The 144,179-nt window shown below is 35.8% G+C and overlaps 1 long non-coding RNA gene across 2 annotated transcripts; it reads right to left on the reverse strand.

Annotated features, from left to right (window-relative positions):
• Positions 1 to 1,763: 1,763 nt before the first annotated feature.
• On the reverse strand, positions 1,764 to 60,878 carry LOC113242582 (uncharacterized). Of its 2 annotated transcripts, none has more exons than XR_003311980.4 (3): positions 60,677 to 60,878; positions 25,655 to 25,803; positions 1,764 to 5,298 (listed from the first exon to the last, which is right to left on the reverse strand). It is a non-coding gene; the product is annotated as an uncharacterized LOC113242582 (long non-coding RNA). The 2 variants fall into 2 exon arrangements; XR_007191394.2 differs by lacking the exon at positions 1,764 to 5,298 and adding an exon at positions 10,376 to 17,556.
• Positions 60,879 to 144,179: the final 83,301 nt, after the last annotated feature.

The following is a 144,179-nucleotide window of genomic DNA, read 5'->3' on the forward strand; positions in this document are numbered from 1 at the left end:
ATATACATATATATAGCACATGGAGAAATTCATAACAGATGTCTCCTGAAATTCAGTATATTTACATACTTATAAACAGTGTATTTTTCCAAAACATGACATTTCTTCTTTGGGACAATTTGTGTGTCTATAGGATGGTGGGGGTGGGAAAGAAAAAATATATTTTATTCAAAGTTCTATACTTAATGAGGTTGAGTCTTTACAATGATTCCTGTGCAACAGGACATTTCCATTTGGAAGAATATTTGAAAGAATAAAGATTGGTGATTTGCTCTAAGCTGACTTATTTTCAAGCTTTTCTACATGCTCTATGAAACATTTGCTCAGTACTCATTCCTTTTCTTTTTATATTTTTAATGATTTCAGAGATTGGTGCATAAAAATGTATGCCCCAGCTGTTTTCAAATATCCTTCCACAGGAATAAGGCTGAATTTGGAGGCTGCATCAATTTTCTTACTTTATGACTTTATAAAGTTTGTTTTGGAATTCCCAGCAGAGTGTGTTCAGGTGGTTGTTACAAAACCTTGCAAACATAAGGAAAGTCTGCAGGAGCCTGAAGTTCAAAATTCCAAATAGGAACAACCCACTTTTTTTTATGTCTAGAAACAAACATGAAAATCAAATGCTCCACTTCTATTGCTAATTTAGTAACTGTGCAACAAAGCTTCGAATACAAATAAACAAAACATCTTTCCATCAAAGCCACCATATTTTTTTCTTAGTAAAATGCACCACAGAAAGCATAAAAGAAAAGAAGGAAAGGAAGGGAAGAGGGAGGGAGGGAAGGGAAAGATTTTTAACCGGCATGCTTGAACAACAACTTTATCTTAAGAAAAAGGAAAACAAACCAAAAACCCTTTAAAAAGTGCATTATCTTGGTTTTACTTTGTAAAATTTAAAATTATAAGAGTTTATGTTTTAATTTCGGAGAATATTAATATGAGGACTTGACACCAAATAAGCATGTATTATACCTTCAGTGAACAGATATGCACTTCTTTGATTACAGATTATTAGTTGAAAGTGAGTATAAATTTGGATTACCTCCCACTCATTTAAAAACACAAACATACACTCTCATAAAATATCTTTTTATCAAAAGGTAACACCTAGAATTTTATAATCTTTAATTCTAATATCATTTATCTACTATTCAAATTGTTTTTTAAGCTCTTTTATTTTTTTATTTATTTTTTTTTTTAATGCACGTAAGATTCTAGAATTTCACAGTTCCTTCACATTAGTGTCCTCACACTGGTGCTACATGGACAACCAGTCTCTCCACTCAGCCCTTCCCTCCCATCTCCCAAAAAGCCACTAGGAAATATGTTTGATCTCAAATGTCATAAAACAAACTTCCATTCATTTTGCTTTTGAGGAGCAAGGACGTTTAATGGATTTTTCCTTTGTTATTTTTCTTTGGGACAAGAAGTTGAATGCTTTATGTTTTGCAATATATAAAAACTTTTTATCTAATTCTCGAAGCTCTGGATACTTGTCTTCTTTCTTCCTCCTTCTGCCCTCCCTCCTCTCCTCCTTCTTCTCCTTCCCTTCCTCTTCCTCCCCCACTCCTCCTCCTCCTTTTTCTTCTTCTTCCTTTCCTCCTCCTCTCCCACCCCTCCCCTTTCTTCTTCTTCTCCTTCTTCTTTCCTCCTCCTCGTCCTCCTTCCTCCTCCTCCTCCTCCCCTCCTCCTTCTCCTTCTCCTTCTCCTTCTCCTTCTCCTTCTCCTTCTCCTTCTCCTTCTTCTTCTTCTTCTTCTTCTTTCTTCAATAGCCTCCTTATTTTTCAATATTTGAAATGAAGAAGGGTAAAGCATAACTTGTAAATGAAAGAATACATTACCTGAAGAAGTATCCATTGGACCTTAAAATAGAATTTTCTCAGTGTATTTTCCCATTATTGAATTGATTTTCCAAAAAAAAACCCTATAAAGGTCACATTCTACTTGAACTATGTGAGAAATTATTTAAAAATACATTGTGAGAGACATTTACCAACCCGTATTATTAATACAGATATTCAGGTTATGGATGAATTATTACACTAGTTTGAATTTTGCTATTTATGGGTTTGTCTCTTGCCTTTTACCCCCAGCCCAATCTAAATACACCAAAATATAAATAATTGGATTCTTAAAATATAAAACTCTTCTAAAGATATAGAAAAATAGAAAGTTCTAAGTGGGAAGTCCATACAAATGGGAAAAAAAACCACAAATCTTCTGAAGCCTTGCCTGAGCAGGAACAAAGCTCATTTTGGAGGTCCGCAATCTTCTATAAAGTCAGGCATCAGGAGCCATCCTGGACCCCTGTCCTTAACCGTGACACAGTCATGGCCCCATTCTTACCTCTACAATTACCAGAAGAATCAGAAAGCAAAACAATGTGCTAGCTTTCGTCTACGATTCCTTGATAAGATTTAGGGAGTAGATTTTCCAGAAGTAAATGAAGAACTAGGTGACAAGTAAATTGGGGTTTGTTTGTTTGTTTGTTCAAACACAGAATTCATTGTAAGGACTCTCTCTGCATCATTATATGAAGCAAAAGGAAAATAATCAGAAAAGGTCAGATGAAGCACATTTTTTTTCCCATTCTAAATGAACAATAACTGAAGTTAAAAATAGTTTTCCATTCATTTAAAAAGAGTGGTCATGTAGCAAGAGAACTCTGAGAGTGATGTGTGAGATGGTAACTGCTGATCCTTTATGCTGCCAAGGCCTGAGCTGGCAGGTGCGCCTACCCGTGTCCCTTTGCTCCAGGCCCCTCTGCCATGGTGAGGAAGGGCAGCATCAAGACCCTTGAGTACAACACGCTTCACAGGGCATGGATTCAAATGAAAGCAGATGTAACCTGCAAAGGCTGACTGTGGGGTGGGTTTGTAACTTCTAGTGAATATTCCAAGGTGCCTCTTGGCTCTCTACCAGTGCTCAAGTGACAACAGTCGGGTGATAGGGCCAAAGACTGAGGCAAGTAATCTGCCTTAGGGCTGTGCATTTCCCCACCCAGGCATTTCTCTCCAGGAAGACTCAGCACATAAACCAGAGACAGAAAGTCTGTCTCCGCGGAAGCCGAGGTATAGCTGAGAGGGTGAAGGAGCCATTGTCCCCAGCACTTGGCTGTCTGTCGAGAGTGCGATTACAGGCTGGAAAAATGCAGCCTTTGCAGAGGTTCAGTGCCTGAATTATAAAACAGAGATTAATTAGGGCAGCCAAAATTCAAAGTACTGAAATAATGAACAAGTTTTCAGGACAAATGGAATTAATTTATAATGTATAGTAGGCAGTCTGCCCAATTGCCGTGCCCTTGGACAAGTAAAATAATTAAAAGCCTACATGTTCTACCAACTCTATGTGAATTTTTTCAACTGATTTCTACAATTCTTGTTGGAACTAAATATAGCATATGCTTTTTTAGCTTGACAAATAAAATCTGCTAAATGGATTAGATGCTCGCTATTACACAAGAATTGGACTAAATAATGAAGTATAAGCATGGCTCCTAATTTTAAAAAGCCCTCCAAGACTCCTATTTTGAGTCTTTTAAGAAAGCAGTTACCTCTTTCTCTGGTGAGGTTGAACGAACATGCTTCGGTGTTACACTGACTCTATTGCCACCTTGACAATGAATTAATTACTAGGTGATTTGGAATTTTTCTCTTCAGAAATGCCGTCATATTTATTGAAAATTTCAGAAACTGTGCTGAAGGTAGAAAATAATTAATACCAAATCTTGATCAGTGAGGAACATAGTAAAGCCCAATCTTTAATGTTACCATGTACTTTCTTGCTTTAGGATAAATATAAACACATACAGAATTTGGATTGACGTTATCAATAGTAAAAACTCATTTCCTCCAAGGGGGGGATATTTTAAAGAGGTGAGATGGTCTGGCTGGTAATGTTTTGGTCTGTTTGTGAGATCAAGCAGTAGTTTGGAATACACAAATTCTGTGACAGGAAACTATTGTCATTTCATTAACTGATTATTTGATAAAATACAGCTGTATATTGTAAGAGTAAAAATAAGTGCAGAAAAATCCATAACACAGACTAAGACTAGAATGTTTCAGGTTCTATGAGTGTGACTGCTACATGTGATGTGCCTTTTTAAATATAAGACTATAATCCATCTTATATATATATACCCAGTCTTTATATATATATTTTTTTTTCAGTAAAACTTTCCACATGTCTCTTTCTATCCTAAGTTGCCTTCTGTGCATTTTGTTGTTGTTGTCATAAAGGGTAGAGATTGGGAAGGAAATTATTTGTTCTTTTCATTGCCTTCATTTATAGCTTACAACCACGACTCAATCCCTGGTATACAGTAACTAACTTGTATCGAATATGCGTGCAGGCCAGATACTTGGCTTCAACTCTTTCAACATCTCTCTATACCTCAATTTAGTTGGCTCTCTTATTATCAAATCTGCAGTCCTCACCATGGGTTCCACGAGTGGTCTGAGTGGTTTCTCTCACTTTGTCTCTTACCTCTCTTCTCACTCACTCTGCTCTAGTCACTTGTGTCTCCTTGCCATGAATAGAGCGTGTCAAATATGAATTAGTCTCAGGACCTTTGCACAGGCTGCTTCTGCTATCTAGAATGTTCAACCGTCAGTTATCCCTATGGCTTATTTTTCTCACTTCATTCATGTCTCTAGTCAAAGGTCATGCTCTTAGTAAGGCCTACCCTCACCACTTTATCTAAAATAGCACCCGGATGTTTCTCTCTACACACTTACTTCTTTTTATTTTGCTTAATTGCAAATATCACCATAGCACATGACACTAGATATTAATTCAGTCACTTAATAAATAGAAACCGAGTACCTGATAGATACCAGGCCCGCACTAGGCCCATACTGATGTGGGCCGAGGTTCTTCAGATACAGCAGAGAACAAAACAGACAAACATCCCTGCCCTGATGGGTTTACATTTGAGTAAGAAAGATGCAACGTAAACTAGACAAATGAATAAAAACATATGATGCATTAGACAGTAATAAGGAGTCATTATTTTTAGAAATGGAGCAGAAAAGGGAACTGAACTGGGACAAGGGTGGGATTGAAACATAAAGTGGGTGCCCGGTGAAGGTGATTGTAAGAACCTGAATGCCGGGAGGAAGCTGGTGCTTTAGGCAGTTGCAGGAAGACAACTCCTGGGCAGAGGAAAGCACACTTACTGTGGGCTGGAGGAAGGAGAGGGCAGGTAGAGCTTATCAGTTGATTATCTCTCCCCTGGAATGGAACCTCTGCTGGAGCTTCTATTTGTGTGGTTCACTGCCAAATCCTCAAAGCCTAGAACAGAAAGCTCCGACTGAGCATGTCTGAATGAATTCAATAAGTTAATTAGTCTCAGTTTACAAATGAGAACATTGAGGCACAGCCATTAAAGGCCCTGCCCAAAGTACCCACATAAAAGATTTGAACCAAAAATTCTAACCCCACAGTTTATGCGCTAACCACTATCTTCTGCTGCTATACCCCAGTTCTTTCTGAAATTAAATGGCTGAACTGGGAATCACGAAAGACTATGAAAACAAGGAAGGAAAGAAAGAAACTGTCTTAGATTACCTATTTTTATGTCCAATTTTAGGTTTAGAGTCGGAAAGGTTATCACATTTCCCAAGGTTAATTCCAGAATTGTCTGAATCTAAGACAGACATGATCACCACGTGAACAGAACAGCAAGGGATGGGTACTTAGTCTTGGCCTTCTGGTTCATTCGTGGGTGACTTTGGGCAGTACCCTCTCTCTGTGCCTCAGTTTCCTTAGCTGCAAAATGGAAAGGTTGGGCTACACAATCCCTAAACCCTTTTCTGTTTTAATGTTTTCTCTTCTCTAAATACAAAGTCCATGCAAATATTCTGGAAAGTTCTGAGCAATTCTTGTCCACTAAGAGACGAGTAGAAATTATCTGTGAAGAAAAATGTACATACAGAGACATTCCAAGCAGAAAGAGTTTTAAAGAGAAGGTAACAGAGCATAACAATTCATGTGTCAGGGAAACAGTATACAAATATTAAGAGCGATATGACTGGAATACAGGGTGAGGGGAGAGGCAAAGGGGATGTCTGAAGATGCTCAGTTTCTAAGCTGAGGATGTGAAGAGTTTTCAGCGCTGCAGTAAGGAGTTTGGATCTTACCCACTGGGTAATTGAATGTATGGACAGTTTCTACACAGAATTACCAGGGTTGTTTATTTTTCATACAGTTAGTGGTACATCAGCAATTAATGTTTTTTGTGCTCATTCTTTGACATGAATTGTTTCAAGATGAGGAGGACAGAGAAGAGACAAAGCTTTAAAGAGTGAATACATTTCACAGATGTTAAAATAATATTAGAAGACCTTCCTTTCTCCCTTCTTTCTTTCCTGTACTAGGTCATTGTAAACTGCGAGGCCTATGGTCCATGCTCCCGTGCAGCTTATCACAGAGTGGAAGACAACATTAGATAAACAACACAGAAACTTACTCCTCAAGGCATTTTATAGTGTATAGGGTATAAGACTTAAAGAACAATTCTAAATTGAGTATGATCAGTCTTAGAATTTTCAAACGGCGCTACGTACATGAGAATGGTAATTGTGAAAAAAGACCTGCAAGTTTCCTTTCTGTCATTGGTTCAGTGGTCAAGAAACTAAGGAACAATAAAAACTGATTATAGAGAGGGCCCCCCCTTATTTTTCCCTCCCTTTCTTTCCTCTCCCTCCTCCTCCTCCTTATTCCTTGTTAGGCTTCGCAGCAGCCATCTGTGTGAAAAGCTCAAAAAGCTGGCTTTACAGACTGTGTGATTCACCAGTCTTTGCACAGTATTGCATTTCTTGATGACTCACATGTTGGATAACCCATGTGTGCCCTTCATTTGTAACTGGAGATTGTGTTTGTCTCCTACAGTTGTGTATAATTCGCATGGCCAGTAGCACATTAGTACATCTACAGTGTAGGTCAATAAAAAGGTAATAAATATTTTTCAGCAATACCTTGTCAAATGCACCTAAGAAAATTCAGTAGAAATCCATTTCTGAACAGATAAGTCAAAAGGAAAAAAATATATAGATATAGCACAGATGCAAAAAAAAAAAAAGAGCATAAATACTCTGGATTTTGATATTAGAAAATTCCAGCCATTTTCAAATTCAAATATTCAAGTTAACACATACAAACTGAATTACCACCATAAAGAAGAGTGGCCAAATTCTAGAAATTGCTACAGTGCTTACCAGTACACTGTATTCAAAAAACAAATTTCATGTGTATCATAGTGGTTGTTTCTAAGAAACGAAGGAATTGTTGATGGTTTTGATGTGTGTGTGTGTGTATCACATATAACTATATTTTAGTAACATACATGTATATATATTTTTAAAAATGTCCTTGTTTTAAGTACTGAATTTTTTTAAAGTAAAGTAATAGGTCATCTAAAACTTTATTTTCCCCTTCCCAATAGATTCTTCATATTTCTGAAGCAGATACAAGCATAGAACTCCCCCATTATTTTCCATATTGTTTCCCTTTCTCTGACTTCTTGACTACCGTCCATATTTTATTTTATTTTATTTTATTTTGTTTTCTTTATTTTGTTTTGTTTTAGTTAACACCCTCTTTTACTCATCTATCCCCATGTATTATTTTGGAATATGTCTTACCTTCAAATTATTCAGAGTTTTAAAAAACATTCTGCGTCTCCCTTTTTGTGTACCTTTGTATGGGAATATTTGGAAGTGACAGGAAGAGTATCATTACAGAAGGGCCACTTCACAAACTTGAAAACAAATGGACTCTGGTAGGGTATCTTCTGAGAATCAGAACATAGCTCTTCCAAACACGCATGACCACATCAGCTGTCAATGGCAGGCTTTTTGCAAAGTTGACGTCTGGGAAACAACTATTTATATTTTGTGTGGGGAAAAAAAAAATCTCTTCAGTTAGCTAATCCATCATAAGGAAAACAAAGTTTATTCATTTAAATGGGGAAAAATGAAGACAAATTACCATTCTCTTTTGGAAACGAAATTGTGTTATACAAGTATTTCCAAATGTTTGCATTTTTAAAGTAGTGTCTCTATTAAAAGTATAAACATAGGTATGTTTCTAGTTTTCTCTAATGAACTGTACTTTGCTTGCATCTGAAAATATTCTAATATTATTACCAACCATCTTTTACCAACAGAATACTTTTTTCTTTTCCTTGATTTTAGTTTTAAGTAATCATTAAGCTCTGTTCTGTTTGATGCTAATGAAACTGAAATGTGGAGGAAGTGAAATCAATTGGATAAAAGTAGAGATTACCTAATAATTCATTCTCCAGGAGAGAGGGGCCACGTGAGCTCTGATATGTTATAGCATAGGCATTACTACTGGGATTGGTATACAGATGTCTCTAGGTGGAAATGAAGCCCAGCAGTGGGAGAGGTGAGAACAAACACACTTGTAATAAGAGAATGTAATATCTGTTTTCTTAATAAAAACCTAAGAGGGTTTGGGTCTGGATTTTTAAAAAGCACTTCATTCATATAGTTCTGTATTTTAACATTTACAATGCATTTCTCCCCCTTCTTTTTGAAAAGACATTAATTACAATAAAAGGGGCAAAGATATTTTGATGAAGTGACTAAAGGGTGAATTTTTTAGTCTATATAAAAAGAAAGATAAATTCATTATAGTTATACTTATTCACTTGCATATGAGTGTGTGGAAACTATAGTTCAGTTCTTTGACACGAAACTGGATTAATCCAAAAAATAATAAGTAAGTACCTTTATGAGATACCTCTTCCCCGTGTGGTAATGCACAAATGTACTTCCTAAAATTCAAAGACAGCTAGGTTACAAATAGTTCTAGCAATAATTATCGAATTTTTCTGTGGATTAAAAACTAGCACGTTGGAGGATACTGAACAGTGCTCACGAGCTACAGTTAGCTATAAAGACAAGCTTAGGTGGGAACCCTTTGAAGGATCCAGTTTTGAAGTATCTGCACAATTCCTGCCATATCAGCTCAGGACTAGCAGGATTTGTATCAAAGCTTTAAAGTATTTTTAATACTACAAAAGCACAAATGCACTCTAAGTTTATATTTAAGAAAATTTCTCACAGTAATTCTTCCTGAGAGTAATGAGATTAAGGTCCAGATGATGGAGAACTATTTTTTTTTAAAGATTTTATTTATTTATTTGACAGAGATAGAGACAGCCAGCGAGAGAGGGAACACAAGCAGGGGGAGTGGGAGAGGAAGAAGCAGGCTCATAGCGGAGGAGCCTGATGTGGGGCTCGATCCCAGAACACCGGGATCACGCCCTGAGCCGAAGGCAGACGCCCAACCACTGTGCCACCCAGACGCCCTGGAGAACTATTTTTAAACTCAACGAATCTAAAATATGATGCTTATTCTGTTGATAAAAGAAGTATGGCATAGGGCAAGTTACATACGTCGCCTATTTTATATATATATATATATATATATATATACATTTAAGGTATTTCCAATCCATGAGCACAGAATGCTTAGATAGTTCAGACTTTAACTTTGGGATACAATATGTTAACTTCAGCAAAAACCAATGGCAGTCATTGCTGCATAGGTTATGGGGTGGAGGGGCAGTATAAAGAATGGAACAGAAGACCCGAGTTTTTGCTGTACCACCTATCAGCTATGAAATCTTAAACAAATGATTTAATCTCTCAGAACTCCATTCCTCAAGAGAAAATGAACAGCTCTCAACTTCCCAATAAATTTCATGATGTTGTGGTGAGGATTGGCATAGCTAAGGGAAGACAGAATCTATAATGGTTAAAATGGGTTTTGATACCAGGAAGACCAAGTTTGAACTTTGACTTCTGCCACTTGCTAAGTGAAGGGCCTTGTACACTTAACCTCTCAAAATCTCAGTTTCCCCTTCTGTAAAATGGGTATAAAAAAAGTTGAGCCAGACTGACTAGTTATCTATCTCCCTATCATCTATCTATTTATCTCTCTATCATCTGTCTTTCTACCTATCTACCTATGTACTCATCTATCAAGTAATCATCACATCATGAGTGCCGGCAAACATAATAAAGTGGAAGAAAGTATTTTGCCAGTTAGTATTCAATGCAAATATAACCCATTATTAATGGAAGTAGCATGAGAAAAATTGCATTTCTCAAATGTGTTCTTTAAAGTAAAAACTTAACGTCTAAAGTTAAAATTCTCAAGCAATTATATATTATTTAAGTTAGAGAATAACAAATAGGCTATTATATCAGTATCTAATTGTAATTCCTAAAAAAATGAATTCATTCAAGTAAGAGGAAAACATTGTAAAAGAAAAAGTATAAAAAGTATATATTATCTCTATCCTTCCTTCTGTCAATCTTAAGAAAGTATTTTTAGGTTTTCTTTTGACACCTAGGGCAGTAGCTGCTCAGGAGGCTGACTTATAGGAATTCTTAAAAATCTTCATACCTAAAGAGAAGGGAAAGCAGTGACTCAAACAGAAACTTGTACACCCATGTTTATTGCAACACTATTGACAAAACTAAAAGGTGGAAGCAACCAACTGTCCATCAGTAGATAAATGAATTAACAAAATGTGGTGTATACGTACAAGGGAATATTATACACCCATAAAAGATGAGGCAGTTTTGTTACGACAGGGATGAACCTTGAAGATGCTAAGTAAAATATGCCAATCACAAGAGGACTAACACCACATGATCCCACTTGAGGTACCTAGAGTAGTCAAGTTGATAGAGACAGAAGGTGGAATGGTGATTGCCAGGGCTGGAGTGGGGAAGGATGGGATGCAGAGTTATGGTGTAATGCGCATGGAGTTTCTGTTTAGGAAGATGAAAAAATGTTCCAGAGATGGATGGTGATGATGGCTACACAATGATTTGAATGTATTTGATGCCACTGAACCGTACACTTAAAAATGGTCTAAATTTTAGGTTATATATATTTTACACGATTAAAAAAACCCCTATCTAATAATTGTCTGTACATTTTCCTGCCTCCTTAGAATCATAATCACAATCTTCAGCTTTTGGTGTGCATTCAGTATTTCCAAAAATAATTTGAACGGGATGTGGAAAGGGGAGTAAACTGATCATTTTTGCTTTGGCTGAATCATCTCATTTTAATCTCTATTTTCTGAGTTTAAAATAAATTCATTTAATCCATGTTAAGATAACCAAAATGGCTTCTAGGTTTGCTTCTTCTTCTAGCTAATGGGTTTGGACTAGAATGATGGATTGATTTAGCAAGGCAGGCATTTTATAGAACCACCCAGATAGCTCCCTATAAATGGAACTGAGGTCTATACGCAAATAGTACTCATACAAATGCTGCAAGTATTTACAATTGGGTCTTTTAAAGAAAGTCTTATGTAACCGAGTATCATAATATTCTTTATATACCCTCATCAGAACTTTAAAATTTTATTTTTCACATATACCCTTACTCCATCCATAAGCTTTAAGATATCCAAAATTCCTATTCTCGTCCATTAGAATATTTCTTGCCCATGTGCACCAAAGGACATATGCAAGGATATTTATACCAACAGCATGTTTAACTACAAAGCAGACAATAACTCAAATGTCAAAGAAGAGAATAGAAAAATAAATCGAGGGTATTTGCACAATTGAATACTATATAGTGGTGAAGTAAACAAACATATAATTATATGCAACAATGTTCATGACCCTTAGCAACATAATATTTCATGAAAAAAGCTAATGCTAGTAAGGCTATTAGGAAATGTCATTTTTGCAAAACTTTAAACAAGCAAAACTGTCATACATACATAAAAAGATAACAAGTTTTTGAAAGTGGCAGAGCCCTTGTGAAATCTGTGTAGGTTACACTGCACACTTCAAAGGGTATCATTCATATCAGGCCCAGCCGGATATGAAAGTACACACCTTGTACGTTTGTAAAGCACACACTTTGCACAACTTTGTATGTAATGACCTTGATAACTGTAACTTCTGGGGCAGAAGGGAAAGAGGGGAGAAGCAACACTTTTGGTACTGTTCTAGTTCTTAAACTGGGTAGTGGATTTATAAGTATTCATTGTATTGTATATAATTTTTTTGTACTTATCAAATAATAGACTCCCAGAAATAATTCTAGGATATATCTTGGGTTTTAGGATAGAAGAGAATGGAGATATAAAATCAACTATTTTCCATACGTGGAGAATTTCTTATTCTACTCTATTCTTTCAACCCTAAAAATCACTATTTTTTTGCTACCCAGGAAAAAATACATATTTTAAATCAAAATACTGCACTATAAGGCCCCATTTAGCTACATCAAATTCTGAAAATAAAATACTTGTCATGATTTCTTATCAAATGTCAGCTAAGTGTGGAGACATCCAATCCTGATTCCATGAAAAAGTGATATATTAAATTGTCCCAAGCTCAGTAAATATCTTCTGCAGTTCCTCAGGTAAGTAAAATATGTTGAAGGATCCCTGGCATTTCTAGGTTGGGAAAAAGACCTAACTCCTCAAAGCTACTGTATGTCTGGTGATTCCCATCATCCCGACTCAATATATAGCACACAGCATACTCTTCTGTGATTTTCCACACAAAATCATTAGTGACAAAAGTTGTTCAAAATCGTTTGAAAATTTAAGAATCAATTTACTTGTAATGGTTGGCTCTTTCCAAAACAGATGGACATAATCTAATAGAAATATTTTCAGTTGAAGCTTATCTAAGGTAGTGTCATTTTCATTAAAAAAAAAAAAAAGCTTCCCATGGGCATGTTAAAATCACTTATTGTCAACAAGCATCTTGTATCTCAATCTTAATATGATTTAAAAACATTATTTTAAAAACTTAGGTAAATCTACTTGAAAATCCATGAATTCCCATGTTATATTTTTGAAACATGGGAACAAAGTTATCCATCAGTTACTAATTTACCATGTTTCTAGACAAAATAAATTTTGCCTTTTTAAATATCTGTTAGAACCATTTATAAATAGATATAATATTGATAGTATTAAGGTATAAGATGATTACATATTCTTGCTGATATCTTTTTAATAAACTTCTTAAAATTTTTATATTTTTGAGAAAAAACACACTGTTTCTGTAGAAAATGTAACATCTTATTTTCCTAACTGCAGGAACATTCTAAGTTAAATACTCATTTTCAGAAAGTTTTGATTGCTAAATCAGTACAATAAACATTACCTTAAAGGAACACATTCAAGACCTGTTTCTCCAGTGACATTTGAAACACCGTCTATATTGTGTGATACACAACAATTCAGAGAACAGCTCCTTCCATTTATATATAATAATCCCTCTATTGTATATTAGCTTAACATAAGATACTTTGCTTTAAGAACAAAATATTTTAGCTATTATTCTCTAATGGACACAGATTCTTGATTTTCATTTAATATCTGTCTATAATAAACCATGCATCATTTCATATGTAAGAAAGATTAAAACCCTAAAAACAAACAAGCAAAAAATGTGGAGAGGGGTTATCACAATAAAAAGGAAAAAAAATCTACAAATTGGTTTAAATTAATTAAGTTAAAATACTATAAACCAAAGTATGTCCTTTGTCTAGCTTGATTAGGTCAACTCATAAACCCAGTTTAAAAAACAATTTGCTCCATTTTTCTAGCAAAAGAGAAAAATGAGGGCAAGTACAGTATAGGAGAATTTTTAAATGAGACATACTGACAGATTATAATATGGTGTCTCTTCAGATGACGTGGTGTTTTGACTGCTTGACTGAAGAAGGGCTATAATTTAAATGCCATTAAAGACACATAAGCTCTAGCATGGAGACAGGAATACTGTAAAATTTTTTGGTCTGTAGTCACAATGCAGATAAAATTGTTCCTTTGATCTTTCTATGCCAAAGCCTGTTGTCCAGAAGGGAAATGTCTTTGTGCTTCTGTCTTAAGCTAAGACAGATTTCATTTTTCATCTAAGTCATTTTGTTAACACCACATAAAAAGTAAAGTGTATTTTATCAGCAGAGCTTAGTTTTCTTTCATTGTTATTTTAGGTTACTTTATGACTACGTAGTGCTCAAAAAATGTGCTCAAAATACACACATCTGGGTTTAAAGTGACTAGACTCTAATTCCAAAAGTCTTGATGTGTACAGTTTACTGGCATTTGTATCTTAGGAATTAAGTGCATTGTTGTTTTCTTCTCTTCTTCTATACATGTTTCTTAAAGAGGAAGGACATATTTTGCTTATAAGACTCAGCAGAACATAAGCATACATTTGACCTCCGTGAGGAAACTCACCAGCTAATAATCTGCAATAAAATTTATGCTTCAACCATTTGCAAAATCACAGTAAATTCTCTCCTGAGCAAGTCTCCTAATTATTGAAAACTTGTGATATGTTAACAATTTTTTAGCTTTAAATTCTAAATGTGTATGTTACATTTTAAGGGGAAATATGATCTGGGAGATGTTCATATTGGATTCATTATGTCTTGTTCTTTGGAAAATCTGACAAAGGGAATCACTCGTTGTGATTTGCACATAGTCTTGGTAGCTCATTGTAAATTTATGTCAAAAACAAATATTGTTTTTAGACCCCAGTATGCCAGTGATAGTTTCCAGAATCCAGTAAACTTTAGGTCTTAAGCATTTACATTTTGATTCTTTTAATTTTAAAAAATGAGAGAGAATTTTAAAAAAATAGATCCCGAGTTAAGAATATTTTTGCCAAGATTGAATTTAATATTATATAAATATCATTTGTTTCTGTCCTCTATTCTCACGCTTGGGAACTATTTCCAGTTTCTTGTCTGGGTGGAATTTTGGGGATGATTGAAGCAGTATATTTAAAGGCCAAAAATCATATTTCTCTTCTGTCAAATTTTACTATCTTGACAATAAACTGCTAATCTTGATCATAAACTACTGAAGTCAGGTTGGAAATAGTTTAAAGGTGAAACATCGTACGCACAAATAGTATTTATTTTTTCTTTCTTGATACATTTTGTTCTATCATGACATAACAAAATTCTGAAAGTCAACTTTATGATTGACAGTTTTTTTATAGAAAATTAAGTTATTTAAGAAATGAAAGAAAAAGGAAAAAGCTTATTCAGCACTATTTCTGGTGCAGATCACGCTCAAAGGACGATTCAAACGCACCAGGCTTTTCTGCGAAACACCCATCAACAAGCAAAGTGACAACCAAAGCTTGTAACTGAACTCTTCGTTAATGCTGTTCTTCTAAATATTTCAGAGAGTGGTTTGTATTCAGTAGAAATGGAGGCTTCTTTTGTTGCCTCTCCCAGTGTGGGGACGAATGGAGAGGTTTCTGTTAAAAAGTCTTTGCCTAGCTTTTGTTGTTGCCCATCGGTGGCATATTATTAGTACAGACTCTAGAGTGTAACCTCCCTGAGAACAGTGTCCTATGCATTCTTCTTTGCATCTCCCCCAGAGCTCAATACATGTGTCACTTGACAGAAGTCCCCACCTGCTGGATGGCGCACCTGTGCCTCTTTTGTGTAGATGGATTCCTTGACAATGAAAAGTACATCACTGGCACATTACCCAAACCCCTGCAAAACATAAATGATGTGTAAAAACACCATCATATAAAAATAATTCTGCTTTAAAATTTTGAAAATAATGCATCTGTCTATGACTGTCTAGGAAGAACCCAAGGTTGATAGAGAATTTCCTATTTACTCAGTGCATGTTGATGAAAAGTGAATTATAGTTAAGATAACAAGAAGGGCAAGAGCATGAATGGCAACAAAAAACTACCCTAGGAATACACTGAATATTTTGCATCTGATTTTGAAATGGTTTTTAAAAAAATTCATGTCAACAACTTTCTGGAATCCATAATTGCTAATGGTTATAAGTATCAGCCCCAGGCAGATTGCCTAGCAAGATTTTCTGGAGCAGTGAAGGTAAACAAACCAATAACTATGCAAACAAATAGTGCTTTTATGGTTATTTAAACACTCAGTATACACTGGAGTATTAAAATACTAGGAGAAGGCACAATAACTTCTGGTTATCACGGGAACAGTGGATAAAATGGACAAAATACTTAAGCATACACGGAATCAATATCACAGGGAATTTATTATAAATCCAGTGTAAAAATATTTCTAACCAGAAGGGAATATCAGAGATTACAGTCACTAGAATAGAAGACATATATAATTATTTTAAATAAATAATTATGAGAGAGATTGAGATTTAATCACTTATGAGTATAAAATTCCAGAAGAAGTAATTAAGCAAAAAGAAAAATTAAATTAAATTGGAGATTAAGGCAAATGAAAATATACAATGTGGGATATTGTTATATTTTGGGTGTATTACAGGAAAGAGGAAAACCTTAGTAAAATTTGTAAATTAAATAAAACTCGTATGTCAATATATTTTTGCAGAGTTATGCTCTGAATGACAGCAATCCTCAACCTGTTCCATGCAAACCAGTTTAGCTTCAAGGAGATCCCTGGTAATAATTTTGATTAATAAGGTAATTGTAGGGTGTTACTAAAATCCATTTCATTCTTAATTTGATGGGTAAAAAAAGCACTAATGCTCTTATAATGAAGATAACTATGATTTGTAGCCATTTTAGAGATAAATTAACAGTAAAACAACACAGTAGTTATTTCTTTTGATTCTTTTTAAGGAATAAAAGCATTCTGAATAAACAATATTATAATTTTACTGGCTCAAAAACACGAAATAGTTTCAGACATTTAGTGAAGATAAAACACAATTGTGTTTGTCCAATACTAGTAATTCTGCACTACTTTTGGAGATCTTTTGATTTCGAGCATATTGATAAGGATCCGAAAGTCTCTGTTAAGTGAGGCCCTACGTGAACAAACACAAGGCATGATGATTCTCACAATACTACTCTAATACTCTAATACTATGCTAATACTAACTAATACAATTTCTAACTTAAATCGATCAATTCTCTTCCAAGGATTTAGATAGGAGCATGTCTTTGGATAAGCCTATCTCCATGCTGATTACTTGAGAAAATTATGGCAGAGGCGAAACCACCAAATACACTACGGAAAATAGTGTGATTATGAACAAAATCAGGTTTAATTCTCTAATAAAGTGTGCAATGTCTAACATGGCTAACTTTGGACTATGACCACAATGAACAGTCATCTATCATGAAGAAAAAGACAAGCTTCCATATGTGTAAGTGGTTCAGAGTGTGACAAGGTACACTTTGGTGTATGGTTCCAAACTGCGGTTGGTACAAAATAGTGTGTTCTCCAATATCCAAGCTCCTTAAACAGCCAGAAAATATCAAAACAATTAGGGCGCTTTGGAATGTGTAGTCAACTTCCTGCTGTCGAACAGGAATCACAGCTGCTACTGTAGCAGTGGGTTTCCAGATGTCAAGGCTGTAAGGATAGTGAGGTAATTGCAGGAAGGAAGGGATACAATTTTGTTATCACAGATTACCCTCCCCTTTGAAAACCATGGACACGGCATCAATGTCAATGCTTCGGATGTGCACATTATGAACTCGGTCTTCATGCAGAAGTGTCTCCACATTGGTACATTTGCTTCTGTGGAAAAGGATGGGCCAGAATTATTCAAACGGGTGGGAAACGAAGAGTGGGTGCTCTCAAAGCACTCTATTGCTGGTTTTATAAAGCATCTGTAAAGTGTTAATAGGCGTTATCAGCTAAAGTTGGTCTTCTAAGGAGAAGACCCAGACAGCAAGGTTTAACTGTTGAGTGTTCCTGAACTACAGAATTAAGAATAAAAATAAAATGTTTGGACACAGATTAATTAATCAACAACTCTATTTAAGGCTGGATGTGATGATTAGTGACTGAGCAGAGGAAACTGGATGATGATTTTCCAGTATTCAGCTAAAAATAACTCCTTTCTCAGCTTCCCCTGCTGTGTTGTCAAAGGCTAGAAGTTATCAAAAAACTCCATAAACTTTTATTCCAAAGCCAGAATCAAAGGGCTATTTTGGCATACCTCACCGGCAAAACCGGTACATGTTTGCTCACAGGTCACTGAGATTACTTGAAAAAAATTCAACAATTTCTTGCTTTTCTGTCTAAGGTCCTCAGTTATTATGCTGAGTGTGGAACATTTAGTGCTTTTTGTAAATGCACATGAACAGCTGGTGCCTTGGTTTACCTACAAACAAGGCAGGATTGAAAATAGTATCTGAGAAGTGGTCAGCTCTGGATTTATTCTACCAGCTACGAAGCTAAGAGCCTTCTCATTTCCCTCACAGAAACCCAATCCACTGAAACACAAAGCTTTTCATGGTTTTTGTGGCCAGGTGTATGTTATTATTGACTCACATTGAGCTAATAGCAGTCAGCTAACTCAGACATAAATCATACGTGCACGTCTCCCCCATTCTCCAAGAATTTTGGAGTTAAGACAAAAACTTTGCGTCTGTTTGTTAAACTTGGCCTATCATTTCTGACTAAGGAACACCTGATTGCACAACTCCAGAGAGTACCGTTTACATCATCGTCTAGATCGATGTGTCTCCTGAAGTTGTGCAGTGCACAGCCTATGTAACTGTAGGTGATAGCCCTGCATGCCTTTGAAAAGACTGTTTTGAATCCTGAATAATTTATTCAGTATAATAGATGTCCTCTAGTTTAATGCCATCTTAAATTTAATAGGACCTTGCCAAAGTTCAAATAGAAGCATTGAGTTAGTAGGGTCGTGCTGTACATTTTTAAGCTGTGAAATATATAAAGGCAAGAGCAATTGCATACTTTGGGAGGGGGGACACTGAGTGTCAAGAATGATTAATTCTTTTCTGGCAAGTGGAAAAAAGATGACTAAGGAAAAAATATGAACAAAATATTGATAACTAAGTGTTTGCTAGTGTGGGAAAATGAACTTTTACTTTGTAAGCAGGCATTTAAAAAAAAAAGGTTTTTAGCTCATTTAAATCCCTGTTTGGGTGTAGTTTTATCAGTTTTCTTTTCCTTTTAAGGTTTCCTGTCTTTCGATGCTGTGTGAAGAACTTTTATTAAAAACATCCACTGTCATAAGTCATTCTTTCCAGTGACAAAGCTGATTTGGTCTACTGCCGATGAGTAAACTGAAATTTATATAACTCCTTTAACGTATTTATATTTAAAAAGCCTTTCCCATTTTCAATAAAGAGAAAATTACCAAGCACACTAAGAAGTTAGATCAGAAACTAAACATGTTTCTAGAGCCATGGGCCTTTCTGGGCGTGGATCACCTGAGCACTTGCAAGAAATGCAGTTCTCAGGCCTTGCCTATTGAATCAGAAACCCTGGGCTTGAAACCCAGCAATCTATATTTTAACACGCTTTCCAAGTAATTCTGATATAGCAAACGTTTGGGAAATTTTGACCTAGAAAATGTGTGATAAAATCATCCTTTAGTAATGAAGTTGCAAGAAATAGTGACATAGTGCATTGGTAAAGGAAATTGTATTTTTAATTTCTACATATTTTCCATAAAAATGTTTTACTGCTTTTAAAATTCAAAACAATTATAAGTCCTCATATCCACTTTTCTGTTTATATGTTACTAGGGAAAACTTCACTGTCGATTAAAAAAAAAAAAAAAGCACTGTTACTCTGAGTTCTTCAGAAAGAGAAAAACTATAAGCATAACTCTATCTTATAATTTTGTTACTACAAGTTGGAGCTATAAGCCTTCCAAGTTTTATGTCTAACTCTTGGCATTATAGATTCATGGGTATATGTGCAGTGATAATCCAATTCCTGCTAGAAAGGAACTCAGCCCATATCTATTCTTAGTGTACAACTCAAGGTCTGTAAAAGGCAAACCTGTTATCTTATCTTTCATGAATTCAGAGATTTTTTTTTAAATCTCAAGTCAGAAAAATATAATAAAAAACAAATATTGGTTATATTTAAATTTTAATGCGTCCTTACCATTAGTAGAGGGGCTTTACGTAGGTGATCTTAGAGAGCTTTGGAAAAAGCACATGAATGCCATCAAGAAGGAAGGGCAAATCAGCTCAGTTTTCCCAGGTGCTCACTGGGGAAGCCGCACGCATTCATGATACATTTATAATTGTATACAAAAGCTAAATAAAACATAATTTAATATATTGAAATCATTCATGTAGCTTTTTTGTTAAAGCTAAACCAAACTAAGACCAACCAAGGCTTAAGGACTTCCACAGTTTTTAGAAGACTAATGGATCAATAGTATTAACACATTTTTTTTCCTGTGGTCTAAAACTTAGAATTCCTTGCTTCCTGCATATTTCTCTTTTGATGACTTGCTCCTTAGACGTCCATGTAGTTTATTTTTTTCCCTTTCTTATCAATATATTTCCACCAAAAAACCTCAAGTCCCAAATATCAAGTTGATAATTTTCTACCACCTCGTTGTTAATTTAAAAAATAGTTGATAATCCGTAATTTAATTACATGGCTATCAGCCCATTTTGATGATGATTTCCCAGGTTCTGTGCAGATTTTCTTCTTTTGTTTTCAGTATTTTGTGCACCATTCCAGGGAGATAGTGGTTTAGTACATGGAGAAAGCCAACATCTATGGAAAGCACAATGAGGGCCACTCTCCTGCTATGATCAGCTCCATGAAGAATTATCTGGTGGGGTCTTAGTTTGTTTCCTGCTGCAGAAAGTTACGTCTGAAAATGTATTGCTATATTTAACTATAATATACAAGAAAAAATTTTTCATGTCCAATCAGAGGCAAACATATTTTGCATTAATTTACCTGGCTTACATTGCAAGTTTTCAGGTATGGCACAAAGTATGAGCTCACCTTCAATATCTCTTGTAATTTGCGTACTTTTACTACAATATTTAATGTTTCAAGTAATGAGTGTACCATTGAGATTCCCATTTTTTTGTATCCTGCAGAAACATTTGCATTATAAACCACTTCTTCATTTAGTACATAAGAGTACTCTATAGACAATGTCTATTAAAGGTAATGCAAAAAACCAACATAACTCATTTTCCCTTGAGATAAGAGAAGAAATGAAAAATGTCTAGACATGCGGTTCTCAACCAAAGGCAATGTCTGGTAATGTCAATGTGGTGAGAGAGGAATGCTCCTGACATCTGGTGAGTAGAGGCCAAGGATGCTGATTAAAAATGTTACAATGCACAATGCCACAATATACGATGTCCAATGCCGAAGAATTATCTGGTCCAAAATATCAATAGTGCCTCTATCGAGGAACCCTGGCCTAGAGAAGAATTAAGTCCTATTTAGTTAATACGAGTTGGTCATAGTTATTACAATTTCCATGATACCCACTGGAGAAATAAAAGACTTCCATCATGGCCGTATAACTATGGAACATGAATCAAATTCCCTTTTCTTGCACTCAAAATGTCTACATCTACACTAGCCCTCAAGATCTGATGAGAGTTCTTCTCAGTGGAGAAAATATGGCTAATTATTATAGACCAGCATTGAATCCTCTTTTACAAGCACTGGCATTTTGCGTTATGTGGTACACTGCTTTGTGTGAAAGTTCAATTTTGTTAATCAACTCCTTTTCCTGAAAATGTTATTTACTTAAAATAAACATCATCTTGAAAAACTAAGCAGTCACTTTGCTATCTGTATAATTACTGTTCCTAACAAGATTTTCACTTACATTTCTTTTGTTTCTAAATTTTCTTTATGATTGAAACACTATCAATCAAGTATTTTATGAAGTTGATAAAATACTAAAGCACAGCCCAGTTTCTAAATGAAATATATTCTTCTTTTAAAAAAAAAAGATTTTATTTATTTATTTGACAGAGAGAGAGAGAGAGATAGCCAGCAAGAGAGGGAACACAGGCAGGGGGAGCGGGAGAGGAAGAAGCAGGCTCCCATCGGAGGAGCCTGACGTAGGGCTCGATCCCAGAACTCTGGGATCACACCCTGAGCCAAAGGCAGACGCTTAACGACTGAGCCACCCAGTCACCCCTAAATGAAATATATTCTTGAGCCATAAACCTTTCAATGTGTCTTTCAGTAATCCCTACAATAGCTCTGAAAATGTTTTCTCAAGTATATGTAATGACTTTTTCCTTTGTCAGCCAAAGGATGTTTCTAGGCTTTTGCTAAAGATGCTATTCAAATTGTGCAACACAAAAATTAACAATGGGCAAATATTGTTGTGCATATATAATTTATCTGGCAATATAAATAGCAGATTGGGAATACTGTATTTTTGTGTATTCTGATTTGAATTTTCATTGAGTTAGATCTTTGGCACTATCTGTAGAAGGGGCAGGTGATACACGGCTGCATTTCCTTGTACTTGAAGATTCTAGAAGAGGTAGTTTTACGTGAAACCTAATTATCTCTGCAATGTTGGATCAAAGATATCTTTATTAAGAATACACATACCACACACCTACAAACTCTGATGTCAGCCATGGATTTCTTCATTAAGACAAGATATAGCAAACTCAAATTTTATAGATTAGTCCATGAAAGTACCAAGAAAAATAATCATGTTCATCCTCATTTGTTCTGATTTCTCACACTTTTTTGGCTAAGGGAATTAAATTTTTCCATAAGTCTGTATTCGTTATATTATCAAGCTCCATATTTTACATATTATTATTTAAATTATGATAATCATAGAGACAATTAAGAGCTTGATGCTATCTAACTAAATTTGAAGTCCTTAAAACACAAATTAAAATTAAACCTGAAAAGTGCCACAAAATTGTTGTTTAATTGGAAAAAAAGTTATGTCACTTAGATGTGTCCTCAATGATTTGGGACTGAAACGTATGCCCTGAATAAGTAGCAAGTAGCATTTAGTTATGGAAACTGAAAACAACCTAAGTATTACCACTTCATCAAAATGTTCATTTTTAACTGAGGACATAGCCATCTTTTAAATATTTGCATCAGAAAATGCTTAGAACTAAAAAGTTAGACAAACTATAATTTCTTAGATATATCTAGACTTGCATTTTTAACCTTAAGGCAGTGTGGCAGGCTTTTTAAAGCTCAGACATTCCACTTGTTTACTTTACAAAAATACTCATTTCCAGTAACATCACCACACATACTTCTATGTGATGTTCCCAACACTAATCTGAGTAAATATTTCTCTTTACTTTTTTTTTTTTTTTTTGGAATGCCTTGGATATCCTAGAAAAACTAGAAAGTCAGCTTAGGGGTATAATTAAAAATTTAAAAGCTTTGTTTAATAAACATATTTTTTGGTATGTATAATATCTTGTTTTTTTTTAACATTAAGCTTATTCCGTCTTCAAGAGCAAACTGTATTTTCTATAGGATGCCACCAATGCCTCTAATAATAGGGGCTAGCTGTGTATCTAGGGTGGATTCCCCCCCCCACTTCTGCCAGTTCTTATGGGAATACTCATAAATGAAAAAATAAGAGTTTATCTTATGCTTTTTAAGAACACAATGTTGGTAATGGAAAAAGAACTTCTGAATTTCCAACCCAACTTCTGAAATAACTTACCTTCTTTTCTTCTGGGCAATCCTTTTTGTTCTGGTTAAAACTATAGAACTGTGAGTAATATATAATCAGAACACAAAAAAGTCAAAAGGGGCTTGTACTTGTATACAAAAATGAAGTTCATTTATATAGATAATTTGAGCTGGTTTACGTATTATAATATATAGACATCAGAGGATATATTAACAATGAAAGTAAGTTTTCCTATATAAATAAAATCCCCAGGCAATTTCAATATATATCATCAACTATTGAGTGATAGTTATATTTTACTACATACATATTTTAATGATTATATCTCTTCTCAAACATTTGTAGCCAGTTTCTGGGAAAATATTTTCTTTGTCTAAATATATGCAAAACTAAAATTAAACCAATGGCATTTATACACAAGTAGAATGACTTAGAACAGATTATTTCCTGGGCTTCCTTTTCTTCATTTCAATATGAGAGCTGTATTACAAAATTTCTATGCTTTCTCCCAACTCTCTGATTCTGTTAATTCCAATAAAAATATAAGGGTAAGGCCAAATTGTGGAATGAAATTCCCAAGATCATAGTGAATATTATGTAGGCTGGACAGACATCTATATTTCTCATAATTTTATAAGTGATCCTGTCACTATAATAATTCATTCTTCAAATTACTCCATCTACAAATTGGATTGCCTGACACCCATATGTGCATACACGTTCTTTAAAACCATTTCTAGGGAGGGGCTTTTTCTGAAAATCAACAGACAGATCATGTTCAAGAACGAAGTATTCTCTGGCCAAATGAAGAAGCCTTTTGAGATGCAGCGTCTCCTTTTAAACCATGTTCTCTGTTTTCTAGGTGCACAGAGCATGAGATGGTAGTCAGAGACCAAGCAACTAGGGTTAAAAAATAAGGTTTAAGAAATATATATATAGGGGCGCCTGGGTGGCACAGCGGTTAAGCGTCTGCCTTCGGCTCAGGGCGTGATCCCGGCGTTATGGGATCGAGCCCCACATGGGGCTCCTCCGCTGGGAGCCTGCTTCTTCCTCTCCCACTCCCCCTGCTTGTGTTCCCTCTCTCGCTGGCTGTCTCTATCTCTGTCAAATAAATAAATAAAATCTTAAAAATATATATATATATTTATTTATTTATATTTATATGACAGTGGGAGGAAGGAAAGTAACAGATGGCCCTGTCAAAGACAGGATGGGATCAAATGGAAGTGGAAGACATGGGTGTGGGAAAGAGGGAAGCCGGGACAACCAGGAAAGGGACCCAGCAAGGGATGCCCATCATTTAGCGCATCTTTACCACTAGAGGCCTGATTCACTGCTATATTTTGAAGTGTCTTCTTCCCAGACTCTATGCTTAAGTAGCCATATCTTTAAACTGCCTGACTCCAGCAGCTGATGCGGTTGCCACCACAGAAATAGAAATTACAGCTTTCAACCCTTCATTTTATCCCTCTTACCTATAATCCTCTAGTTCCAGTCTGTCTGACCACTTGACAAAGTTTTTCGGTTTTTTTTTTTTTTTTTTTCGGTTGGGTTTTGTGTGTGTGTGTGTGTTTTGTTTTTTTAATTACTGCAGCTTTGTGGGACCACTTAAATATGCTTTACACACAGAGAACAGTAGATAGCCCTGAAAACTTGATGAGAAAAGAAAGGGAGGAAAAATGGCACAGAGGGCCAAAAGTAATGTTCCTCATAATCGAGATGGTCATGTGTGTCATTCTCAGCCATCATTACCTGGAGGTCTTTCTTGAAAAACTGCTAAGATTCTTTATAGATTTTACATAAGGATTTTCCCCCCCAAAGGCTCACTGGTCTATTTTCACATGTGTGTTGTTTGGCTAGGTCCTTCAAAGGCTTCAAGCTTACTTTTATATTTAAAGAGGGTAAAGATGAAGGCTATTATTTGAATACAGTATTGCATTCAGTGGCATCAAGATGCTTATTATAACTGTCCTGGCGAGGCGGTCAAAGCGACTCATGGCTCCCAGTACCTTCTAATGTGTATTTAGGTGTCCCGTTGGATGGCTTGCCTTAGTGATGTGGCATATATTTGATGAAAGGACAGTAAACAACATCAATTATAAAAGACAATCCGCTAATGAGAGGAAGAAAAGGAAGAGAGAGAGAGACTGGGGAAAAAGAAGAAGAAATTATCTGTAATGGAAAGAACAAAGCACTGCAACTGAATTAAAAGAAATGTCATACCTTAATCATGTCCTAATTTTAGGGCACGACTGTACTCTTCTTTGGAGACATAACATATTTCTTCAACTTTTGTGGGACTGTCATTGAAGATGAAGATCAAACTGCTTTCAGTTTCCTTTATGGATTCGTTACAAATTTTTCCAAGATCCCTGCACAAAACAAAAAGAGATATTAAATGAAACTCAGGCCATGCTAAGCAAATTAGCTAAAATTGATTTTTGTCCTCTTATGGGGATGTTTTCCAATCCAACAATCCAGAGAGATCTGCCAACTTCTCATGTCCTAAATTTTTTCTTTTCTAGGGCTACTAATTTGGCCCTAGAAAACATTGTCTGGGTTTCCCCACCATAAAATGTCTTGTCAAGTAAAAACCAGAAACCCCTGAAAAGATAAAACAGAAAAGCTTTGGCTACCTTTGCTATGCTAATTAGTTATAAGGATTCGTTTTCCTTTGGATGTATTTCCCATGTTTAAAAAGGTTTTAAAATATTACCTACCATTAGTACAACTGATGGATAAATCTAGATTTTATTACCAGGCATATTAAATATATTTGCTTTGTTTTTCAACATCTAATTTCTCTATAGAGACTAATGTATCTAAATAACGCAATGTTATTTCTGTATCATTATTCTAGTCGATGATAGCAGTTGAATATTTAAAAAAATATATTGGATGTGACTAAAAGATGTGGTTTTCTCCATTCCAATTAGGTTAAATGAAGACAAGCACATTGTTATTTTCCTTTTTACTCTTAAATTGGGGAATCTTGGTATTTGGTTAAGAAAGTACCATAAGAAACACTGTTTAGAGTGTGTAAGTTTGCCAGTCTTCTTAGGTTAGACATATGTATTCTCTCTTCAAGAATACATTTCTGTTAAAAGGTTATCAATATTTTTCTCAATATCTTCCATATGACAATATGCTTTCTTTTCATAATTTTCTTCTTTGTTCATCGGTACCTGAGGTGATGCTCAAGGGGCTGCCGAGGAAGAGGCATGAGTGACCCTGTTGGGGGGCACTGCTAGGAAGCGTATTGAAAAACTTCACACACTCTCCACTGCTGTTCTCAACTCTTCCGAGGCCAAGGCAGTGGGCTTGGCAGTGAGGGGTGGGGCCTAGGGTAGCTCATTTTCTGTTCGGGGTTTGGGACGGACGCCGATTCACTTCGGCGCACTTAGCCTCTGTGCGCAACCGCTTAGCAGAAACATGACTAAGGGGCGGGGTGGGGGGGGGGGAGAAAGTTACTATAAATATGTTACATATACTTAAGAAATTTGAGATGGCAGAGTATCAGATTCAAAGTTATAGAAACATCCGGAAATGTGTACAAATACATCAATTAACCGGTCCGTGGTGTGGTGATTGCATCGCTTTTGCCTGATTTATTTTACTGAATTCACCGGAGACTTCCTTTCTCCATTAATGACATGGGGGTGTTCTTCATACTAAACTTTAAAGTTTTAAAACACAACAAAAGTTTTACACTCTCTTCCCACTGTGCACACATGTATGTTAGCATTTTGGAGCCAACACTGCCTTTGTGGATTAATCACTCCCCCCCCCCCAAATTTCCTATGATTGACAAAATTCCTCATATTCTACAATGGGAAATGGGGCTCAGAGACTCACTAAACTTACAGGGGCTGAAGACGCATAAGTAATTATGCTCCCAACTCTCAAATACGTGGAACACTCCCTTTGATAGCAAATAGATGAATGCTTTGAACATTTAGGCTATTTTTAATAACCTAATTGAAATAGTGGTTTTATTAATTAATGTTATGAATATCTTGTTCACAGTGCTGTATAGTATTTTGATTAGATTGGAAAGGATAGCTAGAATGTTTCCTGACAAGAATATTGTTGTGGGAATAAAGAGTTTGTGTAAAACATTTTAGTGGTCATAGGATTTACCTAATATTCTCATTTTTCCTCTCAGTCATCTCTTATAAGATTATGAAGTACTTTGTTAGTTTCTTTTCTTTCTCTCTCTGATATTCCTATTGACTAAAGGAATTTAAGAACTGTGGAAGCTTGAAAGGGAGAGGCAGAGTACAGAATGTGTTCTCAATTTTTAAAAACTTTATTGTAATTTTTTAAAATTAAAATATTCCCAGTGCACTTTCTTGGTCTCTAACCCCTGACAGCTACTATTAATTACCTTTTAACCTGTTAATGGTCTAACACTTTTCAACATATATTAAGCCCATTCCAAGTATTCTGCAAATAATGAACCTATCTATTAAGAACAGGATGCTATTGAAAGGAGTGGGATGGGACTGTAAGCAGGCTCAATTTGAGAGAGAAGAAAACATAGTCAGTGAGCTCTTTGGTCATAGAAATATTTGGGGGGCAGTCTCCTCAGGTAAGGGTAACAAAAGCTAAAATAAACAAATGGGATTACATCAAACTAAGACGTTTTTTCAAAGCTAAGGAAGCCATCAACAAAACAAAAGGGCAACTACTGAATGGGAGAAGATGTTTGAAATCATACATCCGATAAGAGGTTAATACCCAAAATTATAAAGTATGTGCAAACTTCATATTAAAAACAACAACAACAACAACTCTACAACCTGATTTTAAAAAGGGTAGAGGACCTGAATAGACATTTTTCCAAAGAAGACATACAGATGCCCAACAGACACGTGAAAAGATGCTCACCATCACTAATTATCAGGGAAATGCAAATCAAAACCACAATGAGACATCCCCTCACACCTGTCAGAATGGCTATCATGAAGAAGGCAAAAGACAGCAAGTGTTGATGAGGATGTGGAGAAAAGGAAATCCTCATACAGTGTTGGTGAGAATGTCAACTGGCGCAGCCACAGTAGGGAGATTCCTCAAAAAATTGAAAATAGAAATACATATGATCCAGCAATTCCATTCCTGGTTAAGTATCTGAAGAAAATAAAAGCACCAATTCAAAGAGATGTACCTCTTTTTCATCACAGCATTATTTACAACAGCCAAGATATGGAAGCAGCCTGTGTCCATCCACAGATGAACAGATAAAGAAGATGTGGTATGTATCTACAATGAAATATTACTCAGCCATAAAAAGAACGAAATCTTGCCATTTGCAACAACATGGATGGACCTTTGGGGTATTTTGCTAGGTGAAATAAGTCAGACTGAGAAAGACAAATACTGTATGATTTCACTTATATGTGGCATCTAAAAAACAAAACAAACAAAACAAAACAGAAACAGATTCATTGATACGGGAAATAAGCTGTTGGTTACCAGAGTGAGGAGGGTTTAGGAGGTTAGCAAAATAGGTAAAGGGGATTAAAAGATACAAATTTACAGTTACAAAATAAATAAGTCATGGGGATGTGATGTACAGCATAAGGAATATAGTCAATAATATTGTAGTAATTTTCTATGGTGACAGATGGTAACTGAACTTATTGTGGGGATCATTTCATAATGTATAAAAATATCAAACCACTATGACATACACCTGAAACTAATAGGGTATTGTATGTCAATTATACTTCAATATTTTTTTAATAAATAAAAAGTGACCTCACAGTTTCTTTTCATATACAACTGAACTGGCTTTGCATGGTATATGAAGTTAAAGATATACAAACACCCACCAAAGTTAAAAATTTAAGAAGGCAGGGGAAGAAGCTTCTTCCCTTGCATGAAAAGATCATTTTAAGTTGAAACTTCGAACTTTCTCTCTCCCTTCTCTCTCTTCCTCTTTCTCTCTCCTTTTGTCTCTCTCTCGCCCTCTGTATATTTATTTATAATATCACTTGAAGATATGTTACAGATTAATTCCCTGATTCATTTTGTTATCTCTTCTTTTTTCCCATATTTCTCCTTTCATCCCTAAATGTTCTGCTGGCATGTATGAATTTAGGTAGGAAGAAAAGCATGAAGCATGACCTTCCATAGCAAATGATGATCTTCCTTTGTCTCCCAGTCTGAGCCTTTGCACCCACACACTGCCTGGCGTGTGGAGACCAACCAGACGGCCCTCACTGTTAGATGCCAGAAGGGACTGTGCAAGCCAAGGGCCCTGGGCTCACAAGCTAAAACTTGCATGCTTGGCAAGGCTCAGATGCCAAGGTTTGAATCTCTAATAAACCACTCACTGCCTCTCCAGTAATGATACCCTGGGGCTGCTGGGAGGGGATTCTTTTTATAGGAAACATACTCATAAGGATTTAATATTATCTTTCTGAACCCTTTGATTCAATAGGGTTTTTTTTTTTTTAACTTTCCCCCTTTATTTTGTAGACCCTGTGATGTGAGCCAGTGTTAATTCTTTATGCAACAGTAGTATGTAATCAACATCTCTCCACTGAGCTCAAGATTCTTTTTTCTTTTTAACCATGTGCTTAAAAAAATAAAATATCTTGCCACTGAATGTCTTTTTACAGACTGAAAAGACTTTTAGGTTAAACAACATTTGTTAGGCTTTGATGCAATCAAATGCAATTTCAATCTTCTTGAAATATTCAGCCTTGCCTCTCTAAAATTGCACATATGTGTCAGCTCTCAATTTTTTTCTCACTAGTGTTTTACACATGAAATCTATTTTCACTGAGAAAATGGAATCTTTGTGTCTTTGTCTCTCGGTGTGCTGCTTTCTGGCATGTTCTGGCAGGGGCTTTGACTATCGAGGCACTGGGGGAGGGGCCTGGCAGGCATTTGTCAGCTTTTCTTGCATCTGTAATTTCTGGCCACTCAGCAGTATTAGAGGGTCTTAGAAACCGGGTGAGGAGGGTGGGGGGAGAGCTTGTCATTGATGAAAGCCAAACTCCGAATAACTGCCCGATGTTAATGACCGAAGAGAGAGAGGAGAGTCTGAAAAACTTTTATTGTGCTTTAATGAAAAAGATTTTTTGGAAATGGCTAATTTATAAAATTGCACATGGTAACATTTTCAGATCTCAGTTTAGAAAGCCCCTGTCCATATTATGTTACCGATTTCATTGCTTTTAGCTTGGCAATGGTTCATGAAACTATTTTAATTTTCCACCAGTGGCTTCTGGTTATTTCTGCCCTTATTTCCTTGTAACATAACTGACAGCCCAATTAAACATCTGCATTTTTTAATCTGGACTTTCCTCCCATAACTATTTTGCTTTTCTTCTAAAACTTCCAGATGTTTTGGCTCCTTTATGATTTTTAATGCATGCAAGTATATTTGCTCCTATTTCAAAGACAGAGAGCTAGATGGACTGACCATATGTTTCTATATTAAAAGCTTTGTAATACACCAGTAATAAAGTTGGTATTTTCGTCTCTTTGTGGATACACTTACATTAGAATGTATCTTATTGTTTTTTAGCACTTTACTATTTGAGTTGATCTTTGAAACATGTTTGAGTTCAGAATTCACACTGTGATATGTTAGTTAATTGCCGTGGCCGATGAAGAAAGTGTCCAACTCCGTTATCTCAGTATCTAGTAATAGGAATAGAAGCTGCTGTGATTTTATTTTTTAATTTCTGTCTTTTTTTTGGTGAGAGATAAGAAGTTGTAAGCTGTGTGAGACAACAATGTATTTTAACTCAGTTTCCGGCTTTGTACAGACATTAAAGGAATCATCAATATCTTGCCTTGAAGTATCTGGACAAGAGTTAAAAGAGTCTCTAATATATTTCAAGAAAACCTGTTTCCCATAATTAATAACAGGAAGCAGGATAAACAGACATTTGCTGACAAATGAAACTGAGACGGTAACATATACACAGAAACATGGGAAATGAAACAATGTAGCATTGTATAGTTACACCAGAGTGGCTCCATTTCCAGTACTTATGCAATACTCACATAAAACTCCAGAGTAAATGATCATTAATTTTACATTTCAAGGCGAATTCTGACCATTTAAACACATGCTTGTAGAGTGTAATAATTTCTCCCACTCATTAGTATTTGAAGTGATCTCAGGTTATTTGTATGTTTAACATTTAGGCAGAAAAATCATTTCTTGGAATACAGATTTTCTAGACAATCAAATATACGTGAAGGAAGATAATTAAAAAAAAACATTGTTATGAGATTTTTAAAGGCTATTCTTACTGCAAACTTCTGGAAATGAGAACACCTAGCAGGATAATTTTTGTGTTGTAGGGTTGTTTTATTTGGGGCGGGAGGGGGGGATATCATCATAAAGTCCCAGGCAAACTAAATGCAACAATCATTAATTAGACAGACGCAAAGGATCACTGGGAACTTGACCCACTTGTGCTTGAAGCTTCAGACAAAGCTTCCCAGGGAAGTAATGTGTCTTTATCTTCCAATTGTATCATACGGTGGGGACTCTCTGATCTTAGTACTGACCTTGAAAGCAGCAAACTGATGTGATATGTGGTTTCCCTGCTTCTTAGAAATATTGAACTCAATGTGAATTTGTTTTTTTTTTCTTTTTTAACAGCATTAGCCACTTAATTTGCAGTTAATTTTTAGGTATAAATGGCGATCCTTTAAGTGACAATGTTTTATTACATTTTAAAGGTAATTAGCCATCCAAGAGCTGTTAAATGCAAAATTAAGCTTTATCAAATGTTTATTTCTGATTTTGCAAGATGAATCGGAAAATAAAGAATGATGGCAAAAGTGAGGAAATGTTTTTATGATGTACTATATTGCAAATTAAAGAATGTGTTTTGACTATTCCAGTGTAATAAAAAGAAACACAAACTGTGTTACATAGCCAGAGTTATGTGCTTTCCTGGTAAGCACCCAGTAAGTGACAGCTTAAGACTAGAAAAATGAGAATGGAAAGTGCCCTGGGTACCAGGGTCAGAGGTGTTTGCCCATGTGTAATATACGCCCATGTAACTGAACTAGGAGCTAAAAGCCAAATTAATTCTTTTCATAGCAAAATCTGCAGTAAGTATAAATTTAAAGCGGAGGGGTTATACTCAGAGCTGATTGGGTCTAATTAAAAATAAATATGAATTTTCATATTTTATATATACATGGATGAGGAAAAGAAGTATGCCACACTTTATCTCCACAATCTTATATTCATTGTGGAATTTGAAACCCACAAAATGAATATCTTGAATTTAAAGAAAAAAATAAATTGAAAAAATTATCAGGGCAAAGCTTTGTTAATTGCAAGGGCAAGTAAGATATTTTCTAAGCTGTAAAATGTAATAAGTTTGTAGAGGAGCAAGAAAAGTGTATACAAATTTAAAATTATTAAATTTAAAGCATATTTATGTGGATTTTTGTTAAGTACAGGGCAGACAACATACGTTAATTATTAGGAGTATGTCAGTCATTCGGAATATTTTCTGTAAGAAAAACATAAATTAATAAGTCCTAAATTACAAGAAATGCCATCACAGTTCTCTTTTGTTAGATCCTTAGAGAAAGAAAAGCCCAGCTAGTTTAGTACTAGGTTATGCCATTAGCAAATTGATCCTTTGAAAAATATAAAATGTTTTTCCAAAATTCTTAGGTAAGGATCTTCTTGGAAGACTTTTAAGTATAAACTACAAACTTTTAATTATTAACCATAAATTTTTATGGAAACAATGAAGATAAACTTAGAAATAAGAATGTTCACAGGCAAATTCATTATTGTACGCATTCATGTCATAATATGTAAAGTAGTTCTTGGAAGAGGTTCTTCCTAAAGATCACATGGGTAATACGAGTTACATTGTTCAAAGAAATGATCCCAGAGCCACCTAAGATCTGGTTACACATATTTCTCAGGTAGATTAGGTTGACTAGCATTACCAATGCCTGGCAAGAATAACTTTCCCTCCCTTTCTTTGACTCCATCAAAGCACAATGTACTAGTTTTTAGATGAACCTGACAGGGAAAATTTGGTGTATTTATTAAGAGAACAACAGTGAGCTCTGCACATAATTACCATAGTCAGTAAGCCATCTTGCTTATGTAGGAAAGGACTAACTAAAATTCCATCGCCTGAAAATGCTATTTGGAAGGAAAAAAATATTTTGGATCTGAACCTCAGTATTATAGTGGGCTTGGAGCAATATTTTGATCAAAGAGCTAAAATAGGTAAAGCAAAGAAAGACTTGTATAAATTTTCTAATAGTAACGTCTTTTGGTTCAAGTGGTTTGTGCATGGTATGTGAATTTCACTCTTCTATTTGTTTATCATATAAATGTATGTTTGATGGCTTCTCTGTCACACTGTTTTCCAGCTTTTATTTGCTTTTTAGGAAACTGCCTCAGGAAACACTGAAAATCTATCTCCTGACTTCTGTCTTTCCCTCTTTTATTTTTACTTATGTATGTATTTATTTATATATGTAGTCCTTTGTAAATTTTCTCTAAAAGGTATTTCAAAGAGATAAAACATGGATATGAATGGAAGGTGGCAAAATTATTTTTTGACTGCTTGATGACTCTGGCCTTCTAACATCTTTAGTAGCTCCTGTGGTCTACCTGATACCTAGCAAATTTCCAATAGGAGCTAGAAAATTTCTGCTGTGACTGTCGGGTGTGAGCTGGGCAATTTCCATTCACAACGTTGGCTGAAGAGGTAGCAAACAGTTGGGGTATTGGTACAATTCTCTAACAGAGGATTAAGCAGTTTCAACACCTCCCTCCCGGCTCCCTGTTCAGCCTCACTGTTATCATCAAACAACTCTGAAACTATCCCATACTTCTTAAACAAGAAAATTCTTCCAAACTTCGGCCAGGTTTCTGGAGCCCTTTTTGTCTTGCATTTTTGTGTGCTTGAGTTAGCCCACCCCAAGATATTTCCTATCACTGCTGTCTTTCTAAGCATGCACCCTGCAATATAGGCCAAACCTATGGATGGGAAACATGTTATTTGGTTAATAATGTGCTAGCAGCTGAGACTATTAAGATTGAAGAGCTGTTTTTAAAAACCCTAGCATGAATAAATGATGGTTGCAATGGCACTTGCATTGAAGCAACAATTAAAATTTTATTTGTAGTATAAATATAGGTCAGGACTGGACCTGTACATGGTCTATAAATACCAGGAATGCTGATTCTTCCGTAATAAACAATAGAACATGCCTAAGATATAAAATCAACCTTTTTAATTTTTTGCCTTATGATAAGTGCAAATGGTGAATGCCATTTAATTCATATTTAATTCATATTATTCTTCTTTCATTTTCTTTTCCTGCCAGTTACACATAGTACTCCTTCAAGGAAAACCAAATTCGCTTTGCTAGATAGGAAATTAATGTTTATAAATTTTAATTTAAAGTAAAAAAAAAAGTAAAAAGTAAAAAAATAAAGCAAGTAAAAGCATAAAGTTTGTCTTGGTAGCTTAACAGGTAGACTATATTTCATCCATAATATATTCAGAAGCTGATTTAGTTCTGCTTTACAAAATCTGTGAATATTTAAGAATAAAAATAACTTTAAAGTATAATTTGCATTTTAAAAATTTAAATGAAAAATTTGAATGATATTGTTTAAAAAGAATGCCTGATGTTTTAAGAACCTGTGAATTTTCTTATAGATTTCTTAGAAAACCTAAGTATGCATCATGAGTTTTGTTAAAGTTTATTTGCTTCCAGATAAAAGGTTTATTGAAACTTTAAAAACATGGTACATAAATTCTCCATGAAAGGGAACTAGAACAATGTGTGTGCAACTTTTAGGGACCGATGTTGTTCAAGTCTACATTTCCATTCTGCATAGGATACAATATCCCTTAAGTTTTCAGCTCACTTTTATTGAAGTGTGATAAACAGGCATGTCAAATCGTACATAGCGAATGGGACACAAATCAGCTCTGCTTGTTTCTGTTGTTTTCTCGTTCCCTAAATAAGTATTTATTGCTCATATAAACAGGGTATGTGCCCTTTTATTTGGCAGTCCCTATTTCTTCATTGACTTCCCATTTCACAGGGTGGGAATAGAATCAACAGCCATTTATATGTCTCGGGAAAAAAATGTATTGAACAGGAAAACCACAGATTTTCTTTTCTTTTTGGTAAGTCTTGAACTTTCTCTTATAAATTCTACAGCAGCATAGAGCAATCAAGCCAAACTTGCTACATGAGTTTAAATTAAAATTTCAGATAATAAAAGTTCTTCCTTTAACAATGTTTCTTAAGCAATGTTTTTTCTTTCAGCATAACACACAATGTTAACTGTATATAATGCAGCAATATTTTTTATAATTACCTCTTACAAAGTTAACACTGTGGATTATGAAATTTATTGTCAATATAGTATAAAAAGAGAACTTCTTTATTTTTTGATATTATGTTACTAAATTTCCATGTATAATTTCAAGAAAAATTATTTGGTTATGTTGTAAGTCTCTATGAGAAAATGTTTCTAATGCTAATTATTAGTTTCATAAACTTAAATATTTGAGATATTTGTGGCTTTGAGGGGCAATGTATTTTTTTTGTTAATGGGATTAGAAAATTTGGGGCCCTGGCACCTAACAAAACTACCAAATAGCTATTTCATTATACTCTTTCAGCATACTTAGTATGCTCATTGAAAACAGAACAGAACGTTAAATAGAAGGCACAGAGGATAATACACTCCAATTTCTACTCTTACATAATCTTTTGAAAACATCTAAAATATGCAATCAGGGTTTAAGCATGCCTGGCTTTCAATCAATCCAGTTTTTAGAAAGATAGGGTTGAGCATCAGTGACTCTGAGAGGATAAATTATTCTATCCTACTTATAGTGTATCTACATGCATCCATTATAGCATCTCCTAAGACAGGAAAAATCACTTGTTCCCCTTCACATCTGTATGGGAACATGAAAGATTTTCATTGGGCGGGGCCTTAGACACCACCTGACCAACCCACTCTCCCTTACCAGTATATAGTGCCATCTTGAATGCCCTTAGTGACTATCCATGCTTAAACAAACACTGTTCCCTTCTGTATTTTAATATATCCTCAGTCCAGTACATATGCATGGAATAAGTAACCCTGGTAGAAGGTGTTTGGTGTTTCCTGTTTCTTATGGTCTTCAGCTATCTTACTTACATCTGCAAATTATCCTATGATCAAGGGTTATTGAGGAATAAACACTGAGGAATAAAATAAAAAGAGGGATCCAAAGGGAAAATATCTTAAAAGAGATGATGAAACTTATCTTTTGAGGGAACAGAAAAAGATTAAAAATTCTCTTTGAACACTGGACAAAATGCTCTCCCCCCCCCCTTAGGAATAAGCAACTGGTGGGAGTCACCAGATACCAATTATTTAGCCTCTGAAGGCAAATGGCAAGATTTTCCTTAGACCATTTAAAATGATTATGTAGGAGTCAAGCCTTCCGAAAGCAAGGGCTATGGCCAGTGTTCTGTTAATTCTTCCCATCTCTTGGCCTGAATATCAAGCTTTTTAGGGACCATCAATAGATGCACAATGCATTAAATTCTACCTGAGTTTTCAGAGGAAGAGGATGGAGAAAAGAGAGAAATGAACGCTTGACTCAAGAGGCTGAGAGTTTATTTGAGTCAGGTGTGGGTCTAGTAGAAATATGCAGAAAAGAATCTTGCGGAGGAAAAATGACTCACAAGAATGTGAGGGGGAAGACTTTTTAATGTCAATGTCCATATTTCCTGATTAAAATATGGACATTTGCATCGTGTTCTAGCAGTCTAAATATAATAGCAGCTCAGACTCTCTAAGAATACTTCAACTCTTAGTCAAGAACAGGAAAAAAAGAAGGAGGTAGAACCCTAATGGTCCAGTAAAAAGTATTGTCTAGCACAGTACACTCATTACAATAAAACCTTTTAGCTATTAGTTAATATTTTAAAGTAAATGCATAGATGATTGATAAATTTCTCAGAATTAAAATAAATAGGTCCTTGGCTAACATTTCACAAAAACTATGTCAATAGTCAAGACCAGAAAGAAACTTACATTTTTACTTTTAAAAATAATTTGTTAAGTGGTATCTTCAGGTCTACTTTCAATAGCACTTACATTTTAAACACACATATTTAGAAATAAGGCAACAAAGAAAATATCACTAGTCAAACGTAAGCATTCCCCCACACTGAATGCCTATTAAAAATCACTCAAATATGAATTATTTTATCATTGTGTTGTGCCTACAAAATTCAAAGCACTGTTAAAAAATCCACAACAATAATCTTTTGAGAAGAAAATGCTAATGGTTTTTTGTGAAGCGAACCATGTAGTCAATATTCAGAATAATGCTAACAATACTTTACATATAGTTTTTTAGATCAAAACTCTTCTTGGGTATGCAGAAGAAAACTGGGAAAGTGTGAAATATAGTGGAAGGAACAGTAGCTTTGGAGCTCTGGGATCTGGCTTCACTCTGACACAAAGCATGTCACCCAGGCTTCTCGGAGAACTGGTATTAAGCCTAACAGATGAGCTACCCAAAGAGTAAGGGGGAAAATAATTGCCACCATAAACATGATATCATGGGATCTCTCAGAAAAGAGACTTTTCTTTACTTGACATCTGGTAGAACCTGACTTAGTAAAAATCTGAATGAATGATTTGATCTAGGTTCTATCTTAAAATATATCCAAAATCCAGCTATTTCTCACCACCTCCACTGCTACCATCCTAATACAAGGCATCTGCCTCTCTTGCCTGGATTATTGCCGTCATGTCCGAACTGGTCTCCATGCTTCATCCTTGCACATTACCACCACCCTAGCCTAACATGCTCTTCACACAGAAGACAGAGTGGCCCTTTTAGGGTTACAGCCAAATCACATTAAGTCCACTGCTCAAACTCTCCAATAAATTCCCATTTCACTCAGAATAAAATCCCAAATTATAACCACGTCCTGCAAGGGCCCTACAAGGTTTCCCCACACCACACCCACACAGTATCTCCTGCCATTGTTCCCTGTTCACTCTGTTTTAACTCTAATGGTCTCCTTATTCTTCCTCAAGCACCTTAATCACATTCCTTCCCCAGGGCATTGGCTCTTGCTGTGCCTTGGCATGAAAACCTTCCTTTGAATATTCACATTGCTCCCACCACCCTTTCATTCAACAGTTAGCTCAAATGCTACTTTATCATGGAGGTCTTCTTTGAGAGCCTTATATAAAATTTCATACCTCACTTATTGCCTGCCGCCTTACTGATTTTATAGATCTATTTACTGTAAGCAGAAAATGTGTTTGTTTACCATGGTATTTTCAGTAACTAGAAGAGTGTCAGACTTAAAATACAGGGACTCAAAAATATGTGTTGAATAACACAATGAATGGATAGCCATCAATTTTAGAGGTATATAAGCCATAAAATCTCTTAAGATGCCAACTTTTTCTTGTATTCCACAGTCACCTCTTCTAATCTTAACAATAGTATCCCTCTATGTGATTCATTTATTTCTCAAAGTTTATTCTTTGATGAGCTCTTTATCTGTATTTTTAATGATTAATACTTAGGGGCTCATTAAAATCTGTAAAAGTAACCATTGTCCTCAGTGCAAGCCACTTATTGATCACAGATTTGAAAAGTCATGGGAATTAAAGGAAATGCAATTTATATGATAAAATCCTACAACTCCTGTCTGATTCCCTCAATTCCTAAGGTTTTTGTATTCAACTATATAAAGAAAATTGGGACCATCTGATTATTATAATTTGGACAGAGAAAATTTAGGACTCTTAAAATTGCTAGAGCTATTTCATTCTTAGAACCAATTCTTGGATTTCTGCAGGGGTTTTTCTAAGTCCTTACCCATCCATTCGGTATTTCAACAAATATTCACTTTGCACCTACTAGATTAAGGGCACTCTGCTGAGTGATTGAGATCCTGCCTTCAAGGATTGGTCTTCTAAGGATGAAAAGACAATAACACAAGGAACAAAGTGTTACGTGCCCTGAAAGGGATAGAGTTGAAAGGTTATTAGGGTTTAAAGAAGAGATTAAGCCCAGCAGTGAGAGATAGGGAGGTGCATTGGAGAAGGTGGTGAGTTGGACTACATTTGGACATTTGGAGAGGAGTAGGGAAAAATCATTTCAATAGGAGGAAATAGCATAAGTGAACTAGGGAGGTATATGGAAAACAAAACAATAGGTTCACATAATAATGGGAAATCTTGGGCTATGACTGTTTATATACTTAAGTTCTCTGTATAAGGCTATCCTAGCTCTAATACAGAGTAAGGCCTACATTTAAATGCACTTGAGTATACATTTGAAAATATGCATTGAAAAAAACCTAAATATTTCCATTGCTTTCCCTAGTTTTATATTTTGAAACAAAAAGAAATTTTCGATGATCTCAATGGATTAGAAAATTCATAAGTAATAATCACATACTCATACAGGTAAGGTACTCATATCTAGCTTTGAGCACTTGAAGAAAAAAAATTACATAAATTTTTAAACCACTCTTTATACACAGTGTAATTAGTAAATATGCCATATACATTAGGTCACATTGTAAGTGTGGTAGCGGGTTGAGATCTTCGGTTATGTGGCACGATGCATGCCTACATATGCACATTGAGACGGTTTTCATGTTTTGTGGAAGCAGTGAATATAAACATGGCAAACTTGCTGAGAAACCTTGTTCTTCCATTTTTGTGTTTCTTGTGAGAGTCAACATTTTATCTTCCATGTGCAATTTATAATGTCACTGTAGCTTTCATGATCCTTGCATGCCTCACATGCGCCCATTGGATTAGTAGCAAATATGGGACAAAGGAAGGGGATATTCCTTTCAGTTAGAATGTCAGCATTGTGCATTTTCCGCGTCTGAAAGCATCTTACACTTTATAGAGAATCATTTTCAAATGAAAAATGTCGATGTTCCTGTGCAAAGTGGATATCGAGCAAGCCAGAGCAGTTACATGGGTGTTGGGAGGTCCAAGTCACCATCAGCCCCTTAGTGACCAGGCACATGCCCTGAGGATTAACAGCCTAGAGTTCCTCCTTATGGGGGCTGCATTTGCTTTTTACACTTTCAAGAATAAAATTATATTTAGCTTGAAACTACCTACACTGACTTAAGCATGTGCCCCCCATGTGTAAATGAGGACAAAATAAAGAGGAAAATAAATGGCTGCGTGTTTTAGTGTTTTGTTTAGAGAGTAAACCGTCTGGGAAAAACACAAGTTATAGTTCATGCTTGGATCATTATTTACTTTTGGCAAATACAACATTACCTCAACTGAACTGATGCCTGAGTTATCCTTCTATAATGCAAATCTGAGCCTGCCATACTTTGTTTGTAATCCTCCAATGACCAAATGACCCTTGATTACCTGATTGGTAGCAAGCCATCATGGCTGTGGGAAGGAACTCTGTGCTTACGAATGAGCTACAATGGGATTCACAGAATAGAGTCCTCCCAATGGGTACATTGAGTAAATGCCTCTGTAAACCCAAGGTGTTTGTGGGAATTCCATAGCCAACTGACTTCAGATCCAAACTGCGACTCTTCCCTGGGTCTCCAGCCTGCTGGCCTATATTACAGAGTTCAGACTTGTCAGCCTCCTCAGTTGTATGAGCAATTCCTTAAAACCAATCTTTCTCTCTCTTTTTTTCCTATCTCTCTACACACACTCACACTCGTGCACACACATGCAAGTGCACAGACACACCCTATTAGTTCTGTTTTTATGGAGAACACTGACTGCTACAGGAAGGTTGGATGTCTTCCAGATGGCTGTATGAATACCACCCAGCCTCTCCAGGTAGGATTTGCCATAAAGTTCCTTGTCAAATCCTGTCACAGACTCCCTCTTAGAATTATTTTAGAACTAGGTCAGTAGAGATCTGTTGGATGCATTGGCTTCACCTTTGTACTCGAATTATTCCGACACGCAGGACTGGCCATCCCAGTAGTCACTATTACATCTCTAGAACGCCTGTGCTGAAAAGCAGCAACTTTGAAGGTTATTTCTGCTATGCCGCATCCTGCTGTTCGCTGCCCCAGGAGGCAAAGGGTTGATATCAGTGGAAGGGCTGAGAATAGAAGACAATGGGGGAGAAATAGCAGAGAATCCCATACCTCCATCAACATTTTGGGCGAAATTGTTTCCAACATCTGCAACAATTAATTAATACTACATGGTGAAATGACTTGGCTAGAGATGTTTTCCTCCTGTGATTACAATTTTAAGTATTTGTGGAAGAGTTCATCAAATATGAAAAATAACAAAATTTTTCATATGACAAAATATTTTTTTCTAGATATTTGCCATGCCCTGTTATTTTAAGTATTAGGATAGTGAGGTGGTTTTAGAAGAAGCTTTTTTAGAAACACTGAATAGAATCCTTTATTTAAAAGGACATGTTTAATTTGATAGTGAAACCAGAGTTGATTGGTTGGTTGAAGGGTGGGCAGAAGGTTGAGAAGCAATTTTTGGGGGGATCGCTTAGGTGAAGTATCAAAATTTGCTTGACTCTTTGCAGTTTGGAACTCTGTATCTCAGCCCTGGGGGGAATAAAGGGAATTTGCTTCTGGCACAAATCTCCAGGGGCTCTTTACCCATGGCTCTAAACGGAAACTTCTGCAATCACTTCAACCTTTGGTCAGGACTCTCCCCTGTGGAGATCTCTCCCTTTTACCACGTACGTATAGGTTATTTGTTAGCTGTCTTTAAGAATATTAATTTAGACAAAGAAACAAAGATGGAATTTTTTTTTTACTTTAAAGCTGTGTTTGACTATTTGCTCTACTGTATATTCTATTGCCTTTTATTTCTTTTATGCCTATCGTTATGGGGGAAAGCTCCTTCTCTTGCCTGACTTTTCATGTGTCGTGACTCCACTAGCACACTAGCATAATACTCTTCACTCTTATTCATTCTACTCCAGACAGGCATTTAATTGGAAAGTTTGGAAGGAAAAACTGTGCATGTGAGCCAGCATACATCCATCTCTCTTTGTGTGTGTGTGTATGTGTGTTTTTCGTTCATTCTCTCGCTTTCTCTCCTTGAAGAACTGGCCTGCCTGCAGAATGTGTATACTCTTGGATGACCTTCTCCAAACTATAATTTTCAGCCTGCATGCTCAAAGGTGTAAGCCATATATTTCAAAATGATTAGCTGCAGCAGAAATAAAGATGATAGCCTGTCTCCATCTGTCTTACTTTTTATTTCAGACCTTGAGCAAGGAAGAAGGGTGCTATTTATTCAGTGCCTCAAGAATCCAGATGATGTAAACATTGTTTGAAACAAACAAATCCTTGGCTTCTGCATGAAAATGAAGGATTGCCAACATATATTTACCTAGATTTCATACTGTTATTATAACTCCTTTATTTTTTTAATTGTGACTCAAAATTGTGTGTGTGTGAGAGGGCCCAATTTGACATATTCTTACTTTTCTCTTAAAAAACCTAACTCAGTTTCTTCAATTAGCTGTCCTGACACTTCATTTTCTCTGAGGTGAAATGATAATCTGTACTTATATTAGGATAAGTCAAATGAATACAGATGAAGATTTCTGATGGCAAACACCTGTATTATAACTTCCTTTGCTCTATTACAGTGTATAAATTTGACCCAAAACAAATAGCTTTAACAATTTTCTTTTTTTTTAATTTTTTACCACAGATTGTGCTATTTTGTAGAACTAACATGCACTGCCATGACAAACCTTTTAATTCTTTATTACTTTTAGACATTACGAGGAGCCGAGATAGAGGTTGATGACTGTCCTGTTACTGTATTATGATTACTTTATTCTTTCCTTGGGCGTCCCCATTAATTTAGAGGTAGCATTTCTCTCCAATGAGAAAACCTATTAAAACCAAGAGCTAAATAAAAATTTCTCTTCTCGGGAACTTTCTTAGAAATTGGAACCGTAGGGCTTTCAATAGAGGTAGGATGCTATCCTAGCATCATAATGTTTAACCATACAAAAGCTATGACAAACTAGTCAAAACTCTTGAAACTGGCTATATTGGGAGCAGAGAGATATAGAACTCTAAAGGACATAATCTGAGACTATATGTATGTCACAGTCAACACTTCAGAGGGGGCTGATAAAGAACACTATTCATCCTGACAGGCTCACTGAGGTAATGAGCTGAGTCAGCAGAAGAGAGGCCACTCCTGGAGGAGCACCATGGTAGCTGTTATCATAGCTGCTGGGAATCCTACACTGAGGTGTGGTTTCTACAAAAATGAGAGAGAGGACAGAACGCCATTTGTGACACTTGAAATCTCTTTGGAGGTAGCACTGTGCACCTGAGACTCTGTGACCAAACTAGAAATGTGGCTATTGTTTCTGAGTGCCTCACAAGGTTCATCCTGATTCCCTGGTCATGGTGCCCCTTGGCCTCCATTTAGTCTTATGGTGCGCTCCCTTGCTATCTCCCTGAAATTTTGTGTTCTTCATGAAACTATTCTATGTTGTCTCGCAAATTATTGTAACTTAAAATCTTTTTAGCAGTTCCATTTGGCATGTATCCCTCCAGGTCCATCTCCAGAATGAATCAAAATCCCTGATGTTGATATGGCAATTTCTAGAAAGTATGATTCTGTCGTCTGGCTCAAATATCCTTAAGGTTAATTGTGGATGAGTCAAAGTCAAAATAAACCCCTTCTCATTTGCCCTGCACAAAGAAAGGAGTAAAAATCATGGTGTTATTGATGAATGGGACAGAATTAATATGAGGATTCACTGGTAAGATAAGGGATCTAAGAAATATAGGCCCAAGTGTCAAGGTGATAAGTGACAGGAACTCACCTGTCAATTGGACCAATGACTCTAAAATCAATGATCCTATGAGCTACTCTTGCTATAAGACTCCAAATTATTCCAGAAATTGCAGTTTATTGGGAGTATTTTGTTTCCACCTAACTCCACAAGCACCATGGTATTCCATCAATTCTACTGCTCTGAAATGATTCTGAGACCACTACTTTTTGGGTTTCCAGGTCTGCTGAAAAGATTATATTGGTATCATACATTGAAGACTCAAGAATAGGGCAGCTTTAATTTTGAAGATTTTTGAAGCAGTGATAGGACTGAGTTGACCCAGAGCATGTGGTCAATGCTTGCGCTAACTGCGCTAATGCAGTGCCATCTACATTCTCAATGATATCACTGGTCTGATGAATGTGAACCCTGGAACAAAGAGAATGACATGAATGAATGGTAAGATCCCAAGTGTTACTGGAAATGTATCTGAGTTCTTCCAAATGCCTGTAGATTTATTGGAACAAATGTCCTACAGCAGAAGCTACTTGTTTGATCACATCGAAGGTACTATGCTTGGTGTTTCCTTTCATGCACATGCTCTCAGAATGGGGGAGAATGTGATTATAGTCAATTAGTAATGACTTGACAGCACTTTTTTATGCAGTATTGAAACAAGTGGTAATTATCTGATTAAAAATACTCCTTCAAATTACATGAAACAAGAAACATTAATATAGATCTATTTTTTCCGAAAATGAACTGATACATTTGATTAATCCTTGAATTTCCATTTTCAGATATTGTAGGAATCAAAGAATAGACTTTAGCCCAAAATTATACAGTATATAATCTAATGTTTACTTTTATAATTCTGAGCTTATATTTCCTCTGGTCTTTATTATGAGGATCAATTATTTGAAAATTATTTAAATTAGGATAATTCTGAAAATGAAATTCCTTGAAATTTCTGCTTATTTTGGATTGTGCATGCTTAGGAGGTTGCTATCCCCAAATTTAAGAATTTTGTGATAAATGTTTCTACAACCCTATAGAAAGAGAGTTGTCTTTTAACTTCAGCCTGTATTTTGAATAAAAGTTCATTACTTTGAGTACTTTTATTTTGAATCAAGGTGGTTATGAACAATTTGAGGATGGAGAATAAGTTTTTCTCATGTTTTTGATATCTTCCTACCTGTGTAGGCCAGTATTTAGAATAAACAAGAGCTCCATAAATAGGCATTGAATTAAAGTAGCATAGGGATCCAGACTCTATCTTTTCACTGTGACCTGAGTCTACGTAATTTGGTGAACATCTCGTTTGCTTTCTACTCTTCAGGGACACCATGTTAGCTTAACTTTACTCTTTATGGAGATGGTAACAAATTCATGATAATACAGGAATATCTTATTGAATGATTTGAAAATCACTTATGAATATGAAGGTTTAAGAGAAAGCTAGATGCAAATTATAACAAGTATTTAAATATAAAGCTTTCTAATAAGAGTTTTTTAAATGATTTTTGCAATAGCTATTCAGTAACATTTGAAAGACTGGTTAGAGTAGTTACTTTTCAGAGACAAATAATGGAACTTCTTCAGGATGGTCAACATAGATTTAGAAGACAGCCTCAACTTTATTATAGAATTTCTCAGAATTTAGAGCAACATTGCAGACAGGAAACTGCCAAACTAGCTTCCAGTCCTTCGCTATTACGCTTGACCTTTAACAAGTTTTACCACAGTAGGCATACTAGATGCATGTTTTAAAATAGTGAATACCTTCAAAGATATTTTCAAGTGAATGAAAAAAAAACACATATAGTAAGAATTCTTTCAGATGTAATATATTTAAAAAATGTTCTGTTGTTTGTGGAATGAATGAGTTTCTGTAATGAGTTTCACTACCTGCCATGAAATCAAGAACTGTTTTTTTTTTTAGAAAGCTGAGAAGCAACAAGAAGATTTTCGGGCAATGACTGACATTTCTTCTCCAAGAGAGAAGTTGATTTGAGTCAGAGTTTCACATCTAGAAACATCCAGTTGACTAGCACTTAAAAAATCACGAGAGGGAAAGTCTCGTGAGTCCAACCAAGCCTCCAACTAAACTGAATTTTAGTTGTTTATATAAATTTTAGAAAATGCCAGAAAAAAATTGAGAGGTGTGAGATTTTAGAATTTCTAAGTACCTATTTTTATTTCTTGACAGACTCCATTAACCCTGATCCAAGATTGAGATTGTTTACAGATTTTCTTTTTTAAACCATGAGAACATGAACTATGTTGATGTCCAATATCTTCTCTAGAGCTAACATTCAGTAAACATTTTAGATTGATTATGAAATGGCCACATTGTAACAATTTGATAGCTCTGTCTGTGTGTATAATTTTGTCCTTTCATAAGGATCATTGGTGACTGCATTCATTTGGAGGGAGGCCATTACAGGCTGACTTCTGTGCTACTGCAAATTGTCTTAAAGCTGAGTTCAGTGCATTTACTAAAATGCTGTGAGATTAATTTTTAAAATTTGTGACCAATACTAATATACACTTTTTTTTTTTTTGCAGCATTACTGCTGTTTAGATGGAATAGCACAATATACTATGTTGATGAGGTAAAGGAGATAAAAAACAGGAAACTGATGAGCCATAGTGAAATATGATTGAGAACAAATTGATTTCATAAAACAAATATAATTGGCATGACAGTAAAAGGTGTACTATCCACATAGGTCAAACTCTATTATAGTGACTTCCAAGAGAACTCAGTATATAGGAACTTTAAATAAATAAGGAAAATAAATGGGCTTTTCCATGGTGCCTATACATGTTCTGTCTCAATGTTCCTTGTAATGGAACTCATTAGAGAGATTTGACCTGCACATCTAAGAATTGATTACCCATGATAATGTGAGATCAAGCAGGCATCCTTTCTAGAATTAATACCATCTTGCATTTATAAAATGCTTTATTACACTGATGTGTCCCCTCCCCCCCCCCCCCCACCTATTATCCCATATTTTAGGACAATAATAGAAGAAGAGCCATGAAGAAAAGCAGTTAGATGCCCAGGTGAAGTGCTTGGTCTTTGGGTTCAAATACTAGTCCACCATACAGGCATTGTGGCAGCTTGGGATTATTACTTAGCCATCCTCTTTCTAAATTTCTTCATTTCCAAAAAAGGAATAATAATGGGACTTACATCATAGAAATTTCAATGAGAATTAGATGTACTGTACATAGCACTATGATTTACTGGCAGTAGACACTTAATAAACATCTGTAGTGTCATGGGATATATAGGGTACGTGTGAGACTGTTCACAGATGAGAAGCTGAGTAACAAAGGGGTTAAGTGCTTCTGAAAGAGGTTTGATGCTTCTTATTAAAACAAATTGACTCAGCTTTATCTGTAGCAGGGCTTCTATCAGAACTAATGTTATTAAGCAAATGGAAATGTTGTGCTTTCATCTCTATGTTTTCTTTTATCCAGTCATTTTTAGAGAGACACCTGAGAAATGGAAAGAATTCTATCTTATCATGCTAGATAATTTACTCCATGAATTTGGATTACTCACTTCTCCCTTCAGGGCTCAGTTTCTTTGTCTACGAGTAACCTCTAAGGGCCTTTTCAGAGTGAAAATAATATTATTTCACACACTAGATCATAAAACTCTTGAACTCTGAAGTTTGACCCTAATAAATAAATTTCCTAAATTAAAAGAAAAGAAATCCACATTGTGACCATGAAAAATGCTACATTTTATTTTATGTGTATTATTTAGGCACTGATATTTTCCTAGCTCACAACTTGCTTTGGTTTAGCATCCCATTTCAAAAAATAAGTTATAATGAAAATTCAGATGCATAAATTCAACTTAGTATTGACAGCAATTATGGAATTAAAGTTTTCCCTACCAAGTTCAAATGTGACCATTAATAATGTATTGTGTGTTTCTGTGTGCATATGGTATAATGAATCACAGCTTTACAGAATGACAAAATCAAATCTGATATGGGTAAATATTTCTGAAAGCCTACATGATTTTCATTAAATAATTCACATTTTCAGTTAAGGAACTACTTTCTAGACTTAATATGATACTTTTATTTTTCTCTATTCTCCCTTTCTAAAGATTAGGCTTATATGATTATTTGAATACAGCGACTTTTTTTTTAAAAAAGAGGGATAAAAAAATCATAGACATTTCCACAGTTTCATATTATAGATAATTTTATAACACTTGATTTTTGTATGCTGTGAATATCTGCAAAGGCAACTTAATTTGGATCTACTCTGTGTTTCTACCACATTTGGGAGGCAGAGATAATTTTGGTGGACAAACAGATATAAGAAATCAGTTTCTAATTGTCTGATTTATGACATAATCTGAATAGTTGTTAAATTGTTGATCACAATTTCCACAATTAACAAAGGATAAGCTAAAATCTCTTATATCTACTTTAGTAGAAAAAAAATCCCAGTATAGTTATAACTCTTTATATTTCAAGTGTATTTTTATAATTCATTTTACATTTATTATTTAACTCACTTGACATGATATTTTCCTCCATGGACTCCCATCACTCATGCTGCAATCCTGATTTTTAGACTTTTAGTATAAGCCCTGCTTCTGACATCTGAAACTGAAAATTCAATTCCTCGCATTTATTCCCTGTGGAAGTTGTATCTACATATATCACAGTTATAAACTAGTTTAAACCTAAAGCATAGCCTGAATTAGCAAGAGAATTTATAACTTTCCTAAGTGTTCATAAACAAGAAATCTGAGTAAATTTGCATTGCTAAAATTCAGGGTAAAAACTTCCTCAACAGTATTTCAATGATCAACTTCCTAATAATAAAAATAGGGGTAGTGCTAACTTGAAATACAATTTTGGTAATACCTTGAAGATGTCTATTTTGTAACTCTTAGTATTAATGTCCAGATCAGCATCTGGGAAACCCCCACAGTCATACCATATGATTGCAATAATAACAGTTAAGATCTAGTGAATCCCTTCTTCAGTTGCACAACCCAGTGGTTCCAGATTATTATGGAGTTTGCAAAGACTATCCCACACACACATACACACACACAATCTTTATGAAGAAGTGACCATGTTGTTTCCTGGCCTGACTTGGTTCATCAGTAAAATGCATTGTCTGAATTATTTAACTTCTCCTTAAACTACATGGCTTTACATATGATATTTTATGCAGGAAATCAGCAGATTCAGATGAAGGATATCCTTCACAAGGCACATATAGGAATCAAAATTTATAGACAAAGGGATTTAACAAGTGGAAATTAGACATTTAAAAGGAATCATTTTTGAAAAAGTATAAATATGACTAAATTTCCAATAGGCTGGACCACTTGGCACATGTGGAACATATTGAGATTATTTTGAAAGCACAGAATTCATTAATCTGTTAATAGTCTCAATTTCAGCTAATCATGCAGAGGTATGTCCCAGGATCTTGAAGATCCAGTAGCTCTAATTCCCTAAACTACAGACAGGGAAACTGAGATCCCAAAAGAGCCACCCAGTTACTTAGTAACGTATCTTCTTATTCCTTACCCCAGTGTTCTTCTTATTTGCTGTGTGACTGTAATGAGAAACAGACATAAAAATACTGAGAGATGTTAATGAATTGACCAGAGTTTGGAGAAATGAGAATTAAAAACAAAACAAAACAAAAAACCCCAATGAATGACACTGACTATGAAATTACCTGAAGATAATTATATAAGGAAGATGATAGGTGGCTGAGAAAAAAAGAAAGAAAAAATTTCCATAAATATTTGGTAAATATGTTTTGCAGTTCTTTTGGCCATGTATAAGAGGAGAGCCTTTAAAGACCAGTTTTTCCATACTCTCCAATTCGTTTTATAGTAACAAAGTGATATCTTTGAATAAATGACTTGGTATACAAAAATTACAGAAGAGAAAAATTTTAAATATGTTGTATAGCAATTTCTTCTTTTAAGAAATAGTACAGTCAAAATCATAAAAACGATTTTTTGTATTATTTTCATTATTATTATTATTATTATTATTATTATTATTATTTGCACCTAGCCTAAAAGATCAGGGGTCACATTTATTGAGGGCTACAACATATTCTGGTTTGAACCTGAAAAAAAGATGGAGTCTTGCATACTCATCTATTATCATCTTTAAACTATGTCAGCCTACATACTGCCTGGAGTAAATATTTACCAGTGGTTACTACTGTCCAGTCTTGAAATAACATGTAGTTTATAAATGAAAGTTGAAAATACAATTTTGTTGGAGAGCGAGGGCAAGTATCTGACCTAGGTATTTTAGTTACATCTTTTCTGAGGCATTAAGATCTTGACTTAAGTTTTAAATTGGCTTTAGGTATCTCTTGATAGATTGCTACCCAAATAATTAGTAAGGGATTTACAGGGAAAAAATAAATTTAAACTCGCCTTCAGGTAATTCTAAAATTTTCTCTCTGAAGATTATGTTAAAGGTAACCCATAACAGTAAAGGTTCTGATGCAGATTTCCACTCTGATGCCCTCACAGAGGGGTACGTAGCATTAAGAGGTCTATATGGCAATGAATTACCACATAGCTTATGCAAATCCATAGCAATACTGTGCTCAAATAAGGATCTTGGTTTCAATACATTTTTTCAGAAATGCACTGGCTCCTCTTTAAAGGGAAATCTGACTCCACATGAAGAAGCAAAAAACAATCCTAAAGTCAATGCTCATTTCTTTAACTATGATATTGCTGACATTTTCTTATCAAATCAAACCAAACATAACTCTGTGGCTCCTTAGAATATTTTAAAATAAGCATCCATATGAGATACTATGAGTGTAAATGTATGAAAACTAACATCCATGAAGCTACCTATAATTACTGCTCCTTTATCAAAACAATAAAAGGAGGGCAATAGAGATCATGTCAAAGTATAAAGCTGTAATCACATTAGCAATCCCTTATGTAACAAGAAAACAGTAAAGTGTAAAAGGCTCGATTCTAAAGAATTTGAATAAAAGGAGACAGGAGACCTTTTCTCAATTTCTGCAACCAAGGGAGTTAGTAGAGGTAGGGCAAAGAAATCTTTTAATTTAAATCTTTATATTAAATCATCATTATGGTTTTTTAACTAGAAATGAATAAATACAGTTTCCAACAAATATGTTCACCTGAAAATTTTTCAATAATTTTAAGGTAAATTAAGAAGCAGCGAATGTAAGAACTTCATATTTGATACTTCGTTCATTTTTTATTCTTTGTGATACATAACTAGGGGATTAAAAATGAAGATATGAAAGATGATCTAGCAAGTAAAATGTAGTGTTTACTCCTAAAGGCAAAGGGACATCAGGAAATAGAGACTGGGCTTTTCAACTGGATACAGTTTGTTTCTTTAATGGCTTGGAGTAAATGAAGAAAAATATTAAAAATTGTTGATCTTGGTGGTAGAAACATGAAGATACATTTACATTGCTTATACCTTTTGTGTAGTATGAACTATTTCTAAATTAAAAATGATTTTTTCCTACCTTTTGTATTCTAACTTACAAAGACAAGTTTATATCTGACTTCTTTTGTGAAATTTTAAAACGTTTGTTTTCCTCATAAGTTAGAGATTTCCTTTTCCTCAAAGTTCAAAACCATATATTTAAAATAAGTAAATTTATATAATTTAGAGAACTGTCAATTAAACAAAACTTTCAGCAGAAAGATAAAATTTTAAAGCTTTTAATGTATTCCATACCTAATAGCTTTATTATCCCCTTTTATGTTTATATAATTAATTTTGAGTCATTTTATATGCTTTCTGCATGTTATCTAACATTTCAGAGGCATAAACATGGCTATTTTACTCAAAATATCAATTAATGCATCTGTATAAATGGATTTTCTCTTAGAGTTATCAGACACTATGTAAATACAGAAATATCCTTTATAGAATTGTTGAAGTAAACAAGTGTGACTATATTCCAGGATCAGATACCGGGGCATTTTGTGTTTTCTTCTCTTAGTGAATGCAATTTTTAGAAGTAAAATTAATCCTCTAGAAAACAAAAACAAAACCTAGAACATAGGAGCTTCAGGTATTACTAAGAGTGTATACGTAAAAATTTAAACAAAATCATTATAGATGATTTTCTCTGTTAACTTCAAGGATAATTTGTTTAGACAAAAATCACTACCTTAAATACCTTACAAAAATTCATCATAACAGCAAACATACCAAGCTGGTTTAAATATAAGCTGCAATGGGATTACCTTAGTTATATCTTGAAGAACACCTATAGTCGCTGTGTATTAATTATAAGAGAAAGTGGATATAAGTTTACAGATCTTCTTAACCTTTCTCTCTTTTTTTTTAATGCGGGCATCGTAACTACTGGCTTGCTTTTTATGCTAAGCACACTCTGTTCATTCACAATTTGAAGCTTGTACATAGTGTCCAATAATGGTAAAGCACTTGCAAAAATGTTGCACCTGGAACAGGGAGGAGTGAGGAGAGCAAAGGTCAAATCCAGGCCTTAATAAGCATTGACTAAACAGACTTTAGACTCAGTGAAAAGTCCAGACGACCCCTGCAGCGTCATCTTACAGCTCTGATTTTCTTCTTTTCAAGATGTAGTATAATCCATAAATACAACCAAATCACTAGCAGCTTAGGCTTTGGTTTGGTTTTTATCTTCCAGGGTTCCCCCCCTTCACAGAGATTTGAAAAATTAACCCTTTTCTGTCCTCAGACAAACCAAAGAATGAATTTCTTCCTGGTCACTGTTGTCAGCTTAAATCTTTACGTCCTTTTGGGGCTTGGGGGGCACTCTGTGAAGTGCTTACAACCAGAGCAGTGGCCAGAGTGTTTCATTTTCTCCCCTTAAACGTCAACGGATATCCCAGAGATGGCTAATAGCAACAAGGTGATCAGAGACTCTACAGATCAGTGAAATATGTCTCTTTCATGAATGCTTCTAAGCAATAAACATAATACTTAAAACCTTACATGGGATTTTGGTTTAGTTCTGGTTTCCCATCACACACAGGTTACATTTCCATACAGATTTCTAGATAATCCATACGGATGATAAAAATATAATCAACTAGAATCAACTTTTTGACATATTTGCCTCATTCTGGATTCCCTGGTACAGTTCCCACTCTCATACTCTTACGGACATAATCTCTTTTCATACCTTTGTTCTATTCCACATTTGCTAAGGGAGAGGTTAGGCCTTTTAAGTTAAAACAGCAAATTTCCCTGCAGGAAATATACCAAACCAAGAATGAATTGGAATGAAGAGTCCACCTTAAGTACATTACTTGAGAGAAAACTTGCACTCCAAAGTGGGTATAGTCCACGTGCTGGAAGTGAGAGCTGTCCAATCACATTCAGTGTAATCCTGTTATTCTATTTACAACACTGCAGATTTTCAGAATGCCAAAGACACCTGCATCTGTCCCTACATTTATTCTTTTGATGTCACATATACCCTGTTTGCCCCACTTCCTTCACAGTTTAAAGATATAAAATTAAAAAAAAAAAAATCAGCTCTGAGTGTAAACCATAGCTGCATAATTAAGGGTGAGGCAGTCTTACCTAAGCAGGAGTGGCTGAGAACATAGAAACTGGGTGAGAAGCCTCAAATGTTCAGATGTGTGCTCTAGTCTGGGGGAAGATTCTTTAGAAGGAACGTGAAAACAGATACAAATGGTGTCCCTGGAGAGTTGAACGGGGCCTGGGTTTCTCGAGGATCTCTGTCTCTGACTGATGATCACAGGCTTACAGAACAGGAAAGGGGATACAGTGAGGGGCAGACATTTTACACAGCTGCAAGGCTCCCAAAACTGATCACAATTTCTCCTGTGCTATTCATCTAAAGAATTAGGATATACAGGAAAACAGACTAGCAAACCTCAACCATGATCCCATATAAATAAAAATACTAAAATTCATTTAGTATTTCTGATTATCTGTGATCCCACAGAATCAAGACCCGTCTATTTTTCAGAACAACATGGAAGAAGAGAAAGTGGGAATAACTCAGATATGTATTCCTTGTTTATACCTGTTTTGAACATCCTAGCTTCAGCCATCTGAATTTACAGCACCAATATAATTTTAATTATTTTTCCCAAGATCCCGTTATCCATTATCTCCTACATAAATGGCAAGATTCACTGTCAATTAGAATTTGTTGTTTTAGAAGTAAAACTTAGCTAAAAATGTGTATAATTTTTAGACTTTGTATTACGCTTTTCTGTTTATATTTAAATGTCTCAAGTTTCTAAATGTATTTTATGCATTTAGGGTAATAGAACAAAAATGGGCTAAATCATTACCATATATATTTTTTTCTAATGGATTTTTTAAATTCATGAATCAGGAGAAAAATTATCAAAAATAAGACATCGTAATTAATGCATATACTTCATGATATTATGAGAATTTAAATATTTTGGTAATACAAATTAACTTTTTACAAGGTTCATAAAGAATTGACTTTATATGTCGATGGCTCAGAATGTGTCTTCATAAGTGTGAATCCCATAGGCACCTGAATTTCAATTTTTGTGAAATTTTGATGCAAAGAAATCCTAATTGATCTGATCAGTCATCAGATGCATTTTTCCAACAATTGCACTAGGGTGGCTTTTGACGAGACATCCCACTGTTGACAACTAGTGGATTTGCTTGAGGTAAAAGGCTACCTGCAGAAGAATGAGCAAAGAATTCCAAATCAGAGACAGCGTTACTGTGAGGCCAATTTTTTTCAATGACGCTGATGTTTAATTCAGAGTTTTTCTAATCTCTATTATATATTTTAAAAATATGCACTTTTGGTACATGTTTCTATCTTTATTAGTCAAAATAATGTCAGGGTCGGAAGGATAACTTGTTTTCATCTAACACTTTTACCATCCGAAAATTAAAATTTTAAAAAGAGAACATCTTTGACTCTTTGAAGTAATAAATAAACTATGAAGAAAATTATTTGAGTCAAGAACTTGTCCAGAAGAAACAAAACCTGAAAACTCACATGCCCACTTTCACAGAATATATGATTTGCTAAGTGAGCCACTGGCTATATAGATCATCTTCGATGCTTGCTATCTTTTTGTAATCCAAGTCCAGATGAAATCTCCAGATCTTTTTTCTTTTTTATATAACGACTACACACATAATGGACCAAGAATTTTATATGGTGGATATTTTAACATAAATTTAAAAGTATATGTATGTTCCAGTAATGATGATTTGTTCAAAATAAATTGAGTATCATCATTCTTTCTTAACTCAATCATTATGCCAATATTTTAATGCTTTTTTAAACCGATCACTTGCTTACCAGCTAGTTGAGAGACTATGGAGGTGCATGATAACTTTTTTGGGATTACATAGGATGAAATGGCAGAAACAGCCAACTCACGTAATTTGCCTTGAGGATTAATCTCGCAGCTATATTAATTTTAATAAAAATTAAATGTTTTCCATTAGTTTAGATTGGCTGGTAAGGGAAAAACACAAAGACAAAACTGAGGCAGTGAGCCTTACAATGCCTCCACTGATTTCTCCCCTGGCCCTTCCTCTGCACATGGTCAATTAGAATTGAAAATCCTGTGCTGATTTCATTCGCTGGAATTTTTAAGCAGGTCAGGAAGAAAGATGTTATTGAAAGGAAAAGTCTCATCTAAATAAGAAAGGAGCACGTGGCCATCTGGTCTTAGCTATACATATAAAAAGTTATTTCAGCTGAACTGCAGGCTTGATGTTTAAAAAGATGTGCCAAAAATCAACCCAAAATCTGTTTACGGTAAAATATCCCAAATGTTTCTTTTTCAACCTCCAAATATGCAGTACACAGTTCATTTCCTATCTGTGATTCATGAGCCCATTTGACCCCAGCGCCTCACTGAGCTTGACTGAGTTTCAGGCAGTGGAACATTCAATCACTCTTAGAACACTACTCCTTAATGGGATATCAACAGGACCGTGGGTCTTTTGAAAATTGTGAAAATAACTTGGATAGTTTTCACTCAAATTAGTTTTGAGTGCTGTCTGCATGTAGGCTTGAAAGAATAAAATCTGAAGCATGAGGCAACCAAACCAATTTTCCTTCCTTTCTCATTGTGACTTGAGGTTCCTGTTCATTCTCTGTGCAGTGCTCGGGCATCTACTCAAAATAATTTCAGGTCTCAAGCCTAAAGGCAAGTTTTTTAAAAAACCCAATCTATCCTTTCATAAAGAGAAATTATAGTGTGAGTCTACTTTTAGAAATCATCTTCATAATGTTAAGAAACAAAGTTTTTCTAAAAAATAACATTTTATACTGTTTGCCACATTAAAGTCATATCTTTTGATATGATTGAAATATGTTTTGATATGAGGCATTTGCAATAATTACATCATCAATACATTAATTTAGCCATCATCTGAGTATGTCCTTCTGCTAGAATAGATATAGCTATGTTGACCTCCCCATCTAAATTTCATTGTATTAAAATATGTTAATATTCTAACTCAAGATCCTTAAAAAAAATCACCTCCGGTTATAATAAAATACCAACAATTATTTTTGGTCATAAAACTACATTCAAATATATTTTATATATACCCTATCTATCCACATATGAAAGAACACATGATTATAATATCAACATATATGCTAAGCAAGAGAGTAGGTTTTCACTAAAGTGTTCAGATAAATAATTGAATTAAGGATATTCTAATATATGAAACAAGAATCTTGACATATCTCTGACATAAGATATCATTGGTTGTTTTTGTATATTTACTATGTTTGTTCTGCCATTTCAAATAAATCATTACTATTGTGTAAGAAGAATAAACTGTACTATAGTAAATTGTTCTTTCTCCTTTATGCTCTGAAAAACCATTTGTTCTTGAATTGGCGTTACGTAGTTCAACTATTTCAATCAAGTCCATTATCTTCCTTTCTTTGAAAGATGCCTTTTTAGTAACCTGTATCCCAGTGGGCAATGTCATGTTTTGTTTTTAGAAAGTAGGTGAAATTTAAATCCAACTACTTATTCATTTTTTATGTTTGACAAAACAATTATATAATTCATCCTCAGGCATGAACTCCACTATATGCTGGAAGAACTATTTATGTAAAAATTACGGAGTCAAGCCCAAAAATTTCTCAAAAAAGTTATTTATTAGTTCGCACTGGAGTCTTACCCCACAGAATGTCACCTAACTTGTGTAGCTTGTTTTTTCTAAGTACAAAATGTGTCTGTTCTTTGAGCTATATACTTTTCTCAACAAAAGTAACATGAAAGCAAAAAAGAACAAAACACTTTTTCTCTTGTTTTAAAACAATCACACAATACCTCAGCAAAAGTAATCTCAATTTATATGTTGTATAAATCGTGCTGTTCATATACATATGTCTTGCAAATCCTTTCAAAAATTAATCCTTTTCTAAGTATGCAAGAAAGAAGTATTCAGAGCATATTCCAAAATTCAAAATTCAAAAAAATAATGTATCAAATACTTGGTATATGGGAACTGGTAAGTATACCCGCCGTTCTACATTAATGAAGATTAACTTAAATTACATATCGAAACTTAGTAATTAAGAGACATTATGTATGCACGGTTGTTCTATATTTATGTCTCAGATATGGCAATATATTTTCATAAAATTACTAAACTTTGTTCTATTTGAATTAAGTAAAATAAAATAGTACACTTAAATACACACATTATTAAAAATCGAAACAACTTGTTTGGTGGATAACTGTTTAGTGTAAGACCCATAAAATAAACTTGAAAATAAAAACAAACACTGCACCAGCCCACAAAATTTTAACCCAATTATTCTCTAACCCAGAGCACATGAAATGAACATTACTTTTAAATCATTTGTATATATTCTTTCTTTAACCAATAAGTTGAGTGAAATGATTTAATGTTTGCAAAAATTTACATAGCAAATAAGAATCACCAAGTCATACCACCTACCAGTATTGTAGCATTTTTATCCAAGGGACCGCACAATGTTTACCATTTCTACATCCTATTCAGGGCATTGAAATTCAGCCACCTCTAAAATGTTCAACCAGCATATTATTAAGGCTTCCTAGAACCAGAAAACTCTGCCTGACTACAGACAGATACCTTGATAAACATGCCCATACTGCCCCATAAACACATCTTCAAGAAAGAGATAGCTACAAATAAAATAGTCCTTTCCTGTGGGTGTTGGTTAACCCCACAAACATGTGAACTTCCTATGGGCACACACCCAACAGACATTGGCGATTAGGTGATTGAAAATGTTGCCCACAAAGGCGAAATTTTATATGTGATGACATCACCAGCAAACCAGGGTTTCTCTGTGATATAATGATATAATTGCCTGGCTGAATGTGTCTCTTGAGTGTGTGTGTGTGTGTGTGAGAGAGAGAGAGAGAGAGAGAGAAAGACGGTTAAAGAACAGCATCATCAGAAATGCTATAACCTTCTGCAAGGTTTGCAAGAATCTTGCCACAGACCTTTGACTTTTTCCAGATTTCATACAGCTTAAGTTCATTCAAAAATGCATTTCCCACATGAGTAAATTGTGTTTTGTTTAGTTAGCACACTGTTAATCCTAAAATATCCCCTTGACGGGTCTGTCGAGAGATGAGATTTCTACACCCAATGAGGCATGTGTAGCTGTACAATATGATGCAGGAGTTGCAGGGTCCCTTGAGACCTGCATTTGAACGGATAAGACGTCTTGGTTTTAAAGGTAATGAAAGGGTTAAAAAATGAGGCTGTCTGGGGTAAAAGAAAGGGGATATTGTTGTCTTTAATCTTTCCGCAGTATGTGTAAGACTTCCATCCCGGATCTGCACATAGCAGTGGAATAGGCTCGGCATGCATTGCGTGCAAGGTCCTTGATTGTAGAGGGGGGAAAAAAACCTGGCTGGAGTCCAGACAGGCTGGAGCTCTGTTGATCATTATGTCTAGCCTTCAGGTGTCTCAGCACACAGTGGGCGGCGGTGGGGGAGGTGTAGATAACATGAGAGCAGACAAAGAAAAAAAAATGGTGTATTTTAAAAAGATTATGCGAAAATTTGTGTCCAAGTCCTCTTTAATAAATGAATCCTACCGTCTTGGACTTTTATAATTAGAACACAAGCTCTGCTCTGGCAGATCTCTTTAAGCCATAATTAGTTATGTCTGGAGCCTTTGAATAATTCCTTTCAATAATTGATGGAGTTGATACTCTCTTTTAAAAATAAGGAGGGCAATGTTTTCTTACAAACTCTCTTTTTGTTGGAGGGCTTTGTTCAAAATCTTCATCAGTCACAATCACATTGATTTGATCTGCCTTTTAATTTCTTATGAGACTTAGCTTATAACTTTTTAAGAATTTGGATGATTCTAGAAGTAAAGGCATAATGCATTGCTAGATTACCCTAGCTGAATGTAAAAAGAAAGCAATAATACAGGATCATTCTTCCCTCATTTGTTTCCAATTATTTTATAAATTAAAAAAAAAAACTGGTTTGTATGTGGCTTCTGTTTGAAACTCCAACAAAAAACCTTAGCAAGCATGTAAGTTAGATGCTAAGTGTATCTTTTGCCTTCTAGTAAGAAGAAATCCCAAATTCTTTTATTCTTCAAGCATTCTATAAAGAAGCTTCCGCATGCTTCCTCCCCACCCCCACATCCTCACTCCACCCTATTAGGAATTTCAAAAAAAAAAAAAATCTTTATACATGGAAGGCTGGATCCTGATACAGAAAGCTGTCTTATCCTTCTATCTTTACACTGACCACTTTAGCCAGTCACCTTTCACTTCTGCCGGGACTTTATTTCGCATCTTGTGGACGAAAACACCGAAACCAGCTCGGTCTGTATCATTATTATGAAATGAAAAGTGGTGGTTAAAAAATAAATAAAAAGAAAGCTCTGGCTTGAAGCCATTGTTCGGAATTTAAGAGCTATTTGCCCCCAAGTGTCTTAGCAGTCTTTCATAGCTAATTATAATAACTGTCAGATGTCTGGAAAGTCTATGGTACCCTTGTCAGTGGAGTCAGCAAAGTTTGTCTTTTATTTTTCTCGGGGACAGATCAGATCTGATGAGACGTAAAGAATGAAAAGAAGTGAACTAAGTACATATGTATGTGCCTTCATCTTTCCCTATGAACAAAGCAGCACACAGGAGCAATGTTCCGGGGTGCAGCCCTCCTGCAGCTACTCTTTGGAATGCCTGACTTTTAGTTTTAATTCTTTATCTTTAACATAATAAAGCATGCAACAATTGTCCCCGAAACATCTTCCTGCCTGCCGAATACCTTTCCGTACACATATAAAAGAGTGCCCTAAAAATCTTCAAATCTTTGATGCTTATGACATACAACTATTTTAATCAGTACACTTGACGGAAAGAAATGTATACTTACAATTTCAGAATGGTTATTTGTGCTAGTTCCTTGTCCCCGGAGGCACAGCAGAGGCTTTTGCCAGACTGTCCCTGATGCAGGTGCAGAATCCCCGTTTTCCTGAAGGAGGGAGGTAGGAAAGTGCTTCACAAAGTCACTCGGAACTCAGCCACTTGTGCTCAGGCATCCCTTGCTCCTGTGAAAGCTGTACTGTCTGCAGTTCTGAATTGAACTAAATTACAGCCCATGTGAAAGCCAGGGGCAGCGAGTCATGTGGGAGACACACAGCCGTCCTATTGGCCACCCAGCCATAGCTTAGGCACTCTGCCTTTTCCACCATTGGTGAATAGTTAAAACTGAAAGCATCTAGATCCTCCTCTTGAGCTTATTTGTCCTTTATGTGTGGAAGAATGACTGTAGGATTTTACAGTGACAGAATTAGTTAAGAAAGGGACTGAAGTCATCCTTCACAGAGACCAGTGGGAGGAGATTGGAAGCTCAGCTTTTTCAAGACTTTTTTTTCCCTTTTGATCCCCCAGCCCTGCAGTGTTGTCTGTGATTTGCCTGTTTGCCTGTCAGAAGAACGTGTTTGTTTATTTGTGTGTTTTCCCAGTTAACTTTGGAGGTGACAGAAAGTAAATTATCATCTCATTCCTTTGTGGAACTCAATCATGTTTTGAAGCACAAAATCATTTTTTTTTTTCAGTGATGAATTCACAGATTTTATTTTGATCAAGAAGCTTTGTTGCAGTTCTAAACTAGCAGGCTGAATTATTCAATAATGACACAGAAATAGAATTAACTTTTTTGAGTAGCTATTACGTTTTGGAGAAGGCAGGGGGAAAAATAACTCTGGAAAACATTAAAAGGCAACAATGTCAAGGAAATCAAAGAAAGGGCTTCAGCTAAGCAGGGATGAAGAGGAAGTATAATTTTTCCAAAGTCATTTTTTAAATTTACCTCTTATGGTAATGCAAAAATTTCATAAAACTGGCAGCGAGGAGTTACATTTCAGCTATTTCAGGATGATTTCATTCACCTGATTCCTAAAAATCTCTGGTGCATTTGTAACGATTTAGAGGTACAAGTTATCTTAGAGATCATCTACTCTGACAAATAATAACTCTATTCATTTATACTGATCCACAGAGTTATGCAAAATAAGTGAAGGAATTTCTAAGTGAGTAGTAGTTTGCTCTTTCTTGTTGTGTACCTGCTAAAACATAGTCATTCTTGATTAATTTCATCATTGCAACAACCCATAGAGTCCATTTTATTACTTTCGTTTCCTGTTGGCAAAATTGGGTACTTTACTACCATGGTTTTAACCCACATATGACTGATTGCATGTCCATGTTTTCAACTAGATAATTTGCCTTCTAAAATAATAATGGTCATGATTGCTATGGGTACCTTCTTATTATGTACGCCAGCTAACATGCACAGCACTTCACATCCTCTGGTTTAATCTTTACAACTACTAATAAATTAGTTTTTCTGTTATCCCTGTTTTATAGATGAGAAAATGGGGCTTATACTACCCAGAGTCATGGAGTTGGTAGTTGATGGTACTTGATTCAAACCAACTCTCATCCATTTTACACACCATAGACATTCTCATTATGATGCTGAATAAGGTTTTTTTATAAAATTTTTTTTCTGGTATAATATATTTGATTATTTCAGCATAAATGGAGAATACCCACTTCAGTCATGTAAGTGTGTTTGGTTCAGACCCAGACCATACCATTAAAAGTGACCCACGTGTGACTATAAATAGGCATTAGAGTAGCAAGGAGCCATATTTTTCTCTGCACCCCTCAAGAGCCCTTGCACAGAATCTCGCAATGATAGACGCTTCCATATTTGTTGAAGGAATGCACTTTTCCCAGAACATTAGTCTGGGGCTTAAGGAACCCTACAACTGGTTCAGAGTTTGAAACCCATGGAATAATAGGATCAGACAAGTCATGGATCCTTTCCAAAATGGCGTCAAAAATTCCATTCCTGGGGGCACCTGGGTGGCTTAGTCGTTAAGCATCTGCCTTTGGCTCAGGGCGTGATCCCGGCATTCTGACATCGAGACCCACATCAGACTCCTCCGCTGGGAGACTGCTTCTTCCTCTCCCACTCCCTCTGCTTGTGTTCCCTCTCTCACTGCCTGTCTCTCGCTCTGTCAAATAAATAAATAAAATCTTAAAAAAAAAATTCCATTTCTGCTGGGAAGTATCAAGAGCCCTCATGGAGTTTCTTGAATGTGTCCCTCCTGCAGCCTAAATCATACAAATTAAAGGGAACTCCCACTCACTCCTCCTACCCCTGCGTGGTCTATTTGTAGACTGGAGGTACTTTCTGAAGGAAATACGATTGCATCCTCTCCACCTATCCAATCTAAATTACACACTGCTATCTTTTAGATTATGCTGTAGCTGGGATCGGTTAAGCAGGTCCAAAGCAGAATCAGAAGATAATTTTCAGTCTTCTCCTTTTTTGAATATTTCTCCTTCATTGAGTGGTAGTTAATTTCCCTTAAATTGTCATCACCCCATGCTATCCAGAATTTTTTTAGTTCTGCCTTCTCATACAACATCCATGTATTAGTATTACGTTACCCTATTTTCATTAAATTTCTCTAGTAGAGTGTAAATATTTCAAGGGCTGAATTGTATTTTTAATCCCTCATAATGCCTATAATAAGAGAGATGAGATTAATTTTTGCTGATTTTTTTTTTTCCTATCTTGCAGTGACCTATTCAATGGTAGCCAACAGATCACAAAAAATCTGGTAGATAATGCTAGCATGTTAAAAAGAATATTTTCAAATAGCGTCCAAATAAATGAACCAAACACTGGAGGACAAGTAGGGAAATTACTGTGAGATCACAGATTCTCCCCAATATTGGTCTAAATTAATCATATGGGACACTTAACACTGACCAAACTAATGGTCACAGGATTTGCACACATTTATGTAACTCCTCCTTGTTGTCACCTACCAACTTTTTCTTCAGTCCTTCTCATTCACTGGACACCAGGCACCTGGGTCTCAGATTTCCCCTTCATCCCTTGTTCTGCCATCACCCCAGTTTAGTTCAATGCTCATAAAGGCAATCCACTCAACACTCCAATATCTCACTTCACTGATAACAATTCTGATGACGTAGCCACCTCCACTCCCACCACAATCACTTGCACCCAAAATGTACGTTGGAAAAGTTTACTGTTAATATTGTAAAGTCAAGTCACCTACTCTCTATCTACCATTTCCAACCCTTCCACTTCTATTACCATACGTCTTTTTCAACCTTTTTGATATTTCCAATTCTTTCGCTCCTCCATTGTTTCCTTATCTATCATCCTCTTGCAGGGTCCATTCTCTTTCCTTTCATACTTCCTGCCCTATTATAGCCTGTATTTCAAGATGTCATATAGCATCTGGTTAAGGTATGTAACTTTCTCGCCCTGTTTTCCTTCTGATGTCCCATCAGTCCCACCAGGCAAAACCCAATTTTGGATTCATACAACTGATAATCTCTAGGCTATTCTGGGCTTCCAGGAGCTGCTAGATAAAAATTTAATCTGTCTATAAGAGATGTTACTATAAGCTCATAGTCTCCAAATTTGACTAGTTACTCAATGCTGTATAAAACTGCCCACTTAGCTTTTTCTCATTTTTCACAATGTTATCCAATCCTTTCTTTCTCTCTCTACTCTATTGTTCTCCCCAGATTGCATTGCCTTCCCATTCTCAACAAACTTGCCAAAATGTAGATTCATCCTTTTCTCATTCCTTCTCATTAAAATGGAAAAGTTTTTCAACCTGCCCAAAGCAAATCAATTACAGAGTTCATAGGTGATAACTTCTCCAAAATTTTTTCTTAAATGTTTCTATGTTTCTCAAATTGTCAGCAGCTCCTTGCCTACAAAGTATTTTTATTAGCATTTTAAGAAGCTCAAGTTTCTTCAATATTTAAAAATTCCTGTCTTTGATACTAGGCCTCCTTTCCTGTATTCTGTCCTTCCTGGGCAAACCTCTTAAATAATTTAGTGACATTCACTATTTCTACTTTCTTTTCTCTCATTTCTCTACCTACTACAATCTGGCTTGCCATCTTTTTTAAATTAATTAATTAATTTTTAGCAAGACCACCAAATACCTTTGTGTTGCTTAATGTCATGAACAATTTTCAGTCCTTTTAATACTTGTGTTCTTTAAAATATTTAGGCATTTGATCACTTTCTCTTTCTTGGAGTGTTCTTTCCTTTTGGACTCGTTTATTCCTGGTTTTCTTTCTCTTTTTTATGCTTCTCATTCTCTTTTATAAAAACTGGTTCTTCTCTTCTTGTTTCTAATATATTTGTATTTTTCAGATACCTCCTCAGACCCTATTCTCTTCTCACTCAACAGATTCTAAGTCACCTTTTTTGAGTTCAATGGCAACTCAACACAGATAATTTCTCTCTGAAATCTTGGCCTTTCTCCTGAGCACCAGCTGTATAGATTTCACCGTACCTTTCCCATTGGATGTCTCACAGATACTCAACCCAATACATACAACACTAAAGTCATCATCTCTTTCTCTAATCTGTGCATCTTTCATTGTTGCCTGTCTCACTGAATAGTACACCAGGGACCAAAGACAGACAACTTGGATCTGATATTCAAATCTTCCTTTCCTTTATTGGACTTTCATATCCAACTAATCATCATGCCCATAGATCTCTTGAATCTGTCCATTTCACTCCATCTCATTCCTGGTGTATATGCTTTAGTATGCATGATAGTTCAGGTTAGGGGTCTCCTTTGTCTCCAGTCTTGCTTACCCCTACTCCACCACCTTCACTACTGTAACAATCCTCTCTCAAACCTGCAGCCAAATGGGTCTTCCAAAGGGAAACTGACTCTTTCACTCCTCTGCTTAAAACCCTTGAGTGACGTCCATTGTCCATAAGGCAAAATCTAAAAGGCGCTTAGGTGCCTGCTTTTATAATCTCATGTTTTATCTAGAAAAATGCATGGAAATGTTTAATTCTATTTCATAATTTATAAATGGTATTATATGTTACATAGAATTAAGTCTCTTAAACTTGGCCTCCCAAGCCTTTGAAATCTTCAAGTAAAATTGATGCAATCAGCAAAGTACCACATTTGTTTAGTGATTTGGAGAATTCCCAGGGGAAACTATCATTCTAGTCCTAAATTATAAAGACAGAGTGGATTCAGTACCTTTCCTCTTAGAGAAGATTCAAAACCCACTCACAGACTCAGAGGGACTTGGTTCCCTTTCCCCTGGCCTAAAATCTGTCTCGAAACTCCAGTAGAGTTTTAGGAAATCTTAAGTATTATCACACATCTCTCTCCCCTTCTGGGGGTCTGTAAAAACAAGAGTTTCCTAAACAAAAAAGAACTAATCAAAATTATGAGGTTGGGCAAGTCACATGCTTTCTAATTTTCTTAGATCCTCCTCTTTTTTTCACATTCTGCTCATTCTCCAGTTTTCCCTAACTCAGCTAATAATACGTCCATCCAAAAAACTGCTGACTCTGAAACCTAGCTACCATTCTTGATTTCCCTCTTTCTCCTTTACGTGCCCACTGATAAGTGAATATTGTAGGGCTTATCTTGGAAATAGACTGTAAATGCAATTACCTCTCACCATGCCTTCTGCTGCTATGCACATCCAAACCACTATTATCTCTCACGTGCATTATTCTAATCATCTTGTATCTGGTCCGTCTGCCTCTACACATGTACTCACACCACAGTATATTCTCCACAGAGCAGCTAGCTTTTTAAATATAAAATAAATTATGTCACTTTCTTGCTTAGATTTCTGCAATTGTTGCCCACTACACTTAAAATAGCCTCCATTACTATGACCTATAAGACCTAACATCATCCAATTGTGGTCCCTACTGAACACCCCGATCTCATCTTGTATCCACCCCTCTTTCACTGCACTACAATCACACCTGCCTTGTCTCAGACTTTCCTCAAGCTGTTTGATTAGTTGTGCCCATGGCCTAGCATACCCTTGTCCTAGATCTTCCCCTGCGGTCTCCTTCCCATCATCTGTGTTTCTCTTCACATGTCGCTGTTCAGAGAAATGTTTCTTCTAGGATGACACCCACTTATTATCCTATCTAATTTATTGTCTGGTTTTGGGTTTTGCCCATTGAACTTATTATTATCAGAAAATATCTGATTTTTCAAATGTACTTGTCTGTTATGTGTCTGTCCCTGCCTGAATATGAGTCTAATTTTCTGAAATTTTTGTGCTTATTGTTCAAAACTTGAGCTAAAAAAATTCTAAATACAGTGTAAAACAGCCATTCAGTATATTCAGCTATAAAGGATTGGTTGAGAAAATGAAATTGAATAAAATGCCCAAATGCAGTGGTGATGAAAATAAAATAAAAAGAACACCAATAAATTAATTTTGTGTTTTATGTTTTGCTAATTCTTTCAAATTTGTATATATATGCTTTTATAATTATTCAAGTCCAGTCAATAAAGTTAAAAAAAAGTATATCTATGTGTTTGTCACACAGAGATATTCTTCCTATTAAAAAGGTCAATTTCTACTTTCAACTATCTGAAGGAAAATCTATTAACGAATGAATGTCATTGATGGCAGAACTGGACCTTCTAAATTGTGTATTATTAAATAAGCCCAGAATACATACCATATTATAAATCCTAAAATGTCTTTAAGAAACACACTTACCAGTAACTGTCTTTTATATTTACACAGTACATGACACATCTCATATCTCAAAGCTCTTTAAGGTCCAATGTTATATTTGATATTTATAATAACTCAATGAGGCATGTGGTGAAGTGTTGTTATCCCCTTTAGTACACAGAGAGAAACCAAGATACGGGAAATTACATGATTTGTAGAAACAACAAAACATTGAAACAGCACCACATCTTTGCAGTCCCAACACTTAGAGCTACAATGACAGGGAAAATATTAAGAGTTCTGTAGCTCAGACATGCAAGTACTGACTTATTGGATTATGTTAAGACTTCTCACTTGGCCTCAAACTTGTATTCTAAAAGAAAGGATACATAGAAATGTCTGCTTTTCACACATTTACATACAAACTGTTTTTGTTATAAAATTAGCTCTTGGTTGTAATTTTGTTTGTTTGTCATGGGTGGTCTGAGACTTGGGTGGGAAAATGGGGATCAGATGAAAATGATATCTGAGTAGGAAGTTTCTCAACTGTTCTGAATTTATAATGAGCACACATTGGGATGTGTGGTCAGATCTTAGGGAGTTGGGCCAAACATGCTGAAGAGGTTGCTTCTTTTTTTTTTTTTCTTTCTTTTTTGAACTCTGTAAAAGACAAACCTTTTATGAACTTTAGATGTTTACCTTTAAGTGACTGAAAGGCTTTTGGTTTGTCTCGGTTTATTATCCTCTCTTGAGTGTTATGTTCGCATTTCCTACAAGTAAGTAAAAACTAACACTCAGACATAGAGGATTTCCCAAATATGCATGTGATTAATGTGGAACAAAGTAAAAACCCCACTATTTCAGTTTGTCATTTTTCATGTGGCTGTTTTGGCATCATGTGAACAAGTGGGAGAAGTAGGCTGACCTGCGACCTTAAATCTCCCAATGTCTAATGCTTTTGATGATAAAAGGCAGTGTATTTTTTGTTTCTTCCAATCACAGGAAACAAGCTATGTAGACCACATACAACCTGTGAACAGAGACTAATTTTTAAAATGAAATTCATCAAAACAAGGTATCATTATTACCTTGTTTCAGATTAAAATAACACAATTACATTTATGTAGAAGAACAATGATTTCATTAGAGTCTTGATTTCACTTATCAGTACATCTTTTGAGTGTTTATATCTACCTACCAAATAGCAATGCTTTTCTAACATTAATATGCATATGAATTACTTGGGACTTGGTTCAAAGTCAGAAGCTGGTTCTGTAGGTGGAAGGCATGGTTTTAGATTAGCCTGTCCCTCTAACAGTCTCCCTTGTGATGCTGATGCTGCTGGTCCACTGAGGACACTTATTAGCAAAGCTCTAGAAACCACTTAGAAGCATTAGATCAGAACATAGCTTTAGAGGCTAACTACTCAATAGGGCTTACTGATTATTTTCAGTGGGAGTTTCTCTCATTTCCTTTCTCCCCTTTTCTCCTCTACTGTCCATTCTCTCCCTAATTCTCCACATTACGTCATACCTTGCTATCACTTGTCGGCATGTGATGTCTTGTGCAGTTGCTGAACTGCAGGTGATATCTTTATGAAGGGGCACAGCAATCCTTCTCTGATCTTCAGCCACATGCCAGCAAAACAGAATTTATAAAAAGTCCTGCTACCTTATTTATCCATTCAAGATATTACATTCATCTTAATCCACAACTTGAACTTTGATATGATTTCACTTAGCTCTTGGATTTTGGGGGGAGGGGGCTTAAAAATACGATAACTAATTTTTGCCTAGTGTTTGCTATGTTTTTAGGACAAAATAAATTTGAAAATCATCTGTTTTTCTGAAATCTTTGCTCAGCGTTTTGCTAGACTGATTTTGTTAAAGAACATTCCCCCATGGCGTTGTTCCGCTAGACAGCACCAGTGTGAATCAGTAGAATTAGGTAAGACATTTATCCATTGGGGTGTCCAGTGGTGAAAATTTTAGGCAGTGACTACTTGGAGAGGAAACATTTTGGTAAAAGGTGAGATTATTTTATGATCCTCAAATAACATCATTAATTGATGTATTATCTACTGCATTCTTGGTTTGGCATTTTTTTTTTCTAATATCACACATATGAGTAACTTAAATTAAGCTGTTCTAGCTTCCTTGGTATAAATTGAGTATCCATATGGTTGTAACACAGTGAAATGTCAAGGTTGAAGTACTTTTACCCCTATTTAGGGAGTTGTAAATATTTAGGGAAACTTCTGCGGAATGTTCTTTTAGTCTTCCTAGGACTCTTCCATGAAGGTCTCTTTTCTGTTATTTCTTACTTATCTTCAGAAATAACCCTCACACCATAACAATGACTGAGTTGATACTTTAAGGAAAGCAAGTATCTTATAGGCAATTAACTTTAAGGAATTATCTTATTGACCTTAGAAAATAAAATAAAGAATGCATAAAGAAGAACGATTCACTCCACAACTCTAGTTTCTTAACAGAGGTAAGTACATGGCTTTCACAGACACACCAAATTATCTATTAAGATCTTCAGTTACAAAAATTGTTAGGCCTAGCAGACATCACGTTACTTTTGAGCTGTATCTATACACTCAATTCCAAGTCTACTTCCAACTCTTGGGTGGTCTAAAATTGAGATAATTAATTAAACCCTTTGAAAAGCATCTGCCATCCACATTTTGTCTTGGATGAAAGAAATTATTTCATGCTTTACTTAAGGAAAGTTAATACCCAAAGGCTGCACATTAGCGCTGTCTTGCATTAGAACTTACCAAATCTGAAAATTGGTTACTCACATGCAATCTTCTTTAATAACTTATGAAAATTTAAATTAAATTGGATTAATAATTTATGTTGAAAGTTTTACCAGTGAAGCTTAAAATTTTAAAGTTTCAAAATAAGCAGTGAAAATACCAGTTAGAAAAATGGGTTGTCGGATGTACTCTTTTAAATATTGTTTTAAAAGACATTAAAAACAGGAAAAAATCCTTCTTGGGGACTTGTCTATGACGGGAGCAATAAAATGATTGAAAGAAAGGTTAAAAAGAAAATGAAGTCATTCTGCTCCCTCCCCCAAACAAATTATTTTTTCCACTCATACGGGTTTGGGGAGTGAGGGGAATAGTAACATCAGTGGGCTGTTTTAACAGATGATTGTCATACTGGAAATTTCCAGATTAAGCTTTAGCATTAGAGATGGGCTCAGGGAATGAAAAGCAAATGACGAAAACATGCTTCTTAGTGGGGACAGAAAGGACTATACAGACTATCATCTGTGAAGTATTCTAGTATCCGAGCTGCAGGTCTGGGTAGGAGCAAAAGAAAGCAGGAATGGATGGAGCATACTAAGATGATTGTAGATTGGTCCTTAGGTTGACAATTACTAGATCAAATAAAAATCCGCTGGCTAAATCTAGCCAAGCGCACTTGAGAGGATATGGAGGCATGGCAGGGTGGAAAGGCATTTAAGGTATTTCTTGTTGAGAACTCCTGCCAGCAGCTACAGGTAGACAGGAATAGAGTGGATGACTAGCACATAGTCTCCCCAGAATTGTTAAGAAGTCCCACTGCAGCTTTCCATCCACATACTGCAACTGGAGCAGGCGTGTCCCATCACCTGTTGGCCCGGATATGGGACTTCATCTAAGCCCAGTTAATTTCAGTCTTTTCCTTAGGAATTTGAACTTGTGACTAAAAGATTTTAGCTCCAGGCAATAGACTAAAAAGGATTGACAGTCCATTTTCAGCAAAGAAAGTAAGGAAAGTCTTCAGCAAGAATGAGGAGTGATGCAGGAGAGCCTACAGATGTGGAGAGTATACTTCTTGAATTTTCTACAATGCCATAGTCTGGTCTCAGTCTTAAGACTTGGTATTGTTCTGGCCCTAGGGTTTCCTGACATCTTTCCTTCAATCCCCAAGGAACTATGTTACTTTGATTCAGATCAGACATGGGCTGGTCACAGAAACAGATATCCATTCTAGATAGGTTTGGTGCAACTTCTGAGCATAGCCATCATATAATATGTAAATAAACCTCTTTTCCCTCTGACTTGTTTAATCAATTGCGTTTTAATAGAAACAGATCTACCCCTTGTATTAGAGTCACTTCCAGCCTCATGGAGTAACTGCAAAGTGGTCTTTAAGTCTGCCTCAAGCACCCTATGAGGCCTAAACATTTTCTTCCTTTATAATATAGATAGTAAGATTGAATCAGTCAGCCAACAAATATTTATTGAGAATGTACTATTTTCCAGCATTATCATCAGTGGAGAAAATGAAAGTGAGGATAATGCCTTTTCTTACCTCACAGGAAGAGATAATAAGGTATGGAATCATTGAAATGCATCTAAAATAATAAATATGGCATTGATTTTTTAGGCTTCTTTTGATATATTGAATTATATATAATGTATTATATATGTAATCTAAAAATAAGAACCATTGAAAAGAAAATAATCTTGACATTAAGGAAGTAAAAGTCCAGTCAACACCAACACTAATGTTCTCGGCTCTGCAAATCTCTCTTACAACTGTCTCGTTTTGATTTTTGATGTTCTTTGGTGCCTGTAAAGGGTATGATTTTCATTAAGTTCTTTGGGGGAGCTTTTCATCGATGTTTTGAGTTCATCTTCATCACTTCACATTTACTAATTCTCTCCTTGAACTGGAGTCAAATCAACTCTCAGGGGAGGGAAACTCAAGTGACACTGATGTATTTCATTTGATTTTGACTTCCAACCCCAAATTAGGGGTTTGTCACAAGAATCAGGGTTTTATAAATAACAAGATATCACTTTTCTTATTTGCTTATATTCATGAAAACAAAAGTGAGATCAAACTTCTCATCCCCCAGCAAAGAATTTCAATTACAAGGGCTTTTTGCTCTCTACCCTCTGCTGCCTAAAGCCAAATCCTTTGCAGCTCTTACCACTTCCAGATTGCTGCAAACCTTGATCTCTTCAGATCCTTGTTATGAAATTCATGAAGCTCTCTGCCTCTCAACTTTCACATTCATTCTTTCCTGTTCCTATTGTGCTCTGCCGTTTTAGGGAAATAGAAATTCGCTAAGACCCCTTTGTAGTCATGAACAGAAGTAATGCTATCATAAAGTATTTGTAAGGATACACATCTTTTAGCTATAGTATCTCTAAAATTCAGAACTGCTAAATATATTTGAGCTGCCCTTTCATGCCATTTTCCAGAATATTAAGGCACCTAATTAAATTATGCATGCTGCCTTGACCAAATAAGGCATTTGCTTCATTTTAATGGGGAATGACATTTATTTTCCTATCCTAAAAGAATTCCACAGAGCTTTCCTTGTAATAAAGGCTAATTTTATCTCTAATAGGGTAACTACATAGACATAACCACACAATTTCTGTTTGTTAGTTTTTTTTCCAGATTAGTCCTCTTAATTTAAAGAGGTAGATTTTCCATACCTGCATCTAAAAATTGACAATAGGCTTGATAACTAGCTTCAACTTTTCATCTTGGTTTTATGGCATATGTTCTTGTCATATCCCCAATCTGTGAACTGAACATATCATTTGAATGTACAATTTAGAATCAACATAATTATTTTAAATGGGTTCTTTTGATGTTTCAGATGACTATTGAAATTTATACAATGGGGTCAAATTGCAATTTACAAACTTTTGTGCATATTGAAAGTGATTTCTTTGGCAGTGATATGTTTTCAACAGATGATGATGATGGCAGTTATCCTCTGCTGGTCTGAATTTAATTTTAGTCATTTTTATTATGATATTCTAACCCATGGCATATTAACAAATACATAACTTCTAAAAGTGCTGAATTCTCTTTGAGATGCAGTTTATCATACTGTTAAATACTATACAACATAAGCAAACAACTCATGTAGAAAAATGCGCCTGCTCTTTGGAGGGAGGTAAATAGATAAGCTGTCCAAGGTACAAGGAAATAGAGCAGAGATAATGCAGGTTTGAGATATTCTCTTGCTTAAGTGATGCATTAAATCAATATTCCACAAAGTCTTTTTCTTGTTATGTTATTTACTTGGATACTGTCACTATTTTCCATTAAATTGTCTATTTCAGAAGAAATATTTTTCTCAGTTCCCAATTTCATTTGATTAGTATTCTTTAAACTCTTTCACTATATATGCAAATTATCAACTATTTCCATTATGTCACTCTTCTGCTCAAAAAACTTCAATGGTTCTCTATCTCTTGTCTCATCACATGTAACCATTTTTTCCTGATTTTCAAGATCTATAGTACTGTGCCTTCTAACTGTGCGACATTATTTTCTAGTACTACCCAACATTCTTTCTAAAGCACTCGGGGCTGCTTCTCAGGGTCATATAAACATACCACACTAGTTTCATCCACCACAACTTTATCCTCTTCCTCCTGATTCTCTTCCTCATCCTTTGTGTGTTTGTGTGTGTGTGTGTGTGTGTGTGTGTGTGTGTGCAATGCCTTTTTTCCTCACTCCTTTCTTCAGTCTTTAAAGTTGAAAACTCTCCTTCTTAAAGCCTTCTCTTACTTCCTTAAAAATAAGTGATTGTCACTTAAAAACAAATCCTGAACACACAAGCATGGTCTCTAACCCCATAATATAGGTCTTTTTGTATTTTATCCTATTTATTCTAATAGCCATTATCATATATTGTGAGGTTCACTATGTCTAGCTTAGAATAAATAAATACAGCAAGGTAATGATTTGTCCACTCTTACATATGAGCCAGAATCAAGAAATCAACCTATGTCTGAATCCAAAAGAACTCCCCCTCACCTTACGAAGCTGTCTGTATCACATGAATAATTTCTCTGTTGTTAAATTCCATGTATTAAGTAAGGTAGTAAACATGAAACACTGGAGGAGTAAAATAATATGAATTAATAAGCTCATACCTTGTTTTAAACCCGCTGTGCTGGTTGAGGGTCTGAATCTTTCTGAACTAGATCACTTCTCTCTGTTTCCTTAAAACTCTGTAGGTAATTCCTTAACAGTAGTTTGTGGTTCTTTATTTTTCTGAGAAGATGATAAAACAGTGAAGACATACTTGGCATTCAGTGAAAACATTTTCAGTGGGAATGTTGTAATTCAAATCATGATTATAAGGAATTTTGGCAAATCAATTTGATTTATGTATACTGGAACTTCTGAAAAAATACATAATTGGTAACACCTGTCATAAAATCTTCAGGTCAGAAATAAAAGTACTTCATACAAGATGAGTATTGAAAAATCTTTGTTCATGAATAAATAACCCAACTTTAAAAATTAATATAGGATTATACTATACCTCTGAAAGGAAACGACAAGGTATTTCACATATAACAAACTTTAAAATGACAGATGCATAAGATGAAGTTAAAAAATTAATAAAAATAATCCATGTATATTAATAAGGTAGATAGTTTGTATCTTTATTTTAGCCACTCCTGAGTGTTCAGTGACTGCTTAGCAATGCTAGACAACTTTGTTGAAGCATTTGAAAAATGGTCGAAACACCTAGGCTCCCTTGGAATAGATTTTTGTGAATATTTAGTAGCTTTTTAAAAAATATGATTGGTAATATAGTGGGCTGAAATTGAGTTCTAATCTCTGGAACCTGTAAACATTACCTTAAATAGTAAAAGATGTAATTAAATATTTGGAGATGGGGAATATCTTGAGATTATCCAGGTGGGTGCAATGTTATCACATTTATGAGTCACCTGGTAAGACAGAAGTGCAGGGAGATTTGACACAGACAGAATAGAAGATACACACACACAGAAAAGAAGGCAAGATGAAGATGGAGGTAGACAATGGAGTGATGTGGCCACAGACCAAGGAATGCCAGCAGACACCAGAGGCAGGAAAAGGCAAGGAACAGAATGTAAGTATCAAGGAAAAATTAAAACAAGTTAAAAATAATAGAAGAATTACATTATGTTTCATAGTTTATTTAAATCATTCATCCATTCTTAGAAATAATTTTTAGCTTTGGTGACAACATCATTTGTAATTTTTTATATACCACCCCCACATAATAAAGATAAAAAACATTGATTTTAAAATTTGGAATTATTCTACTAATCAGATTGAATCATTATAATCAATTATAGAGCTTAATTTGTCAAGTGTTTGTGGAAATAACCCCAAAAGATAAATTAATACTGCCATGAAATGTATTCCTAAGCAAAAACATGCTTTGAAAATAAAATCTGATGATAAGACTAAGAATTTTAAAATAAGGATAATAAAGAAGGTTTAATTACAAACCACAGATGCAGGATGGTTTTTTAACAAAAGTTTTCAGTGGAGTGCTGTGAATGTTTGATGTTGGGAGGGGGTGAAGGGGAGGTAGGAAAGAGTCCTGATTTGGAACATTTGCTGATTTCCATGATGTAAATACACTTAATGTGGCTGATGTGACATCACTGAACACGTGGGGAAAGGATGTGCACAATTGGCTCTTGCAAGCCTATGCATCTGGATTTCAATTCCAACCACTAGATATTTTTCACTTTTACACTACACTTTCAAAACAGATTTCTGCAAATGTGCTTACTATGGTTGCTTCCATTCAGGGTTTATTTTCATACAAGTTATCTGTTTTTATGAGTAATTATCTATGTGCTATAAAAATTTCCAGCAATGCATATGACCAAATATAGCTTTGCAGAGAGAGTTAACTGTCAAAACAACTCAATAACTAAACTTTGTATTCTTCCTCTTCTTCTTCTTCTTTTTTTTTTTTTTCCTGAAAAAACACCACAGAGGGAGAAATGACTAGTTTCCAGGCAGGCTAACAGAAGGCTTCATGTAAGTGGCATCTTTGAGTGAGGTCTATAGAATACGAAACCAAGAGTAGAAGAGAGAAGAGGCGATAACAGGTTATAAAAGGTTTACAAAGAGCATGAAGGGCATGGAGCTTTGAGACATTCAAACAAAATTTACTTATTTATTTTTAGGGAGATAGCCCTGGTGGCAATGTGGGGATTAACTGGCGTAGGGAGAAGCTTTGTATTAGGCTGAGTAGTTGGAGGGCATTATAGACATTGTTAGGGCTACTTTGAAAAACAGTAGTCTCTACTCCTTGGAAAACTCTATTTCTGATTGGAAGCCTTAAGTTGGAGAGTTCTTAAGTATTGTGACATGGTGGACATTTCATATATTCACATATTCATATATTAAATGTTGACTAACCCCTGCAATTGGTTTAAAATAAAAATTTTAAGGGGGCGCCTGGGTGGCACAGCGGTTAAGCGTCTGCCTTTGGCTCAGGGCGTGATCCCGGTGTTATGGGATCGAGCCCCACATCAGGCTCCTCCGCTATGAGCCTGCTTCTTCCTCTCCCACTCCCCCTGCTTGTGTTCCCTCTCTCGCTGGCTGTCTCTCTCTCTGTCGAATAAATAAATAAAATCTTTTAAAAAAACTAAAAAAATAAAAATTTTAAGGAAACTTGGAGGTCCTCTGAGCTGGTGGATACCCCCTACTGCCTGCATAAGCCCACATGAAAGTTTGCTTTTGTGTGATGAATACATTGCCTCAACTGGTTGAATTCATCTCTTTTCTGTGATAAGTCAATACAGCCATGGTGAGCGTGTGACATTACAGCCTATCCTTTGAATTGGTAGGGCAAAAAGTCCAGGTTAAAGTGGCTGGGTAAGGAAGAAACAAGGATGGGACCCACTATTATCTGCTCCAGGGTATACAGTGATGTAGGAGATGTGGGAAAACGTGAGTGAAAGAAAGCAGGTTTATCAAGCGAACTAAAGGTGGATTAGGAGGGTAGAGAATGGGAGGGAATGGTAGAAGCCTGGCTTTTGTTTACTCCAATAGAGAAGGTAGCAGAGGAAATTCTTTGCTTGAGGAAGAGGGTGATGGTATATAACCAGAGTGGGAAAGGCACTGGAGAAGCTCTCAAGTGCCCTAAAGATGATAGGAGGAATGCCCAAGTCCCTGAGCAGAGATGTGGGAGTCATTCTAGGGAAAATGAGGAACGAAAACTATAATAACAAGAAGAGGGATGAGGCACTTGTGAAGCTTCTCCCTCTTTCTAAAGTAAAGTCCTAGTCACATGTATCTAAGAGGAAGGGGTCATATGTCCCTCTTCCAACCCTATAGGGTGCCTGACGTTGTAAGGGAGTGTGGGGGCCCGTCCCACAGTGAAACAGAAGTCCACCCACACAGACATTCCGGTCATCCTGCAGTGGAGACAGAAGTTGCAGATTCACTAAGGGAAGGGGTTCGGCCAATTTTAGGAACAGTACTTTCAACAAGCAGAAGTACCCCTCACCGCTGGGCTATGGAGGATATAGACAGAAAAGACAGAAGAGGTATACCCATCAGAGTTTCATAAGCTGAGTTCCCCCCTAAACTCATTACTTCCAGATATACTTGGTAGAGTCACTTGAGCCAACAAAATTTGTGCATTTCTGATGGCTGAGGAATAACCAAACACTGCCAACAACATCACTTCTCTCACTCTCTTTTGTGGCTTTAATTGGGCATTTTATATGTTTCCATTTTTTTTCTCCTTTCTTAGCATATGTGTAATACTTTTTTTTTTAACTTTTTTTAGTGGTTACCTTAGAGCTTTCAATATGCATTTACAACTCATCCATGTCCACTTTCAAATAACACTGTACTACTTTACCGGTTGTGTGCGTACCTTAGAACAACAAAGCAATCCTAGTACCTTATTCCTTCCCCCTTGTTATCATTGCTCTCATTCATTTCACTCATATATAAGTATACATGAGCATGGATATATAGATATAAGATATATACATAAGCATACATCATTGAACACATTGTTGCAATTATTCTGAACACACTGTTATATGTTAGATTACTTAAAAATAAGAAAAATGAAGGTTTATCTTTACTTGTTCCTTTTTCAATGTTCTTCCTTTCTTTTTGTAGATCTAAGTTTCTAACATGTTCTATTTTCCTTTTTCCAAAAAACTTCTTTTACCATTTCTCATAAGGCAGATCTACTGGCAACACATTTCTTCAATTTTTGTTTGTCTGATTAAGTCTTTATTTCTCCTTCACTTTTGAAAGATAATTTTGCAGCATACAGAATTCTAGTTGGATGGGTTTGTTCCTTCAAAACTCTAAATATTTCACTGCACTCTTTTATTGACTGCAAGATTCCTGAGTAGGAGGTGGACGTAATTCTTACCTTATTCCTTTAGAAGTGAGGTGTTTTTTTCCCTCTGCCTTCTTTCGGGTTTTATTTTTTTCTGTATCTTTGATATTTTGTAACTCTTAAACGATATGCTGAGGTAGAGTTTGCTTTTGTTTTGTTTTGGTTTTTGCATTAATCCTGCTTTATGTTCCATGAGCTTTCTATATCTGTGGATTGGTGTCTGATATTAGTTTGGGGAAAATTCTCAGTTATTATTGTTTCAAATATTTCTTCCATTCTTTTGTCTTTCTTCTCCTCCTGGTGTCCCCTTTATGCATGTTATACCTTTTGTGGTTCTTCCACAGTTCTTGAGTATTCTGTTATTTTCCTCAATTGTTCTCTTTGCTTTTTAATTTTGGTGGTTTTTATTGATATATCTTCAAGCACAGTGATTCTTTCCTGACCTGTGTCCAATCCACTAGTCAGCCCACGAGAAGCATTTTTCATTTGTGTGACAGTGTTTCTGTCTCTTGCCTTTCTTTTTGGTTCTTCCTTAGGATTTCCACCTCTCTGCCTACATCGTCCATCTGTTCTTGCATGCAGTCTACCTTATCCATTAGAACCCTTGGCATGTTAATCATAGTTGTTTTCAATTCCTAGTCGGATTTTAACATCCCTGCCATGCCTGTTTCTGATGCTTACTCTGTCTCTTCAAATTGTGCTTTTTTGCCCTTGGTATGCCTTGTAATTTCTTTTTTCTTGATAGCCAGACATAATGTACCGGGTAAAAAGAACTGCTGTAAATAGGCCCATAGTAATGTGGTGGTGAGGTATGAGAGGAGAGAAAGCTTTCTATAGTCCCATGATTAGGTAGCAGCCTTTCAGTGAACCTATACTTCTGGACTGTGAGCTTCACAAGAGTTTTTCATGTTTTTTCTCCCCACCCCCACCTGAGGTGAAACAGGATGGCTAGAGTGGACTGGAGTTGCTCATTTCACTTCCCAGGTCAGTTAGGCACCTATAATCGCCAGCAGGTTAAGCTCTAGTTAGGTAGTTGCCCCTAAGAGCAGTCCTTGTTAAGAACAGGGCTTACTGATGTATTTAAAATGGTTCCCTCTCCCCTTCCCTCTGAAAGAAGTCCAGGGGGATTCCTGTTTCAGATTCACTGTGGGAACCTGGTGGAACTCCAGGAGTTAAATCACACAATATTTTGAGGGCGCTCCCCATGACTAGGTCCCCCTGGAGTTTTTGATTCCTGGAGGTGTGGGCACTGAGGCTCCAGCAATTCATCAATTACAGTTCTGGGGTTCCTACCCCAGTTCTGGTTCCCTGCTGGTTTCTGGGGAGTGAGCAGCTGGTTCCGTAAGCTGCAACTCCCTGTATTCACCTGTCTTTCCAAACTTTGAGGCAGTAGTTCACCATGTGTCCTCCCTGCTCTTATGGGGCCAAGAAGAGTTGTTGATTTTTCAGTCTCTTCGGCTTTTTACTCCTTGCTTGGATAGAGTGGTGACTTCCAAGCTCCCCACATGAAGAACCAGAAACCAGAAGTCCACACAAAGCAGTGGCGAGGGGCTCAGTGGCACAGAACTTATAAAGAGGGTAAATACGCTGGCCCGACAATCTCTTTGCTCTACTTTGTTGTGACAGGTGCTGGTATAAATGAGACATTTTTGGGGTTCCTGTATTACAGCACCCCCATGTAAGGCTGTTCTTGAAAACCCTGAGTAACATCTACAAAGACTTGGTAGATTTAATTTATCACAGTAAAAAACACAGATATCTGAAGGAGGAACACAGGGGAGACCCCAGGGACTCAACCTCATTCATAACCAAAAAGAATGGTGAGACTATAACAAAGTAAAAGAGGAAGGGTTCAGAATTATCTGGCTTTTAAAACATGAGTTCAGAAAGCTGAAATTGACCTTAACCATAGACATCCCAGTTAGGAAATACCAAGAGAAAATGAAGATGGGAAAAATCAGGATCTATTGCCCTTGTCACCCCATCCCCAGATTTTAAATCCAAACTTTACAAGGTGATGACATAACTGCCCCTAGGGAGGAAGCCAATGACCCAGGTTAGGATACTGCCCCACTGGGACCACTTTTATCTAGAAATCATAATGGTGCTCTGATTAGAGGTATATTGTAATGTTCTCCAGGTACTCATCTTTAATTTTAGTCAAAACGACAGATGTGGGGGCAATGTGGCTGTACGCTGTCACAGGTGATTTCACTAAACCTGAACGGCTAAGCAGGTGTCCTCCCCCACCCCATGCACGTGCCATTGAAGAATATGACAAACTCGTCCTCCTCAGAAGAGCCCTTTTTCATGCAGAGTTATTCAGGTTAACCGGCAGAGTCAGAACCAGGTTCTGCATGCTCCAAGAAGAGAGATCCTATCATCAAGTTTGTGTGGGTCTGCCAGAATACCTAGCTGAGCTGAGTATACGGATTTATCCAGCCTGATTTTCATTTGTAATCAAATATCTTTATCTTCTCTAACTAGTATTGGATGAATTTGTGGTTACCAAATCTACCAGACCCATGTTTAGTTTCCTATTTCCCTAATGTTGCCTGAGAATTCTACTTGTTATTTGGCTGTTTTCCAGGTCCATCTTCTAAGAAGATGCTTTATTCAAGCACTTTGATGCATCTGGCTATGGGTGTTCTCTTATCACATCAGGTAGTATTTCCAACAGTTTTAGACTTGCAACCTAATACTTTCTGATTTCTTTGTAAAAATGTTTATCATGAAATAATTTGGAGGTAAATTTTATGACACTTTTTGGTATTTATAGTACTCTGATAAATAACAAAATCAGTACTGAAAATAAAGGTGTTATTTTTTAACTGCCAGAAAATATCTACTTGTTTTATTTATTTGAATATAAAACTCTGGAAAAAAATTCTGAAATGTCAAAGATAATAAAAGGATTCCAATAGTGTTTGTAAAGCACAACTTACCTCTTGTTGAGATTTTTTCAAATAATAGTTTACTTCAGAAATGTTATACTTGAAATAATATATTCTACGTATGTTGTCTTCCAAGCTAAAATAGAAATAATGCTTGGTTTCTGCTACCAAATGTGGATACATCTTTATATCAATATACTTTTGGGTATCTCCTTTGCTATTCAGTTATTGGTAATTATCCAGAACAATATATGATTTTTAAACTCAAATTCTATGAATTCACGCTGTCTAAGCGTTTGTATGAGAACATGGTTCTCCTATAAAGCCAGAAATAATAACTTTAATTTTACAATATTTTAAATATAGGTGGAAAGCCAAAGACCATCCTTCAATTATTTTCAAATAATTACATATTTCCCAAATGTATATTTCTATAGCAAATATTGAATATGAAAAGGGTTTTTTTAATTGCAAGAATTCCTTTTTCTAGGAATTCTAGTCACCTGGTATCTATCGCTGACTGAGTGGATTCTTTAATCATAATTTTACTGACATACATATATTAAATTATCTTGAAAAAAAGTGAACATTTTCATGCTTTTTAATGTGTAGTCATGTGATCACTTTAGTACAGCTTTCAGTTTGCCCAAGAGTACTGCTCTGGTTTTTCCCATAATTGGATCTCATCCAGTTAATGTATGACCCCTTTTAGCCCTTGTAATATCTGTTCCATAATGAGCACGGGGAAGAAAAAAGAAACTGTTGAAACTATCACGTAGTAACTGTACCAAGAAGATGAGGTGGTTAAATTTAATATGTAGCATTACTAACCAGTGATGTGAAACATTCACTGGGAGCCTGCACTTGTGGGGTGCCACTTTCCTTACCTCTTGCAACTATATAAGAAAATAAATCTCAGGTTTTCATTATATGGAGGATGGGAAAGGGTCATAAATTACAGATTAATATGTATTTCATAGCCTTTCCCCTTTTCCTCTGTTAATGGGATACAGTTGAGGCCATGCAAATATGGATTAATTTAAACTACTTGAAAATCTGGTTATGCATTTTATGAAATCATACACTTGTTTCTGGAGAGAAAAAAATGTATGATAATGGGATCAGCTTTACTTGGAATACTCCACCATCCTTGTATAATTTTTATGCAGGACAAGTTAGCAAAACGTTTTATAAACTGATAGGGAAAAAATGATTGTCCAGATATTTTAAATTTCAGCTGGGCCAAAGGCACAAGGACAGTGATCTTGTTGAAAGGTGTGTGTGTGTGTGTGTGTGTGTGTGTGTGTGTGTGTGTGTGTGTTCGTTTCAGTGTGCTTTCAGATTTTCATCCATCTATGTTCATCTTTAATCTGGAAAGGGCTGATGAATGTCATTAAAGGAGAACTGGAACTCATATTGCATTATGACAGAAATAAGGAATTTCTTCTTGCTTTAAATGAGTTCAAATTGTTATGATCAAAATAAAAAAAAAGAATTATACACAAAAGCTTTGAATTAACTTTCAAACATGACTCCACAAACTTTGGAAAAATTTAGACAAAGTGGAAATGTTTCCATACAAATGAAGAAATGTTATTGTACAGATGTTTTTGAAGGGTAAATAATTAAATAATTCTGGAAACTATAGACTTGCAAATTGGTTGTGAACTCCTGATAGTAGCCAAGAGTAAATACCTAGCACAAGTTGAACAGACTGACAAAGAATCATACAAGGAATGATCGAAAAGAAGCTCAAAGCTTAGGTTGAAATGGGTAAGTTGTCCAATAGGACACAGAGTGAGAGTTTTCCCAAAAGAGATCATGTGGAAGAGGAGCCGGATTGTGACATGGCTCCAGACGGCACATCACTGGCCAAACTATTGGTGAGGGAAAAGTGAGAGATTTTCTAGTAATTGGAATTATTTGTAAATGTAATGGGCTATAAGAGTAATGATTACCCAGTCACTTGGAGTTTAAGCAGAAGCTGCAGAATTACTGCTTATGTTTTAAAATAATAAAACTACCTCCTCCCCCAGAAAAAATCAAAAACAAAAAACTTCTTGTATTGTGTCAGGAGAGAGAGATAACTTCTAGTTATTCTTATTTGAACTCATGTCAGTTTCTTCTATCTCCTTAAAATACTCCTTTTATCCCACTTCTTAACTGATGCTAATTTGTTCCTTAAAATCTTATTTATAGTAATTTGGCTTTGATGGCAAGGTTTTAAGTTAATTAAGTTTAGATTGTGGCTTAGCAGGTAAAAGATACATAATTGGATTTTTATATCTTCACAAATAATGTTTCCAGATAGAAGATATCTCTCTCTCTCTCTCTCTCTCTCTCTCTTTTTTTTTTTTTTGGTCATTCGCTATTTATGTAGAGATTCATGTTGCTTCCCTCAAACTATGAACATAGGAAATAAAAATACTCAACTTTATTTGAGTGCACACAAAAAAGTAAGAAATGTGAGAATTGAAATGCAATAATTATAAGAATATTTTTATGCTTGGGCTTGAAGCTCTTTCAGCCAGTATTGGAAAGACTCAAGAAAAAAAACTAAAAATGTTTATATGTTCATAGGCTCACAGGATGTCTGGCCACATGGTTGAAATTTCAAGTTTGGCTCCTTGTGGCTCCTTCCTCTCTGAATTAATTGTAGCACTGAATACATTTTGAACCCACTACAGGAAAGCATCACATGTAAATAGAAATCCTGCTGTGTTTGATTGCTTGAGCCTCTGGAGATAGGCACCAGACGTACACTCTCCTCTTTGGCATGTAGTGGAGGGAAGCAACTGTGGAATCAGGTAAATCAATTAGCAAGCGATTGTAGTGACACAGTAAGATGCCATGGAAGATTATGAGACACCAGTGTGAGAAGGAGAAAAATAGATCAATTCTAGACCATTTCTGATGATACTTTCAAAAGATTTTTCAGATTTTCCTTTGATGGATCTGAAGGCGAGGAAGAGTCAGAATTGACTTCTGAACATCTAAGCTTGTGTTGATGTCATATTCTGAAACAGAAAATTCAGGAGGGAACAAGTTGGTGCTTTTTGAGTGGGAGACTGGAGGGAGAGCAAGATCAAATATAAACATGTGAAGTTTTAGATGCTTATGAGGCATTTATGAGGATATGTCAAGTGAGATGCATGAGTCTGGCACTTAGAAGAATTATCTCGGCTGGAGATAACAAATTGAAAAATCTATATTTCTGTGTTATTTAAAGCTACAGAAAAGTATAGGATCATCAAGGAGAGTTTAGAGAGAAAGAGAAAGAAATGGAGACTAGCCTATAAAAAGGTAGATAGACAGGGTTAATATACATTTTCCTAAAGGGGTTTAATCAAATGTGCCAGCATTTGATGGCAAGAGCTGAACTCACTACCCAGACACTTCTGAATGGATCCAGGAAAACAAGTGAATTCTAATATTTAGGACATAGCTTGGCAAGACTGACAGATTGAAAGGTTAAGAAAACTAGACTGGAATACAATATAGTCCATGGGGTGGGCTTGGCACTGGGAGCCATGACTCAGCCTCAGGAAGCAAGAACTGTCCAGGAGGCATACACATCCATGCACACAGACAAGAACAGGCCAACAAATCAGGGTCAGGGATGTCACAAACAGAAGTCAGTAATACTTGTTATTGTTACAGCACAGTGAGAAAATGTTACATTTGATGATCCATGCACATCTAGAGATGAATAGGAGGAACCAAACCTTGAGGAATCCTCCCTTCTAGCGAGAATGTAAGCTCTATTCAGAAACTCAGCACAGGGTCACTGTCACCAGTTTTGAATTCAGTGATTATAAATACTGCTGCTCTCCCTACTAAAATCACACTGGCATGCGGAACTCAACATTTGCCAAAAGTGAACATCATATCCCCCTGCGCCCCATTGTCCCTTCTTCCCTCACCATGGACATGCTTGTTACACTTCTCGATCACCTCTACAAAGCACTCAAGTTAGTAACTGAAATGTAAATCAGTTCATATAATTCTCCTTATGAGACCCCTCCAAGGGCTTCCTTTTGATCATATAATTAAATCCGTGACTTCAAGAGTTCTTAATGTTCAGATTCCTGACCCACTTTCCCTCCTCATATTATAGCAGTCTACCGCTTACTTATTACCCTCTGGCCAACTGGCCTTTCATACTCTTAGATGCACTGAAATCTCACCTTCGTAATTTTACTTAGTTCTCCTTGCACAGAATGTCCTTCACCCTACTGTTAAGGCAGGTCCCATTCTTCCCTCAGGTTTCAGCATGTCTCTTTCTCAGAGGGGTCTTACTGAATATCCTATTTAAAGTAGTTCCCCTCTTTTATTCTCTCAGCTCATTTCATTCCTTTCTTTCCCCACATGAATTAGAAATTATGTATTTACTACTGTGTATTTGCTTGCTAGATGTCTGCCTGTTCTTTACACTATTCATTCCATTAAGGGCAAGAACTGTGGATTTTTAATAAATTACTGTATCACTATGTATCCCCAGTATTTAGCATATGGAATATTAACATTAGCAATATTTACTAAAGAAATGAATAAATACATGAATAAATGAATGAATGAGTGAGCAAGTGAATGAATTAATAAATGAAGGAAGAAATGTTCTCATTAACATCTGGCTTTTTAGTGCATGAACACAAGCCACCAGCGACGATAGTAGGGTTCAGGCAATCAACTTCTCTCTGCAGTGTGTGAAACTACAAAATGTAATAGTCTTACTCCAATAAGTAAAATGTCATTACAACATCTGCTCCTGGATTTTAATGTTTTTGATACTTGATTTAGTTTTTTTTCCCTTTGTTCTAGGTTTTAAATTATGTTTGGGAGTATAATTAATACATTTAAACTTTAATTGATTTAGAAATCTGCTTTTATTTTTCTCAATTTATGTCCAACGAATAAAGAATAACTAATTTGCTTTCTCTAGACCGAATGTGATTCTCATTTCACAACTTACTAAATTTCTCTACTCCATTCAGAATTTAGAAAGCCATTGTTCTCGGTATTCTCGCAAGTGACTTGAGAATTCCAGCTTTAGTCTGAGTTTATTATTATGGAGCAGAATAAAGTATGCTTGGAGAGTAAACCCCAAACTACTTAACAATTTTTAAATCTAGTTTTCACATAAAATTTGTATTAATGTCCAAAACAAGTGACTGAGGAAATGAGGCCAGTGTTTTGCTCTGATATTGATAAAATGTGTTGGGATAGCTATTGTATAGCCTGCTAAAATCTGTGGTTTGAGGAAGAAAAAATATATTAATTAGTTTTCATCCCAAAACAAATTTTCTTTGAAATCGCAAATCATTGTGACTTTTGTACTAAGCTGTGTCCGGTAGGTGTTAGGGGCTTAAACAATGTTAAATAATGACAAAGAGTCTTCTATTAAAATTCAAACTGATCTAGGCAGTCATTCTTCAAGGTTCCAATAGGCACTGGTCTCAGTTACCATGGTTTAGTTATGTAACACCCACCTCCACATGACACGGTTCGAATTTCAGTTACCACAGCGTATTAACTATGAATGATTGCATAAAGTACACCGTTTACTGCTGGCTCTTGAGTTCACAAATCGCTACATAAATCATGGATGCACAGCATGTTCAGTAGCCAAACGTGCTACCTCTTCCAGGGTCTGTCACTGATCTGTTATTCTGTTCACACACAGACAGGAAAGTGTGCAGTTGTGTTGCCTCCTTGTCTCCTAGAGATAAACCTACATGACATTTTGCAAAACAAATCATCAAAAGAGGGAATTAGACAACAAAGATGAAATTTCAGTAAAAAAAACGAAAAATGATAATGCTTGCTGTGAAATTTGGAGAGACGGAAATATCCAAGAAATACATGACTGTGGGAAGAGGCTCTACACATGCAGCCAGAGAAGCTTAATAGGATGAATGTATCAACATAAATGGAAAGGATGAGAAGGATGACAAAAAAGATAAAAATGTTCCAGAGGGGAGACTGGGGGTGGGAGGGGGAGGGTTGGGAAAGATGTTCCAGAGGAAGCGGAAAACTTCACATTAAAGGGATTCTTGGAGGTATTTCATGACTTTGAAAATGCAAAAGATAAAACGTTGGAAGTTGATCCAAACTTAGGAAGGAATATGACAGCTTGCTAAGGCACAGAGAAGATGCTCGCCCTGCATCTCACGCTACGATACATTACATTATGAGAAGAAGGCAAGCGCTGGCCAAACTACTATTAATAAGATGCTTACAATGAAACAAAATACTTTAATTCTCAATGTTTCTAATGTTTTACATTACAGTATCCTAAATAAATATTAAGTTTACTATTTGTTTTCATTTCTCCATACATTTATCGCTGATAGGAACAGGTTTTAATATTTTAGGAAAAAAAAACTTTAAAACATCATGGTAAACTCATAATTTTCCCATTGGTTATTAAGATCACTTTGTACAATTTCAGTTTTTTGTCTTTACAGTCCCACACTATGGTGAAAAGCAAGAACTGCCTGTGCTAATTCCCTTCCTGATCTGAGTGATTAAGAATCAAGTTCAGTACATTTTATCAGGTAACAGGTACTGAGTGATTTCCAAATGATCACTAATCGTATTTACATAATTAAAAAAAAGTACAGTTCTGATATGCGTTGGAACTTATTAACAGCCTAAAATTAAAGACAATTACTGATATAGCCTTTTAAACATGAATATTAACTGGCCTGCTACTGATCAACATGAACAGGGGCAATAGAGCATATGGAGTCTTCACCGATCATGTTTAACTGGAAAATATGTCATAATTGAACACTGAAAAAAGTAATTTAGGAAGCATAATTTAATCTCTGAAAGATATATTCTAAAGTTATGATTTATTATTTTGAAAAAGCTTCATCTACATTTTTGCCTATCCCAAGAAAGATGTCATGATTTTTTTGGGAAAAGTTATAAATTATTTTCATATCTCCCCAGGTCATAAATAAATTAATTGCATTAAGATTTGCTCCCATTTTAGGAGCAGAGATAAATTAATAATGCATTTTAGTGTTAAAGAAGTACAAGTAAGGGCTTATATTAGCCTTTATATTAGCTTAAGCTGAACCATAATCCAGTAAGCATACTGGAAACACTCTGTATCAGTCAGGGTCTAGGCTAGAGATAGAACATAACTAAAGTTGTTAAAGAGACTCTAATAAAGTGTGTGAACAGAATTAAAACAACCAACAATGTTTGTTGAAGCAGCCAGAGATTAGCAAAAGTGAGAAGACTTCATCACCCTTGGCCTAAAGGTTTAAGGAGAAGACATTATGTTAACAGCCCCGGGAATTCTGATGTGGAGGGATAAAGGCTACTGGATGACAGCTATAGTCCTGGAGGTTCCAGCCACTGCTGGAAATGTGGCCTGAATCAGTAAGACAGAGGGCAAGAAACACCCTGATCTCTTCTCCAGTTTCCAATCTCTGGCCAGTGGACCCCATTGGTTAAATACCACTGGGAGCAGCCAATAAGGGGATAGATATATGTACTATCCAACATAGAGCAACAGCAGTCTCTATGCATTACGTAGAGGTCAACTTCCTGAGGCCCTACACAGAGAAAGGAGTCTGGTTCTGGGGGTATGGCAGACAGAATAACCATCATAATCATAAGACCTTACCAACATACTTGTGTCCCACTGAATTAGGCTTCAGAAGCAAGACTAAAACACATCTCAGGATTTGAGAGTGAGCAGAAATTTAGAAACTCTACTTGAATTTTTTAAAATGCATTTTATTGTAATAAAGTTACAATCTCAAGGAGGTATATTCCCCACTTCCCTATTTAATTTTGCTTAATCCTTATTTTCCCACTTTACTTAAGCCACTTCTGTATATACCTATATTTTGAGAGCCTTAGAGGCACTTACCTGGGAGAGATCAAAGATACAAACAAAATAATTGAAATATAGCATGGCATTACATAAAAGGAGTGTGTTCAATGCTGCCTGCCCATTAAAAGGTGGTCAGGGGATGTCATTATGTAAGATTATTAAAGGTGAACAGGCAGCCACCATCCCCAGAGAGCTGAGGCAGCATGTTCAAAGGTAAGGAAGTGGGAAGCAGCATGGTACTTTCCTAAATCAGCAAGCAGTTCTGTACACTGGAACACAGGGTAAGAATGCGATGTAATACAGATTTGGAGGGAAGCCTTCTCCAAATGATGCAAACGTATGTGTCTTAAAAGTGATGTTGGATTTTATATTTTTAAATAAGATGGAGAAAAGAGTGAAAACTAAGGGAGAACTAGTTACTTTAAAAGCTTGCACTGCTGGTCAGATAGATTCTGCCTTCCGAGGAAAAAAAATGTTGGAGCAATTTAACTCAGGATTAAACTATTTTTTTTTTAACTCTGGAGGTAATAAAAACATGAAAAAAAAACCCTAAAAATGGTGATTATATTATTTATATACTGATAAACAATGGCTCCTGAAATGCTTTACAAAGACTAGGTCAAATATTTAATTGATAACTATAAAGAGGGAACTATAAATGTTGCATCAGACCATGTATTTCACAGTGGCCACAGCATCAGTCTTTAGGTATCAAGACAAAGCACATAAAACAGTGTGAATGAATATGGTTGCCATGTATAGCTACATATTTGTGTGAATCTGGGGGTTCTGACACTCTGTGACTTTAAGACACAGAAGAAAAACTGGGTGGGTGCTAAAGCTCATAGGCGGTGTCATATCTTTAGCTCTTCTTGGAAAATAATGCAGGAATTGGCCGATTTATGGAGGCAGATCTCAGAGAAATACATGTGAGAATGAATTCTGAGTTGATAGAGTGAGGAAGGGAGAAATAATTTTAAAGAAGACTGAATTTATAAGCTTTGGTGTACTTACCAGGGAATCTAGTCATGACAGCACAAGCCGTTGTGAGTAGTTTGAATTGTTTCCTAGTTTGGTTTGATCCAAAAGTGGACCACACACAATATAGATGAGAGAGCAGAGACTTATCGAATAAAGATTTTTAGGGGATATTCCCTCTTAAAAGACCTAGATGCCCTTCCCATCATCCAGACCTAAAAAAAAAAAAAAAAAAAAAAGACAAGACAAGAAATGGGGAGGGATGCATTGTCATGTCTGAAAAATAATTTAGTGGAAATTTTTTATATACCAAAGATGTTGGCAGTCGACTCCATAGTTGATTAGTCATGCCGGTAGTGGCAGTGGGACATTAATTCCAGGTGGAAGTGGTAACCAGGATAGGCATCAGAATAAGCCTGCTCACCAGGCTGGTCTCACTGGCATAGAATAACTGATTAGAGGGTCTCTAGGGTCAAATGAGGCAATCCACAAAAAAATTCTTTGTTTTAGTTATTAGGGGAAAATTCATAGTAAAAGATACCAAAACAGAGAATTGTGGCCCCTTCACCCCATTTCCAGACCAACTCATAGGACATAGCTCCTTGCATCAAACACCCTGAAGGAAGACCCACCAATAATATTCAAAGTGCATATTCTAAATTTTCCATCAACTATCCCCCAATCAAACTAGCTTTACATACCAGACAATTTTGCACTGGGAAAACAAAAATATTAAATTTTTCAGGTATTTTTGGACTCTGAATTTGAGGTAGTTTTGATTCCCAAGGATCCAGAATGCCTCCATGGGCTCTCAGTCAGGTGTTGGTGCTTCTGAAGATCCTTTAATGATGAACTTTTGATCTGAGCTCACATTATAATAAGCTCATCGGATCCTCAAACTCACTTCATAGCCCCATCCTCAGTTCTTCAGTGTTTAGTTGAAATAGATATTTTCAGCAATTGGCAGAATCCTCACATTGGCTCTCTAACCAATAGGTTGAGGGGTATGGTGTTATGTAAGGCTGAGGGGAGGCTTCTGGAACTACACTCTTCACCAAACTATTAAACCAAAAGCAATTCCGTGTAGCTAGGGAAATAACAGAGATTAGTGACACTATCAGAGACTTGAAAAATGCACGGTTGGGGATTTCTGTCACATGGACTTCGAATTCTCCAATTTAACCAGCACAAAAGACAGATGAGTTCTGGAAAATGGCAATGGGTTATGGACTATTCTAAATTTAATCAGATGGCAACTGCAGTTACTATATCAGATGTTGGCCTTAAATGTATTAAAACAGGAGTTCAATAAGGATTATCATGTGAGCCAGAGAGGAGGACGTACATGATAAGGAACAAAAGAGAAAGGGAGAGAGGGGAAAAAAGCTAGTACGTTGTCTGGCAATTCTTCACCCACAACAACTAGGGGGGGAAGCTTTCTATTGGAAGGAAAGGGTGGTAATAGTCCAAGAAAAATGGACAGAACAAGAGAGGAGGTGGTAAGTGACTTTTATTGCAACTTCTACTCCAAGCATGGAATATTTTATATATTTTGAATATTTTCTGTCCCAATCTCTCTTTTCTTTCCTTTTGTGAATTCAATTTCATATACGTTAAGCTGCTTGGTATTGTCCCACAGGTTGTTAAGGTTCTGTTCATTTTCTTTATTTAGCCTTTTTTTTTTCTGAGTTTCAATTTGAATAATTACTCCTGTGCTGCATAATTACTATTGTGATCTTTTCTTCTGTAGCATCCTTCTGCTGTTAAGCACACCTAGTGAATTCTTCATTTCAGTTATTGTGCTTTTCAGTTCTAAGATTTGCATTTGGTTCGTTTTTATAGCCTCCGTGGCTCTGCTTAGATTCCCTCATCTTTTCACTTGTTATGTATATCTTCTTCTTTATATTTTAAACTTATTTTAATAAACGTTATAATGTCATTGCCTGCTAGAGACTCACATTTTACTACCTCTTCTCACGTCCAGTAATTTAAAACTCTGTACTGGTATCATGGATACATTGTTGAGAGTGTGACTATGAATTGTCTTCCTTTCAAGACAACCAGAGTGTTGAATGTAGTTCTGGAAGGCAGCTGCTACTCTGGCAGATGAGCTTGATCTTTTTCAGGCATGTCAGTTGTTGTTGTTGTTGTTGTTTTTACAGTAGACTTCATTCTAAGACTAGAGTAGCCTTGTTTGTAATATGTAACTATTCTGGGAACTCAGTTAAATGCTTGGGTGGTTCCATGTGTTCTCTCCACTCCGGATCACTGGAAATCTTACATCTCCCAACAGGGTGAGGCTCTAAGGTCTCTGTTCAGCTCACAGCTCCCTCATCCTTTTTCAGACCTCATTATTTCCCCCTGCTCATGCACAGTTAACATCTGGACCAAAACATCAGAAACTCCTAGGCAGATTTCTAGATCACTTTCTTTGAACAGCTTTCTTCTATTTTGTATCCTGCCCTACATTCTCAAACCACCTTAATAGTTTCCTTTTTCTTATTCTATTGAGACGTTGTTTCAATATTCTACAAAATAAATACAGAATTATAAAGGCAATCACCATGACTACAATAATACAATTTTGGTAAGAAAAATTATAAAGAATATAAGGAAAATAATGAATTGTTAAGGAAACATTACAAAGGATAAGGAACAAGAAATTAATTAAAATATACAAATGTAGACAAAGAAGGAAGTATGGATAGGTTATTAGGTTTCTGGTCTGTTTGCTACATGGCAGGTAAAAAGCCAAAGGACTAAAAGATTGGTGAGCCATTAAAGCTGTAAGTTCTGTTAGGTGAGAGCATTCAGTTATCTGTAGAGATGATTTTTTGCCCCCTACAACTGCCCTACAAATAGCTGAATATAGTCACAACTGAGTGCATTAATTTGGGGCAATAAAATATTAAGAAAAAATCTAAATATGTTTTTATGTACTTATAATATTTTAGAATTTTCAGTCTATTTTTATAACAAGTCAGACTTGTGGTATCCATTTAAAAGGTATCATTGAATATTGATTTAGACTTCGATTTTAAAATTAAGCTGTGTTAGTGCATATTTAATATAACATTTAAGAAAACGTAAGATTCAATGCATTTCTCGGCTCTTTTTATTATATTTAAAGACATTATTCAGTGCTTGTAGATATTGTTTGTGGTTTTGCTGGTTATACAATTGAAATACTTTAAAAGAAAACAGAATACAATAAACATAAGTGGAGCTTAAAAGGTTTAGATGAATTTAATTAATTAAGTTTATAAATTAAACCAAACATTAAATTAGGCCCTAGTTAAAATGACTCTTCAAATTAGCTAGATTTAGGAATAGAATAAAATTTGAAAGATGAACTTAAAAAGCTTAAATAACAACGAATATCAAATTATAGTCTTAAGAAACCATCACATTAATACTCTTTGGTGCACAGAACCTTCCATCAAGGACACCTAAAATTTGATCAACAATGTTTTTATAGCACCATGTACCTACTAACATTGCAATTTTATATTTGTATAATTAGTTAATTTCTGTCCCCACTATTGACTATAAGCTTTATGAAGGCAAAGACCATGTTGGGTTTTGCTTTTTATTTAATTTCCAGTGGAGTGTTCAAAGTAGGTTCTCAAAATATATTTTTAGATATGATGAATAAATGTTAACAGCATTTTTCCATTCTATAATGAGTATGAATCATCTTTTTATTGAAGTAAACATAGATAGCTGTGTAAGTATAATGCAAAAATTCCATTTATTTCTCAGGTAAAAAATAAAGAAAAAACTTTCTGCCTTACAGGAAGACAGCTTCAGGTACCCTGTCTAATAGTAGGGGTATTGGGACACTCATTTCTGCCACCATACACTTTCTGTGGGAAGGAGTGAAGGCTCCTGGAGCAGGAAATCATTATTGACATGGAATATTACTCAACCATCAGAAAGGATGAATACCCACCATTTGCATAGACATGGATGGAACTGGAGGGGATTATGCTATGTGAAATAAGTCAAGCAGAGAAAGACAATCATATGGTTTCATTTATATGTGGAACATAAGGAATAGCATGGAGGACATTAGAAAAGGAAGGGAAAAATGAAGGGGGAGAAGTCAGAGGGGGAGATGAACCGTGAGAGACTATGGACTCTGGGAAACAAACTGAGGGTTTCAGAGGGGAGGGGGTGGTGGGATGGGTTAGCCCGGTGATGGGTATTAAGGAGGGCACGTGTTGCAATGAGCCACTGGGTGTTATACGCAAATAATGAATCATGGAACACTACATCAAAAACTAATGATGTACTGTATGGTGACTAACATAACATAATAAAAAAAAAAGGAGATCATTGTTGACATTAGTGAGGTCTGTTACGGAGGATTGGCTAGGCAAAAGTCAAGACTGCCGGTGATTTAAGAGGACCAGCTGTGAAAGGAAAATACTGAAAATAGAGGTGTAGGCAGGATTGAAGTTTTCCTCTTTATATGTGATGTTTCTTAAAAAGATGATAGTAATTTGGTCACATTTATTTTCTTACCAAGGAAGAGAATGGCCTGTGCAAAGAGGAAGAAATGTTAATGGTGCAGTATCTCCGTGGAGTGGATGGCATGGCATGAATACTAGAGGTCTTAGCTTTGGGGATGGGGAGAGGAAATGTTTCTTTTAAGATGAGAGGGAAAGATGAGAGTAGATGCAGCTATATGCAGGTGATATATGGGGATACTTAGGCAATAAATTTCAGACTATCTTATTGCCCTCTCCTTTTCTCCAAACCCTCCTAACCACGTTCAAATTTGCCTGAAATTTTGGTTTCATTACTCAGTTTGAAAGGAGATCTTTTCTTTATTACTCATTTTTTAAAAAAAGATTTATTTATTTTAGAGAGAGAGAGAGATCACGGGGAGGCGGGACAGAGGGGGAGAGAGAATCTCAAACAGCTACCCCCATCCCTTTGAGCACAGAGTGAGACAGGGGGCCCAATCTCAGGACCCTGAGATCTTGACCTGAGCAGAAATCAAGAGTCAGATGTTTAACCAACTGAGCCACCCAGGTGCCTCTGTTTATTAGTTATTTTTACCTTAAGTTGAATATTTATCAGAAATATTCCTAGTTTTGAATATGACTGGTTTAACTAATGACCATCAGAACCAAGTATAATTGTGAGTAATTTATTTCTGGAATATGTATATCTATATAGATATAGACACAAAAAGTATGGAGTCAAGCATGTAGTAAAAAGTAATATGTAAAAAGAGCTAATGTGTGATACAAAGAAAGAGCAACAGAGGTAGAAATGGGTAGAAACACACACACAAAAATTTGTTTTAACTATAATCCTTAACAGTAATACCTAAGAAGTTTTAACAAGTGCTCCATCCTTTTCTTACCTCCCAATTTAAGGACTCCACAACGGAGCAAGTGACCTGGAGGCACCTTAGTAACAAGGTGATGATTAGTACCTGAGTTTCCGCTTTGCTCTTAGCCAATGATTCCAGCTGCCTCCCTGAGGACACACAAGATATTTCTAGGCAAACCACAGCCAACATCTGACTACTTTATTGATCATTAATTTTCCATTTTAAGTGTACGGATCTAGAAGCAAATACTCATCACCTTTCCTGGAAAGACGAAAACTTCAAAGGTTCACATAGAAGGGGCTCGAATGCCATGGGGAAAACTGTAGGTTAGGTAAACGACTGTCTAGGCTGAACCCCCAAGGATCCTAGAACATGTGCTCTTTACATAAGACTCATATTCTACATGCTGCTCTTTCCTTAGTTCATCATTCCCTATGATAAAATGGTATGCAACAGTCCTAGTCCTTTTCATTGATAAATAGACTTATGCTAACATAAATTCATCAGGGAATTTCAAATTATGAGTAAAACATAAAATCCCGTATTTTAAAAATGGAATATTTCCCACTTCACATAAAGCTCAACAAAGGCACGGAGTGTTTTTGTCTTATTCACAGATTTATCCTCAGCACCTAGCATAGTACCTTACTCAAGAAGAAATGTCGATAAATATTTGATGGCTAAATGAAAGAATGAGCTTTATTTCATAAAATCTAATCAACACCATAAGCAAGCAACTGTGCTAAGTACTAAAAGGTATACAAAAATGGGCATTCCATTTCCTCTATGGTGCACTTGAAAGACTATTCTTATGGAGACCCTGGCATTTAGCAAGCCACTTAACATACTTGAGACTCAGTTCCTTGATCTGTTAGGTGGGGATCAATATGTGGAGTCTTACTGGCTTCCATGAATATTAAATGATGTACCTTAGGACTTCCAAGAATTTTCCTTCTAAGTACCTGAAGTAGATTGAGTTGTTTTCCCCAATTTTTCACTCCCCCTTCTCCTTATAAGGGAATTAAGCATCCCTTTCTCACTAGTGTTGGTGACTTGTGTTGGTCAATGAGTGGGCGTGGATGCGATGGTCTCTGCATACACAGGCATGTGGCTGCAGGAGTTTGTCAAAGCAGAGCACGTTTCCGCCAGCGCTCTTGCTCATGTGCCTTCTACCACGTGCCAGGCAAGGCTATTCCTGCAGTCTAATGACCAAAATCAAAAGTGAGGAGAAGCCAACCTGACCCTCACTCACGGCCAGAAGCAGCTGCTAGTGTCTAATGTGAACGATAAGCAGGTAGGGCAGGAAAGCACTGAGCTTTGGGGTTTGTAATGCAGCGTGAGCTTGTGAGATCTGACTAATGCAGTTCCTTGACCACAAAGGCAAGTGAGTGTGTACCCCTCCCTCCCCAGGTCCTAACTTAAACCGGAGAGTCAGAAGCCCGGAAGTTCTTTAAAGTCTCATGTTCTCAAATATATATTCATTTTACATTCCAGTCCACAGTACTTGTGTTTGTTTAAGTATAAACAGGGTTTTAAAATATTTGTGATGAAGTCATGTTCCCTTCCTGGAAGGTTTCAAAATACATGTATGTGTGGCACATCACGGCCCTTGTGACAGTCACAACTCTGTGAAACCGTGCTGTACAAAGTTGGGTGTTTTTGCTTTTATTTTCCTTTGAAGTAGAGTAAGTCTAAACTTACAAATGTTTAAATAACTTTTTTAAAATGTAAAATTTAAACATTTCACAATGTAAGACATAAGATAGCTTGACTTTAAAAATATGTAAACAAAAATACACTTTACACACAAGAATGGGGCTAAACAGGGCTGGTAGGCATGCATGTTAATGTAAGTTATTTGGTGGAGATTTTTAAAATGTATTATTATCACTATTATTAATTTTAGGATTTGTCCTCATATCATTTTCATAGAGAGACAGGGCTTCAACAGTTTTTTTAATAGAAATAAGCTGTTTTCTGGCTTAAACAAAAGAGCATCAAGCATTCCTTGAACTTGGAGTACACATTGTAAAAACGCAGCAAATCAAACACACCCAATAAATTTGTTTTGAGGACTAAAAAGTTAGCATACATTTCTCCAGACAATTTTTTGTATCACAGGCTCACAATGAATGCTATTTTTTTTCTTTACCTTCCCTTGACATAAAAACCCTCTATTTTGTGGCTCTTGAATGCATTTCTAGATGCTCTCCTATACATTATCTCCTTTCATCTTATGATAATGTTCTAAGTGTAAAAAATACTATGCGAGTTTACAGACAAGGTAATTGAGACACAGAAAGACCAAAACTTGCTTTAGTTTCTCAGACACTTAACTATAGAGAACAATCTGATGGTTACTAGAGGGGAGAACGGTGGGGGATGGGTGAAACAGGTGATGGGGATTAAGGAGTCCATTTGTCCTGATGAGCACAGGGTGATGTGTGCAAGTGTTGAATTACTGCATCGTACACCTGAAACTAATATAACACTGTATGTTAACTAACTGGAATTAAAATAAAAACCTAAAAAAAAAACTTGCTTTAGTTTCTAAATAAGTCTGTAAGAAGACCTAGAGTCTGAGACTCTGGATGATTAAAATGCCTGTCACTTAAGAAACTGCAGTTGTGAGTCACATTTGCTCTAGATAAGTGTAGCCAAAATCCTGAAAAGTTGCATTTATGGAAGACTGACATTTTTTTCCCTGCCCTGTGATCTCAGCAAGTTCCCTCAATACACCAAGCCTCAATCTCTTCACTTGTACAACATGAATAATCAAGTACAGCTACTTCATGGGTTAATTATAAGGATTAAATAGAAACATGTTTGTGGAACATTTAGCACAATGCCGGCTTATAATAAGCATTTAATAAAGTCATCTATTTTAGTAAATATTGGTCACTTAAAATGGAAAAAATGAATCTTATTACTTTTCACTTGTCTTTTTTTATTTTCCTTGCTTTTTTTCTAGATGGATCTGCTAGATATGCATGAACACTTATTGATCAATTTGAAGTCATCTCATTTTTTGTAAAATGTATTTAAGTGTATGTGTGAGGACAATAATGTTTGATGGAAGTTATCTCTAAATGGTGAGATTATAGGTGATTTTTAGTTTATTATACTTGTTTATCAATATTTTTAAAATATTTCTGGTAAACGTGTGAATTTTATGATAAAAAAAATATATGTATTCTTACCAAAATAGTAGAAAATCATGCTTACGCTTTCAGATGTGAGCATTTCACATTAGAAAATACTGTGATAAATATTTATTGAGCTGTTACCATGGACTAGACACAGTGCTAGACACTAGGGATAAGTGATGGAAGAGTAATATTATGCAGTTGTCCATATGTACTTATAAAGTCAGATGAGGAAATTAGCAGTTAAGCAGAAAGAAACAAAAGGATATAATAATGGGATAGAAACTACTTTAAACATAATGGTCAAGAAAGTTCTCAAAGAGGAACTAGTGTTAAGGCTGAGCCCTGCAAGATTAGATGCCATGAGTCAAGGGAACAGAGAGAGTTGGAAAAGAGAAGGATGCATTTTAAGAATTTTCCAAATCCAGTGTGACTGGGGTGTAGAGAAAGAGGAGAAGAGTAGACTGAGAAGGGGTGAGAGAGGGAGGCAAAGATGAATCATACCAGGCTTTAAAGCCATTTAATGGATTTTAAACTTAATGTTAATGTGTACCAGCTGCCTGAAGAATGGTTTGGAGGAGTCAAAACTAGAAGATGGAACACAAGTTTGGAGGCCATTTCTTTAGATCACAGGAGAGATGATGAATGATTGGATTAAGACATAAAATTGGGGATGAAGAAGGGGATGGATTTGAAGTATATTCTGTGGATAGAATATTTTGGTTTTGCTGACATATTAGATGTGTGATATAAGAAAAAGAGAGGTGTCAAGGATAACTCCTAAGCTTTTGACCTGAGCAATCACATAATGTAGATGGTATCTACATTCATTGGGATGAGGAACATTTGGGAAAAAGCATGTTTCGGATAATAAATCAAGATTACCCTTTAGCCAGATTGGGAGAGTGCACTGGTGATGAGCTTAATGTAGTGTACAAGAGAGAAATTCAGGTTTCTGTCTTTTGTAATTGGATGGAAGGTGGTACCATTTACTGAGATGGGGAACAAGAAAGAAATAGGTTTGGTTCTTACCCTAAATTGGTGAGATGATCAGATCTCTATTTTCAGAGCATGCCTATGAGATGTTTAAGAGGAGATGCTGAATATGAATTGGGTCTGTAAGTTTGATATGCAAAGGAGAGATCTGGGTTGGAGATATTAATTTTGGAATCATAATATATTAATATTATTTAAAGCAAGGGCAATGAATGGAGATACAGAAGAGAACCTGGTAGCATATTTTGTAGTTAAAACAAAACGAAATATCTTATTTCTATTCTAGCACTGACGTATCATAGAGAAATCTTCAAATAAACTCTAAGGTCTTTAAATATACTCCAGCTTATATATGAAAGCATGCATTCTTCAAATCATATATAACATTTTGGAAACTTGCTACTTTTCAGAGTCTGGGTCACTGAAGTAGCCTGTTACTTTATAGCATTGTTTCTCAATAAGGACACTATTCTAATTACTGTTTTTAAAAGTTATTCCATTTACTACTTACAAGGATTCACTAGTTACCAGGATCTCTACTAGTTGGGGTTAATTAGCATTCAACATTCCCTCTGTGTATCTGCCTGTTCTGCAAAATATGGAAAGTTTAAAAACTACACTTCCCATCTCCCTTGAAAATAGGATTATCAGTGAAAATTAAACTCCTCCAATCAGATGCACCAAGAGGCTGATGTCAACGGAGATGCCAATGTCAGTGTTGTGGAAGTTGAGAAACCATGGTTGTGATCAGGATTTTTGGTATACCAAACTAGTGCCCAGTTTCTTGGATATTAATGGTAGCTTAGCAGTAATGCCCAGACTCTGTTTCCAACTTCTATACAGTTGTGGGGGTTGGGGCCTGATTCTGGGTTTCTAATCCCCACATCACAGCCAAATCCACATATCCTCACACTCAATAGCTGCAGTCCACAGCCTCCTGATTCCCCAACTTCCTGGCTGGGGAAATCAGTGCCACAGTGTTCTGTCAATCATTCTGAGAAGGCCATCATAAAACCCATTACTCCAGGCTATAGACTTGAAAGAGTCTTCTTTCTAAACCTCTGTCTACACAAAAATACCTACCACCATTCCTGTCTCTTTCACTGAAACAAGATTCATGGTCTAATTCAATTCTGGGGTAAGCAGGGTATCAACTGGAATTAAACACTATAAAACTGTTAATAGAGGAGATCCTTAGAAGCATCAATTTTTTATCATTTAATTTAGCATAATACATCCATTTATTATGGGTTTACAGTGAGAAATATAGCTAAACTTAGTAGCCAGTGCCCAATTCAAAATTTATGAGATAATTCCTAGGTAAAAATAAGTGACTTGCAGGCATGATTAACAGTTCACAAGATTGTGCTTAATGTCCTCATCCATTACACACAAATTGAAGTAATTTATTTCTGAAAGCACTTTATTAGCAGAAAAAGGGGGAAAAAAGTCATTTATGTAACTAAGCTTATAATAAAATTGTCAGGATCATTCTATTAGAAGAAACAAGCTACCTTCTTATAGACACAAATATATCCCTTTTTATGGCTAAAACATTTGATATAATTGTGATTTATGGCATCTCAATTGGGCAAGCTAGGAATGTAAAATGTACTCTTCACACTTTGTCATAAATATTCAGTGTTCTCAGATTATGTTCATTATCTCGTATTGCTATATTTCAGAAAATATTGAAAGAACAGGAATTTGTGGCCTAAAAAAGTTAAGTTTAGTATTTTCTTATGTGAGAATTAAATAGGGAATGTATTTTCCAGTCTAGAAGAACAGGTCCAGCACAGTGCCCAGAATATATCAGGCAATCAATCATTATTTGTTGAATGAGTAATGTCTTAAGAGATTCTAAAGGAGAAAAACTGTCTGGTTTCGAAAAGCATCATGGCAGATGCCTGTGTGGCTCAGTTGGTTAAGCATCTACCTTCGGTTCAGGTCATGATCCCTGGGTCCTGGGACCAAGTCCTGTGTCTGGCTCCCTGCTCAGTGAGGAGTCTGCTTGTTCCTCTGCCTGCCACTCTCCCTGCTTGCGCGCTCTCTCTCTCTGTCAAATAAATAAATAAAATCTTACAAAAAAAAATCATCATGCATGAGGCTAGCCTGAAAGACTAAAACACGATAATTATTAAGCATGCATTATGATGAAGAGGGCCAAGCATGTGCTTTGAAACCAGTTAAACTGGCTTTGGTTCCTGGACATGTCCCTTATTTAATGTACTACATTTGCAAATCATGACAAATTTTGAAGCTTGAGGTTTTTCATCTGTGATATAGGGATAACAACATTTCCCTCGCACAGTGGTGATAAGGATTATAAGACAGGTGCTCAAAAAACTATAGTTGTAAGTATTGCATGGGCATTAGAAAACTTAACTATTGCCTTTCCTTCTTTAAAAGAAATAAAGCTGGGGTGCCTGGGTAGCTCAGTTGGTTAAAACATCTGCCTTCTACTCAGGTCATGATTTCAGGGTCCTGGGATCAAGCCCGGAGTTGGGTTCCCTGCTCAGCGGGGAGTTTGCTTCTCCCTCACCTTCTGCCCCTCTCCAACTTGTGCTCTCTCTCTCTCAAATAAATAAATAAAACCTTTTTAAAAATAAAAAAATAAAAAATAAAAGAAATAAAGCCAAGGGTTTTCTGGAAGGCCTGTAAAGCTCTTTACATGCTTCCTGCTCTATCATATTACTCCCTCTTCCTCTATGAACACCCTTCACTCTCATCGTTACTTGTAAAAGATTAAATTCAATATTAATGTGAATCCTATCTGTAGTTTAATTCTCTGCATGTGGTTTCTTCTGATAGAAAAACAAGTATTAAAATATGAAGCTGTTTCTGCTTCAAGTTCAATCTTACAGGAGTATGATTTTTCATGTTTTACAGTTGTGTTCATGAAGGCTAAACTATGAATATGTATCTTTATGTGTACGTGTAAATATTCACGTCAAATTTGTCCATAAACATAGAGCATTATGTATGTTTTCCATGGAAGCTGATAAATTGTCAGACAGGACATTGTTTATGCATGTCCCTCAAGGACAGTTAGAAAGGACCAAATGTGGCAACTTTGCCACCAAATGTGGCAAAGCTGGCAATGAGGAAGAGACGGAGTAGTTTAGCTAATTCTCAACATGATTTTGAAACCAGCTCTCCAGTTTAGAACCCCAGACACATCCCTGAAATGCTATGTAAAACTTAAGACATTTCTTAATTTATTAAATCTACAAGTTGACACAAACATTATACCAGAATCTGAAGGGAAGTTTCTATTTGTCATCATAACATCCAATAAATAGCCTGACAATAGTATAAGAAGAAAACACAGTTTAATGTTTGGAGTTCAAGTCAAAAGATCTCATTGTAGTAGAAATGTCTAGTACATGGGAAGCATGTACTAGAGAGAAGTTAATTTACTCGTACTTAATTTCAAAATGCATTTGTTAAAAATTAACTAGATGTGTAAGTTATGTCTGCCAATTCTCACAACAACACACTTTCAAGGACATCAGAATTTTTCTTGTATCTAAATGTTTAAAACATCAGTACCTATTTAAAGCTAAATTTAAGAAGCTTTGCTTATGGAATAATCATATAGGGCACAGGACATAGTAACCAATGAAAGAAGAAATAAAATTCATCCAGGAGCCATGATGCAAAATGTTTTTTTTTTTAAATTAGCTATTTAAAAGCAATGAGGAACTATTAATACGCATATTCTTGATATATATGAAATTTAGAAAAAGGGCAATCAACAGCTAAATTGATAATTACTTGTACTATTGCACCTTCGTTGTCTATAAAGAACTTTATCACTACATAAATATATGATAAAATTTGGAATGATAGACCCATTAGGGAGTATAGTGAATAACTAATAAACTCAAGTGCGAATGGAGTTATACTTTCATGGAGAATTCAAGAAGCAATAATTCGAAAACAGTTCAGGTGCTGAGGATGTTCAAAATCGAACACAAATATATTTTACTCAAAATGACATATTAAGAAAACAAATGCAGGGGTGGCAGTATTGGTACTCAGGAGACACACAAGCTAAGCAAGAAAAAGATGATGGAATCATAAACAAATGAAAATAAATATTTTCTAAGGAGCAAATTCACAAAATCTAGAGCTTGAGGTTCATAAGTGACCTCAGTGGACTCCAATGAGATGTTAATTATTAGGGGATTAACAACCAGTCACATGTGACAGTGAGCTCTAACTGATCAATAGGAAATATGGTGCCATGACCAGGCAACTGCATGACCTAACACAAGATTAGACAGATACAGAGGGTTATAAACAAGGACAGGCTGAGTCTACAGTGAGATGTCCCAACATTGTGTTACTCTATCAGGTAAGACCCAATAACATGAAAAATGACTCATCTCTTGACTACAGGAGAATAGAACAGGATATTGATAAACTTAAGTCGTTAAAATTTTTTGTTTTATTTAAGTTTTTTAAGAATCTTTTATTTATTCATCCATTTATTTTAAAATTTGGTTGCCCTCCTGTTCTTTTTTATTTTTTAAAAAATTTTTTATTTATTTATGTGACAGAGAGACAGCCAGCGAGAGAGGGAACACAAGCAGGGGGAGTGGGAGAGGAAGAAGCAGGCTCCCAGCCGAGGAGCCCAATGTGGGGCTCGATTCCATAACGCCGGAATCACGCCCGGAGCGGAAGGCAGACGCTTAACGACTGCGCCACCCAGGCGCCCCTGCCCTCCTGTTCTTTGAGATAGCAGAGGCAGATCTGCTGGTCAAGTTACGAAACATGAGTATCCAAGGAATAAAATGCATGAGGTGACATCAGACAACAGGGGTGGTTTTGCTTTCAAGACTTCTGCAGTCCCCCTCCCCTACACTTGCCTTCCTATTGATAGTGAACTAGAAGTAGTGATAAAACTTTGAGAGCTGGGGCACTTGGGTGGCTCAGTTGGTGATCCTGAAGTCCCGGAATTGAGCCCTGCATGGGGCTCCGTGTTCAGTGGGGGGTCTGCTTCTCCCTCTCCCTCTGCTCCTTCTCCTGCTCATGCTCTCTCTCAAATAAATAAATAAATGAATCTAAACAAACAAAACAAAAGACAAAACTTAGAGACCTGCTAGCATGTTTCTTTAAAGTGTGTGTGTGTGTGTATGCGTGTGTTATATTCACTCTTGGGAATATATAGTGGAAATACCATAAACCTTTTGTCTCAAAGATCAGCTATTTGGAAGTTCATAATAATATTATCCTATATTATATATTAATGTTAGCAATCTAAAGCTTTCCCTAGCATAGGGAAATAGAGAAAAAAGAAAAAAATAGTTTACCAGCTAGGAAAAATATTTTTATCCTAAGCTTAACACTTTTTTTTCTTGGTAAAATTAGCAAGACTGGTATTTTTGTAATACTAGTGAATGTAAGTTATAATAGAATGATTTTTAAAAGACCATCAATTAATACTCCATTTTCTCTTTTTACTCTGAGGTAACATCTCACAGATACAAACTTTGTATGTAGTTATTATAGCTATGTTATTTGTTGTGCTGATATAAACCATGGCCCTTGAAAATACCTACTTTCATTCTTTTTCATTATAAGGAAAAGAGTCAAGTATAGCACACAAACGATCATCTGAAAAATCAATAGTTATTCATATTAACCATTTTCTTTTCTGTTTTATCCACTGTCCAATAGAAGGTCATTACTTTCTCATTTGTCTGGAAAGCAACTAGATGAAGATCCTCACTTGAAAACTGTATTTCTGTGGTCTAGCATGATAATTATTTTTATGTTTCTTTTTTTTTAATATGTATAAACTTTCCCACAAGGATATATCATCAATTCTATTCCAAAATTTATTATGAAAAATCCTCTCAAGTTTGCTTGATCAGGGGCACTTGGGTAGCTCAGTTGGTTAAGTGCCAGAATCCTGATTTCAGTTCAAGTCATGATCTCAGGGTCTTGAGATTAAGCCCCACATCTGGCTCTGTGCTGGACATGGAGCCTGCTTAAGATTGTCTCTCCCTCACCCTCTGTCCCTCCCACCCTCGTGCTTGCTCTCTAGCTCTCTCTCTAATTAAAAAAAAAAGTTTCTTTGATCAGATTTAAAACTTTCTCAGTACTTCTATTTCATTTATGGTTTTTTTTAAAGATTTTATTTATTTATTTGAGCCAGGAAGAGAGAGACAGAGACAGCATGAATTGGGGAGGGTGGGGGGAGGGCAGAGGGAGAGGGAGAAGCAGACTCCCCGCTGAGCAGGGAGCGAGTGGGACTCTAGGCTGGAGCCCAGGACCCTGAAATCATGACCTGAATTGACCGCTGATGCTTAACGGACTAAGCCACCCAGGAGCCCCTATCCTTTATGATCTTATAACCCCAAACAGTAAAATGACCAAACTACAGAGAACATACACTTATAAATTGATATGATATGTGTATATTATAAATATTAATATATATGTTAGTATTATACATATCTCTTGTAAGAAATCATTTCCTTCCTCTCAAGAGAACCCAGTCAATCTTTGAAACTCTTAGTATATGCCATGTTATAATCCATAGTAGATGTAGGGTGGTGGGTTAAGAAAAACACACCAGTAGGAAAACAAATGTAAGAATTGCTTTCTTCCAGTGTTCCTTTCAATGTAGCCTTTACTGAACCAAAGGCAAAAAGATTGAAAAATGCAATAGTCTTTCTCTAATCCTGTTTCCCACCTAACTAGTGGGAGGCTGAATTGTTACATACTTGTAAAGACTTGAGCTGTGTACGAAAATCTAGATTGTCTATGCTTTTCTTTGTCTGGTTCTAAAGAATTTACATTATGATCTATTTATTAAAAGCTCTGAGGTGGGTCACTGTGAGTTCAAGTGCAAAAGAGGGTCTCTATTTGCATTTGAATTGCCTCTATAGTCAAATAACCAATCAAGAAATGTCTCATTTTGAAGGGCAGGTGGGTGGGGAGAAAGATTACTAAATATAATTTATATTCCACATGATGTGCCAGATCTTTCCCCACATACTATTTTTCAAACTAGGGAAAGAATGCAGGAGTTGAGTGATTATTATTGTCCTTGCATTTGGAAGACAAGGAAATAGCCATGCCAATCATCTTTCCTACTTCATTTCCCTGAAGGGAAAGATCAATTAGTATGGTTATTTTCTTGGGTGTATGGTAATTTTACAGAAAGTATTAATGATTCATGTCATATGTTTAAATGTGTACCACATATTATCCCAGAAGATTCCACAGTACTATTCATCATAAAACTACATAATTCTTGTTTAATAAGAAAATATAAAAGACACTGTTTTATTTCCCATTGGACCCCCTAACATTTCAAACATTAACCTTAAAATTTAACATTTAATCATAATCAATGCACTAGAATTAAGTAGGAAAAAAATATTTTGTTGTGCTCTCTGTCAGAATTGTGAAATGTTAAACCATTTTTCGTTAATGGTTGAAAAGGAAAAAAAATAAAATCATACTTAATGGAACACAAAAGATTTATAAAACTGACAATTTTCATGATACAAATACACATTTCTACATGTATTAAAATTATATTAGTATTCATTACATGATTAGTATACATTAAAGTGTATCCACTGATACCAATAACTATATGGGTATTTAATTAATAGACTATATTCATATTAGTTATATCGGAAGTGAGGATGAAATTGAGTTCAATTGCTGGCTTCTTTAAAAAGACTGTATAGGTGATATTATGAAGAAGCAGTCTCAACGGCTTAACCAAATTGACCCATATATGGTTATATTTATGCTATTATAACAGCTAATTAATGAGAAGCTAATAATTGCCATTTGGTCACCATATGGCCAAACTAATTTCATTTTTTCAAGTAGCCAAAATAATGTGAGGAACCATCCCTCCATTTTGTTAATCTGTTAAAACCGTATGTATAAATTTGATCAATCATGCAATCAGCTGGATCTTAAACTTCAAATTCAAGCTTGCAATAATACCTATTTCTTGCAAGAAAAATAAAATATAAAATCTAAATGATGTAAATGTTCTGCTCATTCTATCTGAGAGCATAACATGGCTACATTCCATACTTGAGTGCCAAATTTGTTGTCTGGCTGCTCTGGGATTAAGGTACATCCAAATAGAAGCATATGCTTAAAATATATGGAAGTCTACAAATATTCAAGATGCAATTTTCTGTAGTTTTAAAAATGAATGGGATTATCCAGAAAGAGAACTACAAAGCAGCAGCAGATTTTGAACATCTATATATAGCCAGCAAGTGAAGAGACATTTTTACCATGCTCTTCTCTTTAATCATGATTGTGTAAATCAGCATTGAAAACCATGTGGGCGATTAAGCTTAGAATCACACCCAAAACTTTCACAATCAGTGCACATATATGGTATTTTGGCTACTTATATTTCTGAACATCTGTCAAAATGGCAAAAGGCCCAATTCAAAGTTGCCAGACCTAGCAAGTGGGCATCAGATGGTTATGGGTTTCAAGGGATGTTTTAAATAATAAATAATACTTGTCATTTAAGGATTTCTGGCATTCAATAATAAGGTAAATAGTATTATACTTCTTTTTGTTCCAAACTAAATAGTGTCTAAACAATATCATATTTCTTAGCAAGTAAATAAATAGGAATATCTTGAAACAATGAGAAAAAATATTACTTCTAGATTTTTGCTTAATCATTGCCTCCTTTAAATAGAGATTTTAGTTTAAGTATTTTTTGTTCAATAACGAACATATGTTAAATGGCCTGATGTGGACACAGGGGTGGGATTTGCGAGGAGACACTGATTTGGAAAAAGAGTCCTGTATGAAATAGAAAGTTCAACAACCTGGAAACCAAGACCCCTGGATTCTAACTCCTCTTTGCCTTTTATTTTTGGTGTCTTTCAGTAAATCACTTAACAGCTCCAAGTCCCTATCTTTAAAATGAGGCACTTGAACTAAATAATTGATAAAACCTTTTTAATAGTAATATTTTATGATTCTAGAATGCATAGAATACTCTCCATTCTTCGATGTTCACACCGAAGATCTATGTGTATTTTTTTAAAATTCCTTCCCTTCTTGCCCAGTCAGGATTATTTCCTCATTTGTGTTCCTATAGTATGTTGTTTATAAATCTATTAGAGTACTTAGTAAATCATAGTGTAAATTTATGTGTGTTTATGATCTCTCTCTGTTAAACATATTATGAGCTCCTCAGGAGCAGACGCTAACATGTTTTTTCACCCTTATTACTTATATGGTGCTTGGTGTAGAGTATCAACTGAATATATATATTTATTACAGTATATATAGTGAACAAGTATGTGAAACATTAACACAATTGTAAGTAACTTTAGAAAAATAAAATAAAACCATATGCACACACATTATACACTTTTTTTTTTTGCAAATTTTAACACTCTGGGATGAGTATACCTTGCCTCTAATACACAGGGAACAAATTCATCCTACGATAAAATTTACTGCTTTTTTATTTATGCATCAATAATATCTTATAAGATTTGTCCCTGCCAACATTTTAATTAGGTGAGGATTCTTACATTGTTTTAGAAGTTATAACTCATTATTGCTTTTAGACATTTTCTTCATAAAGAAGTTTTTATCCATCTGTCTTCTTTGTAGACTGTTAAAACTTGACTGAGTTCAATTTCAAGACAAACTTGCTACTTTCTCATCACCTGCTATCAACCCCATTCTCTCAATTATGTTGTTTGGTCAGGATCCCTGCATTCACTTCCCATTTTCTGATGGCATCCAGACTCGATGGCTACTAAGTCCTATTATGAGACCTAGCCTCATTTGGCCCTGTCTTCCCTCATGCAGATACTTATAGATTTACTCCACATGTAGAGTCCCTCTTAACAAATTTTACTTTAGTATGGTCTTAAAATGACAAAATTCCTAATACTCCATAATACGGGTAAAGGCAATCTGTGTTACAGTAGGGACTTGAAACTCGGTCATACCTTTCTGACTTCATAGACTTCTTTTTTCTGGTTGTTCTTTCCACTGACCCATTTGATCTGTTTACAACTGTCTTACGTTATTGGCAACAAGTTCCTGTGAATAGTATTGCGTGAGCTTACTCATTTGGTATCTGGCAACCTTTGGTTCAAGATGAGAAACAGGAATCTGATATCTCTAAGATCCATGTAGATTATCCTTTGAGAACAAGCCTAGTGAGGCTGTAGTATCAAAAGCATTGTGCAATTCATATGGGCATAGCTGAAGATGTGAGATCAAAGAACAGCATTACTTGTTGGATAAGATAATAAAATCTGAATATTTCCGAATGACTTACTTGAAGAATATAATTAGCAAATGGAACTATGCTTTTATTTCCTAAATAAATATTTCATAAAACAATTGCACAAGCCTTTCTTTGCATTAAGTGCTACTGAATGTTGGTCAAACATGCTGAATATTCAGCAATAGTGAGGTCTGTGATACAAAATGGTAATTTTGCTTGAAGTCATGTTTTCTTTAAAGTCCGTTCTTATTTAAATAAATTTGCTTTATCCACATACTAGCCTTGATTCATTTAATTTTTACTTTTTTAAAATGGCACTGATTTAAAGAGAATTTTGTAGGCTAAATTATGAAGTTCATATTGTACGGCTTATCTTTCTAGTCTCAACAAGATTTTCTAAACAGACATAATCTATAACCATATAGAGTTTGTGGGATTTAAAAAAAAAGAACAGAAAATATGAATCTAATTTGAGCTTGGCTCAACATCTGAAATAAAATGTGGGAACACCAGAAGTATGTCGCTTAAGCTAGGACCTGAACTTTAGCTGAAAAGTGTTTTGGTTTCTGAGAAGGAAATATCAAAACTGCAAGTAAGCAGATGTAATTTAATCTAAACGATTTTACTTTAAACAGTTCTTTAAGGAAGTTAAGAATAAAAAATTTTTTTAAATAAAAAAATTAAGAATAGAAAAGATTATTAAGTACCTTTCCAGAAATTTTACTTCTGGAAGGAAAACACCCCCTTGTCTTTATTTCCATGCAGTTAATCATGACATTGCACAACTATTTATTAAGAAAAAATATACCTCCTGGCCTGTGGCATATAATTTTCTAGACAAAACGGAATGTGGGCTATAGACCAATACATTCATATATTTCCTAAAATAGTCACATCCTAAAATCTCTACAATGAACTTCAGGTTATTTCCAAACAAGGGCCATGTTCAGGGTAATTTAGTAGAGAAACTGCTTCAGTTCTATCAGAAAACATATCAGGCATATTAAATGCTTGGCATACAAATATTTAAAATAGGCAAATGCATATCTAGAATTGACCTTTAAGTAAATATTAATATTTTTATTACACAAATATGAAAGGAAACTCACTTAGGGTTTCTTCTTTTAATAAAATCATGCAAAAGCAAATTACATATAAATGTATTTTAGTGTCCCTAAAGTGATAAAGAACTGTGTAGCTCAACAAAGCTTCCATTTAAACAGGTTCAAGGCATTTCATGAGCTTGTGGACCGATGTTTAGGATTGGCTGCAAATGTGTTTCTACAAAGTTCTGGTTCACTTTTCCCAGTTTTTGTTTGTTTTTGTCTTTTTGTTTTTGTTTAGTGCATTTTCAAAGAGATTTAATCACCAGGAGTCTGATTAATTTATCTTCCTCTCATCAGAATGCTATTTTGTAAGAGTTGGATACTTGATATCCAGTTATCTATTCTGGACCTTTTTCCTTATACGTGAAAATGCATTTATTTTGCTAAGAGCCAACAGAAACCAAGTAAGAAGAATACATGGGTTCGGTAGAGATTTTGTGGGTTCCAAAGGTATGAAAATAAAAGACAGTTGTGGTGTGAAAGTCATTCCCACTCCCCATTCTCACTGCATCATGCACAGAGTAGTTTTTCCTATAACATTAATTTTAATAACACGTAAGCCTTTGCTATGGGCCAGATATTGCTCTAAACACATCATGCTAACTTACTGTATTTTCCTACCAAATATGTGATGGAGGTACCATTACATGACCCTTTTACAGATAAGGAGGCGTTAAGATCTTGCTTATGGCCATATAGATCTTAAGTGGTAGAGCCATCTCCTGGAGCTGTGCTTCTAGTCATTTTGCTATGCCACTGTGGGCTCAAGTTTGTAGTTTAGGACATTGATGCCCACATTTGCTTCTGCAGTAAAGACGGTACAATGGGAAGGCTCATGGATTTTACTCAGCAATGTGAAGATGATCATTTGACCTGAGTCATGCTTAAAAGTGGATAGCAATTCCAGAGAAAACAAGTAGCTTGGATTCAATAAATTCAGGACTCATGAATCCCTCTAGAGCTGCTTTTCCCTCCCACTGACAGTTGCTCTGTGGGTGCCTATTATCAGTACAGACTTTTACATTGTTTTCCATACTTTGGGATGTGTAGCAGATGTCTCAATTATCCTGAATTTTGCTCTTCTTGGAATCCAGACAATTTTAGGACTGTCCATTGAGAGTGTGATATGCAATTTGCTTAATATTTTAGACCAATGAATAAATATTTATCACCTGGGTGGTTTTGGGCCAAGTCATTCAACTTTGCTAACCGAAGTTTCTCATCTGTAAAATGGGGATAGTCTTCTATGAGGTAATGTGTTACACAGAGGGAAGGACAGGTTGTTTCCCTTATTGCTTTAGAACAGGAAAAGCAATAGGAATGCCAGAACCTCTTGGGAACCTCAAAGCTGAGCAACCTGGGAAATAGTGGGAGATCATGCCCTTGGAATAGACACTGGATTTGATTTTCTTATGGGGGCAGATGCTGATGGTCATAGGGAAACTCCACCCTACCGGGGCATTTAGGCAGTGAAGAAATATGGAGGAAGGGAGGGCAGGAATTCAAGGACTTCTGAGGACTGTGCAAAGAACAGAGAAGACCCTTCTCCGACTTTTCCAAAAATATCAAGATGAAACCTCAAGGAGAGCAAGCTGAGAATTTTACATGTTGCAAACAAATAGACAGTAACCCTATTAATAACTACTTGGAGGCTAGTAAAGAAAAGTCAGGGTGGTCTTAGAATATCTCAATACTTAGGGAGATCTCACAGTGGTAAGTTATCCTCTTAGCTCTTTTGGAGCTGATTTAGAATATTTATTTATTTATTTATTTATTTATTTATTTATTTAATTTTATGTACCTCTGATCAAGTGTTGGGGAGCGAATGTTCTCAAGTTCTTCCTCAACCTCTCACTCTCAGTTTCCTAACACTTCTGTTTCTTTATCATTTAAGTAGAGTTCTTTTGCTTTGTCTTTTTGTAATCTTACGAAGGTTTTTCCTCTATGATAGAACGTGTGTTTTAACATAAGCTTCTCTGATGCTGTGCAAAATATCCCTGAAGGCAGTAAACATCTGCAAAGAAAAAAGGAATTAAAAAAAAAAATACATGGTGAGGTGAGGGTTGTATGGATGAATTCTATTTTATTTTTAGTAAGCTGAAATAGCTAAAGTTAAAATCTCAAGTGGAAGATATACAAGGGTGTGCTTATGTAATTTATATTTTTGGGTTTTCCTATGTGAAAAAATAAAACAATAGAGAAAACTTACACTGGGGGTGGGTGGGAACAGGATACAATTAGAAACAATTATCTCCTAAGACTTTTTCTCTAAACACTGAATAACATGATCGTATTATCAATTTTGTTGATAATAAATTTCATAAGAAGAATAAAGTTTTAAAAGAAGACAAGAAGAAGAAGGAAAAAGAATCAGAGGCTCCAGTATATAAAAGCTCTTTAGACAGATGCATATTTTCCTCATTTTTTTAATGTTACAGGAATTGTTTTCTATGGTCTCTTATCAGTGAAGGAATTCAAACTTTGCCTTTTCTTTTTGGGATTTTATATTAGATCAGTGTATATTTTCACTTTCTCTGCTGGGATTTTCAGACAGTGGAAAAAGTGCCAACACTCTTTTCTCAACAGGAATTTTTCATGCCTAATCCATTTTTTCCTATTCTTCTTGCATTTCTAACTGGGATACACCAAACCAGAATATGCTCAACACATCAAGGAAATATAGTGAGAATGTCGGCTGGCTCATATCATTTATTACTTCCTCTGCCTTAGTTTTCAGTTGTGCCTGCTCCTTTTCCCCTTTGTTGGCAAATAGATCAATTTGAGGTGTCTGCTTTCTTTCTCACGAGCATATGTAAGCATTTATTTATGGGTTTTCTCTTAATGCATTCCATATTAGAAAAGGCCAAGAGTACAACATTTCTTAAAAAATTCAAATTTCTTGAGAAACAAGGAGGTGGTGAAGAGGAGGGAGTGTTAACTTGGCAGACTGTGTTTAAAATATTTTGCACAAGGAGCCCCCTGAGGAGCTGTCCATTAAACTCCCACCATTTTGCTGTGAGAAGTGAATGTTTTTTCTGGCTCTAAATTTATGTGATTCTTAAATGTTCTCACAGGTTGAAATAAAAAATATATAACCGTTTGTATATTTGACTATCCGTGACTGAATTGTCTCTCAATTATAAAAAGAATTTGTTTTTCGCTTGAACTTCATACTTCTTTTTTATTTTTCCTTATAGAAAGCATCCTATATGGATGAATTTTATCAAAATTCTAAGAAAACTAAGAACCTCAGGTTTATGCCACAGTTTTTTTTCCCCCTTGTTTGCATTTGCCTGATTTGGGAGTGCTATTCACAGTCTTAGCAAAGCAGTTACGTCTTTGAAAAGCACAAAATAAATTCTGCTCACTGAGTGGGTAATTGTTCAAGGTCATCCATTCATTGTCTTTGTCTTGATTGTTTGAATTAGTAGCTAATAATGGTACTGAAATGTGAATGAATTATTAGCGATGGGGCATATTTTGGGGAGTGTCAGGAAATATTACAGGGCAATTAATGTTATCCAATAGCAAAGCTGTGTTCCCAGCAGATGTCCTATAATTACTGTGTAAGGCTTAAACTAAGATTATAGCTTTTATATTGTCTGCCTTTAGAAGTCATATTTGGAACTTATTCAGTTTATTCTCCTGCCCTTTCTCTTTTGTTCTGATTCTGTCACTTACATTTTGATTTAAATACAGTCTTTTTATGAATTAAAATAAGTCTCAGCAGATGGTATGCAGTATAGATGTTTATAAAATAGGAAATTGTTGCAGAAATATTTAAAATGTCTATTGATAAATAATTTATATTGATATTTACTTGTTACTGATTTCTTAATTTCTGTAATTCAAATGTTTTTACATCTCAAATAGTTCCCAATCTGGTATATGTGAAAGTATTGCCCTAATTTACTCACCCTTAGCAGGGTAGTAAAAATCATTTCAGGAAATGTTGAGTTACATATAATCTGTGATGCTCCTTATTTTTAAAAACAACACTTATAGCCCATTTGATTTGTCCTTTCAACACTGACCTATCAAAGTTGGCTTGGCTTCCTTCAGTTTTCAGGAGAAGATTTTTAAATAAGTGGAGAGAAAAAATAAAATAAGTGGAGAAAACTCTCTCCTCCCCTGTAATAAACATTTTCGATTTGCTGATAGGACTTCAGAAAATAGCACGGCATGCATTGGTCCCATCTGTCCTGACTGTACTTGACACAGCTAAAGTAGGGAAATGCTTTAAAAGCTCATTGCAAAAGATGTTCGCTTTTCTCTTATTGACACGTGTTACATTAAAAGGGCAAGTGAACTATTTTGAAAAATATTCTTACTCAAACCTGAAAGTTGATTTATTTGGCTAACTGGTAAATTCAAATTGGAGAACAAAGACAATGATTGGACAAGGAAAAAAAATGTGGCAAAATGTCACTATCCTCTCTGAACTATATAGAAAGTTCAGCAGAGTTAAAAAGACAAAATAATAATAATAATAATTAATAATAATAAAGGATGAGAGTTAAGACCAAAAATATTTCAACATTAAAATCAAAAGACCCCATTTTACAATTAGAAAGATTGCTCACTGTTTTATCCCTCACTGGATCCAGCAGATTATCTTGCTAATAAAAAGGCAGCTAGCAACATTGCCAATGAGACCTTGCATTTTTATAATGTACTTAATTTTTCATCTTCTGATGTATTTGAGAAATTCTATTTAGGTATAATTTACTCAAATATAAATTTTTTTTTTTTAAAGATTTTATTTATTTATTCGACAGAGATAGAGACAGCCAGTGAGAGAGGGAACACAAGCAGGGGGATTGGGAGAGGAAGAAGCAGGCTCATAGCAGAAGAGCCTGATGTGGGGCTCGATCCCAGATCGCCGGGATCACGCCCTGAGCCAAAGGCAGACGCTTAACCGCTGTGCCACCCAGGCGCCCCTCAAATATAAATTTTATTAGAACTTTTGGAATAGTTTCACGAGTAGTTTGAAGCCTTAAATAATTAGTTGCTGCATCTTGAATTTCTCCTAACAAATGGGAAAACACAAAAAACTTGTACAGTTAAAACACTGCGTACCTTTGATAGATTCATCATGAGTATTAACACTGAATGGGCAGGTGCATTCTTACACTTTTTCAATCTTCTGTGTATAGCTCAACGATTGTTGCGTAACTGCTCTGCTCATGCCCTGTGATAAACATTCACAGAAGGGCAAACTCTGAAAAAGACACAGCTTCTCCCCTCAAGGAAAAAAGTGCTTTCTTGTGGATCAGTTTGGCATATGGTACGTCAAAACAGAATGCCGCCAAGTGCTATCACGGAGGTTCAGTGCACAGTGGGAACACGGAAGGAAAAACAGTAATATGTCTATTTAGATGACCGGAGACGACTTCCTGAGCCTGCAGGATTTTCATGTCTAGGAAAATGGGAAATGAGGTAGGCCGAGGAGGGAGAGTGAGTGCAAGGTGGGCATGCCAGGCCTGGGAATCAGTATGGAAACTGACAGACATGGGAAAGGATTATCTTATTTGGAGTCGAGAAAATAATCACTTGTAACTAGAACAGAGGTTTAGTACATTGATGAGTAAGAAATAATAAACGTGGTGGTTTGGCTGGGGTTAGACTGGTGCGGGACGTACATGTCACGCAGAGGAGTTTAATGTGGTCAGTCAGGAGTTGTTCTGGGCTTTTGAGCAAGGGAGTGAATGACCAGATCTGTGATTAGGAGGTAATTTTGGAAGTTCCGTGAAAGATGGGATTAAAAGGAAAGATGGGTGATGGAGAAATCAACAGAAACCGTACTGAGACAGTTTGGTTGAGTGATGGAGTTGCAGAAACCAGCAACTGTGTTCTTCAACATTTCTTTGTCTGTTCATGTTATCTTCTCAGACAGAAAACCTTCTCCTTTTAGCCCCACTGCTTTCATTAAAAATGAAACAACAACAACAAAAAACCCTTTTTCAATTCTTAAAAAAATTAAACTAGTATTTGTTAGAGTTTTAAAAAATCAATGACTCAGATTGTAACAAAAAGCAGTCCTCAGAGGTTAAAATAAAAGGAAATACTGAAGTGTGATTTAAATAAAAACTGTGATATAATTTTGCCGAGGGGAGGGAGAGAGGAGAGGTGGGCATTTGGTATCACAGTGTGAAAGGACTAATCGTATGTTACATAATAGAAAGTCATAGATAGAAGTAATATATATTATTTAGTAATAAGGAGACTGGAGAAAGAGATAACAGAAATCTTCTATTATTCTATATCTTTATTTATTCACTCCATTATTTTGGTGAATATATCTGCCCACAGAAGATTGTATCACAAGCACATATTCTGAGATCTCATATATCTGAAGTTAGCATTATTTAATCTTTCTCCTCCAATTATTTTTAATAGAGCATAGAATTCAAGATTGAAATTAATTTCCCTTCAGAAGTCTAGATGTTATGTTCTAGCTCCCATTATATGAGGTTATCCTCCCTAGAAATTTTTTTAGTATCTCCTTTTTATATTCAATATCCTCAAATTTCACAATAACGTACTTAAATTTTTTAAATCTATTATGTTGGCTTTTCAGCACACATTTTCATTTGTTTATTGAAAGAATATTCATTGAGTGCTGTCGGCATGCTATGTACTATCCTAGATATGGGGAAAATTAGAGACCTGTATTCTTAAATTCTTGGACAATCCACCCAATTATTCTCTGTGTTATTTTGCTTATGAGGGATAAAGAAATCCCCAGGGAGAGAGTATAGGGTGGGATAAAGAAGAGTCTGAAGGCAATGCCAAGAGAAAGAAAGAGCATCTAATAGAGGCTAATAAGAAATGTCAGATAAGTAAGATGAGACCCATTCGTTCACTCATTTAGTCACTCAACAAACCTCATTCTTCAGCACAGGTCTTCTCCTGCACCTGGATCCTCTAGTGGATGGAAGCCAGCAGTTTCCCCTTGCTCCCGCCCTTGGGCTGAGCAGGGTGCCTGTGGTCATGGTGTGTTCACTTGTCCCAGCTCTATCTCAGGCCCAGCGGTACTGACTATCCCCTGTATCTATTATTCCTGCATTCTTTAGAATTCTTTTACTGCCTATTAGCAAATCTCTCATTCCTTCAATCCTCTGTTACAATTAAAATCTATTTATTTTAAACATTTCCTGTTTAAATCACCGCATGATTTCCCTCTTTTGATTAGATCCAATAAAAATCAAATTATAAACATGAATAAAATTATCCCCCCCAATTATATTAATGTGAGTTGCCTCTGGACATATTGCCGTTATTTTGCTTATCTGCATATTCTAAGTCCTTATAATGAAAATGAATTATGCTTGTGATGAGAAAAATATTCAACATACTTTTCTTCATTCTAAAATAAAATGTTTTTACCCACCTATAGGCAGTAAATAATGATCTGCAATTACCTCCAATTTATTCAGTATGATTTAATGCAGGCTCTTTGCACCAGGTTCAAATACTGCATGATAAACTTAAAGATAAATAATCACCAGAAAATGCAGACTGGGTCCTGTTTCCAGTACAGATTCATGATACCAAATTAATTTACTGATACATTAATGTTCAAGGAACATTGCAACAAATTATTTTCAGAAGTAAAGTAGACACACAATTAGAAACGTTGGGGTTTCAGCTTTCCCATTATGTGGAATAAAACTAAATCTTTCTGGTCTAAAACTTCACTGGACTCAATGTCATACATTCCTAGGGAGGTTGCCGGGGAGTTTTAAGCCTTTTGACATCTCCATTTGAACTTTAGTAGACATGTTATAAAAAAATCAAAAGTTGCACTCATCAGAAATAATCTAATCTTGAGAAGGACCATTGTTTAAAAATTGATGATATTTGTTTTTGTACAAGATCATAAGAATTCTGAACTGACAAAGCTCTTACTTCAATAGATTCCCTTAGGAAGATTAGGTAGTTGTACTTCATGCTAGTGTAAGAGTGAGGGGACATCAGGGAAGCTAAATAGGTTCTTTTAAAGGTTGGTTCAGACCATAAAGTAGTTTTTAAAAATGGCCACTTTCCTCCTCTCAGAAAATACATTACTTTCACCTTTGACTTGACTCTAAATTAACTTGCCTTTATAGCTTCCGCATTAGTAAAATTCAGTACTGTTATGATCTTTAAAGCCCCATCTGTTGGAAAAATTTAATGGATGCTATATTCTATATTTTCCTTTGTGGTTAAATTGAAAATTGCCTTATTTGCATTTGCATAGGTCACTATTTCCTAAAGGTAATTGTGTCACAATCATTAGAGGTGCATCCCTAGTATTAACAGTTAATCTGACCCTTCCCTGATTTAGTCTAGAATTTTAACCCTGGGAAAGAATATTCGTAGACTTTCATCTCTGTCCTTGACGGCAGCATTATGAATATAGCAAGAATGTGTTCTGGGAATAAAAAACAATGCTATCTCTTAAGAATTGAAATTTTCAGGCAGAATTTTTAAAATATGAAAAAAAGCAAATGACCAAATCAATTCTGATAACGTGTCACTGTGTAATATAGCATGTGAAATATATAACCCTGATATGGGGAGCCAGGTGGACAACTCAATTTTTATGTTATAAAGTGTTCCAAGCATCTGCTGTTCTTGACAATATCAAAACTCAGATTTGAAGCACTGCCGTAGAGACTTGGAAGGAATAGTTTTCTTTTTCTCCCTTTAATTTGATTAGTATTTTCAATATTGTCAACTTTATGACTTACTACAGAAATCATTGAGAATTTTCATGAGGAGAATACCGAATTCTGGACTATCAACACATTTGTTTTCTCTTTCAACCTAAATTTAATCATATTTTGTTGTGGGTCTGATTTTCCTAAATGCAGGATCATAATATCTTGTCCTATCTGTTGTCATAATGGAAAGATCATTTTATATAGGATTTTGGTTGGCTTCTAGTTTGCTTTGTCAAATTTAGAACCACTTGAACATTGTGGTTTCTAAATTTAGTCAAACCCTTTGAGCTTTAAGTTCCGTTTGGCACTGGCTGAAATTGAACTGCTGCTTTGAAAAAAATTCCCTTGGTGCTATCAGAATCTAGATGTGTGCACAGCACAGACCTCCTCTTATTTAAAAGAATTACATTCACTTTTATTTGAAAGTTGGGAGCTCCAAGGGGATAAATAATAAAATATGAAACTTTAAAAAATGGGCCATATTTTAATACAGTTCTCAAGAAGAATTGGGCCCTTGGGTCTAGGGCATGGTATTCTTAAAAAAAAGAAAGAAGGAGGCCCATAGTTATTTTAAAACATACTTTCTTTCACTTGGCTCCATGAGTTAAAACAAAATCTGTCTATTAGGTTGCCATTTGTTTGGTTTCACTAAAAAGAACAATGTTGAACTATTTTTTTCTTTAACAATAAACTCCTCTCCATAGTATGAGATAATCAGGGTGTACATTCCTCAGAGGGGTTTATTTTTCTCTTGTCATATTTTTGCTACAAACTATGTGTAATGTTAATGAAAAATAACACTTACTTACATAGACGGTACATCAGGCAAAGTCCCAAGCGGTTTACATATATTCATTCATTTAATGTAACCATTTTTTTCTTTTCTTTTTTTTTTTAGCGAGAGTGAGAGTGAGAGCAAGCGAGAGTGAGAGAGAGAGCAGGCACATGAGCTAGAGGGCTGGAAGGGAGGGGCAAAGGGAGAGAGAGAATCTTAAGCAGGCTCCACACTCAGTGTGGAGCCCTCAGTGGGGCTCAATCTCAGGACCCTGAGATCATGACCTGGGCTGAAATCAAGAGTCTGACGCTCAACCAACAGAGCCACCTACGCACCCCTAATATAACCATCTCTCAAGATACGCACTATTATCCGGAATTCACAAATCATGAGGCTGAGGCTGAGTGGTGAATTAACTTTCTAAATGCCATACAGCCAGTAAGTGGTAAAGCCAGGATCAGAACCAGAGCCATCTGTCTCCAGAGTCCTCCCTATTAACCCCTACTGTGTAATTAGTGTGCAGTATCTCAGAGAGCTGGACTCAGTTTAAAAACCACAATGCTCGGGGATTCAAGATCCCCCCACAGTGTGTCCTCATCAAACAAATCAGCCTGTATTTATATAGCAAGGTTTGTTCTCCCAACTTGTACACTCATTCTTCAGGTGCACATGCTTATGTAAATCCCACCACACCTGACATTTAAAATGTAATTTAAAAAGAGGTTGCAAACCCCTGGAAGTTTTCAAGCGGACCCTGCCTGTCTCAGAAACTTTGCTGTTCTGTTCTCCTGCTTGGTACTCCCTGGGAACACACACACACACTTCACATCTTCACGTGATTCCTTGCATTTTCTTTTTTTTAAGTTGTTACTTTTCTTTTTAAAAAAGATTTTATTTATTTATTTGAGAGAGAGAGTGAGCAAGAGAGAAAGAACACAAGTGGGGGGAGGGGCAGAGGGAGAAACAGACTCGCCACTGAGCAGGGAGCCCAATGCTGGGCTGGATCCCAGCACCCCGAGATCATGACCTGAGCCCAAGGCAGATGCGTAACCGACTGAATCACCCAGTGCACACGATTTCTTGCATTTTCAGTCTTAGTATCCCTTGCCTTTCCTTGCTGGCTCAAGTCTGGATTGGGCATTCTAAATTTAGGTCCTAGTCCTAACATTCTCTATTATATTTCCCTATATAACTTGTTGTCTTCTCCCAAAGGCCTCATATATAGTACATTTCAAAAAACACTAGTGTTGAATAAAGGAATGAATAGATGAAGGAATTGCTGGAGCATAGAGAGCCACATCTCACTGTCCCTGAGATCTTATTCTTTAAAGACAAACAGGGGTGAGAGGATATTTTGTGTGCATACTCCTAGAGGCAGATTCACTCTTCCTTAGTTTAAGAATAACCAAAAACTTGAGAGGTGGGATAGAGAAACAGTTTTTCTTCTCCGTGCTTACTGCCTATCTTACCAAAAAAAAAAAAAAAAAAAAAAAAGGAATCTCAGAGTGGTCCCTGGAGAAATAAGAGGATCCAACTGAAATGTCACTGAGATCCCTTCTGAAAACACTTTGGGATAAAAATCCCCACCACTTATGAGCCTCTCATTGGCAGCAAATGAGACAGAACACTTAGCTATGTTTACTGTTTCATGGCAGTGTGAACCTTACATATAAAATTTCCTAAATTACATTTTCATTTGTTATTTTAGTCTTAGTTTTTTTAGTGTTATTTTTCCTTCATAAGGATGAAGGAGAGAAAAGAGATTTGTTAGCCCTTTGTCAAGAAATTGTTCAACATCAACCAGTCCTGCCCGGCAAAGAGGTCATCTCTCCAGCCTTTTTGATTTAATCTCCCTCTTATAGTACTTAGCAGAACTTCTTGAAGTGTAAGCCATAATACTGGGTACTCAGTAAATGTTTGTTGAGCTGAGATGCATGGAATATTTAAGCACTTAACTTTGATGACCTCGGAACATCCTACTCGTAGTAACAACCTGAGTGAGAAGTGCATGAATTGTCTTCATTTTATGCTGGATTATACATGACATTTCCAGGAAGTAAAAAAAAAAAAAAAAAAAAAAAAAAGGAGAAAATTGCAGAAGCAACAATTTTTCGAGTATTGGAGATAGAAATATCAACAAAATGATGAACTCCTAGTTCATCCTCTATTTAACTGTAAGAAGTTGGGTTCTATCCTGTATCTTTAAATTATTGTCACTGATGTGTCATAAATTATAGGGACATGCATTGTAGCTCTTTCTTACATTCCTCTGTAGCAGAGTAAATAGAATCACCCGTGTCACATTCTCTGTGCAGTGTCCTACAGGTGGGACTTTACAAAACATAAAGGTGGTTTGAATGGGAATAAAGGGTACATGGATTAGAACAACCCAAAATAAGCAAATTTGTTAAACTTTATCATCTTGCATCTACTTTTTTATGCGCTCCAATGCACAAATCTCTTTTTATCCATAGAGACAGCTGACAGATAGTGTCACAATCTCAATTTAAGAGAAGAATGAAGCTAAGAAGTTAGTATATGACTGCAGCCAGAAGGAAATCCAGAAAGTTGCCTACCCACCCTTCAAATTAGCTGAAATTACCTTTCCTCTTCTTTTCCTCTTCCCTTTCTGAATCCTAATTTTCTTTTTTTAACCTGGAACATACTGATTTCACAACAGTCTTTATTATTAGCTCCCCTCTACAGGTTTTGTTTATTTCTAAAAAATTAGGTTTTCATGGAAAATTGCTTTGGTGAATAAACAGCATTTAGAATATTATCTTCCTAGGGGTGCCTGAGTGGCTCAGTTGGTTAAGAGTCTGACTCTTGATTTCGGCTCAGGTCATGATCTCAGGGTTGTGAGATCAAGCTCCCAGTGGAGTCTGGCTCTGTGCTCGGTGGGTAGCCTGCTTGGAATTCTCTCTCCCTCCCTCTCCTTCTGCCCCTCCCCGCTTGTGCTCTCGCTCTAAAAATAAAATAAAATCTTAAAAAATAAAAAAAGAACATCTTCTTCCTCAAAGTAGGCACTCAAAATTTGTTGGAATAAATTAATGTGTTTTACTTAGTGTAAACTAACCTTTTTGATTATACAGCTTGGAGTAAGAAGATTTTAAGGAGAGATTGTAAAGAGAGGGACCATATTTGCAATTCATCCTAGCTCCAATCTCCTTGTCTGCCATCCTTTTTGGGTCTTCTTTGTCTAAAATGTCAACATTAGTCTCTGAATTTGGCAAGAAGCAACCCTAATCTCTACTTAGCAAAGATGAAAAATGTAACTGTCAGGATGTGATAAAACTACCCAAATTATGTTAAATCTAAAAAGCAATGGGCAGAATAGACACAAAAGTATTAAGAGTTTACCTGGGGAGAAGTGCAATAGGGGAATGTATGGGGAGAATTTAGTTTCTTCCACTAAATTATAAATTTTATAGGGCAAGAGTCATATCTATTTGTTTGTCCCTGTACCTAAATTCTAGTAGACACATGGTACAGGCTCAAGGAACACTTACTGATTGAATGATATTTTATTCATTTTTCATTATGTTTTCACAAAGAGCAAATATTACTTTTCTAGTCATAAAAATAAGCAATAAAGATTGAAAAAACGACTATGCCACATGGCACATTGTAGGACCTCCAAAAATCTTTATCGAACGACTGAATCCAGGCAAAGAGCATGCAATCAGCCATGCAAACTAGGAAACATGAATCACCGTTCTTTAGCAGTATGAAAACCACACATTTTCAGGCAGATAAAATTGAAAACCTAACTTGGGCATGCACAGGTAATCCGTGATCCTGCCCTTCTTAATATTTTATGGGATTATCCTGGTACTTAAAAGACCAGAGCTTTCCAGTATGATTTTATTCAGTACATCTCTGCTCCCCTTCAAATGTATCTCTATTCCCATGCATTCTCTCCTCTTTCCCTCCAGAGTTAGAGAAAGTGCTATTTGCTGTCTCAAAAACCAACCTTGCCACCCATTACCCTGATTCCATCTTCCAACTTCTTCTATCAGGGCACAATTGTTATCAAGTATCCCTTTTGTTTCTAGAATGCAGCTCCTTCCCTATGGCCGCTGTCATTTAGCCCACAACTGTACATGACTCATGTCTCCTACAAATAAAAACTCAAACTCCCAGTACCCAAAGAGTTGACCAAACTACTGCCCATCTGGCAACTTCCCTTCATCTTCTAAATGTAATTTAGTCACTGATAATCTGGGTGTACTTGAAGCCTCCAGACAGATTGGCAGGGTGGGATGAATAACAAATTTTGAAACAAACCAGCAAGGCTGGACTTCTAGGTTTGGCTGGACTTCCGCTCCCTTGGTACTACTGCCAATTCATTATTTGAATTCCCAATTCCTGATACTGATTATTGTATTTGCCTCATGCAGCTCTTAGTCATCTATAATTGGAGCACTTGGTAATTAGCCTTGTTATTTACTTGTTGTCAATGACCAGCTATGACCTTCTCTGGCTGTCTTCACCACTACCTGAGACAGTTTTCCCCAGTTTTAGGTTGCCCATAAAATAAGGCAAGGTTTTTGTTTCCTGATCACCCACTTTCTCCTCAAATTTTATACTTTGGGTTCTGCCTTCACCACCTAAATATCTCTAAGGACCTCTTCTTTGCAAAATCAAGGGTATTCTTCAACTTAACCATAATTCTCCTCTCTGAATCATTTTTTTTTTTTAAATTCTAGACCAGAGATCACAAACTGGCATACTGCAGACCAAATTAAGATTGTAAGCATATTTTTCTATATGGACATTGTTTTTAAAAATCTGTTTCTTTTAAAGTAAATTACTTTATGGGGCACCTGGTCAGCTTAGTTGGTAGAGCATGCGACTCTTGACCTCAGGGTTGTGAGTTCAAGCCCCACAATGGGTGTGGAGCCTACTTAAAATAATAATAATAATGACAATAATAATAATAATGAATTTAATATGGGCCACACACATTTTATTTGCCTCTGTCCCACCCCTTCTTATTACTTTATACTTGGCTTGCTCCGATGATATTTGCCTGATTTTTCAAGGGAATGAAATATGCAACTCCTACTTAGAATAGGTTCTCCCTTGAGATGTATTTCCAATTTGGGTATTACTCTTTGTTTGTTTGTTGAATTATTTTATCATTTTATTACTTCCTGCTCCCTCAAGTTCTTCCAATTCTGCTTCCTCATTCCATCATTGAAATAGATACTTTATGAAGATGAGCTCCTAGACCTTCTCTCACCATACCTGCTCCCTTGGCGCCCTCACCCAATCTTACACACTGATTGACACCCTTACCTAGTGACTATGGAGAGTCTGCACACCCACCCATGCTTTTCAAAGTGTGCATATATACGCAGCTTCACTAACAGTTCTGGAAATCCTTCAAGCTCAGTATGTACAAGTTAATTTTTTTCTCCTAGCCTTAAAACTTAGTGCCTTATCAACATTCCTTATCCTTGTAGTTACCATTAATCTCCTAAAACGTGGATTCAAAATACCTATCATTTTTATCTTTCTGTGACGTCCCTTTATTGTCAAGTTCTGTTTCCATCTGTCACTCTTCTGTATGCTGATCTCCACTTCTCTCATATGATGCTATGAACAATTGATATTTGTCAATAGTTAGAGAACTATTTGTCAATAGTTAGAGAACAAGTTAAGAATAATACATATCTAATATTTTCTTAGACAAACTACTGTGAATCTTTTAAAATGTATCCCCCTTTGAAGATGCTAACTTACACGTACAAAGTTCATCTTCCCTTCCCTTCTAGAGTATCAGGAGGGCTGATCTTCCATACTTGACTGTCTCATAGACCCACCTTCTTCTTGCAGAGGCATTTCCGAAAAACATCTTACACTGTATTCATGGATAAAAGGAAGTCTGCAATTTTTATCTATTAAGGAACTGTCATGTGACTGATCACCCTTACTTTTTGTAATGCAGCTTAACAGACAAGAGTTTTGTTTTAAATTCTGAATCTGGTCATTTTTCCTATAACAATACTCATTATTTAATTCATTCTTTCAACAAGTTAATAAATTATTCACTTTTCCCCAAACCAATTATTTTCCATCCCTATCCATTTTAGAAGCCATTTCCAGATTAAACTTTCTGAAGCCTCATTCCATTAATTTTTCTCCTTTGTTCAAAAGTATTATAATAGTTTCCTTTTGTACATAAAATGACATCCAGTTCCAGAGTAGGGAATTCAATTCCATCCATGATCTGAATCCACACATCTTTCCCAAGCTGATTGTACTGATTGTCATGTGTCACACTTCACAGCCAAATCAAAACTTTCATCTTTCCAGCTTGTGGTGGACAGACTCTAGAGTGGCTTCCCATAACCCCTATCAGCTGGTATTCATGTCTTGCACAGTATTGTCCCATGAGCAGGGGCATGGCCTATGACCTACTTCTAACAAACACAATATAGCAAATGGGACAAAGAGGTCTGTAATTACGTGTCTGTGGTTGCATAGAGAAGATTGTGTGGCCATCTTGCTAAAGTCTATCTTTCCCCGAGTGGATTTAAAGAACTGCACTCCATGTTGTGGGCTTCACACTGGATAGCCCATATGGCAAGGAACAGAGGATAGCCTCTCCAAGCTGAATACCAAAAACAAACAGCAGTACTCAGTTCTTCACCTTCAGGGAACTGAATTCTGCCAAGCAAAATGGATCCTTCCTCAGTCAAGTCTCAGATGAGACTGCATTCCTTAACAAACCCAGGGTTGCAATCTTCTGAGACCCTAAACAGAGGACTCAACTAAGCTATTCCAGGATTCCAGGCCTATAGATCTGTGAGATAATATGTATTGTTTAAGCTGCAAATCAGTGGTAGTTTCTAACACAGCAACAGAAAACTAATACACATCCTTTACTTTACCTCATGCCTGAAAACTCTTCCTCTATATGACCAAGAATTTTAATTACACCCTATCATATATCTCAATGCCACTTATCTTGAGAAATTTCCTCATGTCTCAGAAAGTAATCCTTCCCATTTCTCTACTCCAACAACAGCTTATCAAACCCACTCTAAGGAACATTCCCCCCCCCACCTTTTTATTGTAGATGTAAATCTTTTAGACCATAACCTCTTAAAAGGCAGAATTTGTGTTTGATTCATCTTTAGTATCAAGGGACCTAGCACATTGCCTTGCATGTGTTAATAGCTCAATAAATATTTTTAATAAATTGATAAAACTTTACAAAATATTTGAGCCTAAATATTTAGGTACTGGGAAAACTAAAATATGTGCTTAACTTTCTGTTTCATAAAAAAGTGACAAAGCTAAGTGGGCATCTGATTAGACGAGAAAATATTTCAGAGAAATAGACTCAAATTTCCAATTACTTATTTTTTCTAGATCTGCTCTAACTGTACTGTGAAACATAAGAAGCCTTTATTTATTTATTTTTTATTTTTTTAAACTTTTTTTAAGATTTTTATTTATTTATTTGACAGAGAGACAGCCAGCGAGAGAGGGAACACAAGCAGGGGGAGTAGGAGAGGAAGAAGCAGGCTCCCAGAGGAGAAGCCTGATGTGGGGCTCGATCCCAGAACACCGGGATCACGCCCTGAGCTGAAGGCAGATGCTTAAAGACTGAGCCACCCAGGTGCCCCCATAAGAAGCTTTTAAAAGAATGATAGAAAGGTACAGCATTAGAGAAAATATATGAGAGTATTTAGAAATTATCTTTTATATAAATGGTGACAGTTTTCCTAAAAGTTTCACAAGGTCCTAATTATTAAAATAAAAGTAAAGAAGCTTAATTTCATTTCCTCATGGTCTATGATTTTTCAGTTTTCTAATGATAATGAACTTTTCTATCTGCTTTAAGGAAAACTATTGTCTGTATTGGTAGGGTGACTGATTAGCAAAGACAGGAACACAGATTGATAATTTAACCTTTTTCAGTTATGCAAAACAAAATGTATAAAAGTAGAAGGTAATATGAAAGGAATAATCTATTTAACATGAAGATAGTCTAGGGCAGTGTGTATACTTTGTAAAATAACCACATCACATGTGAAAGGGATTTATGCTTTCATAAGAATTGCTAAACATTAAAGAAAATTGTAATAATGTTTAATATTACATATGGTAATGCTATTTAATAAAAGGGGATTCAGAAATGTATTCTGCTGGGAATGTAACTCATGTGATAGCTTATTGAAAATGCATGATTATTATATCTATATTCTATACAAATTGGCTAATTCTCTAACAGTAGCAAGTGCCAGTATATTCAGAGATACTAAATTGTTCTAAAAACTGTTTAAATGTAATTTAGATTCAGAACACTTTTCTAAATATTCACTGATTTAAAAATTATTCAATTGCAGGACTGTGGTTTAACAAAAGAACATTTTTAGATCTCCACTATATGAACCAGGAAGAACCAGTATCACAGCAAATTTGTTTTATATACAACTCTAAATTGCTAACAATAGAATGGAAATGATCCTTTACAATCAGAGATTTAAAAGTGGTACTCTGTACCTCAAAAATCTCTAAAATAAATAAAATGAATAAAAGCCTCCCAACAAATTGATGCCTTAGTCCTTAATATGCTTCGTTCTAGCATGAAAAGCACGGTTAGCATTCAGTAACTGCTATCAAATCAGTCTACATCAAAAGCATGTTCACTTGCTAGAATTTGTGTTGTCACTTTGGAAAATTACTTTAAAGCATACATCCTATAGCATGTGAAATACTATTGTCAAAGAAGTCATAACGTGTTATTTAAAAGAACACATTAAACCCTACGTTATTGTAAATACGCTTTTCATAATGCTGTTTGCTAAAACACTTACGAAGTATCTTCTATTTTATTTTTTCAAGTTTTTCATTGAAATTTTTAAAGTATATACTTTAAATTTGTGCTTTTCTGCAAGGTGATAATTTCAAGATTATCATTATAACAAATACATTCTTTAAAATATAAATGTCTTAAAGTCAATATGCTTATCATTGTTTGCAAATCTAAACACACACATATATAGCCACACATAATCCTTACGAATATATATTTTATCTGCTTTCCCCTCCTACAATCCATTTTTCTGAAGCTAGAGGAATCCATTTAAAATGAAACCCAGATTATCCCATTCTTCTACTTAAAATATTCCAATATCTTCCACAACACTGAGGATAAATCCAAATGGCTTGGCTGCTTAACAACACCCTGTATGATTGGTCCCTCACTGGACTCCACTCATCTCATTGCCTATCATTTTTCCCCTGTTCAGAGTGCAATAGTCACAGTAGTCTATGATCTGGTCCTTGAATATCCCAAGATTTACCTCAGCATTAGGGTCACTGCTGCTCCCCCTTTATTTTCTTATGCTTATTTCCTCCTTGACATGCAAATCTCAGTTTAAATGTCACCTCTTCAGAACAGCAGAGCACCACATGGAGAGGTACCCCCTGAGCCTCTGGTTTCTCCAGTGGAAAAAGAGAACCCAGGGAGGGAAACCAGCCTTCCCCAGAATTGTGGGTCACATTGTGGGGGCCCCTACCAGGATCTCACACCATGGGGATTAAAGGGGAATCCGTAGGGCCCATCCCTTGAGAATCTGACTGTGACAGTCACAGCTGGGAGTTATTTACAACATGGATCTTGGTAGACTAAATTAATACCTGCAGTACCCAACTAGTGGTTTTGTTCATCTGCAGAACAAAGTCAGGAGCACAGTTTAATGAGGGAATTAGCAGGGTAACTGTCTGCTTGATTTGAATCCTCAAATAAGGAGTTCTACCGGCCCTATACTTTAAAGCTGTTGTCATAAAAAAAATATGGTACTGGCATAAAAACAGAAAAATAGACCAATGGAACAGAACTGAGAGTCCAGAAATAAACCCAAGCATATATGATCAACTAATATTTGACAAGGGAGCCAAGAATATTCAAAGAGGAAAAGAGTCTCTTCAGTAAATGGTGCTGGGATAATTGAATATTCACACTTAAAAGAATGAACCTGGACTCATATCTCATCACTCACAAAAATTAACTCAAAATGGATGAAAGACTTCAGTGTAAGACCAGAAACCATGAACTCCTAGAAGAAAGCGTAAGAACAAAGTTCCTTGACATAGGCCTTGGTAATGATTTTTTTTCATATGACACCTAAAGCACAAGCAACAAAATAAAAAATAAGCCAGTGGAGCTATATTTGCACAACAACAACAAAGCCATCAACACAGTGAACAGATAACCTATGGAATGGGAAAATATATTTATAAACCACGTATCTAATAAGTTATCATATAAAGTGTCATATAACTCAATAACCCAATTAAATAATGGGCAAAGGATCTGAATAGACACTTCTGCAAAGAACATTTACAAAAGCCCTATGGGCACGTGAAAAAATGTTCAACATCACTAGTCATTAGGGAAATGCAAACTAAAACCACAATAAGATATCACTCCACACCTGTTAGAATGGCCACCACCAAAAGAAAGAACTAGCAAATGCTAGTGTGAGTGTGGAGAAAAGGGAACCCTTGCACAGTGTTGGTGAATTGTAAATTGGTACTGTCACTATGGAAAACAATGTAGACGAGTCTCAAAAAATTAAAAATAGAACTATCATTATGATCCAGCAGTTCCACTTCTGGAAATATATCCAAAGGTAGTGAAAACATCAACTTGAAAAGATATCTGCACCTTTGTGTTCACAGCAGCATTATTTACAATAGTCAAGGAATGGAGACAACCTGAGTGTCCATCGACGGATGAATGGATAAAGAACTGCGACGTCTATATGACACATACAATAGATATATGCAATGAAATATTATTCAGCCATAAAAAACAAGGAATTCCTATCATTTGTGACAACAGGGATGGACACCGAGAGCATATGCTAAGTGAATAAGTCAGAGAAAGACCAATACCGTATGATCTCACTTACACGTGGAGTCTAAAAAAACAGCAACGAAACTTGCAGAAAAAGAGGTTGGAACTGCAGTTATCCGAGGCGAGGGATGGAGTGAGGGCAAATTGTAGGAAAGTGGTTAAAAGGTACAAACTTCCAGTCACAAGTAGAGGGATATAATGTACAATATGATGACAGTAGCGAACACTGCTGTGTGATAAAGAAAGAGTTAAGAGAACAAATCCTAAGAGTTCTCATTTACAAGGAGAGAAGCTTTTTCCTTTCCTCTTTTTTTTTTTATTGTATCTGTAGAAGATGGATGTTAGCTTAACCGATTGTTTCAATCATTTCACAATACATGTAAATCGAACCGTTATGCTATATGCCTTCAACTAATGTAGTGATGCATGTCAATTATTTCTCAATAAAACTGGGAAAAATATAGAGTGACAACTATAAAAAGAAAGACTGATACCAATTACTGACTCTTTTATACTACTCAGAAAAAAGTTCTTAGTCACATTTGTTATTTTAGAAAAGTATATGTTAGACTAAAGGGGTAACCACATGGGTTTTGGCATTCTTCTCTCCTCTCCCACCAAATGAAACATGAAAGGTTTTATCGAAAAGATCAAAATGAAGAACAAATCCAATTTGTTGTAATTTTTGTCAATTATCTCTAATAATTCTGTTTCTTCTCACAAGGTTTAAAGAAGAGTGTTCTCTTCATAACACTTGGATCACAGTGAGATATTTCAAAAGTATCAAGTTAAATGAGTGTAGTAGAACTAAGTTCTTCAATATAGAATTTTTTCACATTCAAACTTGCATTCCATCAATGTTATAGCTAAAAGATTAACTTATACAATAAATATACAGAATACTCTCTATATTTGTTTATTTGCATAAGACGGGAATGTATTGCTTGTTAGTAATAAAATGATGGAAATTGGCTTTTGGCCCATTTTGGAAACAACTCTGAATGGTAAGTATAAGAAATATTTTGGGGAGTTTTTCTTGTAAATGACAGGCTATTGTTCTATTATGGATATGGCAAGACTAAAGAAGTTCTGTATGGCTGGAGTAGTAGTAACACTACCGATAATTAAAGACTATACAATGTCTCTACTTAGCTATGGGACTGTAACCATAATTATTTTAGGACTAAAAAGAACTATAGTTTTTCCCCAGCCCAACCCTATTATTTAACAGTTGAAGAAACTGAGGCTCAATTAGATGAATTCGTTTCCCCAAGGCCACTTGGCAAGTTGGCAGCAGAAGAGGGAATGAAATCTACATGTCCTGCCTCTCAGAAGAATACCCTTGCCCTCAACTGCTTGACCTCTCCTTTTAATGAAATGGCATACTTTTTTTCTTTTTTTTTTTTTTGGTGCTCAATAAATACTTGTTGGGGATATGGCAGAGGGGCAGGATGACGAGGGCAAGGGAAGGGGAGGCATGCAGGCCGCCCACTATCCCCACAGCCCAGCCTCCTGGTCAGGGGCAGGGACCTGCTCAAGTGGGCAGGTGGCAAGGTGGGTCGTGGGGGGCTGCTGGGCCACCCTGAGCTGGGAGGCCAGGCCTAGGCTTTCCTCTGAGGACCAGTGGACAGGGAGGGGGCAGCAGGGGCATATCTCCGGGCAGCAGCATGATGGGGTCAAAAGTTAATGACATTTACTTTTTTTTTCTTTTCTTCAGAATGATAGCTTTGAAAAATTATAATGAAGGGGCCCATGATGCTAATCTGGATTAATTTTTGCTTCCAATTACTTGTACACCCTGACTGTAAGAATTCATCTTTCTCCCCCCTGAAAATCCACTACATTTTTTTGCTTTCGTGTAAAAGTTATAGCAGATAATAAGTATCTCAGAAACACACAGTTATTCAGTGGCACTACTGTCATGTTGTATTTTTATGCCACTTCAGATTTTTTAAATAAAATTCGTTAATAAAATCATGTGAGTAATACAGCAAGTACTACTTTCTTCCCATCTCTCCCCTCAGGTACCTGGCAACTGGATATACTTTAAATATGATTTTGAATAATTACCATAAAGATAAATATATCCATTTTACATAAACACACTATCTCATAAATTAGCCATAATAGAAATTGTTCTATCATCTACCCATCCATCCTCTCTTTCTTTTTCTTTTCTTTTTTCTTTCTTTCTTTCTTTCTTTCTTTCTTTCTTTCTTTCTTTCTTTCTTTCTTTCTTTTCTTTCTTTCTTTCTTTCTTTCTTTCTTTCTTTCTTTTTCTTTCTCTTTCTTTCTTTCTCTTTCTTTTTCTTTCTTTCTTTCTCTTTCTTTTTCTTTCTTTCTCTTTCTTTTTCTTTCTTTCTCTTTCTTTCTTTCTTTCTTTCTTTCTTTCTTTTTCTTTCTCTTTCTTTCTTTCTTTCTTTCTTTCTTTCTTTCTTTCTTTCTTTCTTTCTTTCTTTCCTTTCTTTCTTTTCTTTCTTTCTTTCTTTCTTTCTTTCTTTCTTTCTTTCTTTCTTTCTTTCTTTCTTTCTTCTTTCTCTGTCTCTCTCCCCCCCACCTCCCATCTCACCAGTCAGTCGTATGTTCCAAATAAATCATTTGGTTTTCTTTTCCATTTTTAATCCTCATGGTTTTCTCCCTTAAGAATAAAATTAATTAGTAATCATCACTTACATCAAGCAATTAACTAAATGGATGAAGTTGATTTTGTTTTAGAGAGTTTAAGTCTAAAGAAGAAAAGAGAATTGATATTTCCTCTTCAGTCTGAATAGGTTGGCTCTATGTTTAGGTAAAAAGACAATTGCAATTATATTATATTACCTAATTACTCATAAGAATTAGGATAAATTAGCACTATAAACTATGGCTTAGTTAACCAGATTAGTGCCATTCTCTCTAAGGTTTCTAATAAATGGAATGAAGACAATATTGTTTTCAGAATGGCATTCAGAAAGCTCTGGACTGATCTTTTGAGATGGTGGTTTACTGGGCATCTGAGTGGAGGGTAGAAGCACTGAACTAGAGAAGGCAGAAGTGACAGAAAAAAAATTACCAGTCCTATTTTGCTGGCCCTTAACATGAGTGAATGGTCTTCCTTCTTAGATTTTTATGACACATTTTCTTTGGGCATGCTTCAACCAGACATGCATAAATAGGATTTTCCTAAGACATGTTTTTATTCCATGGTTGTGTGCAGCCACTGAGCAGACTAGTTAAAGTAACTTACTTCGCTGCCTTAAACATGTCATCAAGTCAGCTGGAGCTTCTATTCCATCAAGACAGGGAGTTTGCTCTGCTTATGCCCAAGACCTGCTCTTGGCTTCATCATCATCATCAGCTATTACATCAGCTATTCATCATCAGTTATTACTTCTGTGTTCATGATCTTCCAGAATCTGGTGCCCACTATTTCTGATCACCATTAAAACTTTTTAGCATATAGTAGCTTCTATCATTATATAATTTCCCTCCTTGAACCCCATCTTTCTTTCAGTCTAAATGACACCTTTTCCAATATTAACATTGAGTCTCCTGTCTTCTTTAGTTTGCATTTATTCTTTTTTTTTTGTTTACTCTTTTACTGTACTCAAACTTATTATATCAATTATTTTAACTGTATCGTTCATAAACATGTACTCTGGTATTACATTTTTACTCAGTGTGGTAATTTGCTTTTAGTGGACAAATTCCTTCCATCCACATTTAGAGGAAAATCAGTATATTTCATGTTTATTACTTATTTTAAGTTATTCTTTCCTCTTTTCACTTTCTCTTATTTTTTAAATTTTGCCAAATTCCTACTTATCAGTTTATATTTAAATATTTTCTCATTCTAGTAATAATGTTTATTCATTTTTCCCCCTGATCTTCTCTTTAGATATCTATGACCCTACTATTATTTGAAAAAGACAACCAACTATTCTCCCGGTCAAGACGCATTGCCTTACCAATACAACAGTTTTCTCTGAACTCTCCTGCATTCTTCACAACAACAAAAATATTAAAATTTTAGAAGTTATACTAGGTCTTTCCACTTCCTGAAAATATGTCATTTTAATTTCAACAGTTCTTATTTAGCATTAAATCACCCACTACTAGACTGTTATCTATTAAGATATATTGATAAAGAGATACATGAGCAGATTGATGGATCAATGGAGAGGTATATAGATTACCACCTCGTCATCTTCCTATTGAATTCTCTTTTGACTGGTTAGAATCTTTTTTCAAGTATCTTCTTTATACAGGGTATTTGGGTAATATGTTTTTTTAAAATTCTTGTGTATTTCTAAGTAAATAACATCACAGCTGATTATAAGATTCTTGAGTTCTAGCACCTTTTTTCTCTTTTCTAGCTGCTTCAACTATTACTAATAAATTTGATGCCAAACATACTGCCCCTCTCTTTGTAGGTAACTTTTATTTTGCTTGGAGGATGGTGTATTCTTCTGTCCATGTTAGATGTGTTTCTTTATTCACCAATTTGGTTTAGAACCATGACAGATCTTTTATTCTACAGACTTGATTCTTCATGTCAAAAGAATTCTCTAATATAAATTATTTAATTGTTGCCTCTCCTCTTCCTGTTGTTTTTCTCCCTCTGGAAATTCTATTATTTATATTATATCTTCTGACTCTAGCCTTAAATTCTTTATCCTTTCCCTCATGATTGCCTCTCTCTACATTTTTGCTTTGTTATTTGAAATTTTAATTGTACTCGATCTTGTAGACCACTTAGTCCGATTTCTATACTGGCCATCCTATTTTTCAGTTCAGCTCATCTATTGCTTACTCTGATGATGATTTTTGCTTTGTTTTTCTTTTGTTATTGTTTTAGCAATAAAACTTTTTAATATCAAGTGTTCTGAATATTATTTTATCATTTCAAATTTTCATCTGTTCCCACCAGCAGTTCTAACTTGCTATAAATGGTCCTGATTTTTCTGCTTGATCATTTTCTCTCTAGCTGCTGGGAAATGTTAGATAAATTGTTATTTGTTTCTTGGTATCTTATGGATCTCAGGACTGGAGGTTGGGGTTTCCCAAGTGGTTAGAATCCCACTGGTAAGAAAAGCAGATTTCTGGCACCCAGTCTAGAGGCACAGGTTATCAGTTCCTTGACAAAGCACCTGGAAGAAGCTTCTTCACTCTGTAGTTTCACGAAACTCTTTTGGCCTCCAGGAACAGGAGGACCTATTCATTTTCATCTCAGTCTTCTAGGGGTCCGGGACACCTTACATATTCACGTGGAATGATGTCAACCTTCTCCTTATGGGTTCCAAAAATATAAAAAGATACTGACCTTGAGGGGGAAAATTACTAAATTGTAGGATAAGTCCAAAAGTTATAAGGTTGTCAACCTTCTGTGAGTCCACAGATATCTGAAAGCTAGGGTCATCCTAGGACCTACTTCTCATGCTCCTTTCCCCTAGGCAATAATCATTTTCTCCAGTAACTTACCCTGCCCCAGTTCTTCTTGCTGTGATCCTAACAGATGCCAGATACCAGTTATGCCAGTTGTCCATGTGTTCCAAAATCTTTTTGATAAGAGTCAAATAGCTTGGAAGGGGAGTTGATAGGAAAGAGCAGGTAGCCTTGCTGCCAGAATTCCTGCTCGTGGCACCCATTTTCTATAACATATACAATGAGTTGGTCAAATACCATGTTAACTCATTCAGGAAACTTTTGACTGTCTGCTATGATACCAGGAAACCATGCCACTGAATTTTTTCCCTCAACTAACATGAATGTTCAGGGAAGATGGGTATGAGGATCTAAATTTTGTTCACACCGTAAGAGGTACTTTTTTGAGTGTTGAGTGGTGGAGTAGCAAGTAGTGGAGCTGCCCTATAATTGTTCTAAATGCATTTGTCTTGTATGCAGAGATTTATAGTGAAGCCAGTGAGCTGGAGATGCTAGACATCTACACTAATGAAAGAGAAAACAATTATAACACAGTCCAGAACAATAAGAACGTGTTTCTACAATGCAGTCACTCATGGGCAAAGCAGAACTAGCTTGTTCCCGTGTTTCTGAACATTTTTAACCTCCACACCACAAAAATAAACATTTTATATTCAACTTTATAAATATAGCTTTCAGTATACTACCTACTGAAAATTTATCCCTGCAAATTTTTTTCTTGAACTTGGTGGAAGTTTCCTTTTAATTTTCTTTCAAAATATAAAATTGTGATATGGAATATATCTTTCAAATTGGAGTTCTGTCCTTTATCCACCACAATATATTAAGAATCAGTGAATTATGACATGACAATTTGTTTTAACTTGTTAGTAACCTGGTATGTCACTAATAAATACAGAGCTGTTGTGACCAAATTTATAATCTCTATTTCACTGAAGATAGAGCATTCAAACACTTTATGGTTTCAAGTTATTATGGAGTTGGAAAGACATCTTTGATAATACACAACAAGATTACAAACATAATACCATATAACTTTTTTCACCTCAGTTCAGTTCAATTTTTTCAACAATGGCTTGATATATGATTCGTAAGGCTACTTTTAGGTGTGTCTTTGAGGCAAAAATCTTTGTGGAGTTGGGTTGTTGGTGGGAATTAGTTTGAAGATATAGAATTTCAAAATGAAGCAATTATGTCACTGGCTGTCAGACAAGCAAGCCAACAAAGTACCCTAATTCATTGTTAGGCTGCAAGGTAAAGGCAAATACCTACATTGAGAGATGATGGCAGTTCTCACTTTAAAGAAGCATATCCTTAGGTTTTCAAACTCAAATCCAAGTCAAATGAGAAATGCTTGCCATACCTGGCATAATTTAGCCAATTCAATCAATGGCTTGCATGGAATCTGTCAAATAGAGGAGAAATCAGACTTATTCAGTATCCTAGGAAGGCAAGAACCAGTGCCCGTACGTTTAACCATAGAAAGTATCCAAAAATTGCATAGGAGAGCCTCAGAACATAGTGAATTTCCTGTCACACAGAGCATTTCAGTCAGTAACTGAATGACATAATTTATGATCCCTGTGTGGTCTGGGTTTCTGATTATAGAGGGAATTTAAGCACCAGAAGTACTGTTAAAGTATCTTAAATTTACTCTCAGTTTTGGAAGTTTGCCATCATTTAAGTACATGTTTTTAAATCTTCATCTTCTATCCTCATCAAATATTTATATATATTTAAGTTTTGTTGGGTATTATGAAATTATTGATATTTGACTATATTCATCTACAAAAAAAATTCATATGACTCAACCAGACATTATTTCCTAACAAACAGAAGTAGAATTTACATAATTAATGTTGTGGTTGCTATTATGTCTACCTTAGATTCTACCATTTTTTCTACCATTTTTTGACACCAACAAATTCTACCTTATTCCCCAAAAAAGTAGAATATGGGTCTCTTCTCCATTAATCATTCCTTTCTCATCCCTTACATCTGCCTTCTTTCCTCCTCCTCACTATATTAACAGTGTGTCATGTTGTGAATTTAAATTTCACACTGAAGTTATCCTAGATAGTACTTCATAAAAGAAACACTTAAAATTTAGGCCATGTCTCAGTCCACTTCACTTTCTCCCCTACCTTTATTTAGCTTGACAAATTCCCTAAAGACATTTTGAAAAGAAAAAAAAATAATTTATTTTGCAAATTATCATCTTGTACCAGAATACAGCATCCCGTAGGAAAGTGTGGTCCAAACTTTGGTAATTTTGGAATTTATAACCCAAGAAAAGTTTAGTCCAGGAGGTAATTAAAAGAGTAGCTAAAGTAGTATTACTATTGGTCAACTCAGAATGATATCTCAGGGCCACAGTTCTTGAAAGCTTTCAGTTGAGATATAGTTATTGAAAGGTGTATGTACTCTGTATATAAACCTAAAAATCCCAGACTTCAAATTCACCACTTGTTCCAAGAGGATGAAAGACTTAAGAATAATCAGTACCTTTTAAGGTAGGAATTCTGGTTGTGTTTCATAAATCTGTAATAGATTTAATTAAAAAGTAAAAAGATTATTACATAATGGATCATCTTCCTGACATAAAAGTAGAGCACAAACACCATTAATAGTGGATAAAGTGTGTCACATTTTAATAATGCTAAATATATGCTAAATAATGCTAAATTAAAAAAATGTTTAGGAGGCTTGTGAGAGCTTTTTTTTAAAATCAAGTTAATTATATTCCCATTCAGTTCAACAAACTGCAGCTAATTATGGAAACATTATGGTGCTGTTACTTGAGAGATAAAGATATGAGTAATATAAAATTCTTGTCCTCAAGAGACTTGAAATCCGCTGATGAAGTCAAAGGAAATACTGGATAAAATAACTGCAGAAATTAGAGAAGTCAATTATTTGGCTGCTGTCTCAGATGCATCTTTAGTATGTTGTTCCAACTCTTCATCAGGCCAGCAGCTTCTGAGTGGTGCAGCATATTATAGGAACAGTGAATTTCATGGCATGCACTTTTTGGCAGACTTCCTTTTCTATAATGTAGTGTTATATGGGATCTTATGTTGATGAATCAGTCTATAAGCTCTTAGTAGTGCTGGCTGAGGCCCTGCAGGCAGGAAAGGCAACCCATACCCAGATTATATATCAGTTTCAGCCAAGAAAATATGCTGTCCCTTCCAGGGTGGAAGAGGTCCAATGCAATCCATCTGCTACCAAGTAACTGGTTTCCTTTAAGGGTGATGTTGTATCAGAGCTCTGCATTGGGTCTGCTGCTGCCAGGCTGAACACTGGGCAGCAGCAGTTGCTAGATCATCCTTAGTGAATGAGAATCAATGCTCTTGGGCCAATGAATAGCCTTCCTCACTGTCAACACAGATATTCTATTTATGAGCCTATGTGTTAGCACCAAGGTGGCTGATGACGAAGGCTGGCTGAAGTCAAGGGGCTGAGTCATTCTATTTTGTTTTTTAGTGACTCTGCTCCCAAATGTACCACTTCTATCTTAAGATATATTGCTGTGGGCTTTGCCAGACTTTATGAATTTGTAGGTCTGTCAGAAACCAGCTCATGGTGGGCATCTCTGCCATGGTCATTTGATGTTCTATGTTCAGGAGCATGCCTAGAGCTATCTCTCAAAACGTAGTGTGGTTTTTTGTCGTTGTTGTTATTGTTGTTACTTTTTGGTTTTTTGCTCCAGAACTGCAGGAATTTAAAATATGATTCTGCAGTTAGATATTGCCATAATTCCTCCACGATATATTTTTATAGAGCAGTTTCTTCCAAAATAATAGGGTCTACCAGGTCTAATGGCTCTAGTAGCAAAGTCGATTGCACTGCAGACTAGACCTGCTATAGAATCATTTACTCTGAGCCCTACTCAAAGCCTTTAGTGTCATTCAGAGGTGTATGGATTGAGTAACACTTCCAAGTGTGGAATATACGTCCTTCTTAGTAGTTGGATGGAAGGTGCTACATGTAATAATCTTCCTTTATCTTAGAGAAAATGTCCTGAGATGCTTTAGGCTATTGGATCCCTAAAAACTTCACTGATGTGGAAACCTCCTCCATCTTTGTAGGTTTTGTCTCCACCTTCTGAATATCATATATATACCTGAGAAATTCTTCTAGCGTATCTGCTTCTTCATGTGCAACTTGTCACATTAACATGATGCCATTAATATGGTAGATAAACAAGATGGCTCAGGTTCTGAGATGTAACTTTGGACTATGCTATGACAGTGGGGCACAGCAATTGGTATAGCCCTGGGTCAAAATAAATGTATACTGTTTTCTCTCCCAGGTGAATGCAAACCATAGAGATGAAAAATATTGCACTTGTCAAATCAATGACTGCATATGCTGTGTGCATGAGGCCTTGGCAATCTGCTCTAGCAAAGATATTATATATAGCACATTGTCTGCAGTTGAGTCATAAACTCACTAAGTTGTAGTAGTCAATTGTCATGCTCAAAGATCCACCTGACTTTTACAGGTTGGCAAAAAATGAAGAGGTAATGGGACTACCTTTTATATGTTCTTAGGTCTACTCTAATGTATTCAAGACCAAGGTAATGTCACAAAGTGAGTCTCTGAGCCTAGTACATACTGTGAGCTAAGACCTGTGCCTAAACCTACATTTAGTACTCAGTCTTCATTGGCCTTCCATTCTAACAGAAGGGCCATGATATTGCTTTTAGTTCCTATTTATCTAGGTCAAATCAGGTCCTGTGTCCACCAGTCCTTGAAATATTTGGATGTTCCCTTTCTTCCAATTAAAAGATTACTTGAGAAAATGGTCACAGACTTTTTGGGGAAGGACTGGGGAATCGTTACCTATCCACTTGCCATGATAGAGCAGGGTACTTCCTTCAGAGGACCTGGCTTCTCATTTAGTCAGCGAATTCCAGGCCTGAAAACTGCCTCAAGTCTCACAGTAGGCAAGAAACTGTGACTCTTCACTGAGGCAGGTGCCCTTATATTCCTGATTATTCCACCCTGAATTTTGTGGCTTGTATAGATTGAGTCAGGCTGTATATCAGGTGACGATCATAGGTATGATTTAAAAATTTGGAAATATGTGACCTCATCAGTGTCCTTATCTGTTGAGTGGTTAAGACTTAGCTAGCTGTCCCGTGTCTGAGCCATAAAAATTCACCTTTCCCACCAGGAAGTAAGAACATCAGAGAGCTTGCACTAGTTGTAACCACTGTGGCCTCTTCTAGAGACTTGCTCTGGCATTGGCCTGGGAGTCTCTCCTCTCTCAGATTCCTTTCTAATGTGGCATGTTTCTACTTTGCTGGGTTCTGTCCAGTTTCAGATTCCACTGCGTAAGACACCATACAACTTGCTTTCAATTATTTCATCTCTCAACAAACTGGCTCATTGATACAGGTTGTGACTATAACCACACCAGGAGTAAGAATAATGTGTACGCATGTGCATTATGTATGTCGTGGGTGTGTGTGTTTTGGGTGGGACAGGAGAAGTTGTGGTGGAAAAACCTCTCCCAAATATCTTTTTTCCTTCTTTACAGCACCTTCTGGCTCCCCAGTTCATTATAAATCTAGGCCTGAGACAAATAAAACATAACTCTCTGGGCTTCCCTCAAGGTTAACTTTCAGAGATCTGATACTGCACAGTAAACTTAGCTGTCAGAATATATATTGATTTCACAAAGGCATTTAATAGGTTTCTCATTATATTCTTACAGATAAAATGCGTGAATGCTGGATGAATGATAGTAAACTTAGCATAGTGGTTTTCAGTAACCTTTCCCAAAGTTTATTGAGCTCTGAATCACTGTCAGCCTGGAGTTAGGTCTCTTGTGACAGGCACTGGGTACTGCCTTCTTCAACATTTTAATCAATGACTTGGAATAAAAATAAAGGTACACTTATCAAAGCAGAGGCAGATGAAAAAAATATTAAGATTTAAAAATAGATTTAAATTATGGTACAAAATGAATAAGATGGAATTTGGAGAAGTACACCGTGTTAGAATTATAATGCGGCTAAAAGACCATGCAGTTCAAACCGCTGGTTTTTTGATAAGGAAACTGACACCTAGAGCAGGGAAGTGATTTACCCAAAGTCACTCAGCTTGTTTGTAACAGAGTCAGGCTTAAACTCTGAATGGTTTTCCTAGTGCTAACTGCACTATGCTTTGACTTTTCTCACTTAATATTATTCTTAGATATTCTCAACATTATCCTCAAAAACTGATTTTCAATTTGCTGAATTCCAAATAGATATCAGAAACTATGCCTTTGTCCAAAACAAACAAAAATTGCTTACATTAGTATCAGAGAGACAAAGCAGATGTGAAAAAGACATGATTTTTTTTTCTTTACCACAGTAAGTCTCTAAATTGTGATTTGACTTCATAAAAAGCTAACTCAGTCCTAGACTGCATCAGTAGACATGAAGCATTCAGACTGAGAGTGGCTTTTTCTTGCACTCTGCTCTGCAATGATCAGATCACTTCTATAACATGCTATCCAGTGTTGGGCTGCACCTTAACAAAATAGAGAACATTCATCACAGGGCCATTTGTGGGGAGAGGATCTGGAAATCATGACAGAAACTGAATATTTGTTAAAACGAACAATAAGATATTTCACCTAGGGGAAATGGACATTTTAATTATGCATCTGTTTGTTTGCTTAGTATAAGAAGACATTTAGAAATAGCCATAAAACGACTGAGTGATTTCTTTCAATCATGTTCAGTTCTAAAATGATCCAAATTTTCTGTAGTAAAGAGACTTTGGTAAGGCTGAATTTTCTGATTAAAAATACCATTAATCCTCTTTGCTTTTATTAATCTAAAATGATCCAATGCCTTTTTTTCTTTTTTCTTTTCTTCTCTCTCTCTCTTTTTTTAGAAACCACGAAGAGTTACATTTCTTTGTTTAGCACCTGAATATGTTACCCACTGAGCCAAAAGATATAAACCCCAGAGCACTTTTATTCCTCTGGCTGTTAGGCAGTATAAGCAATCTGCAGTAGAAATTTTATTTGAATATTTCTCTCAGTTAACCCAGCCTGAAAGTCTATAGATTTATGAGTTGCCCCATTGTACTCACAGGCTTGTTTTAAATCTGTGAAAGGATTTTATTTCAAAGCATAATTTATTTAATTGATAAGTAATATCTTATTTCCACACGGTGTTAGGAGGTAGCTCGAAAACACACTGAAAGTAAAGTGTGCATTTTCCATTTTAGAAAAATATGAGTTGAAAATATTTTATTCATTAAAACATTCAAAGACTATATGATTTGCTATAAAGAAGGCTTT

Source organism: Ursus arctos, unplaced genomic scaffold, assembly GCF_023065955.2.
Source record: "Ursus arctos isolate Adak ecotype North America unplaced genomic scaffold, UrsArc2.0 scaffold_2, whole genome shotgun sequence".
Taxonomy (NCBI): Eukaryota; Metazoa; Chordata; class Mammalia; order Carnivora; family Ursidae; genus Ursus; species Ursus arctos.